This window comes from Odontesthes bonariensis, chromosome 24, assembly GCF_027942865.1.
Source record: "Odontesthes bonariensis isolate fOdoBon6 chromosome 24, fOdoBon6.hap1, whole genome shotgun sequence".
NCBI classification, from domain to species: domain Eukaryota; kingdom Metazoa; phylum Chordata; class Actinopteri; order Atheriniformes; family Atherinopsidae; genus Odontesthes; species Odontesthes bonariensis.
In genome coordinates this window covers 2,517,446-2,659,844 of record NC_134529.1, presented here as the reverse complement: position 1 = coordinate 2,659,844, position 142,399 = coordinate 2,517,446, and the positions used below count along the sequence as shown (strand labels likewise).

Here is a 142,399-nt window from a genome sequence, read left to right as displayed (position 1 = left end):
TTCCTTTTATTTATTTTCCTTTTGTTTCCTTTCCTTCTCTTTCCTTTCCTTTTGTTTCCTTTCCTTCTCTTTTCCTTTCCTTGTCTTTTGTTTCCTTTCCTTTTGTTTCCTTTCCTTTCCTTTTGTTTCCTTTCCTTCTCTTTCCTTTCCTTTTGTTTCCTTTCCTTCTCTTTTCCTTTCCTTGTCTTTTGTTTCCTTTCCTTTTCCTTTCCTTTCCTTTTGTTTCCCTTCCTTTTCTTTTCCTTTCCTTTTCTTTTCCTTTCCTTTTGTTTATATAAAGAAGAGTTTTAATTATTATTATTATTATTGAATAAACTTTTAAACACTTTAACCCACTTCAGGAGTGAAGCAGAGATACTGAGACGGTGGAGCAGCAAACTAAAAGCAGCTGGATGCTGATCTGAACCTGGCCCATGTTTCTGTTCTCACTTTCATGAGATACAGACGAGTAAATACTTTCATATTTAACACTTTTATGTTTAACTGAATGCTGTTCGAGACGCTGCCGCAGAGCCCGGATCATTTCCTCCTCTCTGCCTCCATCTGCTGGATGAACGCTTGTTGTTTTTCTCTTAAAACACTTGTTTTTAAGTCCTCATGACCTTGAGAAAGCCGTCCATGCCCTGATAAGTTGAAGGTCAGACTGTTTTAATGCTCTTTATGTGGGCGTCTCCCAGTCTTCTCTCAGCCGCCTTCAGCTGGTGCAGAACGCTGCTGCCCGTCTTTAACCAACACCAACAGACGTGTGCACATCACTCCTGTTCTTAACTCCCTCCATCGGCTTCCTGTCCTTTACAGAACTGATTTTAAACTGTTAATGTTTGTTTTTAAAGCTCTTAACGGCCTCGCCCCGTCGTATTTATCTGAGCTTTTAACAGTCCTGGTAGAGCTCTGAGGTCAGCAGATCAGTTTCTGCTGGAAGTGCCCAGGTCAGAATACAAACCCTGGGGTGAGCGAGCCTTTTCCCAAAGCTGCCCCCAGGCTCTGGAATAAGCCCCCCGTCCAGCTGCGTCTTATTTCTGACCTGGGCCTCTTCAGATCCGGGCTAAAAACCTGCTTATTTAGGATGGCTTTAATACCCAGTAGCATGATGACACTTTTATATTATTCGATTTTGTTGTATTTTATTACTTTCGCTGTTCTTTTATTTGTTTTTACTTCTTCTTCTCTTTATTTATTACCTGCTGTAAAGCATTTTGGTACACCGTAAGGATTGTTTGTAAAGGGCTGTAGAAATAAAGTTTATTTACATTTAAAAAAACTAAACTTTCTCTAGTTAAACAATTAACTGATCATCTCTTTCTCTTTCTTCTCCAATTCGATGGATAAAATGTGTTTGCAGGATAATAAACGATCAGTTTAGGTGCGTCTGAAACAACGTTTCATTTTAAGTCGATTAGTTTTACACGTCCCAGGTTGGATCCTGTCGTTAAGCCCTAAAAACTTGCTGAAGGCTCGTTTCCGCGGAAACGTGCAGCATTGATATTTCTGCTTCCTACGGTGTGTTCTGGGTATTTTTGTTGGAAACTGTCTGTAACTTCATGCTAAAAAGGAACAAAAGTGTGTTTTTTAAAGAAGCATGAAACACTGTAACAGGAGGATTTTATTAAGAACTCCTCAAAAAACGCAGAAAAGGATCGATTTAGCAACAAGATATTCCAAATATAAACACACAGACGTCTCCAGGATTGTTCCTAAAAGTGTTCCTGGGGGTCACTGAAGCTTCATGGCGCCGAACTCGGCCTCGTGCAGGAGCTGCTGCATCCTGGTCCGGATCCACGACTGCTTCTCGGCGGTCAGCCTCCTCATGGCCGGAGCCAGGCTGAGCAGGAACAGCGTCACGTCGTCCCGGGGCTCAGCGTCCCGCTCCCGCTGGGCCTCCCGGGCCTCCATCCTCCTCAGCAGCTCCTCCAGCACGCCGTCGGCGCTCTTCCTCTTGGCCCGGGTCGGCCTGGGAGACGCGGGCCGGCGCTCCTCCTCCTCCTCGTCCTCGTCCGTCTCGATTAAGATCTCGTCGACCTCTGCGTCCTGCTCCTCGGTCTTCAGCGGGTGCATCCTGGACGTGGCCCAGGGCGGCGGCAGGCTGCGCTCCGGCAGCTCCAGCTCGGGGGGCGGCGGCTGATCCGAGTGCGAGGACGCCATGGTGGAGGCCAGAGAGGTGACGGACTGCATCATCCTCTCAAACAGCTGCTTCATGTTGGCCTGCTGCGCCACCAGGTCGCCGTCTGCGCCGCCCGTCGGCTCCAGCTTCGCCTCTTTGGCCCCGACGCAGTCGTAGGCGTCTGCAGACGAACGCTTTCTGTGGCTGAAGTCGATGGACGAGGGCGACGAGGTGGTCGTCGCATCTGCCACGGCGAAGCCTGAAAACGGATAAAAACAGGTTTAAGAATCACCGCCCTGGACTTTATGTTTACTGCTGGCAGAAAGAGTCTCACGGAGGAGTTCCAGTAAACCAAAAATCATCAGCTGGGTTAAGGAAATATCCACAACTTTACCCGTGGAGAAGATAACTTACATTATAAAAGGCAAAATATCACTATTTCAAAACATTTGGGGTCCTTTTATAGAATATATGGAGAATGTAGATTTAAGTAATGTGGGTAACGAAGACGAAGAGGCGAAGTTGTTGGTAGTCCTTTCTTTTGATATTTGATTTTTTTTTATTCTGTATGGATTGTACATCTGAATCTGTATTTTCTAACCATATAGGTACAATAGTGAAATAATATGGGCTTATTCTTAACAAGATAGAGAAACGTTTACTGTTCTGGTTGTTTCTTTTCTTTTTGTTTTTGGTTTTATACTTGTACTAAGTGTTGCTCTATATTATCTCATTAATATCTGACTTGCAGGGAAGGACAATTTGAGTGTTGGATAATAGCTTTGCTCCTGATGTCTCCTGGGATATGAGAGCGCTCTTATTTCTGAATATATGTGTGTTTTGGAAAAATGTTGAAAACTCAATAAAGATAATGTTGGGGAAAAAAAACATGTTTAAGTTTAAGATTCTGATTAAATCTGTCGAAAATGAAACTGAACGGGAGCCGATGCTGAGACGCTTTCAGCTGCGTTTGGAACATCTGGGACATTAAAAACATCTGTATTTCATACATGTCAGATTAAACTCATTCAGCTGCATTCAGAGCGTCTCTGAGAAGGAAAACAGGAGTAATCACTCTGTGTTTCAGTAGCAGAGTCGGTTCTGGTTGATGTTGGACGTTAAAGGGATAGTTCGCCACTTTAAAGGGACAGTTCTCCTCTTCTGACATGAAGCTGTATGACATCCCATATCAGCAACATCATTTCTGAACATCTTCTTACCCCCTGCTGCGTCCTGTGAGCAGAGTTCCAGCCTCGTTTTGGTGTTGATGAAGGTAGTCCGGCTAGTTGGCTGGGGTTTAAAAAATAAAGCGTTTTGCTTCTCAGAACAATATGCGTTCAACAGAGTAATACATTTGCATCACAAAATGGTTCTCCAGGAGAAAGTCAGACCTTTCCTTTCATTTCCTTTTGTTTCCTTTCCTTCTCTTTCCTTTCCCTATTGTTTTGTGTATGTGCTGTGCAGAGCGAGCAGTCCCCTGCTTCCGAGCAGCAAACAGCGTAACAGGCGCGGCTGTCGGCAGGCGGCAGCAGGCAGTGATACGAAGGGAGAGAAAATAGGGCCAAGAGATTGTGAGGTCTGACTTTTTCCTGGAGAACCATTTTGTGATGCAAATGTATTACTCTGTTGAACGCATATTGTTCTGAGAAGCAAAACGCTTTATTTTTTAAACCCCAGCCAACTAGCCGGACTACCTTCATCAGCACCAAAACGAGGCTGGAACTCTGCTCACAGGACGCAGCAGGGGGTAAGAAGATGTTCAGAAATGATGCTGCTGATATGGGATGTTACACAGCTTCATGTCAGAAGAGGCGAACTATCCCTTTAACACCTCTGTAATGTGTAGAAAATGCATCTTTCTACCCTTAAATTTCCAGAACTTTAGTAAAGTCGCTCCTCTGTTTCCGGTTTGGAGGTGAGCGGCAGACAAGCAGCTTTTTAAAGGCGGTAAAACGAACCGTAAGTCTCGTCATCGTCGCTCCGGATCTCTGTCGTGGTGCTGCAGCCCACCAGCTCGTGGATGTGGGAGGGCTGCGGGTCCAGAGCCCAGCCGTTGGTGCCCGCCGCCCTGGCGTCGATGAACGGGTTCAAAAAGGACAGAATGGCCGAATATCTCCACGGCTTGTAGTTGGACAGCCCGATCCCGCTCTCCCGCCGGTCCTTCTCACGCTGCCTCTCCCTGCGGTGCTGGTCTCTGAGCGTCTTCCACTTCCGTCTGCACTCCGACTCTGAGAGAGTCAGATAAAACGGTCATCTGACGGCGCCTGATGCATCTCATTCTTCCCTTTATTAAAGCCCAAACACTTTAAAGAAGACATTTATTATGTTCGCTTTAAAGCAGTGAAAGTTCTGACTGCACCTTTAAAGCTGATCAGGATGAAAATAAGGATGAAAAACGGCTTTTCCAGGAACATTAAAGGTTGTAGATCTGATAGAAATATCATCATCGAAATGTCAGACGGTCATTTACTTTGTAATAAACAGTCTGTGTGCGTTAAAGACACATAAACGGTCATTAATGGTTAATAACTGAATCAACTTCTCTAACTTCTCCTGTTTTTATATGATTCTCCTCAAACATCCGGTTTCATTTTGGATAAAACCGATCGGATGGTTGTTCAAGGGCAAAGAAACAAATAAACAACCCGAAAACTGAACCGAAAACATTCTTAATGTCGTAATGATTTACAATATGACTTCAAAAATATGTAACTTCAAAAAATTTTTAACTAAAACAGACAAAAAGTCACTTGGTAAATGATCAGAAATATCATACAGCGACTACCTTCAAACTTCAACTGTCAATTAATAGATAGATAGATACTTTATTGATCCCGAAGGAAATTCAAGCATCCAGTAGCAGACATAATAAAGCAATAAAAATGTTTATACAATAATAAACACTTTAAAAACAATCTAAGAATTTAAAAAACTGTTTATATTTTTATATTTTTAAAGTGACCAGTGAAGTGAGACGAAAGTGAAATAATTAATCACCAATAGAAGGATATTAACTACATAATAAACATGGTTTGAAAACCTAAATGTATTAATTTATGTATTTAGTTTGTGATTTATTGATGTGTTCTTTAAAAAAAAGCATCAAAACCGCAAACAGGAACCAATGAGCTGAAAGCCGCCGTCGGAACATAATAACAGACGGACCCGCTTTGTTTTGGTCCTGTTGATATATCTGTGGGGTGGAGGTGAGGTGGAGGGCGGGTGGTGCCTTTTTTAAGCCGTTTTTCAGCTTTGTAACACTTAACTTTGCTTCGCCTGGGTAACAAACAGGTATGATGGCGTTTCAGGGCCCGGCCTGTGGCGGTTTTAAACCCTGGAAAAGTTGCCACTCACCAGGGACACCGACCATCTCCGCGATCTGCCGCCACGCTTCGCTCCTCATGTTCAGGTCGCGGTACGTCACAGAGTTCGTGTCGTACAAACTCGGGAAGCCGGAGACAGCCACGATCAGTTTATACTCCATTTCTCCCCGAAAACTCCCGAGACAGCCTGCCGGAGCAGAGAGACGCCGGAAGCCACATTAAAAAGTATCAAAACAGAGCGTATTTCCGCTTCCGGTTAAAAAGTATCAAAACAGAACGGACTTCCGCTTCCGGTGCGTCACGGGCTGTTTACATAGATGTGAATAAATCAGTTATTTCCGTTATCATGTGGAGTTATTCTCACATTTTTATGTATTTGTGAGGTTTTATTGTTTAATTTCTTTTAGGGCTGGGCAACGAATAAAATGTTTAATCTAATTAATCACATGATTTCCCTGATTAATCACGATTAATCGCATTTGTACGCAGAATCCAAAAATGAATCCAAAAGTAGTGCATAGCTTTTAGCATTTAGCTTTATTTTAAATGTTCTGCCATATGAATGAAAGTGCCATAACATTTGTTGTGCAAACACACTTTTAACATCAGCATCTTTCTGTAGTTTTTATGTAGAAGCCTCGCTCCACTGTCTGTTTCCTTGAATGACTTGCTGCTATCAGTTGTGTGTTTTGCCTTTAAGTGATATTTTAGACTGGAACTACTACGCTGAGAAGACAATTCAACTTGGCAGTGTTTACAGATGACTTTGGTTCTGTCGACTCCGCCGTCTGGAAGAACTTTAACATGAAAATGGCCGAGTAAAAGTTCCGTACCCTTCTCCATGTTTGGTGGATCCGCCGATTACTTTCTTTTCCTGTTCCACAGCAGACAGCAGCAGACTTTTACAGAATAAAAGCCTGTGAGCAACAGACTTTTACAAAATAAAAGCCTGTGAGCAGCAGACTTTTACAAAATAAAAGCCTGTGAGCAGCAGACTTTTACAAAATAAAAGCCTGTGAGCAGCAGACTTTTACAAAATAAAAGCCTGTGAGCAACAGACTTTTACAAAATAAAAGCCTGTGAGCAGCAGACTTTTACAAAATAAAAGCCTGTGAGCAGCAGACTTTTACAAAATAAAAGCCTGTGAGCAACAGACTTTTACAAAATAAAAGCCTGTGAGCAACAGACTTTTACAAAATAAAAGCCTGTGAGCAGCAGACATTTACAAAATAAAAGCCTGTGAGCAGCAGACTTTTACAAAATAAAAGCATGTGAGCAACATACTTTTACAAAATAAAAGCCTGTGAGCGACAGACTATTACAAAATAAAAGCCTGTGAGCAGCAGACTTTTACAAAATAAAAGCCTGTGAGCAGCAGACTTTTACAAAATAAAAGCCTGTGAGCAACAGACTTTTACAATAATAAAATAAATAATAAAACATGCGTTAATGCGCAATAAAATATTTATCGGCGTTAACTAATTAACGAGTTAACTCGCCCAGCCTTAATTTTTATGTATTTGTGAGGATTTATTGTTTAATTTCTTTAAACTGTTCAGAAACTGTTTAGATTTAACCTTTTTTTTTATATGTGCAGGTGTCTGATTCTTGTAGTTTTATTTACATTTTTACTACATTAAATGTTATTAAAACTGAACTTATAATATGAGTGAAATAACGTTTGTTTCACGGCTTCAGATATTTCTGAGGACATGTCGTCCCTCCTCTCGGCACAAAAAGCAACTTCTTCATCGAGTTTAATGGAGTGAGACTTTAAAAACTGTTGGAATAACGATGTCCTGCATGTTGTTACATGTGTGGCTTTAATATTTGTGATAATCCCTGTTAAACAGTCATTAAATGCACACAAACAGCAGAATCTGCTTCCACAGGCTGTAAATTCCACATGTTTCTCTTAAAAAAACTAAACTTTCTTTCGTTAAATAATTAACCGATCAGCTTCCATTTATAGACTTCAACATTTCAAATCTTTTCACATTAGCATGTTAGCTTTTCTTAAAGTTTAAACTTCTGAAATTATTGAGTAGCCTATCTTCTCTTTCTTCTCCAATTCGATGGAGAAAATGTGTTTGCAGGATAATAAACGATCAGTTTAGGTACGTCTGAAACAACGTTTCATTGTAAATCGATTTGTTTTACACGTTCCAGGTTGGATCCTGTCGTTAAGCCCTAAAAGCCTCAAGGATTTAAAGAGCTCAGGAGCATTGATATTGATATTTCTGCTTCCTACGGTGTGTTTAAGGTCCATCGTTTTCTGGTTATTTTTGTTGGAAACTTAATGCAAAAAGGAAAAAGTGTGTGTTTTTTTAAATTCATCTGCAGGAACATTAAATTCTGTAACAGGAGCATTTTATTAAGAACTCCTCAGAAAACACCGGACCTTTCTTTGTTTTTCAGTTCATTTGCTCTACCGGGGCTTATACCTGGTGAGATAACCGAGGAGTTCCAGTTCCTTATTAGCGCCTCCTTACACCACCCAGCAGGTGGAGCTGATGGCTGCTCCGCAGGTAAGAGCTGAAATCCAGAAGTTAAACAGTCCAAAGAAGGAAGAAAACTTTAAAAAGTGAAAGAAAACCTGATTAAATTACGTATTAAAGTGATTAAAGGTGGGAAATGTTGACATTTTAATGACTCTGTTGGATCATTGTGATCAATCGAGCTTTTATTTCACTTTCTAAGCTGGAAATTTAACTTTTTAATATTTAAAATGAACCTGCCGAGCCTTCTGATCTGGGGAGGATGCCGTGTGGTTAATGTAGCTGTGGTGGAGCTTTAAATCAAATCAAATCAAATTTATTTATATAGCACATTTCATGTACTTCATGTACATCAATTCAAAGTGCTTCACATAAAATAAAAGCATTGCAGCAGGGAGTGGAAGAAGCATTAAAAATACATAAAAGAATATAAAGAGAAACAAATAAAATCATTAAAATTAATTTAAAAACAAGCAACAGTCCAGATAAGTTCAAAGATATCGTGCAGATTTCATGCATAGACACATGAGAACAGAAATGTGTTTAACCTGGATTTAAAAATGTCTCCATTTGGTGAAAGTTTAATCTTAGTGGGAAGTGAGGAGGCCGGGGAGCGACTTCTTCCCCCTGATCAGTTCAGAACCATCTGAGATCCTGCTCCAAACAGCTTGTAAAAGTTGAGTTTGTAAGTAAAAACCTGGTTATCCCAGATAATAAAGCAGCCTGGGACTCTGAACAGTTTTAACAGACACAGGTGAAACGTGCACACTCCGGCCCACGTGCACACTCTGGCCCACGTGCAGGTCCTGCCCTCCAGCATCCCTCCCTGACCGCCAGCTCTCTGCCTGTTCTCTGTATTTGTCTCCAGTCCCTGCAGCTCTCTGATTGATGGCCACTAAATCACCAGCAGTCACGACACCACGGCCGGTCTTTTCTTCAACCGGTCCTTCGCTCTCTTCCTCCTTTTCTCAGACTTCCCTCCTTCTTCTGTGGTATTTCAGACGGCCCTCCTCCTCCTCTTATTGTTCTGGACAGACTTTAACCTTCCAGCTGCTTCATGACAGTTTTAGAGTTTCAGAGTTTCAGATTCAGTTATATTTTACATCTCCAGCATCACTTCAAAGAGGCAAACTACATACTACATACTACAAAGGCTGAGTTCGAAACCGCCTACTTCTCCCACTACTGATACTAACTTTAACTTTTTTTAAGTTCCCGGATGCATACTAGATCCTCCTAAATGTTGGGTATGCATCATGAGGTTACTACTCATACTCAAACTACCCAAGATGCAACGTAACGTGACGTCGCCGATCGTCATTTCCTGTCAAAACGGCAGTTTCAAGCTAGCTACAACGAGGGTAGGTTCACTTCCTGTTTTCAAAACAAAAGCACCAATTGTATGGTAATGGCTTTCCCTATGATAAAAGGCAACGGGTATTTTATTTTGTGAAAATAACCGGAAGTGCGTTGCTCACTGCAGCTCGCTTTAGTAGCGCCGAATTCGTGGAAACAAAACTGTAAACAGCCGGTATTTTGTCAGGTTTTCAACACGTTGGGGATCTAAACGACTACTTTCTCACCTGAAAATGTTTCAAATGTTGCTAAAGTTTACAGAGTTTAGAGCTTAAGAGAAATCAGCTTCAGGCCGGCTGATTTCAGCTCGGGCAGGAGCGAAATGCATTGTGGGTAAACGCTCTGCATACTGTCTGATCGATGAGTATGGAAGTATGTGGTATGTAGTATGCAGTATGCAGTATGTAGTATGCAGTATGCAGTATGTAGTATGCAGTATGTAGTATGCAGTATGCAGTATGTAGTATGCAGTATGCAGTATGTAGTATTTAGTATGTAGTATGTAGTATGCAGTATGTAGTATGCAGTATGCAGTATGCAGTATGTAGTATGCAGTATGCAGTATGTGGTATGTAGTATGCAGTATGCAGTATGCAGTATGTAGTATGCAGTATGTAGTATGCAGTATGCAGTATGTAGTATGTAGTATGCAGTATGTAGTATGCAGTATGCAGTATGTGGTATGTAGTATGCAGTATGCAGTATGCAGTATGTAGTATGTAGTATGTAGTATGCAGTATGTAGTATGCAGTATGTAGTATGCAGTATGCAGTATGCAGTATGCAGTATGCAGTATGTAGTATGCAGTATGTAGTATGCAGTATGCAGTATGTAGTATGCAGTATGCAGTATGTAGTATGCAGTATGTAGTATGCAGTATGTAGTATGTAGTATGCAGTATGCAGTATGCAGTATGTAGTATGCAGTATGCAGTATGCAGTATGTAGTATGCAGTATGTAGTATGCAGTATGCAGTATGCAGTATGTAGTATGCAGTATGTAGTATGCGGTTTCGAACACAGCCGCAGTTTGTTAAATTCATTCAAATCTTAACTGGTCCAATTCATCCAAAGCCAAAGCTGTCTGATGTGTGTTTGTTTGGACGTAGATGCAAACCTGATGCTTCAAATCCAAATGAAACTTCGGTGCATCCACATCTGTGTCGGCCTCCATTTTATTAAAACTGAACAAAATGAAATAACAAAATAAAAATGAACTAAAACAAGATATTTTTTTTAAACTGGATGTAAACACGTCAGTCCCACCAAAATGAAACAAAATGTTGCTTCTCCAAAGTAAAACACTAACGAATCAAAGCAAACCTGCATGAAACTGGACTGAAATGCTCTAAAGTTCCAGCTTTTTGCATCTTTTAGTGAAAACAGTCAAAGTTTCAGTGTAAATGAACACAGGCTGATGTATCAGCTGCTTTGTGCTGGATACTGAGTTCATCATCATAAAGTATTATTGATTATTAGTAGAATTAAACTCTGTGTTGCCAAACCGATGATACTAATTTACTTCCATTCAGTTTAAACATTTATTGATCTTTAATCTCTTTTCCCAGCTGGCCACGTCCTCTCCTGCTGCATGCGTGCACGTTGCTGTGCACGTTAGCCTCGGTTATGTGTGACGGGCAGCGACCGGCGTGGGCACAGCCACAATAAGAGCCTGTGTTGCTGCAGCAGGGGGCAGGAAGCACCAGGAGGGGCAGAAAGAGGGCAGAGAGGGGCACGAAGTCAGGTCAAACACCCTGGGAGAGCAGGCCTGGGAAAACCATGGGAACGCTGGAGGGGCGGGGCTGATGCAGGAGGGGGGGCGCCATGTTGGCCATCCATCCACCCTGAGGGGCACACCAGTCGCATCCATTTCCAAAAGTGCTTTTTCAGTTAAATTCTGTTTGTTGTCGTAAGCAGAAACTTAAATTTGAGAGCTGATTTTAACTAAAATAAAGTTAAAGAAGTAAGAAATTATGACAGAAATCTGTGCAGGTTGGGTGTGTTATAGCCAGAGGTGGGTAATAACGAGTTACATTTACTTGAGTAAGTTTTTGAAAACATTATACTTCTAGGAGTAGTTTTAAATCTCTATACTTTTTACTTTTCCTTGAGTAGATGTGTGCAGCAGAAACTGTCCTCTTACTCCGCTACATTAGGCTACAATGAGCTGGTTACTTTTCTTCTTACCTCTTTGGTATTCTACGCCTCATTATTTTTATCCCCCCGCGTACGCCTCATTTTAATGTTTTATTCTGACAGAGAGAGAGACTTCCACCAAAGGCTCTACCACCTGACTGTGTTCCACCAATCAGACGCAGCCGTGCAGTTTGGTCACGTGACCGTACTCGATCTCAGCGGCGGGACGGGTTAGCTTTAGCATTAGCAGTCGTAGCAAACAAACAAAGAAACAGATGAAAAATGTCAGAACCAACGGTGGGAAATGAAGACGCAGACGAGGCCTCATACTGAAAGCATGTTTACCTTACAAAGAGTGAGAAACAGCAGCTACATTATGTGTCTTCTGTGGCAACCAAAACAAACGCACATTTCAGCAGAAACTCAACATCTAACTTGAGGAAACATGTAGCGCTAAGTTTCCTAAACTCGTTTTTCCCCCATGGATAGGTGAATGTTTGTTTTTTAGGTTACATATGGGTTACATATGTTTTAAACATTTCCTAAGTCTCTTATTTTTTATTGAAGTACTTGAATTTACCTGGATTATTTTAATTTAAGCTATTTTGTAATTAATTAATTCATTTTAATTTATTTGATCAATTGGATGAACTCTAATTTGCCTAAAGATGATTATTTAGTATTTTTGTCTGTCTGATTGAATGCTTGTGTTAACAAATAAATCAGACGTTACTCAACAGTTACTCAGTACTTGAGTAGTTTTTTCACTCTTACTCAAATAATTATTTGGATGACTATTTTTACTTTTACTTGAGTACAGTTTTTGGCTGCTCTACCCACCTCTGGTTATTGGTGTTATTCCACCTGCTTTAGGGTCTAATCTGCTCTGTCTGTGCAGGACTGTTTCTTTTTGGAGTAAAGCTTCTCTGGATTTTGCCAATAATCTAAGAGAATAATATAATTCTCACTCAATCTTCGACAGTTTCCAGATACTTTTGACCCCGTTGGCCCCTTCCTTTAATCTCCTTTAATCTGAGCAGGATGTTTAGGGTTGGGGAGACGGCTCGTTTATTGCCAGTTTCCTCCAAAACGATGAAAAAGTTTTGGGATATCACATGTTCCAAATGGGGGAATTAAACAAAGTTTTGTGTCTAATCGGGGAGATAATCTTGGGTAAGCCTCCTCCTGCTGCCCGTGGACATCAGCGGCTATCAGCACGTGTGATCTCTGGTAAGCTCCACCAAACAATGGCTGCCTCTCAGCGGCCATAAAGAATAACACTCTTTCACTGCAGAAACACACAATTATCCTCCTCTGTCCGCATCCACCTCACCCTGGGCCCGACTCTCCGTCTTCCTCTTCTTCTGTGGTGGGTCAGAAGTTAACTCGATTAAAAGCACAGCTTCTTACACACAGATTCCCCCTTCATTCGTGCCTTTGAGTCTTCGGCACCAAAGGCCTTCTCACGATCCGTGGCTCGTTAAAATGGAAACGAAAGGATTTCTTTTGTTTTATTTTCAGAGATCCAGTTGGTGTAAAACCTCCAACGAGCCTTTTCTGCGGGCAGAGGAAGAAGAACGAGGACAAGGAGATGTTTACGTCGGGATGTAACGGAGGCAGGGAGGCCATGGACGAGGGGCTTTGGTCAGATCATCAGAAGTAAATAAATAGTCCACCACACCCCGACGGCCACCTTAACTGTTTCATTGTTTCCTAGAGTTATTTATTGTGTTCACATCTGTGCAGCTGCTGGGCTGCATGAACTGTTGTTTGAGCACATTTAAGACAAAAACTGTTAAAAAGGCATTAAAGGGACAGTTCGCCTCTTCTGACATGAAGCTGTATGACATCCCATATCAGCAACATCATTTCTGAACATCTTCTTACCCCCTGCTGCGTCCTGTGAGCAGAGTTCCAGCCTCGTTTTGGTGTTGATGAAGGTAGTCCCGGCTAGTTGGCTGGGGTTTAAAAAATAAAGCGTTTTGCTTCTCAGAACAATATGCGTTCAAATGAGTAATACATTTGCATCACAAAATGGTTCTCCAGGAAAAAGTCAGACCTCACAATCTCTTGGCCCTATTTTCTCTCCCTTCGTATCACTGCCTGCTGCCGCCTGCCGACAGCCACGCCTGTTACGCTGTTTGCTGCTCGGAAGCAGAGGACTGCTCGCTCTGCACAGAGTCTTTATTCAACTGTGAGCCATGAAATAGTGTTTTATAAATAGAGTTTTATGGTTCATGTCCACTGAATGACCACTTTGGCGTCTCTCCCTTTGATAACAGAAGGAAATCAGTTTGAAATCTCAACAGAAATGTTTCTTTAAAGAAGTTTTTAGTAGGGCTGGGCGAGTTAACTCGTTATTATCGCATTAACTCGTTAATTATTTAACGATAAATATTTTATCGTGCATTAACGCATTTTTTTTGTTTGTTTTTTTTATTGTAAAAGTCTGCTGCTCACAGGCTTTTATTTTGTAAAAGTCTGTTGCTCACAGGCTTTTATTTTGTAAAAGTCTGTTGCTCACAGGCTTTTCGACAGAACCAAAGTCATCTGTAAACACTGCCAAGTTGAATTGTCTTCTCAGCGTAGTAGTTCCAGTCTAAAATATCACTTAAAGGCAAAACACACAACTGATAGCAGCAAGTCATTCAAGGAAACAGACAGTGGAGCGAGGCTTCTACATAAAAACTACAGAAAGATGCTGATGTTAAAAGTGTGTTTGCACAACAAATGTTATGGCACTTTCATTCATATGGCAGCACATTTAAAATAAAACTAAATGAGATTAATCGTGATTAATTAGATTAAACAATTTAATCGTTGCCCAGCCCTAGTTTTTTGGCTGTTTGGTAAAGAGTATTTTAGTTCAATAGTGAGATTTTTATCTCCACATCTGATCTTATTGTGTTAATTCTGTTAAACACTGTAAAGTCTGCTTAATTGTGAGAGTTTTCTTTAATCGCCCTGAAGAGTACACGTGTTTTATATTGAACGTCTGAGAATTTAAAGGTCTGGTGGCGGTGAAATATAACGACGGGGACTTTCCCAGCAGCGTTTCCCTGAGACAACACACAGAGATAAAGTGCTGGGAGAGTTGGGGGAGTCGCGGATCAGCTGACCGTGTGTGAGTGTGTGCTGCTAGCGGCCTGAAATGGGCGAGCAGCTTTTTCCCACACCAACTTTCTCTGTTTAGAAAGTGCCACAAATGTCAACACACACACACACACACACACACACACACACACACACACACACACAGGCGGTCTGCTCCCTGAAGCGGTGGAACGTGTGGGGTCGGGGGGCCACAATGAGCCGGTTCACGTTCCTGAAGAGGGGAATGTCTGCAGGCACAACTCATCTGACGTTTGTTCAGAGCTAAATGAAAGTTTCCCTTTACTGGGAGATTAATTAAAGCCTCAGTTACTCAGATTTATGTTTTATAATGTATCAGAAGTGTCTAACTCACTCACTGTTAGTAGCTTAAAATGTAAATAAGGTGGAATCTCTGTTTAATGTCACTAATGAATCTTGTTTTATGTTTTGTTTTATGTATTGTTGTTTTTATCCTGTTGTAAAGCACTTTGAGTACCAGTTGGCTATTGTAAAGGGCTATATAAATAAAGTTTGATTGATTGATTGATTGATTGATTGATTGATTGATTGATTGATGTGTCTAACTGTACAGTGAGATATTTAGGACTGAAACTGTTATAATCTGAAATAATACAAAAATATATAAACACGTTTATATGATGATAAATGCCATGTAAATTAAGTTTAGCATTGCATTCATTTAAACTTGTGTTAATGTCACTAAATATTTACTTTGTAGTTAATCTTATTAATTTCTTTTATATTATTTTATTATCGCAATACGTTTTTTGTAATTTATTCTATTTCATAGATGTATTTACTTCTTATTTCTCCCTCATTTATTTCCATTTTTTCTTCTTTTTACTGTCTTGTATCTTTCAGTTATTAGTTCTGTTTCACAACAATGGAAGGCTAGCTGATTAGCGGTTAGCTTAGCTCGCCTAGCCTAGCTTCGTGTTCAAGCTCTATAAAGAACAGCTGCGCTTTAATATATGATTTAGTGACCAGGACCATAGACATTATAAATGTCTATGACCAGGACAACAAAAGCTGTCACGGTTTGTTGAATTCACAGCCTGTAATTAACGTAATTTCGATACCGGAAGTGCTGTTTTTCCACTTCCGGGAGCCATTCTTTTTTCGTGCTATCTTTTTAAATACATTTTATGCAGCCTAATGATTAGTTGGCTTCATTTTATTAGAATATATCATCATATGAAGTTATTTAAATCGCAATTCATATGTATTACCATTTAATTTTGATTTTGGCAGTTTCAGTTCTCAATAACTTACATCTAGCTATAAAGTTGGAGATGGCAACCATCTAAAATGCCCTCCATCCAGTATCTAGCAACAAATTGGATCAATGTCTGCTTTTAACAATTATTAGTCAGGTTTTTAACCAATTATGAATGGAGACTTGAGATACTTCACTGATAAATTAACAAAGCCTTCAGCTAAGAGTTTTTATCACTTATTTCAGCAGTCGACGCAAATGAACTTTGCAGTTATTTCATCTGGTGTTTTTATAGCTCTTACCCACGTCCATAAAAACTTAACTGACTTGTAATGTACATAATGTGCTCATCCCAATTTATTTTCTCCTCTTTAATGAGGTTGATCCTCATGGATTTTCCTATTCATGCATTACTTAATAAGTGTGATCCACCATTTCTCAAAAATATACCCTCAAATGTCTGGCCAAAACATCTGCAGCCCCCAACTCCCCTGAGATGCTCCATTCTGTGCCGTTGGAAACTAATTTAAACATGATTTATTATCATATGATGCACATTGTCTCATTGGTAGTTTCACAACTTTAAACCCTAAAATTCTTTAACTTGAAAGATGGAAAAATTCAGAAAAGCTGCATTTTGAGAATCGTTTGTAAAAGTAGAAAAACCTCAGGAATCAACTTCAGCAGATGTTGCTTTTTAGTACTGAGGGGGTCATGGGAGTTTGACCATCCAGTCTGCATGTGTTTTGTGGACTTGGCTTACGACCGTGTCCCCCCCGAGGGATTCTGTGGCGTATTGTGGGACTACGGGGTAAAACTTTGAGGCTATTTGGCAGAGATGGGACCAAGTCACACATGTGCAAGTCTCAAGTAATTTTTTCTTGGTCAAGTCAAAGTCAAGTCACCTTATTATTGCAATTTTACCTGCAGAATCTGATCTTAATAAAGTGAAAACACAAAGATATAAGTAACTGTCAGTAAACATCATTAGCCAATGTGTCCAACCTGTCCACCCCGTATCATATCAAGCTAACGTTAGCTAACTACCGACTAGGCTAACAGGATAATATTAGCTAATTTGACGAGCACTTACTGGTCAGAATGGATCTTCAGATGACGAAGACTACGGCTGTGTTTGAAGCCGCATACTACATACTTCCATACTACATACTGATCGATCAGACAGTATGCAGAGCGTTTACCCACAATGCATTTGGCTCCTGCCCGGGCCGAAATCAGCCGACCTGAAGCTGATTTCTCTTAAGCTCTAAACTCTGTAAACTTTAGCAACATTTGAAACATTTTCAGGTGAGAAAGTAGTCGTTTAGATCCCCAACGTGTTGAAAACCTGACAAAATACCGGCTGTTTACAACTTTGTTCCCACGAACAAGCTAAAGCTAGCCGCAGTGAGCTAACGCACTTCCGGTTATTTTCCCAAAATAAAATACCCGTTGCCTTTTATCATAGGGAAAGCCATTACCATACAATTGGTGCTTTTGTTTTGAAAACAGGAAGTGAACCTACCCTCGTTGTAGCTAGCTTGAAACTGCCGTTTTGACAGGAAATGACGATCGGCGACGTCACGTTACGTTGCATCTTGGGTAGTTTGAGTATGAGTAGTAACCTCATGATGCATACCCAACATTTCGGAGAATCTAGTATGCATCCGGGAACTTCTGCTTACTCAAACTCGCATACTAACTCAGAAAGTTAGTATGAGTAGTAGGAGAAGTAGGCGGTTTGGAACACAGCCAATGACTCTCGGCCCCGCTGACATGTTGATGCATATCTGATATGAGTTTATTCTCTCCAATAAACACTAAGGTATGTAGAGGGCATGGCTGACTGACAGGGTAGGGATCCAATCAGGACGCCATTCTCAGCCTGCGGTCCTACCGGGTAATCCATGTTATTTTTTTAATTAATTTATTAATTTTATATTCAAACTGAAAACATGAACTGAATAACACTCAAGTCATTCAAGTCATCGTGTCTCAAGTCAAGTGCCGAGTCTTTGACTTCCAAGTCTGAGTCGAGTATTTTTTGTCAAGTCACAAGTCATCAAAACAGCGACTCGAGTCCCCATCTCTGCTGTTTGGTCCATCATCTGTAACACAGCTTCAGACGCCATTTTCCTGGTTTAATGCCTGAATTAACAACAGCTGATGGTTACCTCTGCGGTTAGGTTGGTTAATCCACAAAGTCCTTGAAGAAATACACAAATAAATTCCCGCTTCTTCTATCTGACACATTTGCTGCTACATTTTCCACACACCATGCACAGTTATGACTACATGTGTGTGTGTGCGTTGCGGTAAAGCAGTAAGAATGTGTGTGTGGTGTTGATCTGATTGAAGTGTCGAGGCTTCCCGAGGTGAGACTAACGCTGAACAGGACGTCTGAGCAGAGCAGCTCTCACTGCTAACATCAGCTCTCACACATGCCGACACGAGGAGAGGATTCTTTCTGTGACAGGTGATGAAGATGATGAACAACGGGGAACTGTTTCTTCGTGTGACTCATAGGGAACCTCACAGAGAAGAAACGCAGGGGTGTGAAGCCACTGCATGTGTGTGTGTTGAGCGTGCACAGGATTAGAGAAATAAGTTTTTATTTCCAGAAAAGTTTCTGGAGGGTTAATAGTTTTATTTGCTGTAATTAACAGAACAATAAAGTAGCGATTAAGGTCGGTGGACTCACATTTACACGAGCAGCGACTTCCTCCGGTTTCCTCCATCCAATCCAGCTCTGAGCAGAACATGTTGGTGAGAATTTAACGATGCAGATCAGAGGCATCAAGGATTTATTTTAGGGCTGGGCAACGATTAAAATGTTTAATCTAATTAATCACATGATTTCCCTGATTAATCACGATTAATCGCATTTGTACGCAGAATCCAAAAATGAATCCAAAAGTAGCGTATAGCTTTTATCATTTAGCTTTATTTTAAATGTGCTGCCATATGAATGAAAGTGCCATAACATTTGTTGTGCAAACACACTTTTAACATCAGCATCTTTCTGTAGTTTTTATGTAGAAGCCTCGCTCCACTGTCTGTTTCCTTGAATGACTTGCTGCTATCAGTTGTGTGTTTTGCCTTTAAGTGATATTTTAGACTGGAACTACTACGCTGAGAAGACAATTCAACTTGGCAGTGTTTACAGATGACTTTGGTTCTGCCGACTCCGCCGTCTGGAAGAACTTTAACATGAAAATGGCCGAGTAAAAGTTCCGTACCCTTCTCCATGTTTGGTGGATCCAAAGATTACTTTCTTTTCCTGTTCCACAGCAGACAGCAGCAGACTTTTACAGAATAAAAGCCTGTGAGCAACAGACTTTTACAAAATAAAAGCCTGTGAGCAACAGACTTTTACAGAATAAAAGCCTGTGAGCAACAGACTTTTACAAAATAAAAGCCTGTGAGCAACAGACTTTTACAGAATAAAAGCCTGTGAGCAACAGACTTTTACAAAATAAAAGCCTGTGAGCAACAGACTTTTACAGAATAAAAGCCTGTGAGCAGCAGACTTTTACAAAATAAAAGCCTGTGAGCAACAGACTTTTACAAAATAAAAGCCTGTGAGCAGCAGACTTTTACAAAATAAAAGCCTGTGAGCAACAGACTTTTACAGAATAAAAGCCTGTGAGCAACAGACTGTTACAAAATAAAAGCCTGTGAGCAGCAGACTTACAAAATAAAAGCCTGTGAGCAGCAGACTGTTACAAAATAAAAGCCTGTGAGCAGCAGACCTTTACAAAATAAAAGCCTGTGAGCAACAGACTTTTACAATAATAAAAATAAAATTTAAAAAAACTGCGTTAATGCGCGATAAAAGTATTTATCGGCGTTAAATAATTAACGAGTTAACTCGCCCAGCCCTACTAAAAACCTCTTTAAAGAAACATTTCTGTTGAGATTTCAAACTGATTTCCTTCCGTTATCAAAGCGGTTATTCAGTGGACATGAACCATAAAACTCTATTTCATGCTCACAGTTGAATACAGACGCATAAAAAATGTATTTCTCTTTTCAGCATCTTTTCTTCATAATCTGAAGACACTGACATCAACCAGCCAGCATTTAACCCAAAGAACACCGACTGTTAACATAAAGCACGAGTCACAGCTGCCCCTGCTTCCTGTCTCTCTGAACTTTCCGTTAAAGGCACAAAAGCCCCACAATTTTTTTTAATTATAATTTTTGTTTAAAATAAATAAATAAATAAAACCTGCGTTAATGCGCGATAAAATATTTATCGGCGTTAAATAATTGATGCGTTAACGCGATAATAACGAGTTAACTCGCCCAGCCCTAATTCTTTTGTAACAGAGTTGCTCAAGGAATCGTTTCAGCCCTAAAATGATGGAAAAAAAGAACGTCAGAAACTTCATGGATGCTCCAGAAGTTCCCGAGCAGCTGACCAGTGATGTGGTTCCTGCCTTCAGGGCGCTGAAGCTGTCGACACCAGTCAGCTTCACAAATCAAAGAAAAACACATAAACAGCAGCCTTTAACTTGAATCCACAGAATAATTGGACTAAAGTGTACGTCGGAGGGAATCTGAATCTTGGTGTCGACAGGCTCTGGATCTCAGGGTGTGATGGTGGAGCTGAAGCTGCTGACAGGTATTTCCCACAATCTGCACCTTAACGTTCACGTCTCTCTCTCAGATGTTGCAGATTCCACAGAGTTCCTCCAAAGGGTCTGAGTGCGCGCTGACGTGTTTGCAGATTAGAGGTCTAAGACTTTCCAGAACTCCTTCACCTTCTTGGCTGCTGGGAACTCCTCTCCTCCTCCCTGTTCTCCTTCTCCTCTGATAAAATGAAGGGTTCTTAAGGGCTCTTCACCGAGGCCAGTCGGCCTTTTTATTTAGCAAAAAGAAGCCGAGCCGGGGCTCAGATCTGCTCACATGGGGCTCTGATGTAAAGCTAAATAGATTTAACTGTTTCTGAACGCTCCCATTATTTTAAAATGCAGGTTTAGTGCTTCAGTTTGGTTGGATAAATGTGCGAATGAAAGAAAACGAGTAATTACAGAAGAATGAAGTGATGAATAAATAAAAAAGTTACAGATTGATTACATTTAAACGAATAAATCCCCAGAACAGCCGGTCCTGCTGTGGCCTGCAGCTCAGGCTGATGAACTATAACTTAGTTGTGTTTGAGATTATACGGATTAAACTACGCTAACTGTAAACCAGTGCATGCTGGGAAATAAACTCAAAGGAAACTTGTGTTTATTTAACTCTGACAGTGTTTAAATCCAGGCTGAAAACAGTTCTGTTTAGCTGTGCATATGACACCTGAAAGTATTTATCTGCATTCTTTGCTTTTAAATTAATTAATTAATTTAATAAAACTTTTTTTTTTTAGTTATTAATTTAATTATTAATTAAAAATTTAATACATTTTTAAAATATTTTTTTGGAAAGATTTTATTGCCTTCTTGTGATTTTATGTAGCTGTAAAGCACTTTGAATTGTGCTCTACAAATAAAATTGCCTTGCCTTAAAGGTGCCGTGGATTCTTTCTGGTAAACACACCTTCGTCTTCTTCTTCTTCTTCTTCTTCTTCTTCTTCTTCTTCTTCTTCTTCTTCTTCTTCTTCTTCTTCTTCTTTGTGTTCTTCTTTGTTGGTACATTTTCCACCTGTGTCACCAGGCATGTGGGACACATCACGTGCATGCACGTGTACGTCTGTCCTTCTAAACAAAAAATAAAAGCACAATTCAGTAGCATCAATAATGGTTATTACCGTTTAAAAATCCCAAAATGAGCGAATAAACTCGTAGGAAACTTGTTTTTAGTTAAAGGTGCAGTGGATTCTTTCTGGAAAACAAACTTTCTTCTTCTTCTTCTTCTTCTTTGTTGGTGCATTTTCCACCGGTGTCACCAGGCTTGTGTCCCACATCACATAAAAGCACAATTCAGTAGCATCAAAAATGGTTGAAAACTCAACAGGATACAGAAACAGCTTTTGTTTCCACAGAATTGTTCTGAAATCTTTACAGGATGTTTAAAAATGTGTGTAAATTAATTTAGGAAAGCTTGAATGAATCCCTTTATGATGTCATGCTGTGCATGGGCGGCTGTGGCTCAGTGGTTAGAGTCAGTGCCGTAACCAGCATTGAGGACACAGAGGTCATGACCTCGGTATTTTCCCCGGTGTTTTTTCTTTTTTTTTTTTTTTTTAATTCAGAGAAATGTCAAATTAATATAAGATGAAAATCGTTCTGACTTCGATTGGTGAAAAGATCAGCATGCATTGTCATTTGTTTTTCTGAAAATAAAGTCCACATAATCCCTTTATTATCACGTTATATTTTAAAACTGAGCGGAAAAACGCCACCCGACTTTTTTTTTTTTTTTTTTTTTTTTTTTTTTTTTAACGCCACCCGACATTGGAAACATGTTTATCATATTACGCAGCTTCGGCGCGAAAGTCAGCTTGGAAATGGAAGCAAGCAAGAAATCTAAACAAGAAATCTAAACAAACTAAACTCAGCTTTGGAAAGCCAACTGGCCAGGGGAAAAGAAAGAGAGAAGGAGGTGAGTTAATTTCGCCAATCGCCAGAATGAGTGACAGTTCATAATGTTCATATGCGGTCAAAGCGCGGCTAGGAATAGGAGGATGCTAGATCATTGTTCTCAGCATTTCAATCAACAGTCACAAAGCCCCTTGGTTAAGATTTCGTTTTCCAGTCGGCACAAACACAAAAAAAAAATCGCGACCTCACCTGTAATGAAATTATTGGGAATCGTGACACGGCTTGGGTTGTTAAGCTAACTTATTTTTAAATCAGGGCTTGACAGTTTTGTGCCAGCTGTGGCTAGTGGTCATTCAGCCTCACTAGCTACAGTTTTGTTCAGTGCTATATGGCTTCCTACATGTAAATAAAGCAGACTGATAGAAACTGGGTCAGAAACTTATATTTTTATTTTACTTAAAACAATTGATGATGCACACAGCAGGGCAAAATCAGAGTGGTGTAAAAAGTGTTACTCTATAGCTCTGTGCAAAATAACAGAATGAAATACCCCGTGTACTCTCTCATATGACACAATCTTGAGGTTAGTTGTGCTGCTCATGGTGCATTATGAAGCCAAGTTTTACCAGCATTAAGCTAGTTGTCAGGCCCAGCATGATACCTCTGTCTTCTCTGTGTTGAGTGAATGGATTGAATTAAGACTATACATCTAAAATACAGCCAACATCTTGTGGTCTGTTTGGCACATTCTACGATGTTAATTTAGTGGGTGGATTCAACCAATTACTTAGGTAAAATGATTGCATTTTTCCTAATGAACCATTTGGATTTTATTGCAAATGGTGTCTAAAATTTTGCACATCGGTTAATAATAACCCAACTCATTCATTTGACCTTTAAAAGGTCATTCTCACTCACTCACTGACTCACTCACATTCATTCTCACTCACTCACTCACTCACTCACTGACTCACTCACATTCATTCTCACTCACTCACTGACTCACTCACATTCATTCTCACTCACTCTCATTCATTCTCACTCACTCACTCACTCACTCTCATTCTCACTCACTCACATTCATTCTCACTCACTCACTGACTCACTCACATTCATTCTCACTCACTCACTCACTCACTCACTGACTCACTCACATTCATTCTCACTCACTCACTGACTCACTCACATTCATTCTCACTCACTCTCATTCATTCTCACTCACTCACTCACTCACTCTCATTCTCACTCACTCACATTCATTCTCACTCACTCACTGACTCACTCACATTCATTCTCACTCACTCACTGACTCACTCACATTCATTCTCACTCACTCACTCACTCACTCACTCACTCACTCACTCACTCACTCACATTCATTCTCACTCACTCACTGACTCACTCACATTCATTCTCACTCACTCACATTCATTCTCACTCACTCACTGACTCACTCACATTCATTCTCACTCACTCACTCACATTCATTCTCACTCACTCACTCACTCACTCACATTCATTCTCACTCACTCACATTCATTCTCACTCACTCACTCACTCACATTCATTCTCACTCACTCACTCACTCACATTCATTCTCACTCACTCACATTCATTCTCACTCACACACTCACTCTCATTCATTCTCACTCACTCTCATTCATTCTCACTCACACACTCACTCACATTCATTCTCACTCACACACTCACTCACATTCATTCTCACTCACACACTCACTCTCATTCATTCTCACTCACACACTCACTCTCATTCATTCTCACTCACTCACTCACTCACATTCATTCTCACTCACTCACTGACTCACTCACATTCATTCTCACTCACTCACTCACATTCATTCTCACTCACTCACTGACTCACTCACATTCATTCTCACTCACTCACATTCATTCTCACTCACTCACTGACTCACTCACATTCATTCTCACTCACTCACTCACATTCATTCTCACTCACTCACTCACTCACTCACATTCATTCTCACTCACTCACATTCATTCTCACTCACTCACTCACTCACATTCATTCTCACTCACTCACTCACTCTCATTCATTCTCACTCACACACTCACTCACATTCATTCTCACTCACTCACATTCATTCTCACTCACTCACATTCATTCTCACTCACACACTCACTCACATTCATTCTCACTCACTCACATTCATTCTCACTCACACACTCACTCACATTCATTCTCACTCACTCACATTCATTCTCACTCACACACTCACTCACATTCATTCTCACTCACACACTCACTCACATTCATTCTCACTCACACACTCACTCACATTCATTCTCACTCACTCACATTCATTCTCACTCACTCACATTCATTCTCACTCACTCACTCACTCACATTCATTCTCACTCACTCACATTCATTCTCACTGACTCACATTCATTCTCACTCACTCACTGACTCACTCACTCACATTCATTCTCACTCACACACTCACTCTCATTCATTCTCACTCACACACTCACTCTCATTCATTCTCACTCACACACTCACTCTCATTCATTCTCACTCACACACTCACTCTCATTCATTCTCACTCACTCACATTCATTCTCACTCACTCACTGACTCACTCACATTCATTCTCACTCACACACTCACTCTCATTCATTCTCACTCACTCACATTCATTCTCACTCACTCACTGACTCACTCACTCACATTCATTCTCACTCACACACTGACTCACTCACATTCATTCTCACTCACACACTCACTCTCATTCATTCTCACTCACTCACATTCATTCTCACTCACTCACTGACTCACTGACTCACATTCATTCTCACTCACTCACTGACTCACTCACATTCATTCTCACTCACACACTCACTCTCATTCATTCTCACTCACTCACTGACTCTCATTCATTCTCACTCACACACTCACTCTCATTCATTCTCACTCACACACTCACTCACATTCATTCTCACTCACTCACATTCATTCTCACTCACACACTCACTCACATTCATTCTCACTCACTCACATTCATTCTCACTCACACACTCACTCTCATTCATTCTCACTCACACACTCACTCACATTCATTCTCACTCACACACTCACTCACATTCATTCTCACTCACTCACATTCATTCTCACTCACTCACATTCATTCTCACTCACACACTCACTCTCATTCATTCTCACTCACACACTCACTCTCATTCATTCTCACTCACACACTCACTCACATTCATTCTCACTCACACACTCACTCACATTCATTCTCACTCACTCACATTCATTCTCACTCACACACTCACTCACATTCATTCTCACTCACACACTCACTCACATTCATTCTCACTCACTCACATTCATTCTCACTCACTCACTCACTCACATTCATTCTCACTCACTCACATTCATTCTCACTCACTCACTGACTCACTCACATTCATTCTCACTCACACACTCACTCTCATTCATTCTCACTCACACACTCACTCTCATTCATTCTCACTCACTCACATTCATTCTCACTCACTCACTGACTCACTCACATTCATTCTCACTCACACACTCACTCACATTCATTCTCACTCACTCACATTCATTCTCACTCACTCACACACTCACTCACATTCATTCTCACTCACACACTCACTCACATTCATTCTCACTCACTCACATTCATTCTCACTCACTCACTGACTCACTGACTCACATTCATTCTCACTCACTCACTGACTCACTCACATTCATTCTCACTCACACACTCACTCACATTCATTCTCACTCACTCTCATTCATTCTCACTCACTCACTGACTCACTCACATTCATTCTCACTCACACACTCACTCACATTCATTCTCACTCACTCACTGACTCACTCACATTCATTCTCACTCACACACTCACTCACATTCATTCTCACTCACTCTCATTCATTCTCACTCACTCACTGACTCACTCACATTCATTCTCACTCACACACTCACTCACATTCATTCTCACTCACTCACTGACTCACTGACTCACATTCATTCTCACTCACTCACTGACTCACTCACATTCATTCTCACTCACACACTCACTCTCATTCATTCTCACTCACTCACTGACTCACATTCATTCTCACTCACTCACATTCATTCTCACTCACTCACTCACTCACATTCATTCTCACTCACTCACTGACTCACATTCATTCTCACTCACTCACATTCATTCTCACTCACTCACTGACTCACATTCATTCTCACTCACTCACATTCATTCTCACTCACTCACTGACTCACTGACTCACATTCATTCTCACTCACTCACTGACTCACTCACATTCATTCTCACTCACACACTCACTCTCATTCATTCTCACTTACTCACTGACTCACATTCATTCTCACTCACTCACATTCATTCTCACTCACTCACTCACTCACATTCATTCTCACTCACTCACATTCATTCTCACTCACTCACTCACTCACATTCATTCTCACTCACTCACTGACTCACATTCATTCTCACTCACTCACATTCATTCTCACTCACTCACATTCATTCTCACTCACTCACTCACTCACATTCATTCTCACTCACTCACTGACTCACATTCATTCTCACTCACTCACATTCATTCTCACTCACTCACTGACTCACTGACTCACATTCATTCTCACTCACACACTCACTCTCATTCATTCTCACTCACACACTCACTCACATTCATTCTCACTCACTCACTGACTCACATTCATTCTCACTGACTCACATTCATTCTCACTCACTCACTGACTCACTCACATTCATTCTCACTCACTCACTGACTCACATTCATTCTCACTCACTCACATTCATTCTCACTCACTCACTGACTCACTGACTCACATTCATTCTCACTCACTCACATTCATTCTCACTCACTCACATTCATTCTCACTCACTCACTCACATTCATTCTCACTCACTCACTCACTCACTCACTCACTCACATTCATTCTCACTCACTCACTCACATTCATTCTCACTCACTCACATTCATTCTCACTCACTCACTCACATTCATTCTCACTCACTCACTCACATTCATTCTCACTCACTCACATTCATTCTCACTCACTCACATTCATTCTCACTCACTCACTGACTCACTCTCATTCATTCTCACTCACTCTCATTCATTCTCACTCACACACTCACTCACATTCATTCTCACTCACACACTCACTCACATTCATTCTCACTCACTCACATTCATTCTCACTCACTCACTGACTCACATTCATTCTCACTCACTCACTGACTCACTCACATTCATTCTCACTCACACACTCACTCACATTCATTCTCACTCACTCACATTCATTCTCACTCACTCACTGACTCACATTCATTCTCACTCACTCACTGACTCACTCACATTCATTCTCACTCACTCACATTCATTCTCACTCACTCACTCACTCACATTCATTCTCACTCACTCACATTCATTCTCACTCACTCACTCACATTCATTCTCACTCACTCACTGACTCACTCACATTCATTCTCACTCACTCACTCTCATTCTCACTCACTCACATTCATTCTCACTCACTCACTCAGTCACTCACTCACTCACTCACTCACTCACATTCATTCTCACTCACTCACATTCATTCTCACTCACTCACTGACTCACTCACATTCATTCTCACTCACTCACATTCATTCTCACTCACTCACATTCATTCTCACTCACTCACTCAGTCACTCACTCACTCACTCACTCACATTCATTCTCACTCACTCACATTCATTCTCACTCACTCACTCACATTCATTCTCACTCACTCACTCACTCACTCACATTCATTCTCACTCACTCACTGACTCACTCACATTCATTCTCACTCACACACTCACTCTCATTCATTCTCACTCACTCACTGACTCTCATTCATTCTCACTCACTCACACACTCACTCTCATTCATTCTCACTCACTCTCATTCATTCTCACTCACACACTCACTCTCATTCATTCTCACTCACTCACATTCATTCTCACTCACTCACTGACTCACATTCATTCTCACTCACTCACTGACTCACTGACTCACATTCATTCTCACTCACTCACACACTCACTCTCATTCATTCTCACTCACACACTCACTCACATTCATTCTCACTCACTCTCATTCATTCTCACTCACTCACTCACATTCATTCTCTCTCACTCTCACTCTCAGTCACTCACATTCATTCTTACTGACTCACTCAAATAATCTACTTTTGTTCTCACAAATTGTTATAATAAACTTGTTCACCTACATATTCATCTCCTTGTGATTTACCTCTGTTTATTCACGTTTCCAAACTGTATTTTAAAAAGTCACCATATTAGGATGTTTTTTTTGTCAAATAAGATTTATCGCAATATTTGACCTCGGTATTTGAAAAATCCTGGTTACGGCCCTGGTTAGAGTCGGTCGTCCAATAACCGGAAGGTTGGTGGTTGGATTCCCACTCTCGCCACTCGGAAGAAAGATTGGTGGAACTGATAAACTAGGGCTGGGCAACGATTAAAATGTTTAATCTAATTAATCACATGATTTCCCTGATTAATCACATTTGTACGCAGAATCCAAATTTAGCGTATAGCTTTTAGCATTTAGTTTTTTTTCAAATGTGAACTTAATGAAAGTAAAAGTTAGTAAAAGTTCCGTACCCTTCTCCATGTTTGGTGGATCCGCCGATTACTTTCTCTTCCTGTTCCACAGCAGACAGCAGCAGACTTTTACAAAATAAAAGCCTGTGAGCAGCAGACTTTTACAAAATAAGAGCCTGTGAGCAACAGACTTTTACAAAATAAAAGCCTGTGAGCAACAGACTTTTACAAAATAAGAGCCTGTGAGCAACAGACTTTTACAAAATAAAAGCCTGTGAGCAACAGACTTTTACAAAATAAAAGCCTGTGAGCAGCAGACTTTTACAAAATAAAAAAAAACAAACACTGCGTTAATGTGCGATAAAATATTTATCGGTGTTAAATAATTAATGCGTTAACGCGATAATAACGAGTTAACTCGCCCAGCCCTAGTTAAAACGTATGTTTTTTAAAAACGTCTTTTTTTATTTTTTATTATTTTTTATTGTTTTTATTTTTTTCTCCTTCCAGTTATTTATTTATTAATTTCATTTTAATAATTTTTATTGCTATTATTATCGTTGCTTGTTTTTCTTGTATGTACCTTCTTGTTCTATGTTGTTCACCGTTTGTAAATTAACAAAATGTGCAATAAACATATGTTTAAAAAAAACAAAATAACAAAAAACATGTATGTTTGTCTTGTAAAACAAAGTTATTAGAAATATTTAATATTTATATTAAGTTATTTCTGACTGAATCAGTCTCTTTTGAACCCTTCTGCTCAGACAGCTGACAGTGTTTCATACCTGCTCTGGATAAGACAACTTAACCTTTATTTAAAGAGGAGGTGGACCACAGGTCAGAGGTCAAGTGAGTGTTGAACTGAGTCAACGGGTTGATAACCACCGTCTCTCTCAGACTCTCTCAGTGTGGATGCACCAGGGACATAAAGGGGAATTAAAGCAGTTATTTACGTAGATAAATCTGAAATCCGTATCCTGATGGGAAGCAGCAGGTCAGGTGACAGGAAGGAAGCGGAGTAGTGCTGCACCTGCATGCTGGAGGCTCCCAGAGGAGTGTCCGCAGGTTTCCTTCATGGCAACAATAGAGTATTATATCGTCCAACAACAGACAATCATGCAGTCTGTGGGAGTGCATTAAAGGCCGTAATAAATTCCTCTGCAGCTCTGCTCCCACAAACACGCTGACCTCCTGAACAGGTGCCAGCAAACACCGGGAAGACTCTCTGGGTACCGACAGGTTTTATTAGAAATGCATTCAATAGGTCTAATGCTGCTGGGGGGGGGGGGGGTCCAGAGAGGCCGAGGAAACAGAAAACCTGTCTTCATAAAGACATTTAAAAGTAAATCAATAAATTAGCTATCAAACAGATCTCTTGGATCCTGTTCACAGTATATTTGCTGCTTTTTTTAAAGCCAGGATTCAGATGTGTGCTTAGATTTTATCTCTTTGTTTTCATTTAACGTAACGAGTGCAAGTCATTTCATGTCTCTTTATGGTGTTTTTTTACTCTTTATCATGTTTTTTTTCCTCTTTTTCATGTTTTTTTTACTCTTTATCATGTTTTTTTTCCTCTTTTTCATGTTTTTTTTACTCTTTATCATGTTTTTTTTACTCTTCATCATGTTTTTTTTACTCTTCATCATGTTTTTTTTACTCTTTATCATAGTTTTTTTTACTCTTTATCATAGTTTTTTTTACTCTTTATCATAGTTTTTTTTACTCTTTATCATGTTTTTTTACTCTTTATCATGTTTTTTTTACTCTTTATCATGTTTTTTTTACTCTTTATCATGTTTTTTTTACTGTTTATCATGTTTTTTTACTCTTTATCATAGTTTTTTTACTCTTTATCATGTTTTTTTCCCTCTTTATCATGTTTTTTTTTACTGTTTATCATGTTTTTTTTACTCTTTATCATAGTTTTTTTTACTCTTTATCATAGTTTTTTTTACTCTTTATCATAGTTTTTTTTACTCTTTATCATAGTTTTTTTTACTCTTTATCATGTTTTTTTACTCTTTATCATGTTTTTTTTACTCTTTATCATGTTTTTTTACTCTTTATCATGTTTTTTTTACTCTTTATCATGTTTTTTTTTACTCTTTATCATGTTTTTTTTACTCTTTATCATGTTTTTTTACTCTTTATCATGTTTTTTTACTCTTTATCATGTTTTTTTTACTCTTTATCATGTTTTTTTTACTCTTTATCATGTTTTTTTTACTCTTTATCATGTTTTTTTACTCTTTATCATGTTTTTTTTACTCTTTATCATGTTTTTTTTTACTCTTTATCATGTTTTTTTTACTCTTTATCATGTTTTTTTACTCTTTATCATGTTTTTTTACTCTTTATCATGTTTTTTTTACTCTTTATCATGTTTTTTTTACTCTTTATCATGTTTTTTTTTACTCTTTATCATGTTTTTTTTACTCTTTATCATGTTTTTTTACTGTTTATCATGTTTTTTTACTCTTTATCATGTTTTTTTTTACTCTTTATCATGTTTTTTTTACTCTTTATCATGTTTTTTTTACTCTTTATCATGTTTTTTTTCCTCTTTTTCATGTTTTTTTTACTCTTTATCATGTTTTTTTTCCTCTTTTTCATGTTTTTTTTACTCTTTATCATGTTTTTTTTCCTCTTTTTCATGTTTTTTTTACTCTTTATCATGTTTTTTTTACTCTTCATCATGTTTTTTTTACTCTTCATCATGTTTTTTTTACTCTTTATCATAGTTTTTTTTACTCTTTATCATAGTTTTTTTTACTCTTTATCATGTTTTTTTTACTCTTTATCATGTTTTTTTTACTCTTTATCATAGTTTTTTTACTCTTTATCATAGTTTTTTTTACTCTTTATCATGTTTTTTTACTCTTTATCATGTTTTTTTTACTCTTTATCATGTTTTTTTTACTCTTTATCATGTTTTTTTTACTGTTTATCATGTTTTTTTACTCTTTATCATAGTTTTTTTACTCTTTATCATGTTTTTTTCCCTCTTTATCATGTTTTTTTTTACTGTTTATCATGTTTTTTTTACTCTTTATCATAGTTTTTTTTACTCTTTATCATAGTTTTTTTTACTCTTTATCATAGTTTTTTTTACTCTTTATCATAGTTTTTTTTACTCTTTATCATGTTTTTTTACTCTTTATCATGTTTTTTTTACTCTTTATCATGTTTTTTTTTACTCTTTATCATGTTTTTTTTACTCTTTATCATGTTTTTTTACTCTTTATCATGTTTTTTTTACTCTTTATCATGTTTTTTTTTACTCTTTATCATGTTTTTTTTACTCTTTATCATGTTTTTTTACTCTTTATCATGTTTTTTTACTCTTTATCATGTTTTTTTTACTCTTTATCATGTTTTTTTTACTCTTTATCATGTTTTTTTTTACTCTTTATCATGTTTTTTTTACTCTTTATCATGTTTTTTTACTGTTTATCATGTTTTTTTACTCTTTATCATAGTTTTTTTTTACTCTTTATCATGTTTTTTTTACTCTTTATCATGTTTTTTTACTGTTTATCATGTTTTTTTACTCTTTATCATAGTTTTTTTTACTGTTCATCATGTTTTTTTACTCTTTATCATATTTTTTTTTTTACTCTTTATCATATTTTTTTTATCTTTTTCGTGTGTTTTTTGTCTTCATGTGGTGGTTGTTTTTCTCCTTATTGTGTTTTCTGTCTCTTTTTGTGTATTTTTACTCTGATGTTTTTTTGTCTCCTATTTGTTTTCTTTTTGTCTTTTTGCTGTGTTTTTTGTCTTTTTTGTGGTGTTTTTTGTCTTTTTTGTGGTGTTTTTTGTCTTTTTTGTGGTGTGTTTTAGTCTTGTGGGGTTTTTCTGTCATGGCTTTAGGTCTATTAGTGTTTATTTAGACGCTTCATGCTGTTTTTTGAAGGTTTTATTGTGCCGTCTGCTCTGTTTTTCGTTGATCGGTTGGTTTTAACCTCTGCTGCTCTGCTTCACACCTTAAGGGAATCTGAAACCTCAGCAGTCTGTGCAGCCAATTAAAAAGTGATTCCTTTGCTTTCTTTTTCCATTCTTCTTTGTTTTTTTGGTAACTTCAGCAAAGAGCATCTGTGGAAATAAACAAGCTGTCTTAAAAATGATGATATCAGTTGTAATTATGATTAAAAATACATTTTTACAGCAAAATCCTTCACATGAAATCTTAAATTTGGGATTTTCTTCACTTGTGCTGGTGAAGCTGTGTCGGTGAGTGCACGTGTGTGTGAGTGTGCACGTCCTGTGGAAATGGGGGAGGTGAAGTGGTGTGAGGTCTGAGGCGTCGTACCGACGGACGGGTGGCGAGCACCGTCAAACTGAGAATAATACCCCGCTTCCTGCCATTCTCTGCACACACACACCGCCCGTAAACACCAGCACACACACTCCGCTCAGTCATATTTTCTTGTTCCAGAAGGATTTCCGACTCGCGACGAGGCGTTCCCTGAGATATTAGCCTCCACGCACAGATATCCCTCCCTCGACACTCGCTGCTTCCTGCCATAGGATGGCCCTGCTTGTCCTCCGTGACCCCCGACCCCAATAAACCTGCGATACCATCAACACGCAGACCAACAATAAGATGTCAGAGCCAGATTTGTGGCCTTTCAAACAGTTTCAAGCATAAAGCTGGAAATGTCTCGTTTAAGCATTCGCTCAAACATCCATTATTCTATAGTTTGTTGAGTTTTCACATTTTCCTGAATTCAACAGCTCGTCGTGCTGGCTGCCTCAGAGTTTAAAGAGCGGAGAAAAGGACAAAATCATCAGAGCCTTCAGTTATCAGGCCCCTCTCTGTGGGACCAGCTGCCAGTTTGGGAGGCAGAGCCTTCAGTTATCAGGCCCCTCTCTGTGGGACCAGCTGCCAGTTTGGGAGGCAGAGCCTTCAGTTATCAGGCCCCTCTCTGTGGAACCAGCTGCCAGTTTCGGAGGCAGAGCCTTCAGTTATCAGGCCCCTCTCTGTGGAACCAGCTGCCAGTTTGGGAGGCAGAGCCTTCAGTTATCAGGCCCCTCTCTGTGGAACCAGCTGCCAGTTTGGGAGGCAGAGCCTTCAGTTATCAGGCTCTTCTCTGAGGAACCAGCTGCCAGTTTGGGAGGCAGAGCCTTCAGTTATCAGGCCCCTCTCTGTGGAACCAGCTGCCAGTTTGGGAGGCAGAGCCTTCAGTTATCAGGTCCCTCTCTGTGGAACCAGCTGCCAGTTTGGGAGGCAGAGCCTTCAGTTATCAGGCTCTTCTCTGAGGAACCAGCTGCCAGTTTGGGAGGCAGAGCCTTCAGTTATCAGGCCCCTCTCTGTGGAACCAGCTGCCAGTTTGGGAGGCAGAGCCTTCAGTTATCAGGTCCCTCTCTGTGGAACCAGCTGCCAGTTTGGGAGGCAGAGCCTTCAGTTATCAGGCCCCTCTCTGTGGAACCAGCTGCCAGTTTGGGAGGCAGAGCCTTCAGTTATCAGGCCCCTCTCTGTGGAACCAGCTGCCAGTTTGGGAGGCAGAGCCTTCAGTTATCAGGCCCCTCTCTGAGGAACCAGCTGCCAGTTTGGGAGGCAGAGCCTTCAGTTATCAGGCCCCTCTCTGAGGAACCAGCTGCCAGTTTGGGAGGCAGAGCCTTCAGTTATCAGGCCCCTCTCTTTAGAACCAGCTGCCAGTTTGGGAGGCAGAGCCTTCAGTTATCAGGCCCCTCTCTGTGGAACCAGCTGCCAGTTTGGGAGGCAGAGCCTTCAGTTATCAGGCCCCTCTCTGAGGAACCAGCTGCCAGTTTGGGAGGCAGAGCCTTCAGTTATCAGGCCCCTCTCTGTGGAACCAGCTGCCAGTTTGGGAGGCAGAGCCTTCAGTTATCAGGCCCCTCTCTGAGGAACCAGCTGCCAGTTTGGGAGGCAGAGCCTTCAGTTATCAGGCCCCTCTCTGAGGAACCAGCTGCCAGTTTGGGAGGCAGAGCCTTCAGTTATCAGGCCCCTCTCCATCATCATTCGTCCTTTATTTGCTGAATTTTGGCTGAAACTGGTCCAGGCAGATGGCCGCCCTTCCTGGTTCTGGTTCTGATGGAGGTTTCTTCCTGTTCAAAGGGAGTTTTTCCTCCCACAGTCACCTCGTGCAGCTCAGGACGGGGGATCGGATCAGAGAGAAGTTTCACTGCAACCTGTTGGTTTCCTTAGGTAGCCTTTATAATTGGCTCTGTATGAATTTGACTCATTTGGAAGTTAATTCATTGGGATTAATTGGACGTTTCTAAAGTAGATCCCACTTTTTTTGTGGCAGTTTGGGTTTATTACAAGATTTATATGTCAGGTTAAATCCTGTTTTTAACGCATCCGATGGCTTGAAACCTCCTCCAGGTCTCCATCATGCTCCAGAAACCGATCATTGAGTGTTTAGAGGAGCAAAATGCTCCAGGTCCGGCTTTAACGTGTGCGGGGGCTCTCTGCTGCGTTACAGCAATAATCTGAGATGAAGAGTCTGGATATATTCTGGTGAGCCGGGCCAATGAGAGGGTGCTGACAGGTTTATCTGAAGTCATCGACTGGAAGAAGGAGCCCGTGAACGGGCGGGTGGAGGCGGGTGGAGGTGCGGTTCTGAAGCTTTCAGGGGTAAGATATGAGTCCAGGATCGGGAAGCAGAATATATGATGTCATTAGTGGTCCTCACAAAGACAGGTACAAACACATGTGTGTGGGCGGGTCGGTACATTATAATTGCTGTTAAATCCTTTTGTGTTCCTAAAGATTAGCAGGTGTGAAAAGACAGACGCTCCTGTGTGTGTGTGTGTGTGTGTGTGTGTGTGTGTGTGTGTGTCTGGCCTCGGTCACACGATGATTGGGTTTCATTGAAGTCGGCCGGGAACTGTGGGAAACTCTGACACACACACACACACACACACACACACACACACACACACACATGCGCGTATCGGACCTTTTCAGACATGTAACATGTGACATTTCTGGCTTTTTTTCCTAGTCATTTGGCGTGTTTTCGGGCATCGGATGGCATGATGGTCGAGTTACTGGAAAAACTTTACAACCACAAGGAGACATGAGACAACAAGTGACACAACAGTGACTGAAAATGAAAAGAAAACGGGTCAAATCAGACAGAATACAAGCAGAAAACTACATTAATGAGATAAAATGACAGAAAAATGACAGAAATTTAGCACAAAGAGATCAAGAATCAAGAATCTTTTATTGTCACTATGCAGGCATAATGAAATTTACTTCAGGAGCTCTTGGCTTTGGATACACAAAAAATATAAAAAGATATCTAAATAATATACAAGAGAATAAAAATAGTAAAAGGTAAAGTAAAAAGTAAAAAAGTAAAAAGTTACAGTGCAATCTGGTTATTGTATGACTGTATTGTACATATTGCAGCATAAGACCAAGAAAAGACAAAAGAAGAGGACGGATGACCAAAACAAACCCAAAACAACAACAATAATAATAATAATAATAATAATAATAATAATAATAATAATAATAAAACTGATGATAAAATGCCAACATGGCGGAGCAGAAAGCTCCGGCCAGCTGCAGCCTCTGAAACCTGTTGCCTTATATAACAACATATTTTGGACTGTCAGAAGTGGCCTCGTTCCCATGCGCTCCTCTGTCGCGCGCGCGCGCGCGCGCACACCCTGAACCAGACAGTCGGTATTATCAGAGGAGCAGCAGCCCGGTCGGGCCGCGCAGATCTCCAGGGCACGTTTGTGTGTGAGCGCCCCGCGCATGGGCGGGCGCATGGTTTGTGCGTGTGTGTGCGTGCGTGGCTCCCAGGCTCCGTGGGAAAGCTGCAGCAGCAGAGAAGGAGGAGAAGAAAAAGGAGGAGGAGGAGGAGAGGGGGAGACACCGGCCTCCAGCGCAGCCTGCAGCCCGCACGCAGGCACCTGTCCCGGATCATTTAGCGGCCGCGCACCGCTGGAACAGCCGCGGAGAGAGTTTATTGAGTTTTTCTCAAGGTTTTAAAGACTTTTTATCGGTTATACATGGAAAGATCTGCAGCCTGTTGATCGTTTTATTCTTTGATTATATCAGGAAACTTTAAAACATTCATTTCACATTTCTGCAAAAAGGAGAAACTTTGGAAAATATCTTAAAACTAAGCAACTCTGAGATTGTTTTAACAGAATATTCTAAATAGCTGGTCGGTTTTACTCTGGTTTCTCTGGGGGATCCCTGAAACTCTCCTGTCGCGGCCTGTGACGCTTCATTTTGGGCTTGTTTTGTCCGGGACCTCCGCGCCTCTCCAGGGGACAGACAGCCAGCTCTGCCCGGCGTTCATGCGCCATGAAGCGGCCGTGTGAGGACAGCAGCTCGGAGGAGAGCGACGTGGAGGAGACCATTGATGTGGGAAGTGAGAATATTTATTCAGAGTGAGTTTTAAACACAGTTTCATCTTTTTAAATCATCAAATATTCTGATAAAGAGCTTTAAATGCAAATTATTAAATACATCTCTATTGATAATATTTTAATTGATCTAATTTCGTGTTTTGTTAGTAAAGATTTCCAGTAAAACATCAGATTTAAGGTGTAAAAGTTGCCTAAAAAGTGGCTACACCCATTTAAATGTTTTTTCTTATTGATTAAGCTGAGGATTAATCTTTTAAACTTCCCTAAAATGCCAGATAATTGTCTCTCAATGCTCAGTGTCACATATTTAATCGTCTTACTTTGGACTCAAAGTCATTTAAACTTTAAAATGATTTAGTTAACTATCGTTTAAGACAAATAAAGCTGAAAAGCTTCTCATTTTAGACCAAATAAGTTGCATTTTTGAACTTTTATGCCAAAAAAACAAGTTCATGTGAAGTCCAATCAGCTTTAAAAGTGAAGTAAATATGATGCATATGGTCTGTTTTTACTTTTTATGTTAGTTTTACTGAAATAAAGAAAGATTGCAACTCAAAATTATGGATACAAATCCTACAAAAGTCTCCTTTCTTTGCATTTTTATGGTGATTTCTCAGTTGTGACTGGATTTAGGTGGATTTAAAGTTTACAGGACATGTCCAGAGGTTGGAGGCATTTGAAATTCAATCACAAGCAAACTTATGAGAGGAAATTATTAATCTAAACTAAAGGTTTTAACTATCGATAAGATGATAAAGTAAAGAATCCAGTATTTATCTTGTGTTTTATGCTAAATGTGGAGCCCTTTTATGGTGTTTAATCAGTAAAAATTCACCATAATTTCTGATCTTCTTGTGTGTTTTTATATCTGAAACAAACAAAAAGCAGCTGAAATATGTAGTTCAGGATCATATTTGCTGTCCAACGTGTTCATTAAACGGTTAATTTACTCTGCAGACGCATGAAGGCGTCCTTCATAAGATGCGGATCCCCGACCACGACCACGCAGGTGATGGCGAGGAAGAAACGCAGAGGGGTATGTTTCTATGCCCGGTGAAAAATAAAGAGTTCATTCACAATATTTACAGCTTTATTTTAGGGCTGGGAGAGTTAACGAGTTAACTCGTTGATTATTTAACGCCGATAAATATTTTATAAGCGCATTAACACAGGTTTTATTATATATATTTTTTTTAAAAATACAATTTTTTTGGGCTAAAGTTCAGAGAGACAGGAAGCAGGGAGCAGAGAGAGGGGGAACAACACGCAGCACAGGGCCGTCTGATGCGGGACTGGAACCGGGGCCAGCTGCAGCGCGGACTATAGCCTCTGAACATGGGGCGGCTGCTCAGCCCACTATGGGTTTGCACAACAAATGTTATGGCGCTTTCATTCATATGGCAGCACATTTAAAATAAAGCTAAATGCTAAAAGCTATACGCTACTTTTGGATTCATTTTTGGATTGTGCGTACAAATGCGATTAATCGCGATTAATCAGGGAAATCATGTGATTAATTAGATTAAACATTTTAATCGTTGCCCGGCCCTTATTTATTGTATTTATTGTTTTCTGCTTTTGTTTCAGATTATTGAGAAGCGCCGCAGAGACAGAATCAACAGCAGTCTGTCGGAGCTCCGCAGACTCGTCCCGACGGCGTTTGAGAAGCAGGTGAAGTCTGCTCGCCTCTGATTGGTTATTCAGACGTCCTGATTGGTTAATTACCGCGTTCACCTGTTGGTGCCTCGTTGGTCATGTGAGAAATCTTTAGGGTCTGTGTTTTTGGTCCAAAGTGGTTCTGGTTCCCCTCGTCACCGATCCTGTTTGTGAGGGGGGAGTCTGGTTTGGGAACCTCAGGGTTCCATCTGTGGTTCTGTTGGCTCCTTCATGACCTTCAGCTCACAGCTGAGTGTGAAGCGGCCGGGATGAAAGTCAGCTCCTCCAGATATGAGGCCGCGGTTCTGAACCTCCGGGTCGGGATGAGTCTCTGCCTCAGGGGGAGGAGCTTCAGCCTCAGGGGGAGGAGCCTCTGCCTCAGGGGGAGGAGCCTCTGCCTCAGGGGGAGGAGTCTCTGCCTCAGGGGGAGGAGCTTCAGTATCTTTGGATCTGGTTCTCAGTGATGGTGAGTTGGAGTCAGAGATGGACAGACGGATCAGAGCTCCATCTTTGCTCCAACCCTCACCTGATCTGGGTAGAGACCCAAAGAAGGAGGTCGTGGATACGAGCGGCTGAAATGAGTTTCCTTCAGAGGGGGCGGGGCTTATATATAAGGGGAGGGGCTCCACCATCCAGGGGGAGGAGCTCCGGAGGTTCTGACCTTAGATAAGAGGCAGATGGATGTTTCTGCAAAGCTGCTTTTTAACTGAAATCGTTTTATTTTAAACTAAAACGGTGTCGTTACTGAAACCAAAAGCCTCTAAATCAGGATCTAATAACAACCTGGATTCCAGCGCTGACTTATAGTGAAAATAGTTTGATTTTTAACTCATTAAATCTGACAAATGAAATATAAATAAGCAACAACAGACTGTATGAACATATATAAGATGGTATTTCAGTAGATAAATGTGAATAAGTGGAATGATTTAGGAATAACATGTCAGTGATGGTGAAATCTGATTTAAATCCCAACATTAAATCAGCATCTTTAGCTGATTCATCGAAGGATCGCTCAGAGATCTGTTGTGTGTGCACAGTGAGAATAACAGATCACTAACAGATACTCAGAATGAAATGAAAGCTATGACCAGATGTAATTCATTGGTGTGAAGTCTAACTGCTCTCCTGCTCGGTTGGGTTCTTCAGGGTTCAGCTAAGCTGGAGAAGGCAGAAATCCTCCAGATGACCGTGGACCACCTGAAGATGCTGCAGGCCACCGGAGGGAAAGGTAACACGGCACAACACGACCACTGATCCCAACACTGAAAGGCTAGAATACAACAAGAAGTACAATCCTAACTGTGAACCTTCACTGAGCAGCTTCACTGTGTTCAGGAAACAAACGTAGAATCTGAAGCAGCAACACTCAGTAAAGGCTGATGTTCCCATCCTGCTCCATCAGCTTCCTCCAGAAAACTCAAAGAAAACTTCAGAAAACTCAAAGAAAACTCAAAGAAAACTCCAGAAAACTCAAAGAAAACTCAAAGAAAACTCAAAGAAAACTTCAGAAAACTCAAAGAAAACTCAAAGAAAACTTCAGAAAACTCAAAGAAAACTCAAAGAAAACTTCAGAAAACTCAAAGAAAACTCCAGAAAACTCAAAGAAAACTCAAAGAAAACTCCAGAAAACTCATAAAAAACTCAAAGAAGTTTTCTTGAAGTTGAATTTTTTTCCACAGATTTTTCTTTTTAGAAATTGATTTTTTTTAAACTGTTGATTTTTCAAATTCAAAGTCTGATTTTGATGCTGTAAAAATTCAATATTAGAAATTCATATTCAAACTCTGATGGCACAGAAAACCTTCCATACCTTCTCTTAAATCACTCGTACGGACGGTTGTTGCACTGACCCGCGTCTCCTCCCGCCCGCAGGTTACCTGGACGCCCACGCGCTGGCTCTGGACTTCCTGTCTCTGGGTTTCAGGGAGTGCCTGACGGAGGTTTCCCGCTACCTGAGCGCCATGGAGGGCCTGGACTCCGGCGACCCCCTGCGGTCCCGCCTCCTGTCCCACCTCAGCTGCTGCGCCTCGCAGCGTGACGCCGCCGCCCTGACCGCCGTGTCCCACCAGCACCAGCAGCACCACCCGTTGCCCCGCCCCTTCCACCCCCAGCACTGGGCCGCCGCCGTGGCCGCGCTGCGTCCTCTTCCCTACGGACTCGGCAGACTTCCTGTTTCCCCGGATGCTGGAGGAGGAGGTGGCGCCCCCCAGAGGCTGGTGGAGATGTCACAGCAGAACGTCGTCTCCACCTTTTTCTCCCACGCAGACTCCACCTCCTCCTCCTCGCCTCCATCTTCTTCTTCTTCTTCTCTCATGCTTCCCTGCACGCCCACCCCTCTCTCCGCCTCTCTCCTCTCCCTGTCGTCGTCCTTTCCCATCGCCTTCCACGGAGGCTTCCCCGTCCTCCCCCCCGCCTCCTTCACCTCCGCCGCTGCCGCCTCCAGTCCTCCCTCCTCCTCCATCTCCTCCACCTCCTCCACCTCCCAGACCCCTCAGAGCAGCAGCAGCAAACCCTACCGGCCGTGGGGAACCGAGGTCGGAGCTTTCTGACCTCTGATTTGATGGCAAACCGACAGATTAACAGCCTGGAAAACACTTCTGTATGGAGCCCCGAAGCTGCCATCATCCAAAATAAACACAAAAATATGTAAATGTAAATTTTATGCGTATAGATTGACAAAAATGCTTTACAAACAAGAAGAAAACATAAAAAAAACAAGGCAGCATAAAGACCTGAGGGGATTCAAACTGAACTCAAAATAAAAAGAAGTAAAAAAGTGAGTTTTCAGACAGGATTTAAAAGACTTTGCAGAGTGAAGCTTATTCTTGGTGTCATTCCATTTAAAACTTTTAACAGTAAGTAAAGTAATCTTAAAATCAATACAAAAACAGACAGCCAGTGTAAACCTGCTAAACTGGAGTCATGTGATCATTAGGGGTGGGCAGCGATTAAAATGTTTAATCTAATTAATCTCATGATTTCCCTGATTAATCACGATTAATCGCATTTGTACGCAGAATCCAAAAATGAATCCAAAAGTAGTGTATAGCTTTTAGCATTTAGTTTTATTTTAAATGTGCTGCCATATGAATGAAAGTGCCATAACATTTGTTGTGCAAACACACTTTTAACATCAGCATCTTTCTGTAGTTTTTATGTAGAAGCCTCGCTCCACTGTCTGTTTCCTTGAATGACTTGCTGCTATCAGTTGTGTGTTTTGCCTTTAAGTGATATTTTAGACTGGAACTACTACGCTGAGAAGACAATTCAACTTGGCAGTGTTTACAGATGACTTTGGTTCTGTCGACTCCGCCGTCTGGAAGAACTTTAAAATGAAAATGGCCGAGTAAAAGTTCCGTACCCTTCTCCATGTTTGGTGGATCCACCGATTACTTTCTTTTCCTGTTCCACAGCAGACAGCAACAGACTTTTACAGAATAAAAGCCTGTAAGCAACAGACTTTTACAATAATAAAATAAATAATAAAACATGCGTTAATGCGTGATAAAATATTTATTGGCGTTAAATAATTAACAAGTTAACGCGATAATAACGAGTTAACTCGCCCAGCCCTGGTGATCATACTTTCTGTTACCTGACAGGTGAGGTGATGAAGGCACGGACACGTTTTTCCAGATCTTTGTGGAAACGATGAGAAGCACGAGGTTCGATTGTTCATGTGTTCATCAGTCTGTAGACGGTTAAAAATAGGCTGTATCCAATCAAGCCATCAACATAACATCAAAGGGTAATATTTATCCCAAAATTTGTCGTATATAAAAAAAACAATTGGGCCCCAAAATGGACCCCTGAGGTACACCAGAACCAATTGGGGCTGAGGAGGAGTTTTCCAGGACACTGTCCCTTTAAGACCAACATGATCGACTGTGTGGAAGGCAGCAGGTGAATCTGAGTGACCTGAAGATCATTAAAAAGTGTGTAAAACGGTCTGAAATGGATTAAAATTTAAAAAATATGTGATGATAAAAGCTTCTAAAATGACATTTAAAAATAATTTATGCAAAAAGAATTGAAGAGAAAGTGAAAGAAATGTTAATATTTATCTTTTAAATTGGAATGTATTTAATTTCTGTGTTAATTTGTTCTCCCTTTGTTTATTCCTTTACATTTATTCCCTCCAAATGATTGATTTATGTCACCAAACGTTTTTAGATTCAGTTTTTTTTAACTTATTTTATCTATAGATGTAATTATTTCCATGTTCTCTTTTTATAGTTCTGCTTCATTATGCAAATTAGGGGCGTGGTCTTAAATTAATTCATTTGAAAATTAAAGCAGAAAATCAGATTTTTTTTTCCACATTCTGTATGATTATTGTTGCATGAATTGAGTTGTTTTCATTTTAGTCGCATTTATCACCATATCCACAAATTTAAATATGTTTTTGTAATTTATTTTGGATTATGGCAGCTTCAGTCTTCCATACCCAGGCAGCTTGTTAATATTCGGGATGATTTGAAGACTAAACCTTTGGTGGATCCAATCCTGACACCCTCACCTGTCAGCAGGTAACCTGCAGGTTGGAGCAGCTTCCAGAACGCTGTTACTGTAGTTTCTATAAACCTTTCTGTCTTTCTTTGCCTCCATCCTAACTTTTTGTGTGTTGTTGGCATCAAAGTTTAATTTATAAGTTCCAAACACAATGAAGTTGGTGTGTGAAGACACTGAAAATCACTTCCTTTGTGCTCGTGTCTTCCTGGAAACTCTGGTTTGAAGTCGGAGTGAGACGCGTTGATCGTACGGTAGCATAGATGTGGACTAACACCAGGCTTGTTGTTTAAAATTAGCCTGAAACACTAAAACAAAAACGTGATGAACCAAAGTCTGATAATAAATTCCATATATTTGACAAGATTTCTTTTGAACACATGTTTGTTTGTGGTATTTTCAGCAAAAATTCTTCTGACAGTTACTGGGAGGAATATGATGAAGATGTTCTGAGGGATGGGATGAGTTGGTTAAACTGGTTAAAACTCACTTTTCTACGACACCACTGTTTAAACTAAATAAATACCAGGGTTGTGTTTTTTGGGGAGTTTTACACCTGCTGGTGAACTCAGATGCCCTGATAAATGCTCCCAGGAACAGGAAGAAGGAGTTTTACACCTCAGACGCCCTGATATATGCTCCCAGGAACAGGAAGAAGGAGTTTTACACCTCAGACGCCCTGATATATGCTCCCAGGAACAGGAAGAAGGAGTTTTACACCTCAGACGCCCTGATATATGCTCCCAGGAACAGGAAGAAGGAGTTTATACACTTCAGACGCCCTGATATATGCTCCCAGGAACAGGAAGAAGGAGTTTTACACTTCAGACGCCCTGATATATGCTCCCAGGAACAGGAAGAAGGAGTTTATACACCTCAGACGCCCTGATATATGCTCCCAGGAACAGGAAGAAGGAGTTTTACACCTCAGACGCCCTGATATATGCTCCCAGGAACAGGAAGAAGGAGTTTTACACCTCAGACGCCCTGATATATGCTCCCAGGAACAGGAAGAAGGAGTTTTACACCTCAGACGCCCTGATATATGCTCCCAGGAACAGGAAGAAGGAGTTTTACACCTCAGACGCCCTGATATATGCTCCCAGGAACAGGAAGAAGGAGTTTATACACCTCAGACGCCCTGATATATGCTCCCAGGAACAGGAAGAAGGAGTTTTACACCTCAGACGCCCTGATATATGCTCCCAGGAACAGGAAGAAGGAGTTTTACACCTCAGACGCCCTGATATATGCTCCCAGGAACAGGAAGAAGGAGTTTATACACTTCAGACGCCCTGATATATGCTCCCAGGAACAGAAAGAAGGAGTTTTACACCTCAGACGCCCTGATATATGCTCCCAGGAACAGGAAGAAGGAGTTTTACACCTCAGACGCCCTGATATATGCTCCCAGGAACAGGAAGAAGGAGTTTTACACCTCAGACGCCCTGATATATGCTCCCAGGAACAGGAAGAAGGAGTTTATACACTTCAGACGCCCTGATATATGCTCCCAGGAACAGGAAGAAGGAGTTTTACACCTCAGACGCCCTGATATATGCTCCCAGGAACAGGAAGAAGGAGTTTTACACCTCAGACGCCCTGATATATGCTCCCAGGAACAGGAAGAAGGAGTTTTACACCTCAGACGCCCTGATATATGCTCCCAGGAACAGGAAGAAGGAGTTTTATACAACATGTCACCTTTATTAAACTGATTAAAGATGTTTTCAGTATATCAACTGATTGGTGAGACTCCAACTCTGGTGAAACATCACCAAATATATTTGACAGTAGCCACAAAAAGCTGCAGGAAATTTTAATTTTAGCTGAACAACATAACAAGAAAAACAAAATATCAAGAATAAACAGAATCTGTATCCTGATGATTTCCCCTGAGTGTCTCTGCTTTAAGGTGACAGTAAAGAGACCATGTTGTTTGGGCTCAAAATCTCAATCCAGTAGCCGTCGGGGTCCTGGATGAAGGTCAGATCCTTCAGGTTACCTGTGACCAGAGAACAGGAATTTGTCAGTCCGACACATCTTTGTTCAAAACCTACATTTCCCAAATGTTTTTCAAATTCACAGCAGTTCTATCTCTTTAGGAAGGGTAGCAACCACTTTTCCAACACAAAGGTGAGCTGTGAATGTATATTTTCAATAGGATTGCACAGATAAAACTGTATATAAAAACTGTTATAATACCAAAGATCTAAAGGCTAAACTCTGAGCTGAGGACTGAGAACAAGACCCGAGCTCATCACTGATAAAGCAACGCCTGTGAATTAAAATCATCACTCTGCGTTGTATTTGCTGCCCCCTGCAGGAAGTAAAATGTAACTGCAGATGCTGTGAAGCTAAAGGAAAATATATATTTATTTAAATATGAAGAAAAACATTGAAAAATCACTGCTGATCTTTGGTTAGAAGCTCGAATATGAACTCATTAAAACGTGTTTTTCATTTATCGAGAACAATAACTAATCTTATATTTGACCAACAGGTATTTTCTCTGAGATGAAATTATTTTACTGTAAGCAGAGTTGGCTGAAATGGCCAAATAAATTAATCTTATAATAATAAACATAAATAATTAATTTATTTAAAAAATAAATTTATAACATCTGAAAGAAAGATTTTTTTCTGCTTTGATTTTAAACTGCATTAATTTTTCAATTTAATTATTTAACTTTCTATTAAAATATTTTTCCATAAATTATTTTTTTATTTCATGTCAGTAGCATCCATCATCAAATAAACTTAATTATTTATCTATTTTGTATCTATTTCAGATTATTTAGTCCCTCGTAAACATTCAGTTTTGTTCAAATATATGTGGTATATATGTTTGGCCTTTTCGGGACCCACCTGAGTCTGGTTTCTGGACAAATCTCACTCCTTGCTCTTCAAATAATTTGCAGGCTGCATGAAGATCAGGAACAGCGATGCCAATGTGGCCTTAAAGAAGATCAGACAGAATTTAAACCCACAGACCACAAGAAAATAACCCATCACCAAGCAAAGAGAGGCCCTAAAATCATCTGTTTTTATCTGTCGGACAAACATTACACGGAAATCCTGGAAAATCTATTTATTTTGTGTCCTTTGTGAACTTTATGAAACTTCTTACCAAATCCTTGTGGATCATTGTTCCCGTTGTGATAGGACAGCGTTTCCGTCAGCTCTGAGCCCCAGTTACTGACAAACAGAGAAATAATCTAAGTTAAAATGACAACAGGATGCAGCAGAATGTTCAGAACTCTTCATAAAGCTAAATAAAAAAAAGGAAACTTAACCATTAATCTACTGATTTCACTAAATTAAAAGACAATTCATCAGCGGCAATTCTAAAGTTTAACCCTCAGACAGCTCTGGCTCTGAACTAAACCCAACAGCACAGTATTCACACACATGGTTAAAGGGACAGTTCGCCTCTTTAAAGGGACAGTTCGCCTCTTCTGACATGAAGCTGTGTAACATCCCATATCAGCAACATCATTTCTGAACATCTTCTTACCCCCTGCTGCGTCCTGTGAGCAGAGTTCCAGCCTCGTTTTGGCGTTGATGAAGGTAGTCCGGCTAGTTGGCTGGGGTTTAAAAAATAAAGCGTTTTGCTTCTCAAAACAATATGCGTTCAACAGAGTAATACATTTGCATCACAAAATGGTTCTCCAGGAAAAAGTCAGAGCTCACAATGTCTTGGCCCTATTTTCTCTCCCTTCGTATCACTGCCTGCTGTGCAGACCGTGCAGCAAACACCGTAACAGGCGCGGCTGTCAGCAGGCGGCTTTCCTTTCCTTTCCTTTTGTTTGTTTGTTTCCTTTCCTTCTCTTTCCTTTCCTTTCCTTTCCTTTAATTTCCTTTCCTTTCCTTTCCTTTCCTTTCCTTTCCTTTCCTTTCCTTTCCTTTAATTTCCTTTCCTTTCCTTTAATTTCCTTTCCTTTCCTTTCCTTCTCTTTCCTTTCCTTTCCTTTCCTTTCCTTTCGTTTCGTTTCGTTTCCTTTTGTTTGTTTGTTTCCTTTCCTTCTCTTTCCTTTCCTTTCCTTCTCTTTCCTTCTCTTTCCTTTCCTTTCCTTTCCTTTCCTTTCCTTTCCTTTCCTTTCCTTTCCCTTCCTTTCCTTTTCTTTCCCTTCCTTTCCTTTCCTTTCCTTTCCTTTCCTTTCCTTTCCTTTCCTTTCCTTTCCTTTCCTTTCCTTTCCTTTCCTTTCCTTTCCTTTCCTTTCCTTTTGTTTGTTTGTTTCCTTTCCTTCTCTTTCCTTTCCTTTCCTTCCCTTTCCTTTCCTTTCCTTTCCTTTCCTTTCCTTTCCTTTCCTTTCCTTTCCTTTCCTTTCCTTTCCTTTCCTTTTGTTTGTTTGTTTCCTTTCCTTCTCTTTCCTTTCCTTTCCTTTTTGTTTCCTCTCCTTTCCTTTCCTTTTTGTTTCCTCTCCTTTCCTTTCCTTTCCTTTCCTTTCCTTTCCTTCTCTTTCCTTTCCTTTCCTTTCCTTTCCCTTCCTTTCCTTTCCCTTCCTTTCCTTTCCTTTCCTTTCCTTTCCTTTCCTTTCCTTTCCTTTCCTTTCCTTTCCTTTCCTTTCCTTTCCTTTCCTTTCCTTTTTGTTTCCTCTCCTTTCCTTTCCTTTTTGTTTCCTCTCCTTTCCCTTCCTTTCCTTTCCTTTCCTTTCCTTTCCTTTCCTTTCCTTTCCTTTCCTTTCCTTTCCTTTCCTTTCCTTTCCTTTCCTTTCCTTTCCTTTCCTTTCCTTTCCTTTTTGTTTCCTCTCCTTTCCTTTCCTTTCCTTTCCTTTCCTTTTTGTTTCCTCTCCTTTCCTTTCCTTTTTGTTTCCTCTCCTTTCCTTTCCTTTTTGTTTCCTCTCCTTTCCCTTCCTTTCCTTTCCTTTCCTTTCCTTTCCTTTCCTTTCCTTTCCTTTCCTTTCCTTTCCTTTCCTTTCCTTTCCTTTCCTTTCCTTTCCTTTTTGTTTCCTCTCCTTTCCTTTCCTTTCCTTTCCTTTCCTTTTTGTTTCCTCTCCTTTCCTTTCCTTTTTGTTTCCTCTCCTTTCCTTTCCTTTTTGTTTCCTCTCCTTTCCCTTCCTTTCCTTTCCTTTCCTTTCCTTTCCTTTCCTTTCCTTTCCTTTCCTTTCCTTTCCTTTACCTGCTGTGCAGACCGAGCAGCAAACACCGTAACAGGCGCGGCTGTCGGCAGGCGGCAGCAGGCAGTGATACGAAGGGAGAGAAAATAGGGCCAAGAGATTGTGAGGTCTGGCTTTTTCCTGGAGAACCATTTTGTGATGCAAATGTATTACTCTGTTGAACGCATATTGTTTTGAGAAGCAAGACGCTTTATTTTTTAAACCCCAGCCAACTAGCCGGACTACCTTCATCAACACCAAAACGAGGCTGGAACTCTGCTCACAGGACGCAGCAGGGGGTAAGAAGATGTTCAGAAATGATGCTGCTGATATGGGATGTTACACAGCTTCATGTCAGAAGAGGCAAACTGTCCCTTTAAAGAAAAGTTTATATCTTTGCGGGGTGTAATCGGTGTGTTATGTTGTGCTTTTGACTCGTACTGTACGAGCTCTACGGTGGCTCGGCAGGAGAACGTCCACGCCGTCCTCTCCTTGATGTCGGCCGGGATGTCCGACTTGTTCTCGTAGCCCAGCAGGTAGAGGGTGAAGCGCATGGAAGGGAGGTCTATTTTCTGCAGCAGCCTGGAAACCACAGAGGAGGACATTTCTCCCGGTTTAAAGCCAATCAGACGTCCGGAAGTTTGGGTCAGAACGAAGACTTACGTCATGCCCAGAACTCGAGTGTAGAAGTCCAGAGATCGAGCCGGTTCTTTGACCCTCAGCATGGTCTGCTGCATCATGAAGTCCTGCAAGACCAACGAAAGGTTCAAAGGAGAGTCAGATTGCTATTTTTGCTTGTTTTATTTCTGCTTATTTATTTATTTGTTTATTTTAATTTATTTTAATTTTTTTATTATTATTACTTGTCTTTTGTCTCTCTTTCCATGTGTTAAGGAGTGTGAGAACAGGATTTCTTTCGATATTTGCGAGTAAGAAACTTCGTCACAAAAGATGCCACAGTCCTTGAGTGTCAAAATATTTCACATGTAGAGGGACGAAATCTGGCAGGTCTATCAGCTTATTCTATAACATCCTTAAGGGTTATACCACAAACACGTATTTCCTGAAAAGCTTATGGGAAAAAGAACTCAATGTTAAGATTAAAACAGACGAAGGCTGCAACGATGTGTGGAAGAATGCCAAAGCTCCTGCATAGGGCCAAACATATCTCCCTCTCAGCGTCATAAGTCCAACCCTAACTCAAGTGTAAATTATAAACCGGTAGTCTTACACATCGGTTGGAGACTCCAGCTTATATAAAGGCCATGAGGGTTCTTTACATGACAAACCAATTATAATTATTCCGTTTTTAGGTATGTTGTCACAGTTGTACGGGACTTTAAAAAACAACAGAATCAATATGTTTTTTACATGTTGCCACTTTTATCTCTAACATTTGTGATCAGAAACTAAATTATGTGTATTTTTGCCTTTTAAAGGGTCAGTTTCCTAAAAAAAAAAGGAGGTATCTGTAACTCTGTGAGACACCTGGAGCAAGAACAACACTTAATATCAGACACAACTGCCTAACAAGCACCATTTCAGCCAGATATAGGGACTTGTTTGAAGACAATACATCTAAAACAAATTGTTTTGAGTCACATATCATATGAAACAAGCTTTTTTTTTTCATTTGAAGAGGTTTTTAAGCTAATTTCAAGATCACTTTTCACTCGAAAGTCCCAAATATCACATCTTATTTCAAGAAATCTTGACAAGCCGATTTTCACTAGTTCCATTGGCAGATTTTTTTGCTTATTTCAAGCAAAAACGTCTTTTATTTGTTGTTTTTTTACTTATTTTTGGAGGGGCATTTTGTTCCATATGTGTTGAGGACATTTCCCTGAATGGTGGGTTTCTGCATTAAACGGGACTTTAAAAAACAACAGAATCAATATGTTTTTTACGTGTTGCCCCTTTTATCTCTAACATTTGTGATCAGAAACTAAATTATGTGTATTTTTGCCTTTTAAAGGGTCAGTTTCCTAAAAAAAAAGGAGGTATCTGTAACTCTGTGAGTCACCTGGAGCCAGAACAATCAGTGTCAGGTTAAAACTTTTTCCCTTCCTGTCTCATTTGTTTTTCGCCTGAACTCAGACATGTCTCTACATCTCAACGTACATCCTGAGATAAACGTCAAGGTATGTAAGCTACCTGTCTGCAGGTGCCAGCAACAGGTTCGACTGCATTTCACCCCCCCACAGAAACCCACTCCTGACCTTCTGTGACAGAAACTGCAACATGTGAAAGTGTGAGATCTGAAAAATCAGGGTCACCTGAGTGATGGCGTGTCCCTCTGAGCAGGCACCCGACGCAGCCTCGTCCGACAGCCCTCTGCCCGCCATGACTCGGCTCAGGTTGGAGGATCACACGCCTTCATCAGCTCACTCCTTTTCTACCCCGGGCTGCCTTCAGGTGCCGCTCGGGAGATTGGCCACCTCCACGTGCCTGAATGCCATCCGATTGGCTGATTGAGCAGGTGAACCTGATGAAGTGGCCGCTGAATGTAAATGTGCTTTATTTCTACAGCCCTTTACAGACGATCCTTACGGTGTACCAAAGTGCTTTATAGCAGGTAATAAATAAAGAGAAGAAGAAGTAAAAACAATAAAAGAACAGTGAAAGCAATAAAATACAACAAAATCAAATAAGATAAAATAAGAATAAAAGTGTCATCTCTGCTACTGGGTATTAAAGCCATCCTAAATAAGCAGGTTTTTAACCTGGATCTGAAGAGGCCCAGGTCAGAAATAAGACGCAGCTGGACGGGGAGCTTATTCCAGAGCCTGGGGGCAGCTTTGGGAAAAGGCTCGCTCACCCCAGGGTTTGTATTCTGACCTGGGCACTTCCAGCAGAAACTGATCTGCTGACCTCAGAGCTCTACCAGGACTGTTAAAAGCTCAGATAAATACGACGGGGCGAGGCCGTTAAGAGCTTTAAAAACACACATTAAAAGTTTAAAATCAGTTCTCTAAAGGACAGGAAGCCGATGGAGGGAGTTAAGAACAGGAGTGATGTGCACACGTCTGTTGGTGTTGGTTAAAGACGGGCAGCAGCGTTCTGCACCAGCTGAAGGCGGCTGAGAGAAGACTGGGAGACGCCCACATAAAGAGCATTAAAACAGTCTGACCTTCAACTTATCAGGGCATGGACGGCTTTCTCAAGGTCATGAGGACTTAGAAACATTTTAACTTTGGCCAGGAGACGCAGCTGGAAAAAACTAGTCCTGACGATGTTGTTCATTTGTTTGTCCGACCTCAGATCAAAGGTCAAAGGTCACTTCCAGATTTCTGACGGTTGAACTGAGCTTTGAAGACGAGGTGCCAAAGCCAGCCGTCACAGTGTCCCCGAACACAATGAATTCAGTTCTGTCATAATTTAAATGGAGAAAGGTTTGGGCCAACCACTGCTTAACATCAGCAATTAAACAAAGAACATTGTGCACTGTTACTGTTTGGCTTCAATGGTAGATAAACGTGTAAATCGTCAGGTATACTGAAGGTATACTGAAGGTTCTGGTCCAATAAAATTGCAGATAAATCAAACACACTTACACTACTAAATTATTGTAAATCAGTTATTTGTACTCACCCTCAATATGGAAAACAAATTAAAGGCGATCAATCTGGCTGAACAAGATTTTTTTTTTTTTTTACCAGCCGTGTTACAGGCACTGTTCGAAAAAAAAAAAGCATTACTGATAGATATTTAAATTAAAACCATCGGTGTTACAGGCACTGTTTGGAATTTACGGTGGTTGATGTGAAAAACTAAGGTATAAGGAATTCCCCGATTCAGATCTTTCTGAGGGACCTTGAATACAGCATGCATGATGACTTCTGCTGGAATATTTGTGGCTGAACTCCCGTCTTTATCCTCCCAGGTAACAGTTTACAGCAAGCCAAATCAGATAAACATGTGTCTGTAACCAGCCTGCGTGCTTTACAGAAAGGCTGAGGGGAAATATGAGCACGGACAGGAAACAGCACGAGAAATATTATCATCTCAGAGTTTGCACTGGAAAAAATCCAAGTCTTACCCAGTATATTTGTCTCGTTTCTAGTCAAAATATCTCATTACACTTAATATCAGACTCAACTGCCTAACAAGCACCATTTCAGCCAGATATAGGGACTTGTTGGAAGACAATACATCTGGAATATCTTGTTAAATGAAAAAGTCTTGAAAACAAATTTGTTTTGAGTCACATATCATATGAAACAAGCTTTCTTTTTTGACATTTGAAGAGGTTTTTAAGCTAATTTCAAGATAACTTTTAACTCAAAAGTCCTAAATATCACATTTTATTTCAAGAAATCTGGACAAGCCGATTTTCACTAGTTCCATTGGCAGATTTTTTTTCTTATTTCAAGCAAAAAGTCTTTTATTTGTTGTTTTTTTTACTTATTTTTGGAGGGGTATTTTTTCCAAAACACTTGTTGATGAGGACATTTACCTGAATGGTGGCTTTCTGCAGTTAGAGCCTCAGCAGGTTTGAACATGTAAGATCCAGGTTCAGGTTGTAAATGTCAGAGAGTGACACACCTGCCCCACAGGTTCTCACATGAGAACAGGTCCTGAGCCCTTTCTTTTCTGATTTAATGAGGCGCAAAAACAGCCGATTTGTCTCCACTTCAGCTTCTTTTATATCGAAAACCTAACGAAGCATAAAGTCTGAATGAATACATTTACAAACCAAAGTATTATCAGCATCTCCCTGTGTGTGTGTGGCTTCCCCCCCACAGTCCAAAAACATACGTTAGGTTCATTTGGGATTATAAACTAATCCTGGGAGTGTGTGAGGGTGTGTGCCCTGGTGACCTTTAGTCCAATGGCTGCTTGGTTAGGTTCACACTGCAGGTAAAACTGGCCCAAAATCAGACTTTTTTTCCTGGTTTTATCTGATTCAGCAGGTAACTCAGGTGAACACTCTCAGCAGACAACATGAACAGAAGCTCACAGCCAGCAGCTCAACATCTGGGCTGCAGAGACGCTCCTTCTCAGTGTCCAGGATTACACTGCAAAAAATAGGGGTCTTCAAACAAGATAAAAAACACTAAAACTAAGGGAAAAGGTACTCAAAACAAGTGAAAAAAAATCTGCACATGCAGCAAGATAATTTGACTTGGCAAGATTTCTTAAATTAAGATTGTAGGAGTCTTTTTTCTAGATTTAACAAAGGCAGTTTTGTGAACAAACATTTGTCATATGCTTAAAATCCAAGGTATAAAGTCGTTTTCAGATATTTTCTGTGTGACTCTTGAATCAAGCATGTTGAGTTTGTTATTGAATCTTAAAACAAGATTTATTTTGATGAAACTTTGGAGGAGAAACGTGATACATCTTATTTTAAGTGTTAATTGTCTCATTTTATGATTCCCTGCCTGTTTGAGACGAAGTTTTGCTTGATATAAGATTATACTGTTAAGTTGAAGACTTAAAATAAGAAATTAATTCTTAAAACAAGAAAAAATATCTAGCCCTTCTAAATGTAAGTTTTTTTTCTTGGTAAGAACCAAATAATTTGCAGTGTACAGCATCTGTTGTTAACCAGCTCTGTGATCATCCTCCTTTCCTGTTACCGCTCTGTCTGCTGTCTCTGTCTGCCCGGATATTTTTAAAGCAGAGCAGAGAGCTGTTACAGCTGTTCCTGCATCAGGGCTCCAAGCTCGTCCATTTTATCCAGCAGTGATCTCACATTTCCCATGATGATCAGGGGAAAAAATGGTTTAAACCTCCTCCTTTCAGTCCGTTTCTTTTTCCAGAATATGTCACCTTTAACCTTTAACTGTATCCCCTGAACCATCAAGAGAAAATGGCCTAAACCTTCTGTTTGCAGTGGAGTAAAGAGCTCGCTGTCGATGCTAAATTAGTCTTTTTGAGACAGAAACGGCCAACTCTAGCTGCTTTTCCACCACTAACACCAACTGTTAGACCCGGTAATCAGACATGCTGCTGCGACAGGTTTTTATTTAAAAAGCTCCGACTTCCTGTTCATGGGAACAAAGGACTTGTTTCTTCAACAGTCTGAGTTTACCGGAGCTGTTCTTATATTGGTACACTGACTTTAAGAGATAGTTATAAACATTTAAAGTAAAAAAAACAGCACCAGCTGCTGGGATCAGATTTATATTGAGCAGAACAAGAACTGCTGAAATAAATGCATTTATCAGCTTCTTATGAGGAAAAAAAGAGAAAGAAAACGTGAGAATTATTCACAATTAGTTCCAGTTAACATATCTGTAACATCGGAGCCGAAACGAGAAAGTTGTAAAAGTCTGCTGCTCACAGGCTTTTATTTTGTAAAAGTCTGCTGCTGTCTGCTGTGGAACAGGAAAAGAAAGTAATCGGCGGATCCACCAAACATGGAGAAGGGTACGGAACTTTTACTCGGCCATTTTCATGTTAAAGTTCTTCCAGACGGCGGAGTGGACAGAACCAAAGTCATCTGTAAACACTGCCAAGTTGAATTGTCTTCTCAGCGTAGTAGTTCCAGTCTAAAATATCACTTAAAGGCAAAACACACAACTGATAGCAGCAAGTCATTCAAGGAAACAGACAGTGGAGCGAGGCTTCTACATAAAAACTACAGAAAGATGCTGATGTTAAAAGTGTGTTTGCACAACAAATGTTATGGCACTTTCATTCATATGGCAGCACATTTAAAATAAAGCTAAATGCTAAAAGCTATACGCTACTTTTGGATTCATTTTTGGATTCTGCGTACAAATGCGATTAATCGTGATTAATCAGGGAAATCATGTGATTAATTAGATTAAACATTTTAATCGTGGCCCAGGCCTACAAAAAACCTTAAATCCTGAAGCTTCTGGGTCGGTTAAAGCGGTAAAACAATCAGTAACAGAGCAGAGGAAGCTGGTCTTCATCGTTAAAAACAGTTTATTCTTCACTGCAGAAAAACGGGGTCGTTGCCTCCAGAACGATTTTAAAGGAGACAAAAATTTACTTTAAATGGTAAGTTAAATATGTACAAATGTACAACTCATGGAGTCATTTTCTTTGAATCAGGCAGACGTTTGTGGGCAGGTCATCGCCGCCCGGCCTTGCGGTTCTCCAGCAGCAGAACCACCAGGCGGCTCTTGAGCGACGGCAGCTTGCTGCTGTAGTCGTGCTGCAGGACGGACGCCAGCTGGCAGCGGAGGCTGTGCAGGCTCGCCGGCGAGCCGCCGTCTGGCACGTTGAGCAGCGTGTGGAAGAACTCCAGCCACAAGTCGCTGTGGGGGTTTCTGTGGGAGAGGAGACCTGGTTAGGACATCTGAACAGAGCACACGTTACACTTCTAGGAGTAGTTTTAAATCTCTATACTTTTTACTTTTCCTTGAGTAGATGTGTGCAGCAGAAGCTGTCCTCTTACTCCGCTACATTAGGCTACAATGAGCTGGTTACTTTTCTTCTTACCTCTTTGGTATTCTACGCCTCATTATTTTTACCCCCCCGCGTACGCCTCATTTTAATGTTTTATTCTGACAGAGAGAGAGACTTCCGCCAAAGGCTCTACCACCTGACTTGAGGAAACATGTAGCGGTAAGTTTGAATGTTTGTTTTTTAGGTTCCATATGTTTTAAACATTTCCTAAGTCTCTTTTATTTTTTATTGAAGTACCTGGATTATTTTTAATTTAAGCTATTTTGTAATTAATCCTTCAATATTAATTATTAATAATTAATTAATTAATTTTAATTTATTTTATCAATTGGATGAACTCTAATTTGCCTAAAGATGATTATTTAGTATTTTTGTCTGTCTGATTGAATGCTTGTGTTAACAAATAAATCAGACGTTACTCAACAGTTACTCAGTACTTGAGTAGTTTTTTCACTCTTACTCAGGTAATTATTTGGATGACTACTTTTTACTTTTACTTGAGTATAATTTTTGGCTGCTCTGCCCACCTCTGTGTGTCTGGATGTAAAAACTTCATGGAAAATACATAAAAAGGTTCATTAAGAGACCAACATTCAGATCCAAACTCATGGACTTTTGTGCATTTACCTTCGAAATACTCCGTTGGTCTTCCACACGCCGCCTTCGTTGGTGACCTGCATGTACGTCCCAAACAGCATACAGTAGACGGTCCCCGCTATCCCAAAGTAGTCCGTCTGTGAACACAGAAACACCTCTGAAATACGCCGTTTTAACCGGTGAAATGTTCCCTTTTCCCTCACAGATTCTGCAGTAATGTCACCTGGTAGCTCCACGGTTTCCCGCTGAGCATCTCCGTGCACTGGAAGCCGGACGTCAAGCACTTGGCGGTGAACGCCGTGCCTTCTGGGAAAAGCTCCATGTCGATGCTCTGTCCGAGGTCGATGAGAACGAGGCCGTGGTCGACGCTCTCCGAGTCGAAACACTTGTTGTCCAGGAACCTGAAAAACGGCAAAAAGGAGGAGTTTCAAATCTGTGACGGATGTTTGCTGCTGATATGGGATGTCATACAGCTTCATGTCAGAAGAGGCGAACTGTCCCTTTAACAGTGGCTTTGAAGACGATCAGAAGACGACGCGCTGAAACGGTACCTCTCTCCCAGCATGAAGTTGTCGGGCTTGATGTCGGCGTGGATGATGCGGGCGGCGTGCAGCCGCTCCACCGTGTGCAGGATGCAGATGGTGAAGTACAGGACGAGCGGCTGAGGCATCACTTTGTCGCTCAGGGTTTTGTAGATGTTCACCGCGTTCTGAAAGGCGAGCCGCAGCATGTCAGAGCAACAGAAACACATCTTTACGTGAAGATAAAAACCAGCGAGGGGGTGAAACCGGACGCACCAGCAGGGTGCCGTAGTTGTGAAGCTCGCCGAGCAGCGCGCTGCCGTTGTGGAAGAGGTGGGCCGAGTGCACGCTGCTGCACAGGCGGCGCACGGCGGGCTGCAGCCGAGCGTCCAGCTGGGTGTGGATGTAGAACTCCCAGGGGTTGGCCGGCTTCTGGACCTGCGGCCAGCACGCACGTTTAAACGTTTAAGGTGAACATTCGCCACAGAAACTGGTGAAAGAAGCTTTTTTCATCATCCTTCTTACCTTTAAAACCTTCCTCTCGGAGGTCATGGGGTCGGTCACCTGATAAACTGTAGCAAAGGCTCCTTCCCCCAGAACGCAGTCAATTCGGAGGGACGCCTTTCCTGTCAGGAGGCAAACATTTGCACCGTTTACGGGTGTTTAACGAGCTAAACTTCAGACTTAGTGACAGTTAACAGCTCGTTTATGCTTCAACTGTCACAGTGCGAGGAATTAATTCATAACAGTCCAGTTATCATCAATGCTTTTTATGCATTTATGCAAGAAAATGTGGACAGAAGCTGTAAAAATGTGTTTAAAACTTAGAAAAAGTTATAGTAAGCTTACATCAGGTGGTTCTATCCTTTAAAAACCTTTATTTTATATCCTTTTATGTATTTTTAATGCTTCTTCCACTCCCTGCTGCAATGCTTTTATTTTATGTGAAGCACTTTGAATTGTTTGTACATGAAATGTGCTACAAATAAATTTAAAGTGATTTGAGATTTGATTTAAGAAAAGAGGAAACAGATAATCAGTCAGAGTTCTGATCGTGTTACTGCAGCTTCTTATCGGCAGGACAGAATGATCAGCTTAAAGGGAAAGGGTCCCCATCAAAGAACAAGTGTCTGCAGGCTCATGTAATGATGTTTATGCATCATGACAAAGTTTAGATTTGGCTGATATTCATGTTAAAGGGACAGTTCGCCTCTTCTGACATGAAGCTGTGTAACATCCCATATCAGCAGCATCATTTCTGAACATCTTCTTACCCCCTGCTGCGTCCTGTGAGCAGAGTTCCAGCCTCGTTTTGGTGTTGATGAAGGTAGTTCCGGCTAGTTGGCTGGGGTTTAAAAAATAAAGCGTTTTGCTTCTCAGAACAATATGCATTCAACAGAGTAATACATTTGCATCACAAAATGGTTCTCCAGGAAAAAGTCAGACCTCACAATCTCTTGGCCCTATTTTCTCTCCCTGCGTATCACTGCCTGCTGCGCAGACCGAGCAGCAAACACCGTAACAGGCGCGGCTGTCAGCAGTGATACGAAGGGAGAGAAAATAGGGCCAAGAGATTGTGAGGTCTGACTTTTTCCTGGAGAACCATTTTGTGATGCAAATGTATTACTCTTTTGAACGCATATTGTTCTGAGAAGCAAAACGCTTTATTTTTTAAACCCCAGCCAACTAGCCGGACTACCTTCATCAACACCAAAACGAGGCTGGAACTCTGCTCACAGGACGCAGCAGGGGGTAAGAAGATGTTCAGAAATGATGTTGCTGATATGGGATGTTACACAGCTTCATGTCAGAAGAGGCAAACTGTCCCTTTAATTAATGACCAAAGAAACGCATAAAAAGGGGAAATTAAACAGAAAACAGCTCCAGGTGTGGTCTGTAGTAGTTAATCAGAGATATGTGCATGTGTGTGTCAACAGGTGCCGACCTGGATGGGTTAAAAGCGGAGGACAAATTTCGTGTGTTTGCATGACCAATAGGGTTGCAAAATTCCCGGAATTTTCAAAGACGGAAACTTTCCATGGGAATCTAAGGGAATTAACGGGAATAAACTGTGAATAAACTGGGAAAATGAATGAATTGAATGGGACTTTGTGGAGATTTTTGGATGGCGGGCATTTCTGAATGAGTGGGGTTAGGGGATGGGTAATATTGAACCCAACACTCCTGTTTTTGTTCATCCATGAAACAAGTAATTAGAACGTGTTCTACTCTACTTACAAATAAATCTGTTGAAATTTTGTATGGATGTTTTCTTATGACTTCTGTTTATATTTATGCTTGGATATAATATATTCCCAGTTAGTTCTCCTAAATTCCTACATTAGTTCCCATAATTCCCATTATTCCCATGGAAAGTTTCCAATATGGAATATATCCAAAATTCCCAACTTCCCATGGAAATTTACCGGAGACTTTCCGGAAATTTTCCGCCCCTTTGCAACCCTAATGACCAATAAATCTGATCTGATCTTAATATGTGATTATTTCCTGCTGCTAAATGAGATATTTTAGTTGTCTTCATGCAAAGCCAGCTGCAGCCCGACTTCAGACGCCTGAAACGGAGGCGGGACTTCTTACCCATGCTGATGGTCATCTTGGGGCTGATGGCGGGGACGCTGCACGGCCAGCTGATGCAGCGGGGGTGGGCGGTGAGGGGCGGGCTGACTGTGGACAGCAGGTCAGAGATCAGCTCGTTGTCCCAGGGATCGGACACCAGCCGGGCCGGTTCTGCGCTCATGGACACGTCTGGACTCGCGGTGGGTTCAGACATGGAGACGTCCGGCTGCTCCGGACTCATGGGGGCGTCGGAGAAGGCCGCCGCCGATCTCCTGAGGCGACAGGGACTGAGGAAGGCGTCCAGGTCGGGCTCGGCGGTGGCCTCGGGGCTCCTGACCGTGAGCCAGTCTGGCTTCAGAGCGCATTCGGGGCTCATGGGAACGTCACAGAATTCCTCCTCAGGTCGGTCCAAATCTTCCAGGATCTGAAAGGCTTCGGTTTCGCGTCCCCCTGGGCTCAGAGGGGCCGGTTTGGGGGGCTGCTCCGGGCTGGTGTACACCTCCCAGCTGGGTCCGGCTGCCCTGGGGGAGTCGGCGGGACAGAAGGTCTGGTCCCTGAAGGTCTGGTCCCTGAAGGAGAGCACGGCCGGAGGAGGGGGCTGCACCATGGTGATGGAGGAGGTGGTGAGGCAGTGCTGGGCTGAGGCCAGCCCCTCGCCCACGATGGTGCCTTGCCTCGCCGAGGAGAGCCCCAGCTGGCTGACGGCCGTCTCAGAGCCCTTATCGTCAGACGGACTCTGTTCCATGATGGGGCTGAAGGAGGAGAGATAAAAAAAGAGATAAGAGATAAAAGAGATGAGACTTTTACACTGGAATAAAATGCCCCTCCAAAAATAAATAAGAAAAACAACAAATAAAAGAAGTTTTTGCTTGAAATAAGTAAAAAAAAATCTGCCAATGGAACTAGTGAAAATCGGCTTGTCGAGATTTCTTGAAATAAGATGTGATATTTGGGACTTTTGAGATAAAAACTGATCTTGAAATTAGCTTAAAAACCTCTTCAAATGTAAACAAGACATTTAAAAAGATATTCAAGATGTATCGTCTTCAAACAAGTCCCTATATCTGGCTGAAATGGTGCCAGTTAGGCAGTTGTGTCTTATATTAAGTGTAATGAGATATTTGGACTAGAAATGAGACAAATATACTTGGTAAGACTTGGATTTTTTCCAGTGTAACCTGAGACAAACGACAGCAAAACAACCTGAGAGACACAGACTGCCTCCATCAGGACCAGAGGTGGGTGGTAACGAGTTACATTTATTTGAGTAAGTTTTTGAAAACATTATACTTCTAGGAGTAGTTTTAAATCTCTATACTTTTTACTTTTCCTTGAGTAGATGTGTGCAGCAGAAGCTGTCCTCTTACTCCGCTACATTAGGCTACAATGAGCTGGTTACTTTTCTTCTTACCTCTTTGGTATTCTACGCCTCATTATTTTTATCCCCCCGCGTACGCCTCATTTTAATGTTTTATTCTGACAGAGAGAGAGACTTCCACCAAAGGCTCTACCACCTGACTGTGTTCCACCAATCAGACGCAGCCGTGCAGTCTGGTCACGTGACCGTACTCGATCTCAGCGGCGGGACGGGTTAGCTTTAGCATTAGCAGTCGTAGCAAACAAACAAAGAAACAGATGAAAAATGTCAGAACCAACGGTGGGAAATGAAGACACAGACGAGGCCTCATACTGAAAGCATGTTTACCTTACAAAGAGTGAGAAACAGCAGCTACATTATGTGTCTTCTGTGTCAACCAAAACAAACGCACATTTCAGCAGAAACTCAACATCTAACTTGAGGAAACATGTAGCGCTAAGTTTCCTAAACTCGTTTTTCCCCCATGGATAGGTGAATGTTTGTTTTTTAGGTTACATATGGGTTACATATGTTTTAAACATTTCCTAAGTCTCTTTTATTTTTTATTGAAGTTCTTGTTGCTTGTTTTTAAATTCATTTAAATTATTTCTTTATATTCTTTTATGTATTTTAATGCTTCTTCCACTCCCTGCTGCAATGCTTTTATTTTATGTAAAGCACTTTGAATTGTTTGTACATGAAATGTGCTATACAAATAAATTTGATTTGATTCTTGAATTTACCTGGATTATTTACTTTAAGCTATTTTGTAATTAATTAATTCATTTTAATTTATTTGATCAATTGGATGAACTCTAATTTGCCTAAAGATGATTATTTAGTATTTTTGTCTGTCTGATTGAATGCTTGTGTTAACAAATAAATCAGACGTTACTCAACAGTTACTCAGTACTTGAGTAGTTTTTTCACCTTTTTTACTCTTACTCAAGTAATTATTTGGATGAATACTTTTTACTTTTACTTGAGTCATATTATTCTGAAGTAACAGTACTTTTACTTGGGTATAATTTTTGGCTGCTCTACCCACCTCTGGTCAGGACTGAGAATGAACTGAGCTCTCACCCCCCATGAGACCGTCTTAATGTGGGGTTCGGGTTCAACCCTTAATGGACCCGAAGACAGATGGATTACCTGAGTTTTTTGGTCTGACGGCTGATGAAATCGTTGTTGTCAGCATCGCCGCCGTCACAGTTGATCTCTGAAGAGCAGAAATCAAAGGTCGAATATTAACGAAGACAAAAAGAAAGAGCAGATGGCGCCGAACGAAGTCCGGGTTCTGTACCTGGGTCTGGGAAAAAGCTGCCGTTGAAGGGAGTTTTGTGCGTGAACGGAGTGGAGACGAACTGGGCCAACAAGGCGAAGTCCGTGGTGCTGTTGGGACACGCCGCCAGCGAGTTAAGCGAGTTGAAGCGAGCTCCCCACATCGTGCTCTCGTCTGGGATCAGATCCGGGGGCGTGTCCTAGTTCAGTAAAAAGACATTTAATTCTGCTCGTTTGGTCATTTATCAACTCACACTGGAAAAAAATCAAAGTCTTACCAAGTATATTTGTCTCATTGAGTATCTCATTACACTTAATATCAGACACAACTGCCTAACAAGTTCTATTTCAGCCAGATATAGGGAATTGTTTGAAGACAATACATCTGGAATATCTTGTTAAATGAAAAAGTCTTGAAAACAAATTGTTTTGAGTCGGATTTCATATGAAACAAGCTTTTTTTTTTAACATTTGAAGAGGTTTTTAAGCTAATTTCAAGATCACTTTTATCTCAAAAGTCCTAAATATCACATTTTATTTCAAGAAATCTTGACAAGCCGATTTTCACTAGTTCCATTGGCAGATTTATTTGCTTATTTCAAGCAAAAACCTCTTTTATTTGTCGTTTTTCTTACTTATTTTTGGAGGGGCATTTTTTTCCAGTGCAGAAATGAAAATTAAAGCGTTTCCACGTTAGTTAAACGTGGAACTAACTAAGCCCACCTGAGGGGAGGGCTCCGTACGGGCAGTTAGCATAACGTCCGTTAGCATAGCGTCCGTTAGCATAGCGTCCGTTAGCATAGCGATCATTTCTACTCACGTTGGGCTTTTCCGTCTTCTGCACGGCGAGTTCAGCCAGAGTTCTGACCGGCTTCAGGCTGTCAGCCGCAGACGGAGCCGCACTGAACAGAACAAAATAACAAAAATAAATCTAATCGTTTACTTTTAAAGCATGATACCAAATATCTTTGCTTTTTCTTGATAATGAGACAGTTTTAGGTGCCTAAAAACATTACAAATTTGGACTCAAACTGGTGGATCTCAGGCTGGATGACGTCAGATGAAGGAAATTATTCACGAGAAGTCACAGAAGGTGACTAAATAACTGATAATAACTGAAAATTAGAAAGCCCAGCTAGCTTCAGCATACAGTCAGAGTGTCCGTCCTTCCTGGGGACCTGGAGCCCACATTTACCTGAGGTTCTCTTTGTCGTTGTCGTCCTGGAAGATGGTGAACGGGGCAGCGGCGGCGGCGTTGGTCAAGGAGAAGACGCCTTCTGCAAAATAAGAATTTAAAGACTTCAGTTAACTGGACAGAGAACAGCACGAAAAAACATAAAGTTGCCTTTTTTTTGGGACATTATGCTCAAGATAAACCAGCTTTCCCCACTTAAGGAGTGCCTCAGGGCTCCGTTCTGGGTTCCCTGTATGTGTTGCCTTTGGGGTCCATCTCCAGGAAACACATCCGGGTCCACAAGCCCATCAAACCTCTGCTGAGCCGTCTTAAAGCCTGATCACACAACCCCACTCTCTTCTTCCCTTCACTGATTTTAACGCTCACTTTTCAGGTTTTAAACGGACCGGCACCGCCCTACCTGTTAGTTGGTATTATTATTATTTATTCTATTTGCTTGTTTTTCCTTTAATTGTTTACATATCTTTTATACTATACGCTGTTACAACACAATAATTTCCCAAATTGGGATGAATAAAGTACTTCTCTTATCTTTAAGCTAACATTTTTAGTTATTTCTTTTAAAACTACATTTTGAATGTGCTCTATAAATAAACTTGACCTCGCGGTCACCTGCAGAACGAAGCTGCAGACCGTTCCAACTCTAAAAGACGGTTTTAGCTTCATCACATCCCGATAATTACTGAAATATCTCCGTCTGATGTGCATCTCTTTCTCTGTTCTGATCATTTCTGTCTGAAGTGTCATGACCTACAGTTCAGAATTAGGGCTGGGCGAGTTAACTCGTTATTATCGCATTAACTCGTTAATTATTTGACATTAACGCAGGTTTTCTGTTTTTTTTCTTTAAAAAAACTTTTTTTTGGTAGGGGGGGGGGGGGGGGGGGGCTTTTGTGCCTTTAATGGATAGGAAAGTTCAGAGAGACAGGAAGCAGGGGGCAGAGAGAGGGGGAACAACACGCAGCACAGGGCCGTTCCAGACTAAAATATCACTTAAAGGCAAAACACACAACTGATAGCAGCAAGTCATTCAAGGAAACAGACAGTGGAGCGAGGCTTCTACATAAAAACTACAGAAAGATGCTGATGTTAAAAGTGTGTTTGCACAACAAATGTTATGGCACTTTCATTCATATGGCAGCACATTTAAAATAAAGCTAAATGCTAAAAGCTATACACTACTTTTGGATTAATTTGGGGATTCTGCGTACAAATGCGATTAATCGTGATTAATCAGGGAAATCATGAGATTAATTAGATTAAACATTTTAATCGTTGCCCAGCCCTATTCAGAGTACACAAACACAGAAAGAACATGTTTATCTTCCAGTTTTTCTGGTTACAGAGGTCCCCAAATTCCGCCCATATGATCGGTGACCATGACAAGAACATTTTGTGTGAACTTTATGTGAACACCAGGCCTAAAAACATTCATTTTACAGAATGATTTTAGTTTTTTTTTTTACCACTTCTTTCCAGATATAAGTCCTTCTCAGCGGCGTGGAGCTGCGATGTGCTGCTGAACATGTCGTCCAGGAGAGTCGGAGCCTGGAACATGTCCATGATCACACCTGGAGCAGCAGAAAAAGAGTCCAACATATTGTGCTATACGGACATTGGAATCATTCACAACCACGAAAGGAGCTGACCAACTCACCCAGCGCCTCTCTGGTGTTGACGGTGGGCGACGGCAGCACCCTGGATGGCGTGGCCTGAACAAAACCCAGCGAGCTGTTGGGAGTGATGTGCGACAGGTTCGCCGTGGCTCCCTGTGACACTGAGGGGACACACAGAAGGTCTGAGGACGTCCGAACAGAGCAGGATCGGATAACTGAGCGGCTGGTTAACTCACCCTCAAGTTTCTCCTCAGCTGACTGACTTCCATCACTGAGAGAAAAGGAGAAACGGTCGTTTTTATTAAAGAATCCAACAATAATTCAACGGGAAGTCGTCTGGATGTGAAAAACTAAATAAATACACTGGAAAAAATGTACCTCCAAAAATAAGTAAAAAAACAACAAATAAAAGACGTTTTTGCTTGAAATAAGCAAAAAAAATCTGCCAATGGAACTAGAGAAAATCGGCTTGTCAATATTTCTTGAAATAAAATGTGATATTTAGGACTTTTGAGATAAAAGTGATGTTGAAATTAGCTTAAAAACCTCTTCAAATGAAAAAAAAAAAAAGCTTGTTTCATGTGAAATGTGACTCAAAACAATTTGTTTTCAAGACTTTTTCATTTAACAAGATATTCCAGATGTATTGTCTTCAAACAAGTCCCTATATCTGGCTGAAATAGCACTTGTTAGGCAGCTGTGTCTTATATTAAGTGTAATGAGATACTCAATGAGACAAATATACTTGGTAAGATTTAGATTTTTTTCCAGTGTACAAATGTTTCAAATAAAAAAAACCCTCATTATTAGTTATTACTCTGGAAACATGTCCTCGTATCGTAAAACAACTTAAGAAAGAACCAATTTAAACCTGGAAAATACGACTCAAGATTCAAACGATGGGTAGAAAACGGTGTAATTAAAAAAGGTGAAATGAAAACACGTGATCTTACAAATGAAGACGAGATGGAAAGATGGAATCTCAAGATGGAATCTCAAGACGACTCTGCCTTATATGTTAAGGATAAATGGGAAGAAATCCCGGGGGGGTGTGGTATAACACCCGGAAAACACATCCATTTATATATTTTTGTGTTTATGGTGGATTATGGCAGCTTCAGCCCTACATGTAAAAGCTCTAACCCTTAGAAATAACTTATTCTTGTGGCAGAAAAGGAAACAATTACTAAGAACCGGTGGATGCTCACAGCAGAAGACGTCCCAACAGTGGAAACAGGACATATTAGGTTAAAAATAAATAAATAAAAAATAAATAAATTTAAAAATAAAAAAAGGAAACAGGACATATTAGGTTAAAAATAAATAAATTAAAAATAAATAAATTTAAAAATAAAAAAAGGAAACAGGACATATTAGGTTAAAAAATAATAATAAATAAATAAAAAATAAAATTTTAAAAAAAGGGAAACAGGACATATTAGGTTAAAAAATAATAATAATTAATAAATAATAATCAATAAATAAATTAAATAAATAAAGGGGGGGAAACAGGACATATTAGGTTAAAAATAAATAAATTTAAAAATAAAAAAGGAAACAGGACATATTAGGTTAAAAATAATAATAATTGATCCATAATAATAATAATACTAATAAATAAATTAAATTAAATAAATAAATAAAAAACAGTACATGTCATGAAACCACATAAAAACTAAAATGTGCAGAAATTAGACTTTGAACAAGCTTAAAAAAAAACAAAACAAACAAAAAAATAAACACTGACCACCGTCTTTCTGCTTCAGATCCACAGAAAACGATCAACCTAACCAAACTTAACAGGCACTCACTGATGTGTGGCGTCCAAGCTGCCGTGCTGGACTCCAGCGTCCTGGAAAACGACGTCGGCGTTCGCAGCAGAGAAGCAGGCGGGTCTGATGAGCGCGGGGTCGGTCTGCTGGAAGCCTCCAGGCTGGACCACCGAGTCCTGGAGGACGGACGCTGACGCTCCTCCTGACTTTGGGAAACCAGCGCTCCCGTCAGGCAGGACAGAGGGATGATGGGATACCTCTGACCCCTCAGCGATGCCGTCGCCGTGCTGTTGGGGGGCGTCAGAGAAGGCGGCGGCCTCTTGGACGAAGGCCGGCTCGGTGTGTAATCTCAAACCGAGCGAGCGCCTGCTGCTCAGATGATTGGAGGGTCGAGGACGCCCGCAGGACGTCTGCAGAGCATCTGAGCTTCTTTGAGCTCCAGGTGGCTGAAATGGTTAAAAACCAGGTTTTAAACATGTGATTTCCTCAGAGTGAAGAAACGCCACATCAAACAAACCAGACTTAACTTTGGGATGTTTCAGGGTCACCTGAGCCGTCCCTAACTCGTATTGCAGTTAGAAATGTGACTGGAGCTCTAAAACCAATTTGAATTGGTTTTCCAATTCAAATTGGTTTGAATTGGATTACAACTGGTTGGAGTTGGACTACAACTGGTTGGAGATGGACTACAACTGGTTGGAGATGGACTACAACTGGTTGGAGATGGACTACAACTGGTTCAAATTAGATTATAACATGTTTGAATCTCACCAGCTGAGATGAGGTCCGGCTGGCCGGATCTCCACAGACCTCCAGCTTCTGGTTGATCTGCTCCATCAGACTCTTCAGTTTCTGGACTTGTTCCTCCTGCTCCCTCAGCTTTCTCTCCGCTTAAAGCAACATACACACAAAAAGATGCCTGTGACTGAAAAAGAAAGATTATTTTACAGATTTTCTGCCGCAGGTTCCCGAGCTGCCGACTCACTCCTTTCTCTCTGCTCCTTCTCCTGCAGCAAACGCAGGTATTTCCTCGCTCGGACCTCCTCGAAGCAGAACTCAGAGTCCTCACAAAGCAGCTCCTCCGTCATGTACTCGGACACGGTCTGAACGCCGGAGCTCTGACCGGAGGGAAGCGTCCCCGAGGTCTCAGAGCGGGACACTCTGTGGAGCACACGGGCCGTCAGGTGACATCACGACTCCATTTAAAGACATTTATATCACACGTGAACATTTTAGGCCCAGACACTGGTTGGAGTTGGATTACAACTGGTTGGAGTTGGATTACAACTGGTTTGAATTGGATTATAACAGGTTTGAATTGGATTGTTTCTCTGAAGTGCCTTGAGGTGACATTTGTTATGATTTGGCGCGTTATAAATAAAACTAAACTGAATTGAATCCCCTGGTGAATAAGACATGCAAACTACAATTTAAGAACTTAACTTAAAAAAAAAACTTTGAATCGACTTTTAAATCATATAAATACATAAAATTTACCATCATAATACTGTATGTGTAACAAATCAATTAAATAAACTCCAACTTGATTCTGCTGGTTTTAAGTCCCCAAAGTTATGTCAGAGTTCAGGAGCTTCTCCTCTGATCAACACCTGAAGCTCCAAACCTTTAAAAACATTAAACTCCCACTTACATTATCGTCATTCTATGTGCAGGAGGTTTGGAAGGACAATCCACTGACATCTACAGAAAAAGACACTGAGTATTAAAAGCGGATAATGGCGTCACTAAAACAATCATAATGAATATTCAGAGGGTTTCCCACCTTGTTCTGCTCCACAGTCTCTCTCTGGGAGGGCATCTGATTGGTTAAATGGGAGTTCTGCAAAGGACTTCGACCTCCTGCGCGATAAAACATTAAAATAAAACTGAGACAGAAGCTGACAAAATGCTATGAAGGAGAAAGAAACAGCTTTTTATTATAATTTTTCATAAACAAGCAGGTAAACATCATCTTACCGGCCACGGGCAGCTGGCTTCTGGTCCTGGTTTGAAACTGCCTGCAGATCAGAGGGATTCTTTAGTGAAGCTGTACACAGTCACACAGCTTTGGATAAGCTTCTAATCAAAAGGTTTAACCAGTGAAATATCAGCACAAAAGCCAATAAAACAGAGCAGAACAGTCTAATGCTTGTCGAAACAAACCAACAGTGTTGGGTCATTAAACTTTACCGGTATTCATGGAGAACAGTGTCCGCTGGCTGGGCCTGGTTCCCCAGGGCTTTCTGGTAGACTGCGTCGGCCTGATCGTTCATGCCTTTCTGTTCAAACTGCTGTGCCAAGGCCACATAAAGAGCAGCAGTTCTGGTGCCGACGCCTTTACTGAAGATGTGACTATACAGCGCGACGGGGTCCGAGTGATAACGCGCCTGCGAGACAGTTGACATGAAGAATTGTTCATGTAAGACTTCAGCAGTCCGTTCACGTGCCTGCTGTACAGTAATATCTCTTTCACACTTACACATTTGATGCAATGATTGATGTATCTGACGTCGTCTGCATATCGCTCAACATTCAGAAATCTCTGGACAAGACTGTCGAATACCAGTGACATCCCACCGCCGCTGTCAGCAGGAAGTCTCTGCTCCAGGAACTCAACGAATCTGGGAAGAGAAGCAGTTACACAATATCTGTTGGGTAGCTTAAGCCTTAAGAGTGTGTGTAAACATATTACAGTTTTATTAATATGTTTGATTTTTGGTAGTACGAACTACATCTCTAACATCTTAAAAATGGAAACAGAACAAACAAGCGAAAGTTAAAGAACTGACAACAGGAAAAGGTGACTGAGGATAATATTAGAGGTCAAATCTACGTTAAAATGGGTCTTGTGTGTGAATATTTCCTGGGTTCGTTACAGCACTTTGTGTCAACGGTGGTTGCTGTAAAGTGCTCTATAAATAAAGTTGCTTTGCTTTGCTTTGCTTGTCGACACCACTGTGTTAATCTAAAACTCTACCATCAGTCCAGGCTAACATTCAGTGGCGTGTTGTTTGCTTTTGCAACCAAATCTTTCCTCCGTTTGTCCCTGATTTTCCTTTTTATTTATTAACAGCACAGTGCATATTAATAACAGTACATCTGTGACATGTCAGAGTTAGCCAAAGGCTAGTTTTCATCTGTAGTCCTGGTGCACACTTGTACAATGGCACCCTAAAAAAAACATGGAATGTTAAACAATAAAATCATCAACAATTAAGAACAACATATAACAGTGTTAGTTCATAATGGAGAGAGCAACAGTGATGGTAGGAAACAGCAAAATACAAGTAGAAGTAGTTCAGCGGATCAGCATAGCTCTTCTTTAAGCACACGTAGCAGCAACAAAGCGTTTAATAAAAGCATAAAATCATCTCTGAGTATCAAGCATTGATAAAACCGATGAAAACATTTGGTAGATGCATGAGAATTTAACAAGCAGTGCTGAAACAGTGCTTTCATTTTCAGTCATTTTGCTTTGTGCATGCTGAGCCTGCATTTTAGATTCAGACAGAACTTTATTGATCCCTTTGGGAGGTTCCCACAGGGAAATTCTGATAGATTTAGCAACAAACCTGGAACTTGAGATATATTTAAAAAGCACAGGGTCTGATGCCAGCCTCCATCAGTTTCTCAACATAGCACTGGCCCTCTCTATCAATTCCCTGCCACTTCTTCACATAAAACTGTCTAAGATGCCACCACAAAAGAAAAATATGCCAGCAGCCTTTGATTCTCTAACAAACTTCTCGTAGAATAGTTAGAGAAGATTCAAAAGGAGGACTTCGACATGCAGTAAGTTCCCATCTCTTCATCAAAATTAAATGTACATTTTTATTTTTAGAGATCAGAGATCATAACTTTTATTGAGGAAGAGCGACCTGCTGCGTCTAAGCTTTGTTTCCTACATGAACACAGAACCTAATTAGGAAGAAAGAGAAAACATCTCCCAAATAGAAATAAACACTAAGCTAACAGTCAAATAACTCACTTGTCCCATGGATCCAGAGGGTCGTCTCCTGCATATGAGGTTAAACTGTCTTCAAAACACCTGAAAGGATACATTTAGGCTTAATTTAAGGGAGATAACAGCATAATTACAGCAGTTTCCTTTATAAATTAGTCATAATATAACGCCCTAAAGCTAACTAGCATCGGGAGGCTAACATTAGTTTCCGTTGGTTTTCTATTGAGACTTACTGTAAATACGTCCTGATATCCATTTCGGTTAAATCTGTAAATGACAGAAACAGAAACAGAGATTCAACTCGCGTTCTACGAACAATTTTTGGTCTAGATTACAAATTAATATATCCAGGAAACTTGCATCGTTCGTGTTGCTTCTCAACTCCAAACTGCTACTTTCCTGTTAGATTTTAAATTTCGCGCTCAGCCAATAGCGTCACGCCACGTCAGGGAACCACGCCCCCAACATGTGACGACACCAGTCTAAGTATGAATGTTGAAAAACAAGACAAAACAAAAAAGGAGATTATATATCTTTGTGAGGAAAAATATAATGTCGTTACGATTAATTTCTATGAAGTAATTTATATTTGATATTGAACAGCAGAAAATGTGACAGTAATGATTACATATAAGAAAATACTGCACAAGTTCAAATGTCTTTCTCTGTAAATGTTGGGTTTTATTGTAAGATAGAGGTTAGTTAATAGTTGTCCATGGTCAAAACTACATTCATGATAATAGTTTACCTCAAAACTATTATGTGATTTATTTGCAAACGTTTTATGCCGTCATTTATCAATTAAATATTGCTTTTATAAGAACATTTCTATAAACATGTTTAACATACCTTACATCATTTTAGAAACTGTGTAAAGATTTGTTTTAGTCTTGATACACTCAAGACGTGTTTATTTTCAACTTGTAGTCCTCAAATATGGTTAGGATTTGGTTATGAAAGGTAAAAATAGACAAAGATATGGATGATCTTATAGTTCAAGTGAAGAAACCTTGTCCTAGTTAGAATTCATGATCTGTGCAAGCAAAATGCTCATGGAACAAGCAGGAATACAAAACCAACAATCTTTCTGTATATATATATATATATATATATATATATATATATATATATATATATATATATATATATATATATATATATATATGTATACATGTATATATAATATAGGTATATATGGAATATGGAACAGAAAGATTGTTGGTTTCTGTTTCTGTTCCATATTTTAAATTTCATAAATTTCTCTTTCTCAAATTGATTGATTGATTTTTATTTATTTGTTTATTTCGTCATTTTGTCATTTATTATTATTATTAGTTAGTTGTAGTATTTTTTTTACTAGAATTAGTATTATTATTGTTGTTTTATTGTTGTTAATACAATCTTTGTAAATTTAAAAAAAAATGTTGAGCTACTTGACTAATTTGAATTTCCCCCATTGGGGGATGAATAAAGTATTTTTCTATTCTTTTCTATTCTATATACATATGGAACAGAAAGATTGTTGGTTTTGTATTCCTGCTTGTTATTATGTGATGTGATGCTTGTTATTATGTGATATATTATATATATGAAACAGAAAGGGGGGAAAAAACAACTCCCTGAAGGCCTAATTTGCGCATGCGCATTTTAACGCACCTATGTTGTTACCCGGATGTATGAAACCGGAGGAGCCCATGCAGAGCAGTTCAAGAAACCCCCTACACGCAAAAAGGAAAAAAGGCAGAGATCGCGACGTTACGTAGCTGCCATTTTGTGTCCCCCAGTGTAAAGAAACCAATTTGAACAACATCTGGCCCAAAATTGTCCTTAATTCGGAATACTATCAACACAGCGGATCAGCATCGTGGACCCAAGTTTAGAATTGCACGGTGGGTAACACACGAACACGAGTTTTCAGAAGTTTTTGCGGGGTTCAGTGCATGTTTGGATCCGTTGCACGACCGGCTAGCACTGGCCGCACAGCAGCTCGTTTACACGAATAGCCGGTATTTAGAGAAAAACAGGCCCTTTTTTTTGTTATGACCAGATGCTTTATGACTCGCTAATGTGCAACTAAGTCAGCTAAACCCCTGACACTAAATGCCTTTTAAACCGGAGAGGTTTTTAGTGAACGTTAGCTTAATGCAGTTTTCACCTCCATGCGGGCGGCGGAGAGGCAGGCCTGTAATTTGCTCTATTAGCAACAGTAGCTAACGGTTGCTAACAGTAGCTAACGGTTGCTAATAGAGGTGTGGTGGGTTTTTTTTTTTACCGGGCAATGCTTATTTGTTGCTGGTTTGAGTCCCGTTTTGTTTCTTTCTGGTTTCTGTTAAAAATGCCTTTGTTCTTAGACATTATAAATGAAATAGTCTCTGTACCTTGTACTTTTCCATGCAGGAATAGGAAGACAAAAACAATTGGGAAAGCCTGGGAAAGCAAGGGCAGATTCACACACACACATTATTATTATTTTTAATACAACTTTATTTTGCTTTACAAGATGCAAAAACATGGCAAGTATCATTAATAATAAATAAAGAGAAAGAGAGAGAATATACCAGGGGACATGAACAATGAGGATTACACTGAGTTAAAGATTTCAAAGTGGGAGACTATATTTATAGTGTTGATAGCTTTCTTGTTATTAGAGGAGGAAATTGACTTGAAATACATCTGAAGTTCTATTATGAAAGCACAAAAATTGGGTTTCACTTTGGCAAATTTACATTTGTGGATGAAATACTTAGCAAGAATTAGAATTAAATTAATTAAAAAATATTCTTTTTCAGTGGGAGCATCACTCTTTATAAAACCAAAAATGACATTTTGCAGAAGGAGCTCAAATCACAGCATATATTATCTAAAATAAATCTACAAATGTCTTGCCACAGCTTACGGGTATACTGTATTCACATTTCCAAAACAGATGAATAATGGTCTCAGTATGAGTGTCACAAAAGGCACACTAATAGAGGCACTAATAGCAAAAGTTGCTAATAGAGGTGTGGTGGGTATTTTTACCGGACAATGCTTATTTGTTGCTGGTTTGAGTCCCGTTAGTTTCTTTCTGGTTTCGGATATTGATGTTGAGCCGCGTTCGCAGAGGTGTTGTCACCGTTTCACGTTAATGTCAGTTTGCGTCCTCTACCGAGCCCGCAGAGTTGGACGATGGCGCCAAACTTCTTGATTTGGTGTTGTTGCATGCATTGGTGTTGTTGTTGCATGCATTGGTGGTGTTGTTGCATGCATTGGTGTTGTTGTTGTATGCATTGGTGTTGTTGTTGTATGCATTGGTGTTGTTGTTGCATGCATTGGTGTTGTTGTTGTATGCATTGTTGTTGTTGTATGCATTGGTGTTGTTGTTGTATGCATTGGTGTTGTTGTTGTATGCATTGGTGTTGTTGTTGTATGCATTGGTGTTGTTGTTGCATGCATTGGTGTTGTTGTTGTATGCATTGGTGTTGTTGTTGCATGCATTGGTGTTGTTGTATGCATTGGTGTTGTTGTTGCATGCATTGGTGTTGTTGTTGCATGCATTGGTGTTGTTGTTGCATGCATTGGTGTTGTTGTTGTATGCATTGGTGTTGTTGTTGCATGCATTGGTGTTGTTGTTGTTGCATGCATTGGTGTTGTTGTTGCATGCATTGGTGTTGTTGTTGCATGCATTGGTGTTGTTGTTGTATGCATTGTTGTTGTTGTATGCATTGGTGTTGTTGTTGTATGCATTGGTGTTGTTGTTGTATGCATTGGTGTTGTTGTTGCATGCATTGGTGTTGTTGTTGTATGCATTGGTGTTGTTGTTGCATGCATTGGTGTTGTTGTTGCATGCATTGGTGTTGTTGTTGCATGCATTGGTGTTGTTAGTAACTTAGATGTACTGTCGTGTCCCTAGATGTCTGGAGACATGGCCACAGATCATGTAAACGGGAACGGCACGGAGGAGCCCGCGGAGGAGCCCATGGACACGACAGCAGTGGCGAGCCACTCGGAACACTTCCAGGCGTTATTGGAAGCTGGTTTACCTCAACAAGTCGCTGAAAAGCTAGATGAACTTTATGTAGCAGGTAAGTCTGAGCTCCATCTCTGCTGTTTGGTGTCACCACACTGTTGAAAGACATATCCTGTCAGATATGAGATAATGGAGGGTTATCTTGAGTATTTGTGCTGCGACAGTGCTGCTTAGTTTATTAGTATTATTATTATTATTATTATGTTGAAGGCAAATATCTTATTTATTTGTGTTTGTATAGATTCACTGTTATCCAGCAAAGTTATCGTGATGACTACAAGAACAACCTCCCTGTAGTTTAAACATTTCACCAAGATAAGGAGAAGCTGATGTGTTGTTGTTGGACTTGTCTGAGCTTTCTTAAGAATATTATCCCGGTGACGTGTTCAGTTAAACTTCTTCTGCAGAAAGCAGTGAGTTGCAGACTGCTCCATGATAAAGTTAGGGCTGTAAAACATTTCCCAGCTTTAGAAACAAAGCGGCACATATCAGAACTTCTGTTGTGTATTCAGCAGAACTAAATGGAAATCTAATGGAAGCTACCTCTGATCTGTGGGTTGCTTTGTATATTTTCTCATTTTTCACTAACTTTGCCGTGAGTTATTTAGCATTAAAACCACAGTAAGAAAGCTTTCCATCGCAAATAACTCGGCCTTTGTTGTCTTTCTGAACGTATGCCTTCAGAGGCATATCTTCTGCTGCTTCGTATAGAAATCGGGTTGAATGCGCTTCATTGTAGAGGCTTGAGGAACGCAGCCAGCTGATAGAAACGATGGAGAATCTGTTTGAACTTTAAAGTCTGAGCCGGAGCTGGCAGAATAACAGAAGTTATCTCAACTTTTTTCTTTCTTTTTTCAGATAAGAATGAGTTGGAAGCATTGATTAGTGCTTTTTTATTTGATCTTTTATTATCACGTCTTGTAGTATGAGTCGTACAGTGACAGTGTATTTATTTTTGATCCTTTCCCCAGGCCTGGTAGCACATAGTGACCTCGATGAAAGGGCTCTCGAAGCCCTGAAAGAATTCAACGAAGAAGGAGCTCTACAAGTGCTGGTTCAGTTCAAAGAGAGCGATCTGTCGCACGTACAAGTAAGTTTCCTCATCTGAGAGACGGTGATAAATGTTTTTTCTGACTCCTAAAAGTGTGGTTAAATACTTAAATTTCTTTTCCAGAACAAAAGTGCCTTTCTCTGTGGGGTGATGAAGACTTACAGGCAGAGAGAGAAACAGGGCACAAAAGTTTCACCCGTCACTAAAGGACCAGACGAGGCCAAAATCAAAGAGCTCCTGGACAGAACCAGCTACACACTCGATGTTACAACAGGTCAGCGAAAGTATGGTGGACCCCCACCCGAGTCTGTGTACTCGGGCACCCAACCAACCGTCGGCACAGAGGTACAGTCTGTCGTGTTTTTGAACGTGTGTCGGTCAGGGCTTGAGTTGGCTTTCTTTTATAGCTAACAGAGGAGATGCCATGTTAAAGCAAAGTCTGTAGCCAAACATATCTTTCACTTTCAGACCTGGTACACTGTTGGAAATAATAACAGGGTGGCCGCGGGTCCTTAAAAAGTCGTAAATCAATTTTCCTGAAAATAAGACCTTAAAAAGTGTTAAATTGTCTTAAATTCAGATGGCATGGGTCTTAAATATTTGTGTATTTTTCTTTTTGCTCTAAAGGAACAGTACTTTATTTTTTTTTAAATATATTTACTTGATTTTATAAGCATTTGTTCATGGGACTTAAATGTTCTGAAAATATTGTAATTTAATTTAGGACAGTGATGACATTTTTGTGATCTTTTCGCATGACACACATTTAGCCGATGTTCTTAAACTCAACCGTCATTTTACCATACTGTCAGTGTGTTAACTTGGTATTTCCATCGTACGTTTGGTCTTAAATTTCATTTAGAAGTGGTATTAAAAGGTCTTAAATTGAACTTGTTTATACCTGTATACACCCTGAATAACCTCAAAGGGCAAATGTTACAACCTTTTGATTTGACTATTCTTTCTGCTGAATTTTTATTTTATTTTTTATTTTTTTAAAGTTCCCAACTTCTGCCTCTAGACTTTAAGAAATCCTTCTGTCATTAAAACAACCATCACACTTGACCGCTGGGTTTCTAAATGTTCCTTTTTCTTGTAGATTTTCGTTGGAAAGATTCCTCGAGACTTGTTCGAAGACGAGCTAGTTCCTCTCTTTGAGAAGGCGGGGCCCATCTGGGACTTGAGGCTAATGATGGACCCCCTGAGTAGCCTGAACAGGGGCTACGCCTTCATCACGTTCTGCACTAAAGAAGCGGCCCAGGAGGCGGTGAAGCTGGTAAGTTTGTCAGGAATCTTTTAACGACGCTCTCTTCCTGCTTACTTTGAAACAACAACACGGATGGAAATGTCCTTTGTCCCATTTCACATCAGACAAGCCCCAAACCCATTTTTATTCCCTGGCTTTTAACCCAGCATGAGACTCTGTTTCTGTTATTGTTTTTACATTGTTCTTTTGTTTTATGCCTTATATTTCGTGTTGTTACTCTGTACAGCACTTTGTTTCAGCCACGGCTGTTTTAACCCGCCCTACCAAAGCCCCAAAATAAAGCAACTTAATTGAATTTTAAATCCAAAATCTATTTTGTATGATGAAACCACCTGTTATTTATCTATTCAACTCAATTCAATACATTTTTTATCATGTATTTTTTGTTACACAATACAAAAAGACAATTACCAGTTTTCAGAATTACACTTTTTTTTTCTTTCTTTTTTTTACCACAAACCAACTGTCAGTTGGACCAACAATTTTCTTGTTTTCTCAGTTTTCTTTTACATAATAAAGGTTTATTATTGCTATTATATAGTTTCAACAATTTTTATTGAATTATCATTTTTAATGAATTATCGAACAGACAGCAATAATAATAATGAAATAAAATGAGTAATAGATAAGTACATTCAGATGTCTTAAGAAATATACATATACAGTATATATTTAAAAAAGGATAAATAAAATAAATAAATGTGTAAATAGTAGTAATAATAATGATAATAAGGGTAAAATAGAGTAAAGTAAGATTAATTAAAAGATAAAATAAATAAATGAATAAGTAAATAAATAAAATAAAGTAAATAATAATAATAATAGTTTGGAGAGGGAAGGGGGGGGTTATTGCTATTATATAAATTTGAAGTAATTACTTCTGAATTAATTATATTGAAAGTGGAAAAAAAACAGTGAACTTTTTTCTGGTGTTTAAATGTTTTTATAATTCACGGGTCAAAAATGACCCAAAAGGCAATCTTTGTACCCTAGTGGTGTACAGCCCACATGGAAACATGAACAAAAATAAAGTCTGACTTTTTCTAATGATGGGGTCCCTTTAGGAAAAGTTGGAAAAAGATAGTTTAAGGTATTTTTTTCAACAGCTGAACATGGTGGTGGCTCACTTTGGACCCGCAGGACAACAGGAGGGTTAAAGGGCTTTATAAATAAAGTTATAAAGTGTTCATGCATGATAATCTTTAGCCGTTGTGTGTTTTTTACAGTATAATAATCACGAGATTCGCCCTGGGAAGCACATCGGTGTGTGTATATCGGTCGCCAACAACAGGCTATTCGTCGGCTCCATCCCTAAGAGTAAAACAAAGGAGCAAATAGTGGAAGAGTTTTCTAAAGTCACAGGTAAAAGCTTCGGTTTGTAAACCGCTGACTCCGCCCGTCCCGATTCAGCGTAAGTCAGCTGGACCCGTTTGCTCTGTTTTTCCAGAGGGCCTTAGCGACGTCATACTCTACCATCAACCCGACGACAAGAAGAAGAACCGAGGCTTCTGCTTCCTGGAGTACGAAGACCACAAAACGGCCGCCCAGGCGCGCCGGCGGCTGATGAGCGGGAAGGTGAAGGTGTGGGGCAACTTGGTGACGGTGGAGTGGGCCGATCCCATCGAGGACCCCGACCCGGAAGTCATGGCCAAGGTGAGCCTTAAAGTCTGAATAACGTGGGAAAGGCATCCGGCTCGGAGGCTGACCTCGTCTCCGTTTTACAGGTGAAGGTTTTATTCGTGAGAAATCTGGCCAACGGTGTCACAGAAGAGCTCCTGGAAACGTCCTTCAGCCAGTTCGGAAACCTGGAACGAGTAAAGAAGCTCAAAGACTACGCCTTCATTCACTTTGAGGAGCGGGACGGTGCCGTGAAGGTGATTATTCTTTACTTTCTCTCTCTCACACTCGGGTTTAACGGCTGTTCTGGGCCTCTGGAAGGATTTTTTTTTTAAAAGCTGCGTTCAGTTTTCCAGAGTTGCAATGAAATCTGGACAAATCTTGGTTGTTTTGTGAGTTTTCCAGGCTGTTCCAACCCTTAAAGCTCTGAGGTTTAATTAAAGAAACCTTAGAAATGAGATCAATGGAAACTGTAAAGAGTGTGACCCAAAGTTTGATGGTGGTAAATTTTCTCATGACATCACTACGTGGTGGCACCATCAACTTCTCCACCCGTTTTCCTTTAATGATGAACAAAGCTGCTCCAAATCATGATCTTTTTCATGTTTTTGTCATTTTATCCACATAAAAACAACAAATGTCGGTAAGAATCAGTAAAACGTGGGGTAACCATGGCGATGAGGCAGAACGACGTACGGTTCGGTCGGACCGCATTATGGAAACGGCACGAATGTCTCTACGAAGTTAAAGTTGAGCTTATCGGTCGACTTCATTGTTGATAAGAGTTTCCACCAGATGCATGATGGGAAATCATCTCTTTGTTTTTGCAAAGATCTGGGCTGTGTTCGAAACCGCATACTGATCGATCAGACAGTATGCAGAGCGTTTACCCACAATGCATTTCGCTCCTGCCCGAGCTGAAATCAGCAGGCCTGAAGCTGATTTCTCTTAAGCTCTAAACTCTGTAAACTTTAGCAACATTTGAAACATTTTCAGGTGAGAAAGTAGTCGTTTAGATCCCCAACGTGTTGAAAACCTGACAAAATACCGGCTGTTTACAATTTTGTTCCCACGAATTCGGCGCTACTAAAGCTAGCCGCAGTGAGCTAACGCACTTCCTGTTATTTTCACAAATAAAATACCCGTTGCCTTTTATCATAGGGAAAGCCATTACCATACAATTGGTGCTTTTGTTTTGAAAACAGGAAGTGAACCTACCCTCGTTGTAGCTAGCTTGAAACTGCCATTTTGACAGGAAATGGCGATCGGCGACGTCACGTTACGTTGCATCTTGGGTAGTTTGAGTATGAGTAGTAACCTCATGATGCATACCCAACATTTAGGAGAATCTAGTATGCATCCGGGAACTTCTGCTTACTCAAACTCGCATACTAACTCAAGAAGTTAGTAGGAGAAGTATGCGGCTTCGAACACAGCCTTGGAGTCTTTGCAGAATCTTTACTCATTGAGACGTTTCTTTGGTCGTCCGGTGTTTGGGACGCATCGGGAGAATAGATTTTGGGGACTTTTGCCAACTTGTTGAACCGTCTTTGTTGTTCCTCGCAGGCGTTGGAAGAAATGAACGGGAAGGAGCTGGAGGGGGAGCCCATTGAGATTGTTTTTGCCAAACCACCCGATCAGAAAAGGAAGGAGCGCAAAGCCCAGAGACAAGCAGCTAAAACGCAGATGTAAGTCCCGTGTCTTTGCTTCTTTGAGCGAAACTTTTGTTTCATTTAGAATATTTATCGTTAGTTGGCTCTATCTCCATCAGGTACGATGACTATTACTACTACCCCCCTCCTCCCCACATGCCTCCGCCCGTCAGAGGCCGAGGCCGAGGCGGCAACCGGGGCGGTTACGCCTACGCTCCCGACTACTACGGTTACGAGGACTACTATGACTACTATGGCTATGACTATCCCAACTACCGTGGCGGCTACGACGACCCGTACTACGGGTACGACGACTTCCAGGCCCCGAGCCGGGGGCGAGGCGGCAGCAGGGGCGCCCGGGGCGGAGGCTCGCCGGGCAGAGGACGCGGTGGCGTCGCCGGGGCACCCAGAGGCCGGGTCGGCTTCTCACAGCGGGGCGGACCGGGACCAGGCCGCGGCGGGCGTGGAGCAAGAGGAGGCGTGCTGCCGAGAGGGCGAGGAGGGGTACGTGGTGCGCGGGGTGGCCGCGGTGGAAATGTAGGAGGAAAGCGCAAAGCTGATGGGTACAACCAGCCAGATTCCAAGCGTCGCCAGACCAATAATCAGAACTGGGGCTCTCAACCCATTGCTCAGCAACCGCTGCAAGGTGGTGACCATTCTGGTAACTATTCCGGTTACAAATCTGACAACCAGGAATTTTATCAGGATTCTTTTGGGCAACAGTGGAAGTAAACCAGTAGGGCTCTGATCACGGCAAAAAAAATTTCGTGTTTTTATTGTTTTTGTCTTCTTTTTTTATATATATATTTTAAGACTTGATCCGATTGGCCCTCAATCCCATATGGTTGCCTGCATTTTTTTCCTTTTTTTCCTCAAAAAAATTGGTGACATCTGGCAAGATATCTTTGTACATATTTTAATAATCTGCTTGGACTCGCAGCGTAGTCACACTCCCACCTGTTTCTGGCGAACTGCTTCTCTTTTTTTTATTTGGGTTCTTTTAATCATTTAAGATGGTCGAAAGCATAAAAAAAATAAAAATCTATTTTAGATGCAGATGTGTGCTGGAGCTGTCTATTTGGCTAAAGCTTCATGTGTTTTTAGAACTTCTGGTTTCCATGTTTTAAGTAGCTAACAGCAACAAAGCATTTGTCTCCTAAACATGTATTTAAAGCAGCTGAAATTACAATTTGTATTGTCAAAGTAATGCGTGTCTTGTTATGAAAAAAAGAAAAGGAAAAAAAAAAAATACAAAAGGACCCCTGCAGTCCTATTTTTGGCTTTACATTTTGGCTTGTATTCTTTGCTGTTTGTCTGCTTTAATAAACATACACGCACACGTGTACAAAACTTCAAATTGTGTTGAAAATTCATGTTTCGGCAAATTCTCTCTTCAAATTTCCTTCAAATTTAAGGCTCCTTGTGGAAGAAAATGGACTAAAGGTTTGCCAATGTTGGCCACATGCTACAGTGTCACCTTGCATGTCACCTTACTTCTTTACTCTGTATGTGTAGTGACATACTCCATCCTTATGAGTTCCTCATGTCCAAAAAAAAAACATAAATGTCTCACAAATTGGTGTCCGAAATTCACCGTCAGTGCATTATGGGGAGTAAGCCCCGCCCCTTCTGTCAGCCGGGGGAGGGAGTCGAAGCACAATTTGATTTTAGGCTCTCAGAGTGAAGCTTTTCCTTGTCCCAGAAGGATCTTCCTTGCTTTCCAAAGCCTGGATACTAATCTTGCATGTTCTGTGGAGGCCTGGGTGTGCTTTTGTGGGAGAAAACTGCTTTGCATGAGTCGCCTGTAGGTGTTCCTTTTTTATTTTTCTTTCGTTCCTAGCTCTTAATGGCTGCTTAACCCTCACCCCTCCTTGTTTATCCTCTCTGCCCGTCCACTCTTCACCCAGTTTTCCGATCAGAACCGGCTTATTTTCCAGCTTGACGTGCATGTTTGTCCGTCTGCAGCCCTCCGTGTGGGGGAGTCAGAGCAGAATATGAGTGTGTAGAAGTGACACCATCCTGTTTTCCCTTCTCTAATTGCTTCCTTTTGTTACCCGACTAGCAGGAAAAAGGGGTCGAGGCTGGTCCTGACGCGTTGCTATGAAGACTGACGGGCGCACGGCGTTGCACACTGCGGGCTGCCCGGCGAGCGCACGGTAAGGTCACCTGACTCAGTGGTCCAAAGGTATTCCAGCCTTCTCCAGGAGCTACGATCGAGGATAATCAGAAGAGCAAAACTTGTTTTATTTTTTTGTTTTTGTTTTTGTAAAGAGCTTAAAGCCCCGCCCCCCCCCCTCCCTGAGATCAGGAGTCCTCGGCGGACATCCTTCTGGATAAAGCTTTGGAGTGGTTCCGTAGGACTCGGCTTCCACGACCAACTCGACTCGATAATCTCCGATTATCACCTGGCGTGGAAGGCCGGGCGTTCCAGCGAAATGGTTCGTTAACTACCTCAGTTTCACGCCAGCTGTCCGGTTTTGTACTTGAGGAAACTGAGGCAGCGTTCGACCCCCCCTCCCTCCCCCCGTCCTCGCCACCTCAGGTTTGCACAGGCAGCGGCGACACGCCACTTCGTTGGGAGGCTCCGAGACGCTCGCTGCTCGGCGAGCCTTTCAGTTTGTCATCAACTCAATGACTCAATGATGTCGTGGAAGAGCCTGGAAACCAGCCGCGCTTTGTCTTCCATGATGGGACGACTGTCTTAACTTTGGTTTTTGGCCCAGTTCAGACCCGGCGCTCACCTTCCAACAGCCGCCATTTCATCATTAAAACCTCTCAGATTCGCCCGAGTTGTGTTTAACGTTGAATTTTTATCAATAATCTGAGACGAAGTAAAGGAGCATAAACTGCTCTGCTTCACAACTCATGTGAATTTGACTGATTTTACTCACGAAACCGTGAGTGTATCACAGAAAACTGAAGAATAAAAAGGGTCCCAATGATCCAGTTTAGTTAAAGTTTTAAGCCAAACTTCAGGATAAAATGCAGCTTTTAGACTGATGCTGCCAGAATCTGAATCCTCACGTTTATAAATGGTTTATATGGTGATGAATAAGAAAAATAACCATATAGAATGTGAAATAAATGTTTAAATAAATAGTTTAAAGTTACTTTTTATTTACTTTGCCATTCGGTTTTTAATTTAAAACCTTTTGTAATTAGAATTTAATTAATCCTGTCCCTTTACATCATATCGATCGATTTATTTACTCCAGCTGATTGAATTCTTTATTTTAGTTTTATTTGACATGGAAACGGTGAGAAACGGAGACGTAAAAGCATCTATAAATGGATTTATTCCACTTTCCGTATGATTATTTTGGGGATAATATGGTTTTTCATCAACTTTCAGTGGCATTTATCACCACATAGACGTATTATTTCAGTCATTTGTGTCTTGGTGTCGGATTCTGGCGGTTTCAGCCCTCCACAAACAGCCAGGTGAAGCCAGATGAGGTGTTTACTCTCAGCTGGCTGTAAACGAGTTTGTTTGGATCGAGTCCCATCCATCCTGCAGCTTTTGACTCACTAGGGCACCGGGTCAGAACTGGGTCTCTGTTTCCACTGATGTCAGGACGTCTCGGACCTTCTGCTCCGTCTGAAACGCTGACATCTGGTGAAGCTGCCTTTTTATTTAGTGTCTCGGAAGCCGTTTGCACACACGCTGGAGTTCTGGGGGTGTTCTGGAGTGTGAGAACGTGGACTCCTCGGGGATCCTCGTAGTAAAAGCTCCAGAACATCAGCCGGTGAGACGAAGTTTGTTCGTTCTGCTGCGACAGAAACGAGTTTCGACTCGTCTCCTGCAGGAAAAATTGGCTGAACAGCAACAAATCGTCCAGAAAATCTCCAGCGTTGGTGTGGAAACGGCTCCAGCAGAAAGCAGGATTATGTTTCACATTGTATGTGAATGACGACTGATGATGATGTCATACTGGTTTTGATCCATATGTTTTCACTCTGCCATCAATTATCCTGGAAATCAGAATATTAAGGAGGAACTTTTGTCTTTTTAGAGGAAGAACTTTGCATTTTGCTTTAATGGGAGCATGAACTGCTACGGAGCCTGAAACATTACTTTATCCAAGACGTGGAAGCGAGTTTTCAATTGTACATTTTAAAGAAAGTAGAAATCTAAAGGAAAAAGTTTGGAAATGACCTACAAATCCCTCTGCGTGTCTCTCAGACGACTGTGCCCGGAACATTGGACACTTTAAATCTTTAAAAATAACTTGAATATATTTGATATATTTAGCCTCATCTAAACAAGTGATTAAACATTCAAATTTTCAGTAGCTACTCGATACGTTCGGATGTTACAGTTACGAACTGATACCTGATGTCTGAAAGGCATTCTGGGATTTGGAGTTCACCCTGCATCAGATATCTGCTGTTGGATTTCCTCTTTTTAAGCGCTTTAAAAAACAGGATTTTAACCCCCATTAGTGTTTATTTTTCTGCCTTTGTGACTTTTGCCACCGAACCCAATGTCCTGACTCATGTTTAACCTTCAGTTCTGATGATTGTGCAGCTTGTTCATCTTTATACCCAGTTTGTGAAAAAGAGGCAGCGTTTATTTCTTGTTTTTAAACTACAAACTGACCCTGATTGGATCTCCAATGTTAAGGGTTGAATTATTTTTATTTTTTTGTGTGTTTTGTTTGCAGTCTTTGCAAATTAAATGTTTTATACTGCACAGTGAGGTGAGTTAGACCTATTTTTCTAATAAAGTTATTGACTTTAACCTGGCTTGTGTTCTTTTATTTAAGTCTACATACATTTGAATGAAGATCCTTCTTTGTTTTGGATGTGGTTAAGTTCAGGATTTAGGTAAAAAAAAAACGTCTTTTTAAAATCTAGTTTGTTCACACATAAACTAAAAGGCCAAAAACAAAGAAATACATTTGTTTTGGTGAATAAAAGGTACATTTCCGGAGTCCTGCAAACCGACCAAAACAAATTGATCATTAAATCGGAAGTGACGTTGTTTGGATTAAGGGTTGCCATGTCCAAATTAGGAAACCGCTTATCGTGCGTTCACGTTTTAGTTTTCTATTTTTTTCTGCATTCTCGACATTTAACACTGACATGTAATTCTATAATGTTTTTATTAAGTGTGTTTTCAGTGTAACTGGTCGGAAAAAGAAAGATTCACTGTGTGATTTATGTATTTAATGGACATTTATTTTTAAATATTCACGAACTTCTCTGGTGTTTATCAGCAGCCACAAACTTAACCATAAGTAGATAAATATCTTCATTTTTTTATAGAACTAAATGATTAATTAAAACTCTGTTTATCTAATAATTTGTTTGCCATTGAGGTGATTTCGGAAAGATTCCAACACGTCCGTTGACTTTTAGAAGAGGCGTAGTTACGTTCTTCTGTCGGATCTGGCAACCCGCAGGTCGGATTAGAAAACATTCCATCTGTGGGGAAGTAGGCTGGGACTTTGAAAAGTGTGAAAGATGAAGCGAAAAACTTTTTAACTGGAGGAAGTTGTGTTCGTTTGGAAGCGGTCGGGCCAACAGTTTGAAGACGGCGCGTCTTTAATAAGATGTGATTCGGTAAATGAGGGAGTTACTCGGTGGTGTTTGGCTGTAAATCGTTTTCGCTGCCGGTTGAAGCTAGCCGTTAACGGCTAAACTTCTGCGTCAACGTCAACGGCCAACGTCTCTGCAGTTTAACGTTAACGGCTAAACTTCTGCGTCAACGTCAACGGTCAACGTCTCTGCTTCGGTGAAAATGGATGTTTTTAAGGCGCCAACTTGTCCCTGACAAATGTGTCTCCCTGTGTTTCAGAGGCTCCGGTCCCGGGATGGCAGGTATTTTGACGTACGTGGGGGGTCTGAGGCGGGGGCTGAAGGTTGACGTGCTGCGGGAAGCCGGGCGTCAGTATCCGGTGTCCTGCTGCCTGCTGCTGACCATGCTGACCATGACGGTGCTGCTCAACAGGTGAGTCTGAACCAATAAGACGAAACACTCACAGGCATGAAGGGTGTCGTCATCATCGTCGTCATCATCTGCTGTACCCTGGCTGGGTCACGTGATGTGGACGTGGGAGCCTTGTGTGACGCGTTCCGCGCAGAACTCCTTAGAGTTATCAGGACATTTAAAGACTTTGCAATGTACAAGTAATTTAGGCAAAATTGTGAGTTCTTCTAGTGATTTAAATTAAAAGAAGACAACTAGCACGTTTCATCGGCATGCTTTATTTCTATGTGCGATGTTGTTTAAAAGTCTGTCTCTGTTTCCTTCCAAGTTGTTCTCGTCACGATAACTTTCTTCATACAGAATTTTGCTTTGATATTACAAATATGACATAAGATGTGATCAAACTGAAGGGCTGTTTACCAAAAAATCTGTGCAAACAATATGAGATGAAAAACAGGTGGAATCAGGAAAGACTTTCCAATAAATGCATGTTTTAAATGTAAATGTACTTTATTTATACAGCCCTTTGCAGACAGTCCTTACGGTGTACCAAAGTGCTTTACAGCAGGTAATAAATAAAGACAAGAATAAGTAAAAACAAATAAAAGAACAGTGAAAGCAATAAAATACAACAAAATCGAATAAGATAAAAGTGCCATCATACTACTATTAAAAGCAATCCTAAATAAGCAGGTTTTTAGCCTGGATTTGAAGAAGCGAATCTTTAATCTCCCCTTAAAACTCCTTGGGTTTTAGGGTTTAGGGCCTTTTCCCCCTCTGAACTTAAACCATGACTCTGGAATAAGTAAAAGTCTTCTGCCAGAGGATCTCAGACTACATACAGGCTCATATTTGACTAAAAGTTCCTATAGATAAGAAGATGAAAGGCTTAAAAGGTGAATGGTGATATTTTTAAATGATTTAAAACCTACTGGGAGTAATGGCGTGATCGGTTCCCTGACCCACCTGCGCCTGAATGCTGTTCCTCATCCCCCTGCAGCTACCTCCACATCCTGATGGTGTTCTGGTCACTCCTGGCCGGCGTCATCACTTTCTACTGCTCCCTCGGCCCGGAGTCGCTCCTCCCAAACATCTTCATCACCGTGAAGCCGAGGAACAAGGTAAGGCACGCGTCCCAGAAATAGATCCTCCGTAAAGATGTGAAGGCAGAACATGTGGTGACTGTTGTCTCCAACAGCTGCAGCAGCAGGAGCTGTTTCCTCTGGGCCACAGCTGCGCCGTGTGCGGGAAGGTCAAGTGCAAACGCCACCGGTATGCTCACCGGCTCTTTGACCCACCTTTATTTCATCAAAGTATTTACATTTTTCATCAGGATTATGGTTTATTTGACATCTGCAGTCAGTGTTTTAACCCCTTCAGACATGCATTTTTATTGGCTGAGCAAAAAAAAAAATTCAAACTGATTCTGACTCCTCTCCAACATAAAAACAAAGTGCAAAAAACACATTTTTGGTAACTCGTGTTTTTAATAGTATTTTTTCGTGTCCATTCCAATGGACGCCATGACAAAATGGGGGTAAAATGTCATAAAAACAAAAGGAAAATAATGAGTTTTTCCACATATTAACCAATCAGGTATGACCTAAACATCTGGAACTGGATGTTTGCATGGTTTTGAGTCTGTGCACAGTTTTGAACATGCACGTGATGGTGTATCACAGCGTGGACAGGGAACAGCAGTGAAGATACAGAAATGATGCAATCTGACACATGATCACAATAGATGTGTGACTGCAGATAAGATTACCTGAAAAATCTGTTTTTCCCTTAGTAAACTGTATGGTAATGAAAAGCTTACAGGTATTTAGTTTCTTTATATGCTGACAGTAAACATGTGAGTGTTAGCTGAACCCATTGCAGTGGACATCAGACTTTGAAAAAATCCTATAAATTAATGATATATATTCAAAATAACTTCAGATATTATCACTTGTAACTGTTACACTTATACTGAGAGCAAATTAGTTTGGCCAGCATGAACATAAATTGATATTTTTGATTGAAAATGGGCTCTTCCCTCTCTGCTCGTCTGGTCTGATGTCTGTCACTCTCTCAGAGCTCAAAGTCATGAAATGATTGTGATTGGATAATCAGGATCCAGTCTGTAATTGAATGATGCCAGCAGTGCATGTTACTGAGTATTTATTGGTTTAGAGACAGAAATATGTCATGTCCAATGGACGCAGGGTCTGAAGGGGTTAATAAGGATTTAACATGAGGTGTATTTTACAGGCTGTAATCATAAACTTTTTTAAAGTAATATAAAGCATAAATTGGGATTTAATCCTCACCAGAAATGCTTCAAAGTTTGGTATTTCTGGTCTGTTTGAGTCGGTTTTCTCCCCACACACTGGGCAGATGTTATCAGTGTTTGAGCATAAAGGATGGAACATTTAGCTTAAACCGCGGTCCGCCCTCCGTGTTGTTCTTGCTCCCTTCAGGCCGACTCTGCTCCTTGAAAACTACCAGCCGTGGTTGGACCTGAAGGTTCACTCCAAAGTCGACGCTTCAGTAGCAGAGGTACCGCAGAGCTTCTGCTTTCCTACACCTCAAACCAAAGGGAAGCGTTTAACTGTCTGATCTCTGCCCACAGGTGTTCGAGTTGGTTCTGGAGAGCTTTGTGTACCCCTGGTACAGGTGGGAGGAGACTGTTAAAGCAGGTTTTTCTCTTAAATGGACCGAGTTTCCTGAAACCTCAGAGTTTCCGTCCTTTCCTTTCAGGGACATCACAGACGATGAGGCTTGTTTGGACGAAGTGAGGATGACCTTTCGCTTCTTCGCATCGGTGCTCGTCCGTAGAGCTCAGAAGGTGAGTACCAGGCTTCCAACCCGACCTTTAAATAATCCACCTGAGCATCCGGTGCCGGGCACAAATATTACAAATATGACATAAAACTGTCAAAGGGCTGTTTACCCAGAAAATCTGTGCAAACAATATGAGATGAAAAACAGGTGAAATCAGGAAAGACTTTCCAATAAATGCATGTTTTAAATGTAAATGTGTTTTATTTATACAGTCAAAGTGCTTTACAGCAGGTAATAAATAAAAAGAAGAATAAATAAAAACAATAAAAGAACAGTGAAAGCAATAAAATACAACAAAATCGAACAAGATAAAATAAGTGTCATCATGCTACTGGGTATTAAAGCCATCCTAAATAAGCAGGTTTTTAGCCCAGATGTGAAGAGGCCCAGGTCAGAAATAAGTATAATAATAAATAAATGAATAATAAATAAATAATGAATAAATAATAATAATAATATGGTGAACCAAAGTGCTTTACAGCAGGTGAAAATAAAGAGAAGAATAAGTAAAAACAAATAAAAGAACAGTGAAAGCAATAAAATACAACAAAATCGATTAAGATAAGAGTGTCATCATGCTACTGGGTATCAAAAGCCATCCTAAATAAGCAGGTTTTTAGCCTAGATGTGAAGAGGCAAATCTTTAATCTCCCCTTAAAACTCCTTGGGTTTTAGGGTTTAGGGCCTTTTCCCCCTCTGAACTTAAACCATGACTCTGGGATAAGTAAAAGTCTTAGACCTAAGCTTTAAATAATCCACCTGAGCATCCTGTGCCGGGCTTCCTGTCCCTGTTTCTGGGCTCCGTCGTCCTCGCTCTGACGCCTGAACGTTTCACAGGTCGACGTTCCAGCTGTGTTCGCAGACAAAGTCATGAAGGCTGTGATGAAGCACTTTGAAATCATGGCGAAAGCTCAAGAAAAAGGTAGGAAGAAGCAGCTCCACACCCGCGTCTCTCAGCCCGCTGGATGGCAGAGAAAGCTGAACGTTTGTGATGTTTGCGTGCAGTGCAGAGCGTGGAGGGTCTGCAGCAGGCGGCCCTGGAGGAGTACGGCTCCAACCTCCACGTCGCTCTGCACAGCCGGAAGGACGAGCTGCTCTACCTGAGGAAGCTGATGGAGATGCTGTTTCCTTACGTCATGCCTCCCAAAGCAACAGACTGCAGGTACGAGCACACAGACCGCCGTCTCGCACCAACAACCAGGTCCAAAGGTGCACAAGTTTCCCCAAAACTCTGACACATTTCTGAGGTGATTCTGACAGAACTCAGCACTGTTGCCACAATCCTGCCTAGACATGTATATCGTGTGTAGGGTTGCAAACGTCCCGGAATTTTCAAAGACGGAAAGTTTCCATGGGAATTAACGGGAATTTATTGGAATTAACGGGAATTTATGGGAATTTATGGTAATAAACTGGGAATTAACGGGAATTTATGGGAATAAACTGGGAATAAACTGGGAATTTATGGGAATTAACGGGAATTTATGGGAATAAACTGGGAATTTATGGGAATTAACGGGAATTTATGGGAATTTATGGTAATAAACTGGGAATTTATGGGAATTAACGGGAATTTATGGGAATTTATGGTAATAAACTGGGAATTTATGGGAATTAACGGGAATTTATGGGAATTAACGGGAATTTATGGGAATTTATGGTAATAAACTGGGAATTTATGGGAATTAACGGGAATTTATGGGAATTTATGGTAATAAACTGGGAATTTATGGGAATTAACAGGAATTTATGGGAATAAACTGGGAATTTATGGGAATTAACGGGAATTTATGGGAATTAACGGGAATTTATGGGAATTAACGGGAATTTATGGGAATTTATGGGTATTTATGGGAATAAACGGGAGTTTATGGGAATAAACTGGGAATTAACGGGAATAAACTGGGAATAAATGGGAATTAACGGGAATTTATGGGAATTAACGGGAATTTATGGGAATTAATGGGAATTTATGGGAATAAACGGGAGTTTATGGGAATAAACTGGGAATTTTCAAAATTGAAGGTTGGCTCTTCTAGGGAACTTAAATATAGTTGAGGAAAGTATATTTTAGCATAATCTTGACTAAAACAAACAGAAGCCATGCCTCTAGCACATGCACAGAGCACACTGCTTACTGCACCACGCCCCCTACTGGCACTGTGCACGCCTCCATCACATGTACAGAAGATGTCTAGAAGACTGGAGCACACTTTTGAGCCTGAAGCACAAAGACTATTGAAGGCACACATTTCAGCCTGTGGGCTTAACAAAGTGAAGCACGTTTTGAGTCTATTGACTGAGCAAAACTGCAGAGGATTGCTTGAAGGAAGATTTGCATGTTTAATGGGACGTTTTGGAGGAAGAGTGGCATTTTTCATTTAACATTTTGAATGGGACTTTGTGGAGATTTTTGGATGGGGGGGGTTAGGGGATGGGTAATATTGAACCCAACACTCCTGTTTTTGTTCATCCACAAAACGAGTAATTAGAACGTGTTCTACTCTACTTACAAATAAATCTGTTAAACATTTTGTATGGATGTTTTCTTATGACTTCTGTTTATATTTATGCTTGGATATAATATATTCCCAGTTAGTTCCCATTATTCCCATGGAAAGTTTCCAATATGGAATATATCCAAAATTCCCAAGCTTAACTTCCCATGGAAATTTACCGGAAACTTTCTGCCCCTTTGCAACCCTAATTGTGTGGTGTATATATGTTTCATTATCCACTAAACTCTTCATTGTTTCTTTTCTGTCCTGTTGTGTTTTCTCTCTCTGTAATTATTCCCTCTTTTATTCCCATGAAGGATAACTATTCTAACTGTTGTTACTGCTGTTTTATTGATTTTACTGTCCTATGTTGTTGACATCATTCTGCCGAAGGGACTAAAGATGGAAATTAGCCGTTGGCTATAATCCTGCATATTTACGTGTATATGTTCATTAATATGTGTTGTCCCTGCTTTAAATAAATAAACTAAAAGCAGGTCTGATGCCTCTGTGGTTCCCTTCAGGTCTCTGGCTCTGCTGCTGCGGGAGGTGATAACTGGATCCGTTATCCTCCCAACCATGGACTTCATGGCTGACCCTGTGAGCAGCAGTAACATTATAATTATCATTATTATTATTATTATTTGGCCTGGAGGGAGTTCAGAAAACAGATCCTGTGATGAGTTAAAGGCTGTAAAACATTCGAAGGGAAATAGTTTGGTGTCAGCATGCTCAGATCTCCAGACTTTAAAGATAACGGGCGGTTTCTCTTGGTTTCCTAGGACACCGTGAACCTCATGGTGCTCATATTTGTTGATGACTCTCCGGTAAGTGAGGCTTTATATCTGCAGCCTGAAGTTTGTCCCTTTTACTGCACCGTACCTGTAGATGCTGGTGTTGTGCTCCTCTGAGTAGGCCTCGTTTCTTCTGTGCTTTTCACATCCAAATGTTCTGTATCTTCAGCCGGAAGCAGCCACAGAACCTCCGTCTCCGCTGGTTCCGTTTTTACAGAAATATGCTGACGTCAGCAACAAGAAGTCATCTGTGAGTATCCACCTGGTTTACCTCAGATCAGATCAGTTAAAGGGACAGTTCGCCTCTTCTGACATGAAGCTGTATAACATCCCATATCAGCAACATCATTTCTGAACATCTTCTTACCCCCTGCTGCGTCCTGTGAGCAGAGTTCCAGCCTCGTTTTGGTGTTGATGAAGGTAGTCCGGCTAGTTGGCTGGGGTTTAAAAAATAAAGCGTTTTGCTTCTCAAAACAATATGCGTTCAACAGAGTAATACATTTGCATCACAAAATGGTTCTCCAGGAAAAAGTCAGACCTTTCCTCTAATTTCCTTTCCTTTCCTTTCATTTCCTTTACTTTTGTTTCCTTTCCTTTTCCTTCCTTTCCTTTCATTTAGTTTCCTTCTCTTTCCTTCTCTTTCCTTTCCTTTCCTTTTGTTTCCTTTCCTTTTGTTTCCTTTCCTTCCCTTTCCTTTCCTTTTCCTTCTCTTTCCTTTCCTTTCATTTCCTTTCCTTCTCTTTCCTTCCTTTCCTTTCCTTTTTTCCTTCCTTTCCTTTTCCTTCCTTTCCTTTCATTTCCTTTCCTTCTCTTTCCTTTCCTTTCATTTAGTTTCCTTCTCTTTCCTTTTGTTTCCTTTCCTTCTCTTCTCTTTCCTTTCCTTTCCTTTTGTTTCCTTTCCTTTCCTTCCCTTCCCTTTCCTTTCCTTTCCCTGCTGTGCAGACCGAGCAGTCCGCTGCTTCCGAGCAGCAAACAGCGTAACAGGCGCGGCTGTCGGCAGGCAGCAGCAGGCAGTGATACGAAGGGAGAGAAAATAGGGCCAAGAGATTGTGAGGTCTGACTTTTTCCTGGAGAACCATTTTGTGATGCAAATGTATTACTCTGTTGAACGCATATTGTTCTGAGAAGCAAGATGCTTTATTTTTTAAACCCCAGCCAACTAGCCGGACTACCTTCATCAACACCAAAACGAGGCTGGAACTCTGCTCACAGGACGCAGCAGGGGGTAAGAAGATGTTCAGAAATGATGTTGCTGATATGGGATGTTACACAGCTTCATGTCAGAAGAGGCGAACTGTCCCTTTAAAGAGTTCGGAGCCAGGTTCTGCTCTGACGGCCACGCCTCCCTGCAGGTGCTGAAGCTGGAGCTGAAGGAGATCAGGGAGCAGCAGGATCTCCTGTTCCGTTTCATGAACTTTCTGAAGCAGGAAGGCGCCGTGCACGTGCTTCAGTTCTGCCTCGCCGTGGGTAAGATGGCGCTCGCTTCTCTCTGAGCTCAGAAGCTTCCCGAGCCCTCCTTCTGCTCACCGTATCAAACCTCCCGTCTTCCAGAGGAGTTCAACGATAAGATCCTGAGCCCGGAGCTGAGCGACCCGGAGCTGCGGCGGCTGCACGGCGAGGTGTCGCACATCTACGGGACGTACTGCCTGGAGGAGAGCGTCGACAAGATCAGCTTCGACCCGTTCATCGTGGAGGAGATCCGGAACAGTAAGAGAGCGTGGGCGGTGAAATCCTCCGAGTCCCCCGCTGCCGTCTGTGTAACGTGCTGCCGTCTGTCTGTCCGTTCAGTCGCCAAAGGTCCGTACGCGGAGGTGGTGAAGCTGCAGACCATGCGCTGCCTGTTCGAGGCCTACGAACACGTCCTGTCTCTGCTGGAGAGGGTCTTCACCCCCATGTTCTGTCACAGCGACGAGGTAAGAAAACACACAAGAAAAGAGTCGCACAGGTTAAAGGGAAATAAACCTCAGCGGTCCTTTAAAGGCGACACTTTGTGTCCTTTTTAACTGTCTGAAACTATATTCTGAGGTCTGATTGCGATATATGAGACGGGCTTTAAATACCTGTTGGGTTCAGCAGGAAGAAGGATTTTAACCAGGGCTGGGCAACGATTAAAATGTTTAATCTAATTAATCTCATGATTTCCCTGATTAATCACGATTAATCGCATTTGTACGCAGAATCCAAAAATGAATCCAAAAGTAGCGTATAGCTTTTAGCATTTAGCTTTATTTTAAATGTGCTGCCATATGAATGAAAGTGCCATAACATTTGTTGTGCAAACACACTTTTAACATCAGCATCTTTCTGTAGTTTTTATGTAGAAGCCTCGCTCCACTGTCTGTTTCCTTGAATGACTTGCTGCTATCAGTTGTGTGTTTTGCCTTTAAGTGATATTTTAGACTGGAACTACTACGCTGAGAAGACAATTCAACTTGGCAGTGTTTACAGATGACTTTGGTTCTGTCCACTCCGCCGTCTGGAAGAACTTTAACATGAAAATGGCCGAGTAAAAGTTCCGTACCCTTCTCCATGTTTGGTGGATCCGCCGATTACTTTCTTTTCCTGTTCCACAGCAGACAGCAACAGACTTTTACAAAATAAAAGCCTGTGAGCAACAGACTTTTACAAAATAAAAGCCTGTGAGCAACAGACTTTTACAATAATAAAATAAATAATAAAACAGGGGTGGTCGGTGGCGTAGTGGGTTGAGCAGCCGCCCCATGTACAGAGGCTATAGTCCTCGCTGCAGCTTATTTCTAATTTTCATTCTTTTATGTTACTGTTGAGTGTTGTACTTTGATAGTGAAGTTTAAACGGAGTCAAATTCTTTGTTTGTTTACTCAAACCTGGCTAATAAAGCTGATTCTGATTCTGGCCCCGGTTCGAGTCCCACATCGGACGGCCCTGTGCTGCATGTTGTTCCCCCTCTCTCTGCCCCCTGCTTCCTGTCTCTGAACTTAATAATAAGTTAATAATAAGATAACGAGTTAACTCGCCCAGCCCTAATTTTTACTGACTATTTCAGCATTTTGTTAAAATAATATGAAATAATTAAACTGTTGCTGCTTTAACCAGAGTTCATTCATTAATCTGCTCAGATAAAACTCATATTTTTTGTCTTTGTTCAGTACTTCAGACACCTGCTCAGAGGAGTCGAGTCTCCAGCAAGAAACTCCAGAGTCAACAGGTTTGTGGCCTGAACTTTGCTTTTATCTCAGCTTTCATCAGAGAGGAGAAAAAGGTTGTTTGTGTTTGCTTCTCTGAAATATTTTGGTGTGAATTGGCCCAGGTGGAAGTCTTGTGTTCAAACTGTCGTCATTAGTTGTGCATCTTATTGCAGAAATAGCTTCAGTCTGGAGGACAGCAGGTAAGTTTGTGCACGATGATGCATGCAGACGCGTAAGAAAAGCTCCTGTTTGACACATTTTAACTCCACGAGCTGCAGCCGGAAGCTTCTGGCTGTTATTCACACGTCCTGCTGAGGTTTATGGGGACAGAATACCAGGAGCAGGCTGAGAAACACACGGTGCTGCCTCATCATACACCTTCAGTTCGGGGGCTTTATGGGGTTATTTTAGGCTCATCGTTTCATTTTTCACTCTCTTAACGGTTCCCACCTGGTTATTAAATGTTAAAGAAGCAGCAACACACAGACAGGGAGGCTGCAGGGGTCAGATGTTCTGGTTTCAGAGGTGCTAAAGTCATCAGAGTTTCACCATTTTTAGGATCCGAGTCCAGATGTTGAGCTGAAGTTGGATTATTTTATAAATAATTATGATTTCAATGAATTGAATTCCAATTGGCTTGAATTGGACTTTATTATTTAAGTGCCTTGAGATGACATTTGTTGTATTTGGCGCTATATAAATAAAACTGAATTGAGCTGAAGTTGGACCGTTTAGACTTCCTGCTTCAGGAGTGAAACGCTGCTGTGGCTGATGGATTATTATTATTAAACAAAGCATGGAGCTGTGCTTCTTTGTACCACGTTTGCTGCATGACTCGTGCACTATTTTCTATAAATGACTGTCGCCTTTATCTGCCAAAGCATGAGGAAACATGGTCTGTATGAGAGGAAAATAAGCCCAAAGGGAGAGAAAGATGAGATGTTCTCTCTTCTCTGTAGAAACATATCAAAGCGAGGGGAGTCATTCGGCATCAGAGGAATCGGCAGTAAAATCAAAGGTGTGTTCAGGAGCACGACGATGGAGGGCGCCATGCTGCCGCCGACTTCCATAAACGACATCGATGAGGATTTGGTGAGTTCGTTCAGTTCTGAACAGCTTTAAAGTGAATATCTGCAGATGTTTCCATGGTAACAGCTGCAGAGATTCACTGAAACATGTTCCAACATGAACATAAACCCAGAATCTGAGGCAGAACCAGAGTTAGTTCAGTTCTGAGCAGCTTTAAAGTGAATATCTGCAGATGTTTCCATGGTAACAGCTGCAGAGACTCACTGAAACATGTTCCAACATGAACATAAACCCAGAATCTGAGGCAGAACCAGAGTTAGTTCAGTTCTGAGCAGCTTTAAAGTGAAAATCTGCAGATGTTTCCATGGTAACAGCTGCAGAGATTCACTGAAACATGTTCCAACATGAACATAAACCCAGAATCTGAGGCAGAACCAGAGTTAGTTCAGTTCTGAGCATCTTTAAAGTGAATATCTGCTCTGAGCTCCTTTCTCCTCCAGCACAGCCTGAACCCTCTCAGACGAGCTTTCTGTCCTTTCTTTAAGGAGTCTTCAGGAATAGTTCTCCAGGCTTCTTGAAGGACTTGAAGGTTCTATCATTAAAGGCATAAAAAGCCCCAAAAAATACTTAGAAAAAAAAAAGATATTGGTATCGGATCGTATTGGCCAATACTAAACATCAGATATTGGTATCGGATCGTATCGGCCAATACTAAACATCAGATATTGGTATCGGATCGGTATCGGCCGATACTAAACATCAGATATTGGTATCGGATCGGTATCGGCTGATACTAAACATCAGATATTGGTATCGGATCTTATCGGCCGATACAAACATCAGATATTGGTATCGGTATCGGCCCATACTAAACGTTTGGTATCGGTATCGGCCGATACAAACATCAGATATTGGTATCGGATCGGTATCGGCCCATACTAAACGTTTGGTATCGGTATCGGCCGATGCTAAACATCAGATATCGGTATCGGCCGATACTAAACATCAGATATTGGTATTGGATCGGTATCAGTGTCGGCCAATACTAAACATCAGATATTGGTATCAGCCAATACTAAACATCAGATATTGGTATTGGATCGGTATCAGCCAATACTAAACCTTTGGTATCGGTATTGGCCGATACTAAACATCGGGTCGGTATTGGCCGATACGAGACCTCATATATCGGTATTGGATCGGTATCAGCCGATACTAAACCTTTGGTATCGGTATTGGCCGATACTAAACATCGGATCGGTATAGGCCGATACTAAACCTCAGATATTGGTATTGGATCGGTATCAGCCGATACTAAACCTCAGATATTGGTATTGGATCGGTATCAGCCGATACTAAACCTCAGATATCGGTATCGGATTGGTATTGGCCGATGCTAAACATCGGATATCGGTATCGGATTGGTATTGGCCGATTCTAAACATCAGATATCGGATTGGTATTGGCCGATACTAAACTTCAGATATCGGTATCGGCCGATACTAAACATCGGATATCGGTATCGGACGATAATAAACATCGGATATCGGTATCGCCCGACACTAAATATCGGTATCGGCCGACACTAAACATCTGATATCGGTATCGGCCGACACTAAACATCGGATATCGGTATCGGCCGACACTAAACATCTGATATCGGTATCGGCCGACACTAAACATCAGATATCGGTATAGGCCGACACTTAACATCAGATATCGGTATCGGCCGATACTAAACATCGGATATCGGTATCGGCCGACACTAAACATCGGATATCGGTATCGGCCGACACTAAACATCGGATATCGGTATCGGCCGACACTAAACATCGGATATCGGTATCGGCCGACACTAAACATCGGATATCGGACGATACTAAACATCAGATATCGGACGATACTAAACATCGGATATCGGTATCGGAGGTCAAATCTTTCTGAGTGAGAGACGGAGGACATAAAATTCTCTGTTGGACACATTCAAAGAAAACTGGACTCATTTCTCTGTGATGAAGCTGTTTTATTGAAGAAAGTCAAAAGGACAAATATTTCCTGCTCTGAACATGAACTCTGGACTTTTTGCTGTTACAGGAAAACGGCCTCAGTTAGACCCTCATATCAGTTTGACATTTTCTCCATCAGATTCCACAGAAATGAAGACAAAAAAAACACTTTGTTCCCTCCGTCAGAGTCGTGTTTGCTGTGGAAATCTTCTTTGGTTCTCACATTAAAGCTGATGAAGGATCTCCTGATTCAGTTTCTGAACACCTCAGAACAGACTTCCTCATGTGTTGTCAGCTCAGAAAACAGCAACAACATTTGATCTCTGAAACAAATCAAAGTCAGCGTAACTCCAGGATTATTTTCCCATTTCCAAAGTGATGAGATGTGAAAAGAGTCTGTGATAAAGGAAGGTCTGCTGATTCCTCTGCTGGGCTCCATGAAGTGGAAGAGAAACAACAACAACATACAGACACGTCAACACCAGGATCTGACTGATATTTAGAGCTCAGAGAAGTTTAGATTTTCATATTTCTGTGAATCAAACTCCTGATCAGCAGTGATAGCCTCCATGGCTGCACAGACACAGGAAAAAGCAGCAAATAAACAGCAGAACAGCAGCAGAGACATCACAGCAACCAGCTGTCAGCAACAAGCTGACTAAATACGTTTATTTCACTTTACACAAACTCTGCTGAGGCTCCATAAGGAGAATAAAGCCTGATCCCAGCACAGAGCGGCTGAGTGAATGTGGTCTGGACTCTGTGGAGGAGAGTCATGGTTCCAGAGACGCTGTAGAAGGACAGAATACCTGCTCTGTGATCCAGGTACACTCCCACTCTGGAGGACCAAGGACCTGAGATGGAGGTTTTAATGCTGTTGTACCAAAAAGTACAACTGTCTGAATCACAATCTAATGCCCAAGATTTGTCATTTAATCCAAATGCACATTCTCTCCCACCTGTTCTGCTGATGTTCTTGTATGCGACTGCTACACCTCTTCCTCCTCTCCCTCTCATCTTCACCTCCCAGTAACAACGTCCAGTCAGACTCTCTCTGCTCAGGACCTGAAGATATCCAGTGAATCTGTCTGGATGATCAGAATAAGACTGAGATCGATCCATTAATCTCACTTTTCTGTTCCTCTCTGACAGTAACAGATATCTGTCTGCTGTGTTTGGATCCAGTTTGATTTCACATGAATATCTTAAGAATCCAGCTCTGCTCGTTGGTTCAGGTTCTGGTTGTGACAGTAAAACATCCACTTTTGGGACTCTCAGTGAGATGTTGGCCCATTCCTCTCTCAGGATGTCCTGTAGTTTATCTCTGAGCTCTGACACAGCTGCTGTCACATCCTCAAAGTGCCTCAGAGGACGGATCTGGATGCTGGATGAGTGTGTAGCCCCCCTGAGTGCTGCCACTGAGGGGCAGCTGTGCAGAAACTGGCTGTGATCCTCTGTGTGTGAGAGCTGCTTCAGCTCAGCATCTTTCCTCTTCAGCTCAGTGATCTCCTGCTCCAGCTTCTCCTGAAGCTCTTTGACTCGACTCCCTTCGGCTTCCTGCTGGGATCTGATCTGCTGCTTCACATCAGAGCTTCTTTTCTGGAGGAGACGGATCAGCTGGCTGAAGATCTTCTGGCTGTGCTCCTCTGTTTTATCAGCAGAGCGATGGATGGCCTCCAGCTGCTGCTGAAGCAGCTTCACATCTTTCTCTGCGTCCTGGATTCTCTGCTGGATCTGCTGCCGACTCCCCTCCAGCTCTCTCTGCCTCTCAGTCCTTTCTGCTGCAGCTGACACTGTGTCGTGGCCTTTATGTTCCTCCACAGAGCAGAGATAACAGATGCACTTCTGATCGGTACGGCAGAACATCTTCATCACCTCACCGTGATCAGAGCAGATGTTCTCCTGGAGCTTCTTGGAGGGCTCCACCAGCTTGTGTTTCCTGAATGGAGCTGAATCATAATGAGGCTGAAGGTGTTCCTCACAGAAAGAGGCCAGGCAGAATAAACAGGACTTAGTGGCTTTCAGCTTCCTCCCAGAGCAGAAATCACAGGCCACATCTTCAGCTCCAGCATAGCAGTGATCAGCAGGAGCAGCATGGAGTCCAGTCTTCTTCAGCTGCTCCACTAAATCAGCTAACATGGTGTTTTTCCCCAGGACAGGCCTCGGTTTGAAGGTTTTCCTGCACTGAGGGCAGCTGTGGATTCCCTTCTGATCCTCTCCATCCCAGTGGGCTTTAACACAGCTCCTGCAGTAGCTGTGTCCACAGGGAATAGCCACCGGATCCTTCAGCAGATCCAGGCAGATCGAACAGGAGAAGCTTTCTCGGTCCAGCTGAACTCCTTTCTGAGCCATTTCTCCTCTCAGATCAGCCACTGAGTTGTCTGTGTTCCTGCTGTAAAGGACTCCTCACAGCTTGTACTCTGAACACTTTGGACTTTAACTTGTGTCATCAGGCTCTAATCTTTCCAGGAGGAGGAGAAACTTGAGATAATATCCAGTAAGTAATAAAAACTGGGTGGTTTTATTCATCATAAAGACATAAAAACAGCATAAAGTCCAGCTTATTGTGTCGTTAGGATCTGATTTCAGAGAATGAACTGAGATGATTAACAGATATTAAAGGTTTCTGCTGCAGGTTTCCTTCACTTTTTACACTTCAAAGATAATTTTTTGTTCTTTACCAGCTGTTTGAGTGAAAAACTTTACCAACACGTTCTGTTAACCTCCTGAAAGCTGAGACTCCTCTGAGCTCTGATGTATAAATCATGTGTCGGTGCAGAGAACAGAGCCTGTCGGTTCGCCAGGTGTTGGTATCATCATCAGCTGCAGATCCGAAGGGTCTGAGAACTGTTGATCAGGACGCTTTGAAGATGAGAAGAAGTCAGAGGTTTATTTTCATGCCGTCTCATCGGGTTGTTCCTCAGGTGGAGGAGGCCACCGTCGGTATCGGGTCGGTATCGGCCGATACTAAGCATCAGATATTAGTATTGGATCGGTATCGGCCGATACTAAACATCAGATATTAGTATTGGATCGGTATCGGCTGATACTAAACATCAGATATCGGATCGGTATCGGCTGATACTAAACATCAGATATCGGATCGGTATCGGCTGATACTAAACATCAGATATCGGATCGGCTGATACTAAACATCAGATATCGGATCGGCTGATACTAAACATCAGATATCGGTATCGGCTGATACTAAACATCAGAAATCGGTATCGGCTGATACTAAACATCAGATATCGGATCGGCTGATACTAAACATCAGATATCGGTATCGGCTGATACTAAACATCAGAAATCGGTATCGGCTGATACTAAACATCAGAAATCGGTATCGGCTGATACTAAACATCAGATATCGGGTCGGTATCGGCTGATACTAAACATCAGATATCGGATCGGCTGATACTAAACATCAGATATCGGATCGGCCAAAACTAAACATCAGATATCGTATCGGCCGATACTAAACATCAGATATCGGTATCGGAGGTCAAATCTTTCTGAGTGAGAGACGGAGGACAGAAAAATCTCTGTTGGACACATTCAAAGAAAACTGGACTCATTTCTCTGTGATGAAGCTGTTTTATTGAAGAAAGTCAAAAGGACAAATATTTCCTGCTCTGAACATGAACTCTGGACTTTGTGCTGTTACAGGAAAACGGCCTCAGTTAGACCCTCATATCAGTTTGACATTTTCTCCATCAGATTTCACACAAATGAAGACAAAAGAAAACACTTTGCTGCTTCCTTCAGAGTCGTGTTTGCTGTGGATATCTTGGCTGGTTTTCACATTAAAGCTGATTTAGGATCTCCTGATTCCTTCTGCTCCTGGAAATGACAGTTTCTGAACACCTCAGAACAGACTTCCTCATGTTTTGGTCGGCTCAGAAAACAGCAACAACATTTGATCTCTGGAAAAAATCAAAATCAGCGTAACTCCAGGATTATTTTTCCATTTCCAAAGTGATGAGATCTGAAAAGAGTCTGTGATAAAGGAAGGTCTGCTGATTCCTCTGTTGGGCTCCATGAAGTGGAAGAGAAGCAACAACATACAGACACATCAACACCAGGATCCGACTGATGTTTAGAGCTCAGAGAAGTTTAGATTTTAATATTTCTGTGAATCAAACTCCTGATCAGCAGTGATATCCTCCATGGCTGCACAGACACAGGAAACGGCAGCAAATAAACAGCAGAACAGCAGCAGAGACATCACAGCAACCAGCTGTCAGCAACAAGCTGACTAAATACATTTATTTTACTTTACACAACTCTGCTGAGGCTCCATAAGGAGAATAAAGCCTGATCCCAGCACAGAGCGGCTGAGTGAATGTGGTCTGGACTCTGTGGAGGAGAGTCATGGTTCCAGAGACGCTGTAGAAGGACAGAATACCTGCTCTGTGATCCAGGTACACTCCCACTCTGGAGGCCCGAGGACCTGAGAAGGAGGTTTTAATGCTGTTGCACCAAAATATATAACTGTCTGAGGAACATTCTAATACCCAAGATTTGTCATTATATCCAAATCCACATTCAGTCCCCCATCCTGCTCTGCTGATGTTCTTGTATGCGACTGCTACACCAAGTCTTCCTCCCCCTCTCATCTTCACCTCCCAGTAACAACGTCCAGTCAGACTCTCTCTGCTCAGGACCTGCTGCCATCCAGTGAATCTGTCTGGATGATCAGAATAAGACTGAAGTTGTCCCATTAATGTCACTTTTCTGTTCCTCTCTGACAGTAACAGATATCTGTCTGCTGTGTTTGGATCCAGTTTGATTTCACATGAATATCTTAAGAATCCAGCTCTGCTCTCTGGTTGTGGTTCTGGTTGTGGTTGTGGTTCTGGTTCTGGTTGTGGCAGTAAAACATCTCCTTCAGCGACTCTCAGTGAGATGTTGGTCCATTCCTCTCTCAGGATGTCCTGTAGTTTATCTCTGAGCTCTGACACAGCTGCTGTCACATCCTCAAAGTGCCTCAGAGGACGGATCTGGATGCTGGATGAGTGTGTAGCCCCCCTGAGTGCTGCCACTGAGGGGCAGCTGTGCAGAAACTGGCTGTGATCCTCTGTGTGTGAGAGCTGCTTCAGCTCAGCATCTTTCCTCTTCAGCTCAGTGATCTCCTGCTCCAGCTTCTCCTGAAGCTCTTTGACTCGACTCCCTTCGGCTTCCTGCTGGGATCTGATCTGCTGCTTCACATCAGAGCTTCTTTTCTGGAGGAGACGGATCAGCTGGGTGAAGATCTTCTGGCTGTCCTCCTCTGTTTTATCAGCAGAGCGATGGATGGCCTCCAGCTGCTGCTGAAGCAGCTTCACATCTTTCTCTGCGTCCTGGATTCTCTGCTGGATCTGCTGCCGACTCCCCTCCAGCTCTCTCTGCCTCTCAGTCCTTTCTGCTGCAGCTGACACTGTGTCGTGGCCTTTATGTTCCTCCACAGAGCAGAGATAACAGATGCACTTCTGATCGGCACGGCAGAACATCTTCATCACCTCATCGTGATCAGAGCAGATGTTCTCCTGGAGCTTCTTGGAGGGCTCCACCAGCTTGTGTTTCCTGAATGGAGCTGAATCATAATGAGGCTGAAGGTGTTCCTCACAGAAAGAGGCCAGGCAGAATAAACAGGACTTAACGGCTTTCATCTTCCTCCCAGAGCAGACATCACAGGCCACATCTTCAGCTCCAGCATAGCAGTGATCAGCAGGAGCAGCAAGGAGTCCAGTCTTCTTCAGCTGCTCCACTAAATCAGCTAACATGGTGTTTTTCCCCAGGACAGGCCTCGGTTTGAAGGTTTTCCTGCACTGAGGGCAGCTGTGGACTCCCTTCTGATCCTCTGCATCCCAGTGGCCTTTAATACAGCTCCTGCAGTAGCTGTGTCCACAGGGAATAGTCACCGGATCCTTCAGCAGATCCAGGCAGATCGAACAGGAGAAGCTTTCTCGGTCCAGCTGAACTCCTTTCTGAGCCATTTCTCCTCTCAGATCAGCGACTGAGCCGTCTGTGTTCCTGCTATAAAGGACTCCTCACAGCTTGTACTCTGAACACTTTGGACTTTAACTTGTGTCATCAGGCTCTAATCTTTCCAGGAGGAGGAGAAACTTGAGATAATATCCAGTAAGTAATAAAAACTGGGTGGTTTTATTCATCATAAAGACATAAAAACAGCATAAAATCCAGCTTATTGTGTCGTTAGGATCTGATTTCAGAGAATGAACTGAGATGATTAACAGACATTAAAGGTTTCTGCTGCAGGTTTCCTTCACTTTTTACACTTCAAGGATCATTTTTTGTTCTTTACCAGCTGTTTGAGTGAAAAACTTTACCAACACGTTCTGTTAACTTCCTGAAAGCTGAGACTCCTCTGAGCTCTGATGTATAAATCATGTGTCGGTGCAGAGAACAGAGCCTGTCGGTTCGCCAGGTGTTGGTATCATCATCAGCTGCAGATCTGAAGGGTCTGAGAACTGTTGATCAGGACGCTTTAAAGATGAGAAGAAGTCGGAGGTTTATTTTCATGCCGTCTCACCGGGTTGTTCCTCAGGTGGAGGAGGCCACCGTCGGTATCGGGTCGGTATCCGCCGATACTAAACATCAGATATCGGGTCGGTATCCGCCAATACTAAACCTCAGATATCGGGTCGGTATCCGCCGATACTGAACCTCAGATATCGGGTCGGTATCCGCCGATACTAAACCTCAGATATCGGGTCGGTATCGGCCGATACTGAACCTCAGATATTGGGTCGTATCGGCCGATACTGAACCTCAGATATCGGGTCGGTATCAGCCGATACTGAACCTCAGATATCGGGTCGGTATCGGCCGATACTGAACCTCAGATATCGGGTCGGTATCGGCCGATACGGAACCTCAGATATCGGGTCGGTATCCGCCGATACTAAACCTCAGATATCGGGTCGGTATCGGCCGATACTAAATATCAGATATCTGTATTGGCCAATACTAAACATCAGAAATTTGTATTGGCCAATACTAAACATCAGATATTGGTATTGGATCGGTATCGGCCAATACTAAACATCAGATATCGGTTTAGGCCGATACTAAACATCAGATATCGGTTTAGGCCGATACTAAACATCAGATATCGGTTTAGGCCGATACTAAACATCAGATATCGTTATCACATTGGTATTGGCCCATACTAAACTTCAGATATCGGTATCGACAGATACTAAACATCAGATATCGGTATCAAATTGGTATTGGCCGATACTAAACTTCAGATATAGGTATCGACCGATACTAAACTTCAGATATCGCTATAGGCCAGAGCATGTGAACGGAGCGCAGCGCAATTCCCGCTCCCCGCTCAGGAGGATGTTCGCTCATTCGCTCCCCGCTCAAAGTTGCGCCAGGACGCTCCGCTCAAAACTCGCTCCGCGCTCACCTTAATTTTCCTGCTGCTCAGGTGAAATCGCTCCACGCTCGCTCAAATTTTCAGGAGAAGGAATTTTCTGACATTTTTACTTCATGTAATTATGACAAGGCCCTGGGACACACGGCATTTGATTTAATGATGTGACCGGTGTATTGTCTTATTTAACTGGCTGTTAAAGGCACAATGTGCAATTTCTGGCCAGGAGGTGGCGATATAGAGTAAAATCAACCTCCGTTCAACCCCAGGCAGGAGAAGAAATCGCTGGTCTGGCCCACCCCGCCCCCACCCCACTCACTCCTCCTCAGAGCAGGCTGTTATTCTAGTTCTTCTACTGCCTGGGGTTGAACGGAGGTTGATTTTACTCTATATCGCCACCTCCTGGCCAGAAAATCTGCCGGTCCAGCGCTATCAGTTAGCATGCTAATTCTGCAGTAAAACTCAGCTATGCTGCGTATAAACTTTGGTTAGGACATGCCAGTAGGATTATTTCTGCACACTCTTATGGTATGTATAGGTGTTTTTTGTATGCAATACACTTCAAAATGACATAAAAATCGCACATTGTGCCTTTAAATTATCGCCACTGTAACGGTGGCTCTGACGTACAAAAAATAATGTTTAGAAAATGTTGGGCGCCAGGTAGGGTTAGAACTAGCACCTGAGCAGTCAGCTTAATTCAGACAATCAGAAAGGGGAATATGTCTTCACGGTACCTGACCTGTTCCGAGCGTTCCCGTGTCCCAAAACTCCAGACGAAATACACAATCCACGCTCGATAGTGTTTGTAGGCCCTACAGTTCGGGCGTTTCCCTGTTTATTATCCGCACTCTCTCTGCAACTTATGCTAGCTCCGCCACACATAGAACACACCGTTGCGCCCTCGACTTGAATTGCTCACTTCCTCATTTACTACGGGTGACAAGGCCCGCGTGGCTGCTTGTCCCCAGCTGTGAACGTAACATCTCGCTCCATTCATGTTGCCCCGCGTTTCCTATTTAATTATTAATTTATTACAGTAGACTACATTAAATAAAAAATGTTATTTTACAAATTTTATAATCCGACATTTTTAATTGATGTTGTGAGCGCATCGGAGCAAACTGGAGCGGAGCGAAATCCTCGCTCCGGCTTTTGAATTGAAAACCGCTCTCCGCTCTGACCATATTTCACCGCTCCGCTCCACCGTCCGCTCCGCTCCGTTCACATGCTCTGGTATAGGCCGATACTAAACATCAGATATTGGTATTGGCCAATACTAAACATCAGGTATTGGATCGGTATCGGTGTCGTTCAATACTAAACATCAGATATTGGTATCGGCCGATACTAAACCTCAGATATCGCTATCGGCCGATACTAAACTTCAGATATCGGTATCGGATTGGTATTGGCCGATACTAAACATCAGATATCGCTATCGGCCGATACTAAACTTCAGATATCGGTATCGGATTGGTATAGGTTGATACTAAACCTCAGATATCGGTATCGGCCGATACTAAACCTCAGATATTGGTATCGGCCGATACTAAACATCGGATATCGTATAGGCTGATACTAAACAAAAGATATCGGTATCGGATTGGTATCGGCCAATACTAAACATCAGATATCGGTATAGGCCGATACTAAACATCGGATATCGGTATCGGCCGATACTAAACATCGGATATCGGTATCAGCCGATACTAAACATCAGAGATCGGTATCAGCCGATACTAAACATCAGAGATCGGTATAGGCCGATACTAAACATCGGATATCGGTATAGGCCGATACTAAACTTCAGATATCGGTATAGGCCGATACTAAACATTAGATATCGGTATCGGCCGATACTAAACCTCAGATATTGGTATTGGATCGATATCGGCCGATACTAAACATCAGATATCGGTATCGGAGGTCAAATCTTTCTGAGTGAGAGACGGTGGACAGAAAAATCTCTGTTGGACACATTCAAAGAAAACTGGACTCATTTCTCTGTGATGAAGCTGTTTTATTGAAGAAAGTCAAAAGGATAAATATTTCCTGCTCTGAACATGAACTCTGGACTTTGTGCTGTTACAGGAAAACGGCCTCAGTTAGACCCTCATATCAGTTTGACATTTTCTCCATCAGATTTCACACAAATGATGACAAAAGAAAACACTTTGTTCCCTCCGTCAGAGTCGTGTTTGCTGTGGAAATCTTGGCTGGTTCTCACATTAAAGCTGATGAAGGATCTCCTGATTCCTTCTGCTCCTGGAAATGACAGTTTCTGAACACCTCAGAACAGACTTCCTCATGTGTTGGTCGGCTCAGAAAACAGCAAGAAAACATTTGATCTCTGAAACAAATCAAAGTCAGCGTAACTCCAGGATTATTTTCCCATTTCCAAAGTGATGAGATCTGAAAAGAGTGTGATAAAGGAAGGTCTGCTGATCCCTCTGTTGGGCTCCATGAAGTGGAAGAGAAGCAACAACATACAGACACATCAGCACCAGGATCCAACTGATATTTAGAGCTCAGAGAAGTTTAGATTTTAATATTTCTGTGAATCATACTCCTCATCAGCAGTGATATCCTCCATGGCTGCACAGACACAGGAAACAGCAGCAAATAAACAGCAGAACAGCAGAGACATCACAGCAACCAGCAGTCATTAACAAGCTGACTAAATACATTTATTTCACTTTACACAACTCTGCTGAGGCTCCATAAGGAGAATAAAGCCTGATCCCAGCACAGAGCGGCTGAGTGAATGTGGTCTGGACTCTGTGGAGGAGAGTCATGGTTCCAGAGACGCTGTAGAAGGACAGAATACCTGCTCTGTGGTCCAGGTACACTCCCACTCTGGAGGACAGAGTACCTGAGTAGGAGGTTTTAATGCTGTTGTACATAAATATATAACTGTTTGAGGAACATTCTAATACCCAAGATTTGTCATTATATCCAAATCCACATTCAGACCCCCATCCTGCTCTGCTGATGTTCTTGTATGCGACTGCTACACCAACTCTTCCTCCCCCTCTCATCTTCACCTCCCAGTAACAACGTCCAGTCAGACTCTCTCTGCTCAGGACCTGAAGATATCCAGTGAATCTGTCTGGATGATCAGAATAAGACTGATGTTGTTTCATAAATGTCACTTTTCTGTTCCCCTCTGACAGTAACAGCTCTCTGTGGGCTGTGTTTGGATCCAGTGTGATTTCACATGAATATTTTAAGAATCCAGCTCTGCTCGTGGGTTCTGGTTCTGGTTGTGGCAGTAAAACATCTCCTTCAGCGACTCTCAGTGAGATGTTGGCCCATTCCTCTCTCAGGATGTCCTGTAGTTTATCTCTGAGCTCTGACACAGCTGCTGTCACATCCTCAAAGTGCCTCAGAGGACGGATCTTGATGCTGGATGAGTGTGTAGCCCCCCTGAGTGCTGCCACTGAGGGGCAGCTGTGCAGAAACTGGCTGTGATCCTGTGTGTGTGAGAGCTGCTTCAGCTCAGCATCTTTCCTCTTCAGCTCAGTGATCTCCTGCTCCAGCTTCTCCTGAAGCTCTTTGACTCGCCTCCCTTCGGCTTCCTGCTGGGATCTGATCTGCTGCTTCACATCAGAGCTTCTTTTCTGGAGGAGACGGATCAGCTCGGTGAAGATCTTCTGGCTGTGCTCCTCTGTTTTATCAGCAGAGCGATGGATGGCCTCTAGCTGCTGCTGAAGCAGCTTCACATCTTTCTCTGCGTCCTGGATTCTCTGCTGGATCTGCTGCCGACTCCCCTCCAGCTCTCTCTGCCTCTCAGTCCTTTCTGCTGCAGCTGACACTGTGTCGTGGCCTTTATGTTCCTCCACAGAGCAGAGATAACAGATGCACTTCTGATCGGTACGGCAGAACATCTTCATCACCTCGTCGTGATCAGAGCAGATGTTCTCCTGGAGCTTCTTGGAGGGCTCCACCAGCTTGTGTTTCCTGAATGGAGCTGAATCATAATGAGGCTGAAGGTGTTCCTCACAGAAAGAGGCCAGGCAGAATAAACAGGACTTGGTGGCTTTCAGCTTCCTCCCAGAGCAGAAATCACAGGCCACATCTTCAGCTCCAGCATAGCAGTGATCAGCAGGAGCAGCACGGAGTCCAGTCTTCTTCAGCTGCTCCACTAAAGCAGCTAACATGGTGTTTTTCCCCAGGACAGGCCTCGGTTTGAAGGTTTTCCTGCACTGAGGGCAGCTGTGGATTCCCTTCTGATCCTCTCCATCCCAGTGGCCTTTAATACAGCTCCTGCAGTAGCTGTGTCCACAGGGAATAGCCACCGGATCCTTCAGCAGATCCAGGCAGATCGAACAGGAGAAGCTTTCTGGGTGCAGCTGAACTCCTTTCTGAGCCATTTCTCCTCTCAGATCAGCCACTGAGTCGTCTGTGTTCCTGCTATAAAGGACTCCTCACAGCTGGCACTCTGAACACTTTGGACTTTAACTTGTGTCATCAGGCTCTAATCTTTCCAGGAGGAGGAGAAACTTGAGATAATATCCAGTAAGTAATAAAAACTGGGTGGTTTTATTCATCATAAAGACATAAAAACAGCACAAAGTCCAGCTTATCGTGTCCTTTGGATCTGATTTCAGAGAATTAACTGAAATGATTAACAGACAAAGGTTTCTGTTCACGTTCTGTTAACCTCCTGAAAGCTGAGACTCCTCTGAGCTCTGATGTATAAATCGTGTCGGTGCAGAGAACAGAGCCTGGCGGTTCGCCAGGTGTTGGTATCCTCATCAGCTGCAGATCCGAAGGGTCTGAGAACTGTTGATCAGGACGCTTTGAAGATGAGAAGAAGTCTGAGGTTTATTTTCATGCCGTCTCACCGGGTTGGTCCTCAGGTGGAGGAGGCCACCGTCGGTATCGAGTTGGTATCGGGTCGGTATCGGCAGATACTAAACATCAGATATCGGTATCAGTCGATACTAAACATCAGATATCGGTATCAGTCGATACTTGGTATCGCCAGGTGTTGGTATCCTCATCAGCTGCAGATCCGAAGGGTCTGAGAACTGTTGATCAGGACGCTTTAAAGATGAGAAGAAGTCTGAGGTTTATTTTCATGCCGTCTCACCGGGTTGTTCCTCAGGTGGAGGAGGCCACCGTCGTCATGGAGGACGACTCCCCCGCCGAGCTGGCCAGCGCGCCGGGTACTCAGAGGAACCTGTCGGCCTGGAGCATCAGCATCCCGTACATCGACTTCTTCGAGGACGAGGCGAAGAGGGAGAAGATCCCCGTCTTCTGCATCGACGTCGAGCGCAACGACAGGAAGGATGGTGAGTGGACGGGGAGTCCTCTGACTCCCAACATCTGTCCAGATGTTTATGTTGCTGTGATTCAGTCGGGTTCTTCTTCTCCTCCTGCAGCTGGCCATGAAACGGACAGGTGGTCGGTCTACAGAAGATACCTCGAATTTTACGTCCTGGAGTCCAAACTCACCGAATTCCACGGTAACAGTGAATCTTTGCCAAACCTTTATTTTTATTTTTACCCGCTGATGTCTGCAACGTGAACTTTTTAAATGCTTCACTCTGTTTCAGGCACATTTGCAGATACACAGCTTCCATCCAAAAGAATCATTGGACCAAAGAATTACGAGTTCCTTGCATCGAAAAGGGAGGAATTTGAGGATTATTTAAAGGTACGTAACTGATGGTGATTGGAGTCAAAGTGCCGATGGAAACCCGGGATGTTCGTTTCTGTTAACGGAGAGCCGCTGTGCTTAAACCAGCAGGTGCTTTTTTTTACCAAATTCTGTGTCAGACGCCTCAATAAGACCTCAGAAAAATGTGTCAGATTCTTAAAAAGGACATAAATGAATGAGTTTATTTAAAGGACAGCATGCAATACTATAAATCAGCCATTTCATGAACATCAACAACATGATTGTTACATCGGATTTAGCAGGAGTGCTATTTTCCATCCGTAGTCCTTAAAGGGGATATCATTTTTTTCCTTTCTTTATTTAAAAACAACCTAATTACCAGTGGGTCTATTTTCATCATTTGAATTAGTTCATTTCCAAATTATACATTTTGATTAATATTTTATTTAATATTTTAAAAAAAAAAGTCTTTAAGAATTTGATTTAAAAAACAATAAAATGGACACAAAAAATACAAATGCCATAGTACCATGTTTCACAGATAATGCATAGAACCATGTTTACATTTTAAACTTAAATGAATCATTCATAGTAAACTGAAGTAATGAATTTTACATGAAATTAACCCTTTTTGAGTTACAGCTCTTATTGAAAATAATATAATAATGACAATTTCATTTTGTCTTAGATTAAATAAATAACTCGTTTTGATAAATACACCATTTGTCTCCTCCTACCTTCTTCTTTTCATGTGACGTGCAAACGACACAAAACACGGAGCGAACCAAAATAAAATACCTTTCACAGGTTTCAACACAGAATATGAAAAGTAATTAATTTGTTCTCGTGTTTTTACCAACTCTGGAGCAGCGTGCACACGTCGTTATGATGAGACGGGAGCAGAAAGTCTAGCGTCAGCTTTAACAGGAAGTAGCAGAAGAAGAGCGGGGCTCTTCAAAATAAAAGCACAAAAATGTAGTGTGGCAGAACTGCATTATTTACTATAAACAAAATTAGCTGCCATTTACGACATATGTCGGCTTTAAGTCTGACTTGAACTAAATGCAAGAATCAGACGATTGAGGCCAATCAGGAGCCGGCTTTTCTTCTTCTTCCTCCGGCTTTTTTCCGTGCAGCTGTTGTAACTGTGTGACGTTGTCCCGGCGGTTTGGTCTGATTTGTGCTGTGTGAAACCGAACCTGAGCCCTTAAATGGTCAGAACTTAGAGCAGCTCCAGAAAAAAGGCTCCTAACTGAAGGGATGAGCCAGTGTTGGTTCAGTAGCTGTGAATCCTCCATCTGGAAGCAGCTGGTTTTAAATCAAATCAAAGTCAAATTTATTTGTAGCTCATTTCATGTACAAACAATTCAAAGTGCTTCACATAAAATAAAAGCATTGCAGCAGGGAGTGGAAGAAGCATTAAAAATACATAAAAGAAAAATATATAAATATAAAGAGAAACAAATAAAATCATTTAAATGAATTTAAAAACCAGCAACAGTCCAGATGAGTTCAAAGATATCGTGCAGATTTCATGCATAGACACATGAGAACAGAAATGTCTTTAACCTGGATTTAAAAATGTCTCCATTTGGTGAAAGTTTAATCTCCACTGGCAGTTTGTTCCACTTGTTTGCAGCATAACAGCTAAATGCTGCTTCTCCATGTTTAGTCTGGACTCTGGACTGGACCAGCTGACCTGAGTCCTTGGATCTAAGAGCTCTGCTGGCTTTATATTCTCTGAACAGATCACAGATTGTAAACCATCAGCAGGCTTTTAAAATCTATTCTGTGACTGACTGGAAGCCAGAGTAAAGCTGCTGATCTCAGATCTCTTCAGTTTTAGGTGTTTCTCCTGGGAAAAACATCCAGTTGGAGGTTTAAAATGTTCTTTAATAATCTCTGGACCTCTGCTTTGCCTGTTAGAAGTTCCAGAAGTGAAATGTCTGAACTCTGTCTTTGTGTGCAGAGACTCCTGCAGCATCCGGAGCTCAGCAACAGTCAGCTGCTGGCCGACTTCCTGTCTCCGTACAGCGTGGAGTCCCAGTTTCTGGACAAGATGCTGCCTGATGTCAACCTGGGTATGTGCACACGGCAGCTGCTCCTCTTACCATTGAGCTGTGTTCAGGTTGGTCCAAGGTTTATCAGGCAATGTTGGATCATCTTCTCCAGTTTTACATGAGAAATCCATCAAATTCACAGAAAAATCCCACTTTCTGTGGCTGTTGGGATGATGTAAGAAGTTGTTCAGGGAGACACGGACGAGTTCAGGACATTTTCTCCTCCGTTAATATGGAAGTTTTTCGGTGCCATCAGTTTGAATATGAATTTCTAATATTGAATTTTTACAGCATCAAAATCAGGCTTTGAATTTTAAAAACCATCAAATTTCGAGCAAATTTTTATTGTTATTATTTTTTTTATTATTTTTTTTTTTCAGTGTTGAAATAAATTCAGTTTAAAAAAAAATCAATGTCTCAAAATATTCAGTTTTTCAAAATTCGACATGTAAAAAATTTCAAAATTCAACAAAATTCAGAGTAAAACAACCAGACTGAACATCCGGGTAACCAGGGAGAAGCAATCGATCCCTGTCTCAATTTATCCAACGGCAGCCAATCAAGTTATGCTCCATTGGTCATGTGACACCAACTCAGGTGGGACAGATCATGTTGTGATGGTGCTTTGGTGAGTGAGTTTACTTTATTTGCCATTTGTGTTTGTAAAATGATCTATTACTCAATTTTACTCCATTTTATCGATTGCTTCTCCCTGGTTACCCAGAAGTTGAGTCTGGTTCTTTTTTACACTGAATTTATTTTAACATTGGAAGAAAAAAAATAAAAAGATAAATAGAAATAAAAAAAAAAATCTGTGCTCGAAATTTGATGTTTTTTAAAATTCAAAGTCTGATTATGATGCTGTAAAAATTCAATATTAGAAATTCCTATTCAAACTCTGATGGCACAGAAAAACCTCCATAGGTTAAACACTGAAACACGTTTGAGTCGTTATATTTGACCATTTGAAGCCAGTTCCAGACTTCAAAGTGAATGCAAATGGATAAACATGAATAGTTTGGGAGGATAACATGAATGAAGTCATGAAGTCATGGAGGTTCATGGGTCAGGACTTGCTTGTTAAAGGGCGGAGCCGCCCTTTAACACGTTATCAGTCGCGCACCTGAACTTCAGCAGCTGTTTCTGCCTTTTATCACACGCCGCTCCCAGTTTTATAGGCTGCATTTCCCAGACTTTAAACATGAAGCAAGCAGCTCCACGTGTTTGAGCTTCTTCTTGGGTTTGAATCAGAATCTTTATTGACATTGTGACAACGAAATTAAAGGTGCAAGTTTCCAATGATTACAGAACACAGAAAGTACAAAAGTAGGGCTGGGCGAGTTAACTCGTTAATTATTTAAAGGATAAGACCGTTTTTTTGACATTGGGCCCTTGATTTCACATTATAACATGATGTTCTACTCACCCCTGCTTGTTGTTGAACATTTGGAGCTGTTCCGAAGATATTCGAGAGGCGTCTGGCTGCTCTGTTGAGATATTCGGCCATGAAACGGTTTCCTATGGGCAAGCTCATACAGGCACAAACTATGCTGTTTATAATTTATTAATTACTCTACACTAGCACTGATAACGTGGAGGTGCGTCGCTTACTTAAAAAAATCCGGGTTATTGTAATTTTGATTTTTTTTTTGTCGTAAAGTGGGTGTTACTGACGTCCTCGTGGTGCTACTACCACAGACAGCCCACAGACCTGCTGCCTATTTATTCATTCGGCTAAAATTCAAAATTAGTAACCCGGATTTTTTTAAGTAAGCGACGCACCTCCACGTTATCAGTGCTGGTGTAGAGTAATTAAAAAATTATAAACAGCATAGTTTGTGCCTGTATGAGCTTGCCCATAGGAAACCGTTTCATGGCCGAATATCTCAAGAGAGCAGCCAGACGCCTCGCGAATATCTTCGGAACAGCTCCAAATGACCAACAACAAGCAGGGGTGAGTAGAACATCATGTTATAATGTGAAATCAAGGGCCCAATGTCAAAAAACCGGTCTTATCCTTTAACGCCGATAAATATTTTATCGTGCATTAATGCAAGTTTTATTATTTTTATTTATTAAAAAAATAATAATAATAACTTAAAACTTTGTGCCTTTAATGGAAAGTTCAGAGAGAAGAAGCAGGGGGAAGAGAGAGGGGGAAAAACACGCAGCACGGGGTTAGCCGCACCGAGGACTATAGCCTCTGTACATGGGGCGCCTGCTCAACCCACTACGCCACGGACCACCCCTGTTTTATTATTTATTTTATTTTTGTAAAAGTCTGCTGCTCACAGGCTTTTATTTTGTAAAAGTCTGTTGCTCACAGGCTTTTATTTTGTAAAAGTCTGCTGCTCACAGGCTTTTATTTTGTAAAAGTCTGTTGCTCACAGGCTTTTATTTTGTAAAAGTCTGTTGCTCACAGGCTTTTATTCTGTAAAAGTCTGCTGCTGTCTGCTGTGGAACAGGAAAAGAAAGTAATCGGCGGATCCACCAAACATGGAGAAGGGTACGGAACTTTTACTCGGCCATTTTCATTTTAAAGTTCTTCCAGACGGCGGAGTCGACAGAACCAAAGTCATCTGTAAACTCTGCCAAGTTGAATTGTCTTCTCAGCGTAGTAGTTCCAGTCTAAAATATCACTTAAAGGCAAAACACACAACTGATAGCAGCAAGTCATTCAAGGAAACAGACAGTGGAGCGAGGCTTCTACATAAAAACTACAGAAAGATGCTGATGTTAAAAGTGTGTTTGCACAACAAATGTTATGGCACTTTCATTCATATGGCAGCACATTTAAAATAAAGCTAAATGCTAAAAGCTATACACTACTTTTGGATTCATTTTTGGATTTTGCGTACAAATGTGATTAATCGTGATTAATCAGGAAATCATGTGATTTAGATTAAACATTTTAATCGTTGCCCAGCCCTATATAAAAGTAATAAAAATAGATAAATGAAATACTTTTTTAATTAAAAACCTAAACAAACACACACACAGAGTCCTTAACTGTTTACTCAAAGAGTTTCTTTCACATCATCTTTGCTGTTTGCTCTCCACTTCCTTTAACTGCGTCTTTGTTTTTTAGGGAAAATTTTCAAGTCTGTTCCTGGGAAACTGATAAAAGAGGTGAGTGGAAACGGATTCAGACTCAATGACAGTTTCCATGTTTCAAGGTTGGAAATAATGTTAAATGGACCTGCTTGGTAACATTTAATCACCTCTGCAGACATCTCACAGCCGGTTTTAACCAGATTCAGGGAAAGATTAATCAGCTGGAATCTTCAGCTCCTCAAACACAAACCCAGAAAGAACAGTTATTTACTGCTCGTCCTTTTTTTTTCTTTTTAAACGTATGTATATTGCACATTTTGTTAATTTACAAAAGGTGAACAACATAGAACAAGAAGGCACATACAAGAAAAAAAAGCAACGATAATAATAATAATAATAATTATTAGAATAAAATGAATAAATAAACAACTGGAAGAAGAAAAAAAAAGGGGACGTTTTTAACCACAATAATAATTATTAAAATAAAATTAATAAATAAATAACTGAAAGAAGAAAGAAAAGGGACGTTTTTAACCACAAAACAAAATATCATTGCTTGTTTAAGAATTGTGGTGGTAGAGAGTTAAATAAATTAAAAATATGTGAATAAATAAATAAAAGAGCAGCCAACAATCATCAGAACTAAAGTCACAGGCAGCTTATCTACGGAGCCTGCTGGAATCTGCGTTTTTATCCCGACAAATTTAGTCTTTTTCACAACAAAAGTCCCGACAATTCAGCTCAGAAAAGAGAATTCCTTCCATCCTGTCCCCCAGATTCCCAATTACACTAACACATGTTCACCACAAGGGGGAGCCGTCACCATTACTGCAGTCTGTCGGAGCAGGACGAGCCTTTAATAAGCTGATAAATCTGTAGTTATTAGAATGAAGGTCAGCTTGTCCAGCGCTGTGACTCCTCTTCTAATGTTAGAAACGCTAAAAGCTAAAGATATGCGCTCTGACTCACATGTGAAGGAACCGTGATAAAAGGTCAGACTCTTAAACATCTGGGGACTGCTGCCGACACTCGACTTCATTTTCAAGCAAACTGTGTAAAAAAAGGAATTAAAGTCTGTGGATTTTAAGCTTCTTCTTCAGTCTGAACGAAGGTTTTTAGTCCCAAAAGCATCATTTTATAGTTTTAATTGATTGAAATGTCTTCTTTATCACGAGTTGGGATTTTGAAAATGTTTTATTAGATTTTATGTTGTGTGGCTGCAGAAATAAAGTCTGTGTTCGAAACCGCAAACTGCATACTTCTATACTGCATACTACATACTACATACTGCATACTACATACTTCATACTACATACTGCATACTACATACTACATACTACATACTTCCATACTAACATACTACATACTTCCATACTACATACTTCTATACTGCATACTTCTATACTGCATACTACATACTCATCGATCAGACAGTATGCAGAGCGTTTACCCACAATGCATTTCGCTCCTGCCCGAGCAGAAATCAGCCGGCCTGAAGCTGATTTCTCTTAAGCTCTAAACTCTGTAAACTTTAGCAACATTTGAAACATTTTCAGGTGAGAAAGTAGTCGTTTAGATCCCCAACGTGTTGAAAACCTGACAAAATACCGGCTGTTTACAATTTTGTTCCCACGAATTCGGCGCTACTAAAGCTAGCCGCAGTGAGCTAACGCACTTCCTGTTATTTTCACAAAATAAAATACCCGTTGCCTTTTATCATAGGGAAAGCCATTACCATACAATTGGTGCTTTTGTTTTGAAAACAGGAAGTGAACCTACCCTCGTTGTAGCAAGCTTGAAACTGCCGTTTTGACAGGAAATGACGATCGGCGACGTCACGTTACGTTGCATCTTGGGTAGTTTGAGTATGAGTAGTAACCTCATGATGCATACCCAACATTTAGGAGAATCTAGTATGCATCCGGGAACTTCTCGCTTACTCAAACTCGCATACTAACTCAGAAAGTTAGTAGGAGTAGTAGGAGAAGTATGCGGTTTCGAACACAGCCAAAGTCACCTGACCGGATCTTTTCCCAGGATTCATCTTTCCCACCTCCTTTTTAAAGCTTAGCCTTCATATCTTTGCTGAACATTTCCCTGCTTGACACGAGCAGCTTCCATGTCAAGGAGAGGCTGTTTTGCAGGAAAGAGCCTCAACAGTTTATCTGGTCTGGTCATTCTCCTGCCTGCAGCTGCGTGTTTGGCTGTTTCTGACCAACAAACAGGGGCAGGAAGTTATCTGTAAATAAGCTCTGAGTGCAATCATCCCACAGCCCCTGCATCCTCACCAGTGAACATAAACACTCGAGCTGTTTTCTTCTTTATCTTGTCATTACTGATGCTCTTAAACGCTGGTCAAACACCCGTTTTGGTTTGTATAGAAAAGAGAGGAAGCTGTTTACCCCCAGAGGGAGTGTTTGTGGAGCCACGATTCCCTGGAAGAGCGACTGAAGCCATCATTTGACTTTCCCCCGCCGTGTTTGTGTGCTTTCACCCTGGAAATGAGCAGATTTGACTCGTGATGTTTTACCTGATGTGTTTTTCAGAAAGGACAGAACCTGGATCCCTTCATCCAGTCCTTCTTCAACTCGTGCGAGTCCCCCAAACCCAAACCCAGCCGACCTGAGCTGACCATCGTCAGCCCCACAGCGGAGAACAACAAGAAGGTAAAAATCACACAACGACTGGAGGATGAAGGCCTGGAGCTGCTCACATAAGCTGTGCACGAACAGGGCTTTGAAATGAAGGGTTTTAGTTGGGGCCGGGCGAGTTAACTCGTTAATTATTAAACGCCGATAAATATTTTATGGCGCATTAACGCAGGTTTTATTATTGTGAAAGTCTGTTGAATGCATCACATTCACACAGTTACAGCAAACACCATGAAGCATGGAGCAATAAAATAAAGATAAACTAGCAGGTAACATCAGGTGTGAAGGTCACGGAGCTAACCGGTGCTACTTCCTGTTTTACTTATTTCAACATAAAAGCACATATTTCAAAATAAATTTAAAAAAAAACTCCTACATTTACAGCCAAGTTGAATTGTCTTCTCACCGTAGTAGTTCCAGTCTAAAATGTCACTTAAAGGTAATTAATAAAAAAAATGAAAATAATAAATAAAAATGAAAAAAATAATGATAATAATAACAGAATACAATAAATACATTTAAAAGGCATAAGATATTATTCCTAAAAAATCCTAGAAAACTAAGGATCTAAGTTAAACACCATAAATAAGTAGTTAAAAGGGGTCTAAGAAGGAAATCAATTAAAAGCCAAGTTAAAAAGGTGTGTCTTTTGCCTGCTTTTAAAAGCATGGACAGTCTCTGCGGCCCTGAGGCTCTCCGGCAGGCCGTTCCACAGACCTGGGCCTTAGTAAAGGAAGGATGCCTCACCGTGGGTTTTTGTTCTTACATTTGGAGTAAAAGGCCTGAGCTCCGCAAGGGTTGGTAATATAAAAGCAGATATAATTTAAAACAATAATAATACTAAAATAAATTTAAATACATAAAAGAGCGTTTTCAGGTGACGAAAAAGAATGAAAATCAAGGATAAAGTGCTTTTAAAAGCAACTAAATCAGTCAAACAAATACAGTAAAATAATTATATGATGGCTGATAAAATGAATAAAAAAAGGATCCATGTGCAGTTTTTGGGGGCTTCTTCATCTGCCTGCGTTCTCCCTGCAGCTCCACAGCAACCTGTTCGGTAACAACGTTAACATGTCCGACGGCTCCGAGAGGAGACGCAACTCCAACTACTTCATGGACATGATGACCCTGGACGGAATGTATGACTACATGATGTATGTCGGTAAGTGAAGTTGAACATATTTACTATAAGTCTGTGTTTCTGAGGCAATAAGAATCCATTAAAACTCGGCTCACAGGACGCAGCAGGGGGTAAGAAAATGTTCATAAATGATGTTGCTGATATGGGATGTCATACAGCTTCATGTCAAAAGGGGAGAACTATCCCTTTAAAACCGGTCTGAGACAGAGAGCCAGCCGGTTCTTTCACCGTTAGAACTTCCTCTCTGGTGTCACGTGTTTCTGACTCTCAGGTCGGGTGGTGTTCCACATGCCGGACTGGCTGCATCACCTCCTGTCGGCTGGAAGGATCCTGTTCAAGAACACGTTTGAGGCCTACATGGATCAGTACATGCAGTCCAAGCTGGAGCAGAACCTCCAGGAGCACCGCATGGTGTCCCTCATCACGCAGCTCAGGGGTAGGACGCCGCTGCACTTCCTGTCCACCGGAGGCGCTGTGTTGCTCTTTATCAGAACAAATGGCACAAAGTCCAGTTGGAGCATCATTAAATGAATCGACAACCCAAACAGCTTCTTGAGTGCTCAGTCGATGTAGCTTTGTATTTATGGATCTAAGACTCAGGCTGTGTTCCAAACCGCATACTTCTCCTACTACTCCTACTAACTTTCTGAGTTAGTATGCAAGTTTGAGTAAGCGAGAAGTTCTCGGATGCTTACTAGATTCTCCGAAATGTTGGGTATGCATCATGAGGTTACTACTCATACTCAAACTACCCAAGATGCAACGTAACGTGACGTCGCCGATCGTCATTTCCTGTCAAAACGGCAGTTTCAAGCTGCTACAACGAGGGTAGGTTCACTTCCTGTTTTCAAAACAAAAGCACCAATTGTATGGTAATGGCTTTCCCTATGATAAAAGGCAACGGGTATTTTATTTTGTGAAAATAACAGGAAGTACGTTAGCTCACTGCGGCTAGCTTTAGTAGCGCCGAATTCGTGGGAACAAAATTGTAAACAGCCGGTATTTTGTCAGGTTTTCAACACGTTGGGGATCTAAACGACTACTTTCTCACCTGAAAATGTTTCAAATGTTGCTAAAGTTTACAGAGTTTAGAGCTTAAGAGAAATCAGCTTCAGGCCGGCTGATTTCAGCTCGGGCAGGAGGGAAATGCATTGTGGGTAAACGCTCTGCATACTGTCAGATCGATTACTATGTAGTATGGAAGTATGTAGTAGGCGGTTTTGAACACAACCAAACTTCCTGCCCTGGTTGGACAACAAAGTTCTACCCCTTAATATCTGTTTGAAGCATCTTCCTCTCCATTCAGGTTCAGTCCAGATGTTCCTGTAAAACAAACAGCTGGACCCGTGCGGTTACCTTTAAGGAAGCTTTTTTTATTGTTTGTTCCTCCAGACGCAGTTTTCTGTGAGAGCAGCGAGGAGCGAACTGCGGAGGACAAACACGTCCGAGCCAAGCAGACGTTTGAGGGGATGAGGAGGTATCTTCCAGGTGGGTTTAACCTCGTCATTAGTAGAGATGATGGTGCTCAGAGCACCTTTAAAAACGGGTCAGACGGAGGCCGAACAACTGGAAGATAGGGTGGTTTCTTTTTAAAGACGAGAGGTTTCCTCTTTAACTTCCTCTTCCTGGAAGGAGATCATGGATGCATGTTGCTAAAGATATGTTGGATATTTATGCCGTGGAAAAGCCGGGTTTATCTGCAGGAAGAAAACTTTGGACCCAGGTACGTGCTGCCAAGCAGGAAGTGTTGGAAGGAGGTCGTTTTACTGGGTTTTAACCCCAAGATGTGAGAAAGGCCGCCTTAAAACACCCAGGGTTGAGTTTTATGACCTCTGGGTCACGGGGACACGTCACAACTCCTGAGAGATCTCATTCAGACTCTGGAAACTCTGTCCACAAGATTATTTCATGAGCCAGTCTGTTGGCATCAACTCTGCACACATGGGCCGATGTAGAGTCCCTGTGGGGCTCCAGAGCAGCAGCTCAAACCGGCCAAATGAATCTCTGCAGGCCCTCTGACGTCTGCAGCTGTTGGTGCAGCTCAACCAGCAGCTGTTAAAGCAACCAGACGCTGTCCTCAGACGGGAGGATGCAGCTGAACGCCCGTCAGCTGCCGCGTGGTCGTGTTCGCCCCGCCAAACGCATCAGAACGGCACCTTGATGCAGATTCTGCTGCATGCAGACAGCTTCCATGTGTAAAAGCCAGGGCTGGGCGAGTTAACTCGTTATTACCGCGTTAACTCGTTAATTATTTAACGCCGATAAATATTTTATCGCGCATTAATGCAGGTTTTATTTTTCTAATTTTTTAAAAAATTTTTTATTCTGTAAAAGTCTGCTGCTCACAGGCTTTTATTTTGTAAAAGTCTGCTGCTGTCTGCTGTGGAACAGGAAAAGAAAGTAATCGGCGGATCCACCAAACATGGAGAAGGGTACGGAACTTTTACTCTGCCATTTTCATTTTAAAGTTCTTCCAGACGGCGGAGTCGGCAGAACCAAAGTCATCTGTAAACACTGCCAAGTTGAATTGTCTTCTCAGCGTAGTAGTTCCAGTCTAAAATATCACTTAAAGGCAAAACACACAACTGATAGCAGCAAGTCATTCAAGGAAACAGACAGTGGAGCGAGGCTTCTACATAAAAACTACAGAAAGATGCTGATGTTAAAAGTGTTTGCACAACAAATGTTATGGCACTTTCATTCATATGGCAGCACATTTAAAATAAAGCTAAATGCTAAAGGCTATACGCTACTTTTGGATTCTGCGTACAAATGCGATTAATCGTGATTAATCAGGGAAATCATGTGATTAATTAGATTAAACATTTTAATCGTTGCCCAGCCCTAGTTAAAAACTGTAAAATAACACAACTCTGTGCCTTCATTTCAGGCAGCAAAGGTCTGAAAAACATTTGTTGGCCTCCTGCCGGGTGGATGTCCTCCTCCATGCTTTAATAAATCAGATAATCGTGTGTTTGTGTGCAGACTTTGTGGGAAAACTCATCGGCGAAGATGCCGAATACGAAGGTGTGCAGCTGCTGTTCGACGCTCTGCAGCAGCCGCTGCTCAACAAGCAGGTAAACCATGAAGCAGCAGAGACTCTAAACGGCTCAGAAAGGTGGTCAGGTCATTAACAAGCACCTTTCTCTGGTGATGTTCCCATCAGTGTGCAGATTCCTGCTTTAAGGCTTCTGTGGCTCCACCTAACTTCAACATCAGACTGTTTCTCTCACCTTCTTTCATGTATTTGTTCTGCCTGAAAGTAAAGTTTTTCTTTGGACTTTTTCTGCTTTTTCACTCATTTTCAGTCCAGTTTTTTCTCTGTTAAAGCCACTTAACTCTGAGCTGTGAACTATTCAGGCAGAAAAAAGGCTCCTAACTCAAGGGATGAACCAGTGTTGGGTCCAACTGAGCAAAGAAGCCGTTTTAAACTGGATCTTTAGGCACTTTAAAGCTGCTCAGAGCTGAACTAACTCTGGTTCTGCCTCAGATTCTGGGTTTATGTTCATGTTGGAACATGTTTCAGTGAATCTCTGCAGCTGTTACCATGGAAACATCTGCAGATATTCACTTTAAAGCTGCTCAGAACTGAACTAACTCTGGTTCTGCCTCAGATTCCGGGTTCAGGTCCTTGTTTTCTGCAGATACTAATGAAGCTGCAGCCTCCTCTGACTGGAACGGTGTTTTTCCTCCTCAGATGACGTACGTCCTGCTGGACATCGCCATGCTGGAGCTGTTCCCTGAACTCAACAAGGTAAACAACATGAAGCAGCTCAGTGTGTTTGGAGACGTGTCGCGGCAAGTCTCAAACTGACGAGGGAGGCCAGCGGAAGTCAGGAGGCTTCAGTCCCGAATGACTCAATGTTGATTCAGCACATTTAATCCCTGCAACTGAAGGTTTTTCAGCCCGCTGACCTTCAGTGGAAAGTTGAGAAGAGATTGGATGATGTAATGATGCTGATTGTGAGCTCACAGATGTTTGTTTTCTCCTCAGCAGGGAGTGAAGGAAGCGTTCATCGTGTGACGGACCACACGCCCAACACTCCCAAACTGTCTCCACGAGCTCTGAGAACTTCACTGCATTCCAGTTTTTATCCTGCACTAATAAAGATATTTATTTACGTCGCTGCCTGGCTTCTGTTTTTCTTCCACTTTTCCACTTTAGAGCCGGTTCTCCTCGCTGCTCATACGACACACTGTGTTTGGGTGGTCCGTCCTCCGGGTGAGGCAGCCTCTGGGTGAGATTTCATGTACACATATACATAATAAATACAAGTGAAAAACATTTCCAACATAATGATTATTACCTGAAAGTACAAAGTATTGTTGCATGATCACTTATACAACCTTTCATGTAGAGGTGAAAAGGAGATTGACACCGGAGGGAATTGAACCCCATCCTGGTAAACCAGGAGTACCACTGCCGGTATCTTTTGCTTTTTAACACTACATGAAAAGGTAAAGCAAAACCTGCATTAGGAACAGCATATCAGTGTCAGAATTTCATGTTTTACTGTGACTTACTACACTATATATTGTTGATGAAACGTGTATAATTAAATGGTCACATCTGTGTAGAATTGGGCTATAACGTGGTTATGAATACACATATTAATTCAATGATGTCCTAATGCAGGAAACAAAACCTTTGTAAGCTATGTACAATAAACTTTGGACAGTTGTAAACACTGACACCATCACTCTTTTCAAAACTATTAAGTAACGCCTCATGATCACTAAAATATTAAATGATGGTATCAGTACTTACAATTTCTTAGTGATAAACAATAAATTAATTCATAATTTTAAACAGCAAATACATGTTACAATTGATTACAAACACAAAATACATTATTATATAAATATTGACAATATACACATGTGCCTTTAATGATACATAATTATTTCATGTACACACACACATAATAAATACAAGTGCCAAACCTTTACAACATAAAATCATGCCATGTCCACATTTACAACATCACCCTGGCCTCACACATGTAGAATTGGGTAAAGTTCTGGTCTGAATTTACCAGCAACGAAACACTATTGCCTCATGATCACTACAATATGTGGGCACCACCGAAGCCTCTACACTATACTGAGTGTTTTTTACATATACGTGATCAATGAGCGTCCCTCTCTCTGTTGTGGGTTTAGTCACTAACTGGACATACCCTCTACTTGTAAGAAACTGGGAGATTGTTGATGATTTCAAAATGTCATCATTGAAATCTCCCATGACAGCAACTGTGTTACTCATTGAATCGAGCCAATCAACCAACTGCCCCAGATTTTCCTTAAACAAAGAGATGGGATAAGATGGTGGTCGATAAACAACTGCCAGAACTACGTTGTAAGTAGCAAACCTACACACTACACATTCCAAATTGACATGTGGGACATCTAAAATGTCACATTCCACACTGTCAGCGCTATACATGCCAACTCCACCATGTTGTTGGTCTTGAAGTGCGAGCAAGGCAGGATGGCTGCTACTGTAGGATAAACTTCGTGGACAGTTGTGAAAAGTGAACCCAGCAATCTTAGTTCTCTCTGCTGTGAAGGCTGCAGGCAGCCACGTTTCTGTGACAGCAATACAGTTAGGCTGCAAGGGCTGTGCACACAATGCCAAATCCACTACACGTCTTGTCAAACTTTGCACATTCATTGAAAACACAGTGAAACTGTTTTGGCTCAATGCGTGCCGAGGTATAGCGCCTGTCACAAAAGGAGTCATACTGTTAATGGCATCCTTAACTTCTTCCCTGCAATATATGCGCTTCTCCTCAAACTCCTGAATGATTAACCCTGAAAGAGTCCTAACGCGATTTAATGCCACATATGCTTGGCCAGAGGAAAATATCTTTGCCAAATTAACTACAGCGTTATCAACAGTTAGGCCTTGTACTTTATGTACTGTACAGGCCCACGCTAGTTTCAGTGGGAATTGCCACCGTAATCCACCATTTTTTGTGGCTCTGTCTTCTTCAGGCTCAATACCTATAGAGCCTTGCAAATGTAATGCCAAGTTAGGGCACTCCTTTCTCCTCTGTTGTCCAACCAAATTGTCATCAAATTTAACATAGACTTTTAGTAGCCTGGGAATTCCCATGTTGCTTTGCGCGCAATTTCATTCACACTGCAAAGGCAGCCTGGAAACCACCGCCCTTATTTTTGCCTGAGTTAGGGAACCAATCACAGAACGGGGGGGCAGCAAGACGATGACGACGTCTATGCGCGACACCGAAGCTTGTAGAGTGTTAATCCAACATGGCAGCGGACACAACGTTACCGTTCGATGCAGCCTTAGAAAGTGTTTTAAGTAGCTTAGAACGCAAGTTTACTTTTAAAAAAGAGCAACGCGTCTTCTCCCTCCTCGTTGAATTTCTGTCGCTCTACATACGTCATCTGGTATAAGTGATAAAATTGGCTATGAATCGCGAGCAAAGCAGCATGGGAAGAACCAGACGCCATTTGATAGACATTCGTAGCGCCCAATAAACGGCTCTAGGCATTCGTAAACCACGCCTCAAATACGAGAAAATGCACACCTAGTTCCCAGACCACCATCTCATCCAGATGTGGACGCGTCAGCCAGGCTAGACATTTAGTGGAAACTTGCTCTTGTCTGACATATGCACTTCGGTAACTACACCACAGACACCATTGACTAGGCCATCTGCCACATCAACATTTTTACACAGCATTACACGCGCATCCTTCCCTGAGAACAGCGTCTCTGCCAAACAGGTGTTTGGTGCTCTGGCATGATGGCCATCTAACAACCTCAGTTGTCCTGTCTTCGCATCATTAATAAAATCCTGCGCATTTACTTCAACGTATTCAGGACAAGCTTTAAATAGCTGTTGCATGTTATGCTCATTTACTTGTCTATTAGTTGCAAATATGTGCAAGGCAGAGCTTTCCTCAGCAGTTTCACAGCGTCTCACACATCCAAATCACTTTTCAACATCGGAGTCTTTTTGCCACGACACCTAACCCTATTTAACAACTCAGCAAAGACTTTGTCTTTCTGTCTAACTATTTCAGTTAGCTCAACAACTTCAAACAAGCTCGACCACAAGGTGTTACTAACGTCCTCCACATACAACGGCTTGCCTCTTACAGGCGGCAACTGGAAAAAATCTCCTACTGCAACTACAATAACATTGCCAAACGGTGAAAAATCACCCGTTTGTTTTATCTGTCTTAATCTACCGTGAATATATGAGAACAGATTGTGATCCACCATGCATATCTCATCTATTATCAACAGCTGCAGATCACAATATTTGGCACGCAACGAGTTCAGTTTCTCCTCCCCCAAAGGATGTACGGTAAGCGTACATCCTTTCCTATACCAAATGTTGAATGGATTGTTGCCGCCTGCAAATTGAATGCTGCAATCCCTGTAGTAGCCATCAACAACACACATATGTTGTCTGGATGATGTCACGTCGGTGACAACAGCCTCATTGATTCGTACTGAATCGCCTTTATCAAATGACTCTTGCCAGTACCTACACCACCTGTAATAAATACATGCAACGGTGCAGGAGTTTTGCCATGTATCCTATCTAAACACCATTGCCTAACCTGATAAAAAACAGACATCTGGGTGTCATTCAGAGACCTAACTAAAGCCAAACCATCACTTCTAAACATGACATTACTTCTCCTCTCTACATTTCTTGACTCTATACTTCCGGACTGCAAATCTGGAATATCTTCAACATCCTCTACCAGTATCTGTTGCTGCTCTCCTCTTTCCTCCAGACACTCTAAAGGTTCTAGCTCCTGTTCTGGACACAGCTCACACCATGCATTTTCCACTAGTCCATCACAATCGATATTATTCCTAATCTTCTCTAAATCTTCTGCTTCCCTCTCAAAAATTCTGCCATTTCCATCAACGACCACCTGCACCGAACGTCTAGAACCATCACTAAACCTAACATGCCCATTACTGTAAAACTGTTCAAAGGTTTCACAGTTTGCAGGTTTCAGTTGTTCATCACATCTATACGGCAGGAACAGTTGCAGTTTACTGCGGAAAAAGTTTTCCGAGTTCTGGGTTTTGAAAACCGCGCATACCGAATGACAGCTGGTTGTGTGCGTGTTCTTTTGACTATAAAACCACACCGATTCTGTAACTGGATTGGATTCCGACACTTTTCATTTTTACTCAATATGCGATATTCTGATGCAAATGTTGCCAAACACACGTCTTCAAATGCCACATCTATTGGCCTACTCTTATAGCGGTCAACTAAACTAGTCATCCACATATTTTTAGAGGTGACAGCCTCTGATGCAGTCTTAAAATACTCAACGGTAAACTCATCCTCACAATATTATCCCCTGTGGGCACAAAGACGACTTTCCTTGAACATTCCTTTAAGTGCATATTTGTTAGTCTATAAACTGCTTCTTGGGCACTAACATCTCTTTTATGCAAGTACACAGTACCTAGAATTTTTAAGGCCTCCTTTGCACTAAGATTGCCCTCTTTGGATGCCTCTCTTTGGGCATTGCTCAACAGCAGCCCCATCTCCCTTTCTGCCTTAGAAATATAGGAGATGATGTACACAACACATGCATACGCATCCACAACGTACTGGATGTCTATATTAGCATTCCAGCATTTCAAGAGGGACGTACTATACTGATTAATCCACGACTCCTTAACATCCCTTTTTAAAACAACTTCTGTCTTCTTGCCAAGACGTTTATACGCCGCCTCAAAAATCTCCTGATTCATGCGTAAAGCATCAAACAGCTGCTGTACATTTTCAAAACTACCATCGTTCAATGCCTTCTTAACACTTATTAAAATGTCCTCGGCATGCTCTGCCTTCATCTCCCACCTGTTCTCTCCATGCTTTTCACAAGTTGCATCCGTCACATTTTCCTGACACTTGCAGACTGGTTCCACTCGCTTACGACTGATGAACGTGCGTGCAGATACTGGTCGAGGAAAATTGAAACGACACGTTGTATTCCTCTTTTTGCACGACTTTGAGTGGCGAGTGGAATGTTGTTGTACAGATGTGATAATGTCCAATAATGTGTCATCATCTGCTGGTAGTTCACATGTTACATATTTGTCAATAAACTGAACTACCTCTTCGGGATCAGCTCTATGGTCCCACAGCCCATTGGTCCCACATTGCTAAGACTTTTTTATTCATTTTTAGGCCCATTGGTCCCACAGCCCATTGGTCCCACATCATAAAGACTTTTAACATTATTTTTTAGGCCCATTGGTCTAAAATTTAGAATTTTAATGAAAGTTTTCACTAATCTTTATTGTCACTTAGCACAGTGTGGGAGTCCCATACAGAATTTTTATGTGGGGGTCTGCATGGGAATGTTCCTCAACTACATGAGGAACATATATATCCAATAAATAAATTTTATTTTATGGCAGCTTACCACCGGGTCATGATTAGTCAAGTGCGCCACCCCGGACTGTGATGATATTTTATAGGCCACTTTTTATTGTGTAAAGCCAATTTAGCCATGAAATACATATTATTATTGTTATTATTAGTAGTAGCAGTAGTATTAGTAGTACCAGTGTAGTTGTAGGTGTTTTTCTACTTTTGGAAATGAAGCTAAAAAAACAGCTAAGGAAATAATAATAAAAAAAACAAATAAAAAAAAAAGGTTAGCATGTGCAGGCCAAATGTCTTTACACCTTTTTCGCTATTAGTTTACTCAGAAATGTGAGAACATGGAGTTGTGGGACATAGGGCCTAAGCTGTGGGACCAGTGGGCTGTGGGACCAGTGGGCTGTGGGACCAGTGGGCTGTGGGACCAATGGGCTGTGGGACCAGTGGGCTGTGGGACCAGTGGGCTGTGGGACCAGTGGGCTGTGGGACCAATGGGCTGTGGGACCAATGGGCTGTGGGACCAGTGGGCTGTGGGACCAGTGGGCTGTGGGACCAGTGGGCTGTGGGACCAGTGGGCTGTGGGACCAATGGGCTGTGGGACCAGTGGGCCGTGGGACCAGTGGGCCGTGGGACCAGTGGGCCGTGGGACCAGTGGGCCGTGGGAACATAGACACGCTCCCACCTCTTCATCACTGTTCCTGTCAATTAACGGAGCGTTCTCAATCCAGAACAAACAATGAACATGTGGGGAACCACGCTGCTGAAACTCGACCCTATAAAAGTAGTCAATTATTTTACCAATGGGATTGCATGGAGACATCAACACCTCCTTTAAAAAACAATGCCACCGAAAGTCAAACATCCTAGCTGCAGTTACCGGATTCTGCCGTAACAGCTCACACCTATCAGCCCACTCCAACTCGTCAGCTGTCTGCGTTCTTCCAGCCTGTCGCAAAGCACTATCAAGCAGATTTTGCCAACGCAGATCAGCTGAAAAAAAGGAACAAAACCAAGTGGGGACGCCTAACTGACGAACACAAGCTAACAGGTCACTCTGCGCTCCCTGCCAGGACACTGGAGTTCCTCTAATAGGTTTCAAAAACTGATAGCCATCATCACACGCCAACAACTGTTTCAACCCATCGTCACTCTTCAATAGATTGTTAACCTTTGTCAGTGTGCCACCTCCCCTTCCTTTTCTTAACGCTTTGGACACATTGGAAACGACCTCCGACATGTACTGAGCAAAAAATATGTATTCTACATTCCGGGCAAATCTGCCATCAGCATGCAGAACACGGTTATTAAAATAATGCGTTAATGTCAAACGCTGTGGTCGGCTATCATGATATGTATGCTGTCCCTGCGGAAACAACACTGGAAAACATTTGGCTTCATTGGCATGATCAGACAGCAAGCTAACAGGGCTGTTTCCCTCTGCAGGAGCCACGTTCACAACAGCATCAAAATACTGATCCAACACTTCTTGACCAATGTCTACAGGCATCAGACAACTGTCCTGAAACATACAGTGTTGCTGTCTGTCATGTAGAAGTTCATCCTCGCCACCATCACTGGCTTCTCCATTACAATCATTGTCTGCTCCTGAAATTACCTCATCATTCTCCCTACAAAACTCATTAAGCCATGCTTCATTAAACTGTATATCTTTATAATGTGCATTAATGTTTTTTAAACACTGCAATGCTTGCCCAACATGCATCGTGTCCACAAATTCATACTCGTAATGACCCTTGTAAGTTAACTTACGCTTCAGCTTCACAGGCAACAAAGACCCCTCCATATTGGAACGGGGTAACAAATTATTCGTTTGAACAATGTTTGCTGGAACACACGTCACTGGGCCATGTACTCCATTTTGTCCACCTTTGGGCTAAGCTAACATCTTCATGAACGGTATATGTAGCGCGATCAAATGCTTTTCTAAACTATTCAAAAAGGCCAGTTCTGCTGGAATGGGACACACAGTCAAATTGTTCCCTGCAGATTCTGTTGGTTCCTGTCCTCTTACTATGTTACTATGACAGGTGTAACGGATCGAAAGCTTCCCTCTAGGTGCGTCAACCAAGTGACACGGCATCTCACAACTGGCATCACATTCGTGCAGATAATCGTCAGTAATACACTTTGCGGCTACAGCAGCTACAACTCCAGTCTTATTATAATCTGCCCTTTTATAGGTTAAAACCTGATGTTTAAACAACAAGTTTTTATATCAGTGGAGTGAAATATATTTAAATCGAAGCAGTTTGAACTCACTTGAAGCTGATTTTTGACGACTCAAAAAGTTAACATTCGAGTGGATGGCAGATTTTGTCAGATTTTGAGAGATTGTTCAAGCTTAAAGGCTCATAGTTCAAAATCTGTCCATGTGAGCTCTTTAGGAGTTATATTGGCTGAAAGAGGACACGTTTTCCTACATTTTAAGGTATAATTTGTTTCTTTCAGTTAAACTGTATGAAAGTTATAGTAATTTGTTTGAAAAGTTGAAATTTCTCAGCACGCACTGCTGAATGTCTCACTCAAAAATCAAAGAAGGAGCTAATTTAACCTAGGAGCTATATTTCAAAATTGGCCTAATATTTTTTAAAAGCTGAAACATTTGGTAATAGCTGTATGTCTTATGAACATTTTAAAATTTGAATGGTGTCTCTAGCTGAAAGTATGCTGAAGTAGTTAAGATTTGAAAGGATTTACCATTACTTTTAAAAGGAGAAAAACTTGAACAAAGAGCTTAATATCTTAAAAAGTTTAAAAGTTTGAAATACCAGAAACAATAGCAGTAATCTGCTGAAAGAGCTGAACATTTTTATACCAAAATTGTTGAAATAGGTGAAAGTATGCTGAAGTATTTGAAGGACAAAAATCGGTGGAATAATACGGAATAATAATAAAGAGAAACAGGAACTTGCATTAAGCATTCTCACTATTACAGGCACTTTTCTTTCAACTGCTGCCTATTCAGCTTCACACCTGCTGCAACACGCTGTTTATATTCAACATTTGCATATTGTGTTCTACTCATTTCCTTCCTCTTGGCTTGATACGTGACATTAGTCATGTACATGGCCTTACTCATTTCCTTCTTCTTGGCTTGATACGTGACATTAGTCATGTACATGGCCTTACTCATTTCCTTCTTCTTGGCTTGATATGTGACATTAGTCATGTACATGGCCTTACTCATTTCCTTCTTCTTGGCTTGATACGTGACATTAGTCCTGTACATGGTCCTATTCATTGTGAGAATGCATTAAAGCAAAATAAAAAAAAGTCTTAGTGACGTGGGACCAGTGGGCTGTGGGACCAATGGGCTGTGGGACCAGTGGGCCGTGGGACCAATGTCTACAGGCATCAGACAATCATTATGACAATGCATTAAAGCATTCTCACTATTAAGTTCCTCTTTCCCTTTATTATTCCGTATTATTCTTCCGCCGATTTTTGTCCTTCAACTACTTCGGCATACTTTCAACTATTTCAACAATTTTGGTATTAAAATGTTCAGCTCTTTCAGCACATTACTGCTATTGTTTCTGGTATTTCAAACTTTTTAAGATATTAAGCTTTTTGTGCAAGTTTTCCTCCCTTTAAAAGTAATGGTAAATCCTTTCAAATCCCCTTCAAATCTTAACTACTTCAGCATACTTTCAGCTAGAGACTCCATTCAAATTTTAAAATGTTCATAAGCTATTCAGCTATTACCAAATGTTTCAGCTTTTAAAAATATTAGGCCAATTTTGAAATATGACAGTTTAAAAAATATGAAAGTCTGAAAACGTTGGAAAAATGCGAATGGGAAAACGCATGGAAAATTTAAAAAATGGCCATTTTGGGCCTTAACGAACTTGAAAATGGCCTTTTTAGAGGCCTTATAACTCAGCCAAACAGCATAGCACAGACCTCATTCAAAGTGTGTAAGTGACACGAGACTCTCGGCTTTAACTGAATCGAAGGGTTTGGATATATCTTATACCGCTTTGACACAACGGCAATTTACGTTTGAGGGTGCCAAAATGTCAGATTCTGCGTCTCTCCCACTCTACCTCCCACTCTAAATTTGATTTGTCACGGATTCGTCAAACAAATCTCTCTCATGTCTCAGATATCTGGCCGATCTGGACAAATGTTATCACAAAACGTAGGCATTTTTGTCCTCTTTCACACTATGTCACACTCATTGACCTCTGCCACACAGATTTATCACAAATTGCGCAGTCGTCCCTGCAACTGACGTCCCCTCCATTATAAATGGCTAAAATCCTAAAATCTATGCAAGATGTTTGTTTATAAATGGCAGTGGCACGACCACCCTGTACCTTGCACATGTTTAAAATAAAAACATGAATATATTAACCTGTGTATTATTTGAATAGCTTAGTACAATAACAGAGTAGCTATGTTTATACACGGCACTGTTACCTGTTACCTATCCACTTCGTGCCTTGTGGCACATAAGGCCTTCACAGAGCACTTCCACTTCTCCCGGTCAGCTGCTGCAGTCCTCGCTTCAGCCCATGATATCCATTCTAGCTCTTTTCTTTCTTTCTCCACAGTACGTCTCCAGGTGGTCTTTGGTCTTCCTTTTCTTCTTTTCCCTTCTGGTGCCCAGGTCATTGCTATATTGCAGTCGTTGTTGTGGTCCTGCCTTAATATGTGTCCAATCATTTTCCATCTACGGAGCTTCACTTCTTCACTCAATGCCTTCATCTCAGCTCTTTCTAGCAGGTCTTCAGTTCTGACGTGGTCTTGCCAATGTATACGGAGTATTCTGCGTGGGCATCTATTATGGAACACATCTACTGCTTTGTTATCTCCTTTGTTCATTTTCCATGTTTCACATCCGTATAGCAAGACTGGCTCTACTAGCGTCTTGAAAAGTCTTAGTTTTGTTCTCCTTGTGATGGTGTTAGCAGCTCCAGATCTTCTTGAGTCTGATGAAAGCACCTCTTGCTTTTGATAGTCGGTTCTTCAGGTCTTTCATTCCGCCTCCCTCTTTACAAACTGTGGCTCCCAAGTATGTGAACTGCTCCACCTCTTCAATGTCTTTTCCATTGATCTGGATTCTTTCCTGGTTGCTTGCGTTAATCCTCATTGTTTTTGTTTTTTGTGTGTTAATCTTAAGACCTACTCGCCTGGCCTCTTCATCCAACCGTGTTGTTTTATTCTGAATTTGTTGTTTTGTAGAGGATAGTAATGCTATGTCATCTGCGAAGTCCAAGTCGTCCAGTTTTGATTTTAGCTTCCATCTAATTCCATTTTCTCCCCGTCTAACTGTTCTTCTCATGATCCAATCTATCACAATCAAGAATAAGAATCCTGACATATTGCAGCCTTGTTTGACACCGGTTTTAATGTCAAACCATTCACAAATTTCTCCCTGGTCTTCAACTGCACACTGGAAGTCTTCATAGAATGTTCTCACCATTCTCACAATCTTGTCTGGGATTCCATACTTTTCCATGATTATCCACAGGCTCTTGTGATGGACAGAGTCAAAAGCCTTCTCGAAGTCTACAAAGTTCATACAGTGTTGCTTGCCACTCATTAAACATAGCTACTCTGTTATTGTACTAAGCTATTCAAGTAATACACAGGTTAATATATTCATGTTTTTATTTTAAACATGTGCAAGGTGGCCGTGCCATTTATAAACAAACATCTTGCATACAACACTGAGCTATTCAAATAATCCACAGATTTGAACTTTAAACATGCATGTAGATGGGACAATGAATACTCAAACCATCTGATGGCACACGTTTGCACACAATTTGTGAGGAATAACTGTTTGAAAAAAAAAAAAAAAGTTTAAAAAAATGTTAAAAATCGTCTAATCAACCAAAGATTTTGCGACCCCCCTGCAGTACCTCCGCGGACCCCCTGTTGAAGACCTCTGCTCTAAATCAGATTGGGTCTTTCACTTTCGATTTCTCGGAAACGTCTGTACAGTTTTGTTTTAAGTACCCTTTTTACATGCAGCTTCAACCGGCTTGATCTAGATATTTGAAACCTCACAGACAGCAAAGTGAAACTTAAATAATGAACAAAAAAAGAGAAAACTTTTGCACACCTACCCGACTCTTCCTCTCACCCAGAGAAACTGACAAAGTTATTCAGTCATTTAATATATTCTCTGTTGGTTTCCCCAGTTATCTTTTCTTACTGAACTCACGTTGCATTCAGGACTTCTTTTTATTTATTTTTTTCTCAGGTATCAGAACATCAGATAAATAATAATAGATTCAGGTTTTTAAAGAAATGCACTTTTATGTTTTTACTCTTCAGCTTCATCTTCTTCGCCAAATATGGTCATTTCTGCCTTCAACGAAGGCGACAGCCCTAACTGTGACCTCTTTACAGTCTGTATGTATAAGAAGGGGCACAATGGGAATCCACAACAGTTCATTCATTAAATGAATACGGTTAGATACATTCACATTTGAAAAGTAATTCTAAAATGTTGAGCTTCAGGTCAATTTAAGACTGACAGGAAGTAATTTTATTGAATGACAATAAAGTGTGTCTGACTAACTAACTAAAAAAGGTCATTTGTGCCAGAAGGATGTAGGTGTGGTTGAAAACTCAAGGCAAGCCTCCTATATATTTACCTCCTGATTGACTGAAGTGCACCTCATTCGCTCCGGCTGAACACGATGCTTCTCTTTACACTGGTCCTTGGAGTTTGGCTTCTCCCAAAAGGCAAGTTTTTCTTATCTGTAAATTAGTTCAGATCTTTCATTTTGAAATGCTTTTGAATACTTCTGATCACTCTTCTTTCTTTCTAACCTGCATTTTGTGCACCAGTAAGTTAGCTTTTTAAGAAGATCTTTGATATCCTCAGAATAGCACCAATATTTGTTTTTGTTTTCTTTTTGTAGCATCGTTTATAGTTCTGATTAATTCCCTTCTAAATGAATGTGGTAATACGGTTTTGTTCATGCTTTCTTCTTTTTTTTTTTTTTTCAGGGGAAACTCTGACATGCTATCAGTGTAAACAAAGGTACACTTTACCTTGCAAGGAATCAAAACCATGTCCCTTACAGGAGCATCAGTGTGCTTCACACAGAAAAATGGAATTTGGTATATTTCTGTATAGTTTATGGTGGTTGTTGGTCCCCTGTTTGGCACTTGCTCAGTTTACAGTGACTTTTCTTTGGCTACAGGTGTTTCAAAACCTCCTGACTCTGAAGAAAAAGTTTGTGCTTTGCCTCAGGAGTGTGGTCAGAGTTCTTTAAACATTGGAAAGTACAGAAACTTCAATATATTCAAGTGCTGCAAGTCGGACCGCTGCAACACCGAATCTGCCCAACCCGGTAATTTACATCCTGTGTGTATTGTTTTACATTGTGCAGGGTTGTTCTAACTACAGTCTGTTGTATTAACACTTTATGCAAAATGCTCGGTGAGTGCAAATATTTCAAACCAAGAAAAAAGTCCAAAAAGAGAAACAGTTTGAATATTTGCGAAATGCAGTGACACAGGACCAAGAACATTTTTAATTAATTGTTAAAGCTATAATGTGTAATATTTCACGTTGTCTATTAACAAATTTCGAAATGTGGAAACGGAAAGGGCGAAGCTGATGACATGTCCTTCTACAAATCCCGTAGTTTTAAAATGGCTGAGCGACATGGAGACATTCATTGGGGTGTAACACTGTTATGTACATTCGCATGCTGAATATAAAGAATATAAGAACACTGCACTTTATGAATGAGGTAATACTTGTGAACGATAAGACTCAAATTTGTTAATAGACAACGTGATATATTACACATTATAGCTTTAAAAGTGAAAACGTCCTTGCTGCTAAACCTGATTCTGAATTACAGCTTCACTACTTTGTTCGTATGACGGAGGCACTCATATCACAGACGCAAATGATTGTCATTTAAATACACCTAAAAACACTGAAGCAGTGCGCCTTGTAATGTAGGGTTTATTCTCTAAAACGTCCTTATTTATTTTTCTTGTGCCAGGCACTTCAGTTTGACATTATTTTCAACATTTCAAGCTTATTTGTGAAATATAAAAAAATGTAAAAATAACTCTTCCTCTCATGAGAAGATGAATAAAGAATTGCACTCTAAAAGTTAGTGCTGACCACATTTAAATGCTTCAGGTATGAAATCAGTTATTTGAGGTCAAAGTTACAGAAGTCTTCAGTTCGTGGGTATGGATCAGCAACTTTACCACAACAGAAAGCATTGAAAGGCTTAATTAGGGACCGAGCAGTGAAACTGCAAGGACCATATTGTATCTGTAAGGATTATTATTCCGTCTTCCGTCTTATTCTTTGCAAAAGGTATGCGAAAACTCGTGAAATTTTGCGAGCGCCACCTGCCAGTCGACGACATGAAAGAATCTAAACTTTATATTTTTGGGAGTCGCTCATTGACTCTGTAGCGCCCCCTACGATGCTTAAAAATGGTCCCCTTATTGGGGTTAGTTTTGCATGGGACGACGAAATTCGGTACACTCATTCACCATGCCCAGACGCACAAAAAAGTCTCATACCGCCATGGTCCCACATCCACAGGAAGGCGGCCATTTTGGATAGAAAGTGAGTTTTCGTGCCATTTTTGACCGATTCCACGCCTTGCATATGATCAAACTCGTCCTACAGATTTAATGCTACAGACTTCAAACTTGGCCAGGTTACTCTTAAGACATGGGGGGAATCATGGGGAAACTTTTTCAAAACTTAAAGGGCGTGGCCGTGGCGACGTCTCAAAGTTTGATGACTCGCCATCACTCGCCACAAAAAATGAAGTCGCTTATAACTCCCACATACATTATCCAATCTGTCCCAAACTTCATACGGTGAATGCTGGACCCAGCCTGAACGCACACATATTATCATAACGACATCCACTTATAGCGCCACCTGCTGGTGGTTGGAAACGTCTTTTTTTCCCACACCTCACATTTGATCAAACTCCTCCTACAGATTTAATGCTAAATGCTTCAAACTTGGCCAGATTACTCTTAAGACATGGGGGGAAAATCATGGAGAAACTTTCCCAAACTCTGAACGGTGCCCGCATTGGGGTTATTATGTGCTCGTACGTACGCAGAGGGTATCGTCCGTGTGGGCAGAGCTGCGCGACTACGGCGTCCAGCGCATGCCCAACGTGCGCACATCCAACGTACGCACACCTCAGTCCCGCTCACAGCTGCTTGCAGCTTTCTAGTTTTAATTTTAATCTTAATTTTTTTCGATGAAATGAAATGACCAGGTTTTAACTTGTTCAGTTTCCAGAATAAAAGGAAAGGGAACCGCATTGTTTAGCACAGAAACATCATTTTCTAGGAACTTATTTGAAAACAGCCCATTGCTATTTTCTTCCTCAAATAATAAATTTTTTGTTGTACTAGATTCCCACAAATTTCTTCCAAATGGCAAGGAGTGCTTCACCTGTAAAGGAGAAACATGCACTAAAACTCTAAACTGTGTGGGGAATGAGCACCACTGCATCTCACTAACAGGTAAGAGACCTGCTTCTTCCTCAAAGTGATTCCAATATCAAACACTGTACTTTACTTCATAACATTATTTTCATTCTTTCAGTGAATCGTGGTGGTGTCAATGTGACCCTCAAGGGCTGTGCCTCCGAGCTGATGTGCTCAGCTTCATCAATTAAAAAGTACAAAGGAGACGATGGAGCAGAAGTGAGCTGCTGCCAGGGCGACTTATGCAACAGTGCCGGCGGTACAAGTGCTGGTCTGCTGCTGATGGCGGTGCCGCTCATCTCTCTGGTCTTATTGTCTTAGTTGCTCAATACAGCAGCATCACTGCTCACCTTTTCTTATCATTTTAGCAGAATTATAGAGCCGCATGCATGTTCGTCTTTCCAATAATGTGAAATGAGAACGCGAAAAAGATGAGTAAGCAAAGCACCAAATGTCATTTACCTTATCTTGCTTAATGCAATTGCTTTATGCGCTTGTTGTCTTCGCTGTTGTTAATTATGAATACGCTTTTTTCTAAGTAAAAAGGTAAAAAAAATTCTGGTGTAGATTGCCTTTATAAACCAGATTTTTGGAAACACAAAAGACTTGTTTTTGTCATTAATAAGAATTTGAATAAACAAATTGGACCTTTTATTTCTATTTCCTGTCTGAGTCTCTCTTTAATTTTATAATTGATTACATTAATTGACTTTGTGGGAGAGAAATGTCATGACATGGCCTAATTACACCGTGTGCCTTGTTGTTCGGTTCATATGAATATTGTTTAAGGTTAGAATGAGCTTGTTTACGATAATGGCGAAAGCCAGGCGCCTTAGAGAGATTGGGTTTGAGCCACGTACGCATTGTATGATACAGCAGTGGTTCCCGAAGTGGGGGTCGCGGGACGCCGAGGGGTGGGTCGCGAAATGATTTTCATAAATCAAATAAATTTTGAAAAAATAAAATACAGAAAAAAATCAGTCAAAGTTGTAAAACATTGTTGTATGAAACATGGTAGTTAAAATTATAATAAAACTACAGGTTTTCCTCCTGAGGTGATTACGACAGATTAACGATTGCATCATTTGCAGGTGTCACGTCACGTCTCCACGGTAACCATCACAAAGCGGACCAGTAGAGTACTCTACTGGTGTTTCTCTGCACTAGCTCATTGAGTATTTTTTGAATATTTTTCACAATGAAACGTTGGTTAATACCCAGCAAAAAAAAGGCAGATAAGCCAGCGGAGGAGGCAGAGAAGCTAGCGGAGGAGGCAGAGAAGCTAGCGGAGAGGGCAGAGAAGCTAGCGGAGAGGGCAGAGAAGCTAGCAGAGAGGGCAGAGAAGCTAGCAGAGAGGGCAGAGAAGCTAGCGGAGGAGACAGCGAGGCCAGCGGAGAGGGCAGAGAGGCCAGCGGAGAGGGCAGAGAAGCCAGCGGAGAGGGCAGAGAAGCCAGCGGAGAGGGCAGAGAAGCCAGCGGAGGAGGCAGAGAGGCCAGCGGAGAGGGCAGAGAAGCCAGCGGAGAGGGCAGAGAGGCCAGCGGAGAGGGCAGAGAGGCCAGCGGAGAGGGCAGAGAGGCCAGCGGAGAGGGCAGAGAAGCCAGCGGAGAGGGCAGAGAAGCCAGCGGAGAGGGCAGAGAAGCCAGCGGAGGAGGCAGAGAGGCCAGCGGAGGAGGCAGAGAAGCTAGCGGAGGCAGAGAAGCTAGCGGAGGCAGAGAAGCTAGCGGAGGCAGAGAAGCTAGCGGAGAGGGCAGAGAAGCCAGCGGAGGAGGCAGAGAAGCTAGCAGAGAGGGCAGAGAAGCTAGCGGAGGAGACAGCGAGGCCAGCGGAGAGGGCAGAGAGGCCAGCGGAGAGGGCAGAGAGGCCAGCGGAGAGGGCAGAGAAGCCAGCGGAGAGGGCAGAGAAGCCAGCGGAGGAGGCAGAGAGGCCAGCGGAGAGGGCAGAGAAGCTAGTGGAGGAGGCAGAGAGGCCAGCGGAGGAGGCAGAGAAGCTAGTGGAGGCAGAGAGGCCAGCGGAAAGGGCAGAGAGGCCAGCGGAGAGGGCAGAGAAGCCAGCGGAGGAGGCAAAGAGGCCAGCGGAGAGGGCAGAGAGGCCAGCGGAGAGGGCAGAGAAGCTAGCGGAGAGGGCAGAGAAGCCAGCGGAGGAGGCAGAGAAGCTAGTGGAGGCAGAGAAGCCAGCGGAGGAGGCAGAGAGGCCAGCGGAGGAGGCAGAGAAGCTAGCGGAGGCAGAGAAGCCAGCGGAGGAGGCAAAGAGGCCAGCGGAGAGGGCAGAGAAGCCAGCGGAGAGGGCAGAGAGGCCAGCGGAGAGGGTAGCAGAGGAGAGCGCGAGCTCTGGCGGGGGAAGACGTTCCCGCCATAAGGGGGTCCATAAGCTGTCGGATCAGCCTTCCTCCAAGTGTCGCAAGTATCGAGAGGAATATTTACAGTATGGATTCACATGCGCCGTTGTCAACAAAATTCAACATCCCCAATGTGTAGTGTGTACAGAGGTGCTTGCACATGTGAGCCTAAAACCCGTAAAAATGCTCAGACTTGGGGCGGTCGGTGGCGTAGTGGGTTAAGCAGCCGCCCCATGTACAGAGGCTGTAGTCCTCGATGCAGCGGGCCCCGGTTCGACTCCCGCACCGAGCGGCCCTTTGCTGCGTGTCTTCCCCATCTCTCTGCTTCCTGTCTCTCTCACACTGTCCTGTCATTAAAGGCATAAAAAAGCCCAAAAAATTACTTTAAAAAAAAAAAAATGCTCAGACACATGAAAACTAAGCACCCCTCTCTTGCCGGTAAACCGCTAGATTTTTTCCGCAGAAAGGAAAAAGAGTTGCAAGGTCAAAAGAAAATTTTAATTAATCAAACAACAATCCCAAACAAAGCTCAAAAGGCTTCATATGAGGTGGCATATTTAATTGCACAGTCAAAAAAGCCACACACAATCGGGGAAACACTCATAAAACCAGCTGCCATCGCTATGAGTCG

The 142,399-nt window shown here is 41.5% G+C and overlaps 9 protein-coding genes across 14 annotated transcripts; 3 read left to right on the top strand and 6 right to left on the bottom strand.

Moving 5' to 3' along the window:
• Positions 1-1,586: 1,586 nt before the first annotated feature.
• Positions 1,587-5,672, bottom strand: LOC142375050 (uncharacterized). The gene is made up of 3 exons (XM_075458972.1): positions 5,456-5,672; positions 4,060-4,329; positions 1,587-2,360 (listed from the first exon to the last, which is right to left on the bottom strand). The coding sequence occupies exons 1-3, from the start codon at positions 5,583-5,585 to the stop codon at positions 1,714-1,716; spliced, it is 1,047 nt and encodes a 348-aa protein (XP_075315087.1). The 5' UTR covers positions 5,586-5,672; the 3' UTR covers positions 1,587-1,713.
• A 31,009-nt stretch (positions 5,673-36,681) lies between these two features.
• On the top strand, positions 36,682-41,559 carry hey2 (hes-related family bHLH transcription factor with YRPW motif 2). The gene is made up of 6 exons (XM_075459398.1): positions 36,682-36,856; positions 37,148-37,270; positions 38,207-38,285; positions 38,837-38,920; positions 40,055-40,136; positions 40,781-41,559. The coding sequence occupies exons 2-6, from the start codon at positions 37,185-37,187 to the stop codon at positions 41,455-41,457; spliced, it is 1,008 nt and encodes a 335-aa protein (XP_075315513.1). The 5' UTR covers positions 36,682-36,856; positions 37,148-37,184; the 3' UTR covers positions 41,458-41,559.
• Positions 41,560-45,222: 3,663 nt separating this feature from the next.
• On the bottom strand, positions 45,223-50,928 carry LOC142375053 (lactoylglutathione lyase-like). Its single transcript, XM_075458974.1, has 6 exons — positions 50,793-50,928; positions 49,180-49,262; positions 48,958-49,098; positions 46,548-46,615; positions 46,286-46,375; positions 45,223-45,422 (listed from the first exon to the last, which is right to left on the bottom strand). Exons 1-6 carry the CDS (start codon positions 50,859-50,861, stop codon positions 45,328-45,330), a joined length of 546 nt encoding a protein of 181 aa, XP_075315089.1. The 5' UTR covers positions 50,862-50,928; the 3' UTR covers positions 45,223-45,327.
• Positions 50,929-55,355: 4,427 nt separating this feature from the next.
• Positions 55,356-71,063, bottom strand: bub1 (BUB1 mitotic checkpoint serine/threonine kinase). Its single transcript, XM_075458838.1, has 24 exons — positions 71,016-71,063; positions 70,807-70,866; positions 69,298-69,439; positions 69,009-69,205; positions 68,796-68,836; positions 68,602-68,678; positions 68,470-68,519; positions 67,804-67,979; positions 67,590-67,708; positions 66,858-67,264; positions 65,283-65,317; positions 65,088-65,207; positions 64,897-65,001; positions 63,431-63,512; positions 63,056-63,137; positions 62,258-62,435; positions 62,107-62,173; positions 59,619-60,349; positions 57,546-57,646; positions 57,297-57,458; positions 57,051-57,208; positions 56,723-56,900; positions 56,530-56,636; positions 55,356-55,763 (listed from the first exon to the last, which is right to left on the bottom strand). Exons 1-24 carry the CDS (start codon positions 71,036-71,038, stop codon positions 55,565-55,567), a joined length of 3,597 nt encoding a protein of 1,198 aa, XP_075314953.1. The 5' UTR covers positions 71,039-71,063; the 3' UTR covers positions 55,356-55,564.
• Positions 71,064-72,508: 1,445 nt separating this feature from the next.
• LOC142375621 (heterogeneous nuclear ribonucleoprotein Q-like) lies at positions 72,509-84,608 on the top strand. 5 transcript variants are annotated; one of them, XM_075459765.1, is made up of 11 exons: positions 72,509-72,671; positions 74,675-74,846; positions 75,763-75,881; positions 75,966-76,187; positions 76,942-77,118; positions 78,336-78,471; positions 78,557-78,762; positions 78,834-78,983; positions 80,293-80,414; positions 80,498-81,039; positions 82,444-84,608. In XM_075459765.1, the coding sequence occupies exons 2-11, from the start codon at positions 74,675-74,677 to the stop codon at positions 82,467-82,469; spliced, it is 1,872 nt and encodes a 623-aa protein (XP_075315880.1). In that variant the 5' UTR covers positions 72,509-72,671; the 3' UTR covers positions 82,470-84,608. The 5 variants fall into 5 exon arrangements, with proteins under 5 accessions (XP_075315880.1, XP_075315879.1, XP_075315878.1 ...); XM_075459764.1 differs by having other exon boundaries at positions 82,441-84,608; XM_075459767.1 differs by having other exon boundaries at positions 72,510-72,671; positions 80,498-80,882.
• A 1,551-nt stretch (positions 84,609-86,159) lies between these two features.
• On the top strand, positions 86,160-124,680 carry LOC142375568 (sorting nexin-14-like). Of its 2 annotated transcripts, XM_075459652.1 has the most exons (28): positions 86,160-86,331; positions 87,311-87,431; positions 87,509-87,582; positions 88,773-88,851; positions 88,925-88,968; positions 89,053-89,140; positions 89,974-90,058; positions 90,142-90,298; positions 92,159-92,234; positions 92,417-92,461; positions 92,598-92,678; positions 93,781-93,895; positions 93,980-94,135; positions 94,217-94,341; positions 95,557-95,615; positions 96,555-96,687; positions 111,131-111,317; positions 111,408-111,491; positions 111,582-111,682; positions 113,616-113,727; positions 116,795-116,835; positions 119,307-119,426; positions 120,453-120,576; positions 120,827-120,991; positions 121,948-122,043; positions 123,541-123,632; positions 124,253-124,309; positions 124,550-124,680. In XM_075459652.1, the coding sequence occupies exons 1-28, from the start codon at positions 86,195-86,197 to the stop codon at positions 124,577-124,579; spliced, it is 2,784 nt and encodes a 927-aa protein (XP_075315767.1). In that variant the 5' UTR covers positions 86,160-86,194; the 3' UTR covers positions 124,580-124,680. The 2 variants fall into 2 exon arrangements, with proteins under 2 accessions (XP_075315767.1, XP_075315766.1); XM_075459651.1 differs by lacking the exons at positions 86,160-86,331; positions 87,311-87,431; positions 87,509-87,582; ... (5 more) ...; positions 92,159-92,234; positions 92,417-92,461 and adding an exon at positions 95,769-95,795 and having other exon boundaries at positions 92,600-92,678; positions 124,553-124,680.
• Positions 99,177-100,982, bottom strand: LOC142375157 (tripartite motif-containing protein 16-like). The gene has a single exon (XM_075459087.1). The coding sequence runs from the start codon at positions 100,980-100,982 to the stop codon at positions 99,309-99,311; it is 1,674 nt and encodes a 557-aa protein (XP_075315202.1). The 3' UTR covers positions 99,177-99,308.
• On the bottom strand, positions 102,582-104,608 carry LOC142374916 (E3 ubiquitin/ISG15 ligase TRIM25-like). Its single transcript, XM_075458789.1, has one exon. It carries the CDS (start codon positions 104,606-104,608, stop codon positions 102,899-102,901), a length of 1,710 nt encoding a protein of 569 aa, XP_075314904.1. The 3' UTR covers positions 102,582-102,898.
• Positions 108,708-110,393, bottom strand: LOC142374929 (tripartite motif-containing protein 16-like). Its single transcript, XM_075458802.1, has one exon. It carries the CDS (start codon positions 110,391-110,393, stop codon positions 108,708-108,710), a length of 1,686 nt encoding a protein of 561 aa, XP_075314917.1.
• Positions 124,681-142,399: the final 17,719 nt, after the last annotated feature.

Excerpts from the sequence above, each read along its gene's own strand:
- LOC142375050 (XM_075458972.1), bottom strand. The coding sequence starts at position 5,585 with ATGGAGTATAAACTGATCGTGGCTGTCTCCGGCTTCCCGAGTTTGTAC. Across the intron at positions 4,330-5,455 it reads GGAGATGGTCGGTGTCCCTG|AGTCGGAGTGCAGACGGAAG; the intron begins GTGAGTGGCAAC and ends TGACTCTCTCAG. Across the intron at positions 2,361-4,059 it reads CGACGATGACGAGACTTACG|GCTTCGCCGTGGCAGATGCG; the intron begins GTTCGTTTTACC and ends ATCCGTTTTCAG.
- hey2 (XM_075459398.1), top strand. The coding sequence starts at position 37,185 with ATGAAGCGGCCGTGTGAGGACAGCAGCTCGGAGGAGAGCGACGTGGAG. Across the intron at positions 38,286-38,836 it reads CGAGGAAGAAACGCAGAGGG|ATTATTGAGAAGCGCCGCAG; the intron begins GTATGTTTCTAT and ends CTTTTGTTTCAG. Across the intron at positions 40,137-40,780 it reads GCAGGCCACCGGAGGGAAAG|GTTACCTGGACGCCCACGCG; the intron begins GTAACACGGCAC and ends TCCCGCCCGCAG.
- LOC142375053 (XM_075458974.1), bottom strand. The coding sequence starts at position 50,861 with ATGGCGGGCAGAGGGCTGTCGGACGAGGCTGCGTCGGGTGCCTGCTCA. Across the intron at positions 49,263-50,792 it reads AGGGACACGCCATCACTCAG|GACTTCATGATGCAGCAGAC; the intron begins GTGACCCTGATT and ends TTGGTCTTGCAG. Across the intron at positions 45,423-46,285 it reads TGTCCAGAAACCAGACTCAG|GTAACCTGAAGGATCTGACC; the intron begins GTGGGTCCCGAA and ends CTCTGGTCACAG.
- bub1 (XM_075458838.1), bottom strand. The coding sequence starts at position 71,038 with ATGGATATCAGGACGTATTTACA. Across the intron at positions 67,265-67,589 it reads GCCGGACCTCATCTCAGCTG|CCACCTGGAGCTCAAAGAAG; the intron begins GTGAGATTCAAA and ends TAACCATTTCAG. Across the intron at positions 65,002-65,087 it reads CAACACCAGAGAGGCGCTGG|GTGTGATCATGGACATGTTC; the intron begins GTGAGTTGGTCA and ends CTGCTGCTCCAG.
- LOC142375621 (XM_075459763.1), top strand. The coding sequence starts at position 74,675 with ATGTCTGGAGACATGGCCACAGATCATGTAAACGGGAACGGCACGGAG. Across the intron at positions 76,188-76,941 it reads AACCAACCGTCGGCACAGAG|ATTTTCGTTGGAAAGATTCC; the intron begins GTACAGTCTGTC and ends TTTTTCTTGTAG. Across the intron at positions 78,984-80,292 it reads AGCGGGACGGTGCCGTGAAG|GCGTTGGAAGAAATGAACGG; the intron begins GTGATTATTCTT and ends TGTTCCTCGCAG.
- LOC142375568 (XM_075459652.1), top strand. The coding sequence starts at position 86,195 with ATGGCAGGTATTTTGACGTACGTGGGGGGTCTGAGGCGGGGGCTGAAG. Across the intron at positions 92,462-92,597 it reads TATTTGTTGATGACTCTCCG|CCGGAAGCAGCCACAGAACC; the intron begins GTAAGTGAGGCT and ends CTGTATCTTCAG. Across the intron at positions 120,992-121,947 it reads CCTCATCACGCAGCTCAGGG|ACGCAGTTTTCTGTGAGAGC; the intron begins GTAGGACGCCGC and ends TTGTTCCTCCAG.
- LOC142375157 (XM_075459087.1), bottom strand. The coding sequence starts at position 100,982 with ATGGCTCAGAAAGGAGTTCAGCTGGACCGAGAAAGCTTCTCCTGTTCG.
- LOC142374916 (XM_075458789.1), bottom strand. The coding sequence starts at position 104,608 with ATGGCTCAGAAAGGAGTTCAGCTGGACCGAGAAAGCTTCTCCTGTTCG.
- LOC142374929 (XM_075458802.1), bottom strand. The coding sequence starts at position 110,393 with ATGGCTCAGAAAGGAGTTCAGCTGCACCCAGAAAGCTTCTCCTGTTCG.